This window comes from Psittacula echo (assembly GCF_963264785.1).
Source record: "Psittacula echo genome assembly, chromosome: 6".
Taxonomy (NCBI): domain Eukaryota; kingdom Metazoa; phylum Chordata; class Aves; order Psittaciformes; family Psittacidae; genus Psittacula; species Psittacula echo.
The window spans coordinates 4,472,543-4,616,721 of record NC_137743.1 but is presented as its reverse complement, the minus strand read 5'-3'; the positions used below and the strand labels follow the sequence as shown (position 1 = coordinate 4,616,721).

At 40.4% G+C, this 144,179-nt stretch overlaps 1 protein-coding gene across 1 annotated transcript; it reads right to left on the bottom strand.

Annotated features, from left to right (window-relative positions):
- Positions 1-24,460: 24,460 nt before the first annotated feature.
- Positions 24,461-103,651, bottom strand: CPXM2 (carboxypeptidase X, M14 family member 2; the record flags this gene model as incomplete). The annotated part of the gene is made up of 13 exons (XM_080621759.1): positions 103,318-103,651; positions 76,186-76,295; positions 69,433-69,572; positions 54,650-54,734; positions 53,978-54,128; positions 46,262-46,350; positions 40,743-40,866; positions 38,838-39,034; positions 37,851-38,030; positions 36,562-36,859; positions 30,614-30,753; positions 29,945-30,044; positions 24,461-24,714 (listed from the first exon to the last, which is right to left on the bottom strand). The coding sequence occupies exons 1-13, from the start codon at positions 103,643-103,645 to the stop codon at positions 24,461-24,463; spliced, it is 2,196 nt and encodes a 731-aa protein (XP_080477885.1). The 5' UTR covers positions 103,646-103,651.
- Positions 103,652-144,179: the final 40,528 nt, after the last annotated feature.

Sequence of the window (144,179 nt, the reverse complement as noted above, 5' to 3'; positions counted from 1 at the left end):
AGAAAGCTCAGTTAGATTTTGATGTTATAGTCATTATGTGTCTGTTTCAGCTGGTAGCCCTGGATAGTTAGGGCTAAGCATAGATTTATATGTTTGCAGAATCAGGGATTGAATCTTTGTAACCTACCCAGCCCGAATAAATGAGAACAATAACATTTTAGCCTTAAGTCTAATTTTGATTTTAATTTGCTTTTTATACTTTCAGCATTCAGTATATGAGAAATCTTTGATGGGTGAAGTTTCTTTATGAAAACCATCCTGCTCAAAAGGCAGCTGTCCCTGTTGGGGGGGGGGATATAAAAGTTTACATGGAGAAAAGAGCCGCTGTAGTCTTTGTAAATTGTCTACTTACCTGTACTCCTGGTGTGTATCATGTAAATATGTATTTAAGATTGTTGGTTTTTAAGCAAATAATGCTGATCTAATGAAATAGAGATGTTGCTATAGTTTATCATATATGTCTATATTTATAAGAAAGATGCTTAACCCTATAGACTGTAAGTGCACTTCAGAAAGGTGTGTATTGAGAAGCAAACGCATCAGGTGTATGACAGCATGCATGTGCAGTAACTGTGTAGTAAAATATGATTCTTTTTGTTGAAGAAATACTATTGCACATGGTTTCAATGTACCCAAAGGCGTGAGTCTACAAAGATACATTAGGATAAAGACCTCCATTTGGAGATATTGCTGAATACTAGGATTTTAGTCACCAAAGCTGTACAGAGCTTTAAGGCAAAACCTTTTTAAGAATCATACAATTGAAAGACTCAATCCTCCTGGGATTTGGATCCAGCAAAAGTACCTAGTGAAAAAGAAAAGTAGTGCTTTATCGAGGAAATGCCAGTGCATCCTAGTGAGACATTAGTGGGAATGCAACATGGCCCAGGGTGTAAAGTCAGCTGTGGCTTTCCTCTTGCTGTCCATCACAGGCAGTGCTATTTAGTCATATTGCACTTGCAGTACCTTGAGTTCTTGAACAGAAATTAAAAAAGCCCTGTTGGATATCAGGGTTTTACATTACCTTCTGACCACAAAATCCTTATGCAAAGATAGGTAATTTCTACCCCTCTTGCTTTGCTAATGCGATCAATGGCCTACAGAGGAAAAAACCCCAAAATCTCATTAATTGAAGGATTTTTGTTAGGAAAAAAAGTCAGTGACAAGGCTGGGGCAAGTTCTCCGTGCTCTGTCATCCAGCCCAGCCTCATTTAGTAAAACAAAGCTACCTGCATCAGCCAGAGTAAAGAATGGGTCTCTTTATAACAGAAACCATAGGGCTTCCCAGAAAAGATGTTTGAAAAGTCATTATCACAGATTGCCTTGGAAAATAGAAATAGGTAACTAAAAGGTGCCTTGATTTATCTTTATTTATACACAGGGCATTTTTCTAAACCTTAGATTTTTTTTCACAGTGTTTTTATTTTCTTAAGATCATTGTAGGTTAAAAGATCCCGTATATTGGGTAATCACCTTAATTTGTAGAATCGTAGAATCCAAGACTGGTTTGGGTTGGAAAAGACCTTAAGATCATCCAGTTCCAACCTCCTGCCACAGGCAGGGACACCTTCCACTAGAGCAGGTTGATCCAAGCCCTATCCAACCTGGCCTTCAACATTGCCAGGGATGGAGCATTTAATTATTCCCTTTTAAATTCTTGCAGGAATGTAACGTATTGTCCGTCTCCAGATGAAGTTAGACTTAAACATTTTTCCCTAGATTAGGTTATTAGATGATTATTTGCTTGTAAAAAATATTAGGGGATGGTTTTATAAATCCTTACTGTAAGGACAGTGAGGTTGCTTTGATAAGTAAGGACCATTCACATAATGAGAGGAATAAAAGGTCTGGCCTATGTATGTAAAATTCTGGTTTGCTTTGCAAATAATGAAAATAGATGGTTTCTATTTCAAAAAGCACTTATCCAGTCTGAAGATAGTTCTGAAATACATTAATAACAGCTGCTGTACATAGGGCATGTTTTGATTATATTATTATAAATATACCTTTATAATTTATTGCATTTTACTCTTTTTTTTTTTGTATAAAAATGAGATCTAATTGCAGGGGTTATTTATTTAGGGGAAAAAAAAGGCAATATAAAGAAAACCTTTCCAAATTGCATGGATAGAGAGATGCACAGACCAATTCATAATGGCAACATGCTCAAGAGTGCTGTGGATTAACATGGATTTTAGGGTCCCATGTAAGCTAAATTGCATTACTCTCCCAAAAGAGTCACTCGTAAAAGCAGAAGCATAAAGTTCTGCTGTGCTATTACCTACAATGTAAAGAAATAGTATAAAAGAAATCTTAATCCTGACTTCAAATAAAAGGGGCCTGTGCTGTCTATGCTGTTTACAATGGCTTGTGCTTTGTGAATACATATCAGATGTTGTAATATATTTTTATTACATAGAGTTAATGGTTAATACAAAGTGACATATACAAATAAATACAGACTATATATGTATGTTGTGACTTTGTTAAAGTTACTGTTAATGAAACGTGGTTATGATCAATCACTTGGTGTGAACTATTTTTTCATATAAAAGTTAATGTTTCCAAAAGTCCGTTTCACTTCATTGTTGCACAAGTCAAGTAATGTCATTGCAATGATGTGACCTGGTCAGTCCTGCTCATTTTTGGAAAACAAGTACTAACTCAATTGCAATAGGGTATTACTTCACTGTAATGTGAGCAACACAAGTGAAATAATTGGAGAACCTTAATACATGAAATATACATCTGGTCTTAATACACACAATGCGACTTAAATTTACCTGTTCCTTGACATCTTGAGCACGTTTCACACTTGGTGTGAAACCAAGGTTGGGGGGAGAGAGCTATTGTAGCGTGCAGCTCTCTGTTCCTGCTCCCTGAGCATCGCTGCCTAACCAGAGCTCTCACAGAAAGGTCTCTGGGTGTTTCAGACTCATTCTGAACAGCACTCAAGAGCCATACCCTGCAGAGGGAATAGACAGTAGTCCTCATAGAGCAGAGGTCTTTTATTGACAATGTGAAGTCAAAACACTTGGTCCCAAATGTTCTTTTGCTCACCTGTTTTTTTTGACCAGGTTGCTCCAAGCCCCTGTGTCCAACCTGGCCTTGAACACTGCCAGGGATGGGGCAGCCACAGCTTCTCTGGGCACCCTGGGCCAGCGCCTCAGCACCCTCACAGGGAAGAGCTTCTGCCTAAGAGCTCATCTCAGTCTCCCCTCTGGCAGGTTCAAGCCATTCCCCTTGGCCTGGTCCTACAGGCCCTTGTCCCAAGCCCCTCTCCAGGTTTCCTGCAGCCCCTTTAGGCACTGGAGCTGCTCTAAGGTCTCCCCTTCAGGAGCCTTCTCTTCTCCAGGCTGCCCCAGCCCAGCTCTCTCAGCCTGGCTCCAGAGCAGAGCTGCTCCAGCCCTCGCAGCATCTCCATGGCCTCCTCTGCACTCGCTCCAACAGCTCCACGTCCCTCTTGTGCTGCTGCCCCAGAGCTGGATCAGGACTGCAGGGGGGTCTCCCCAGAGCACAGCAGAGGGGCAGGATCCCCTCCCTGAGCTGCTGCTCACGCTCTGGGGGTGCAGCCCAGCACATGGGGGGGCTCTGGGCTTAAGCGCTCACTAAAGCCGGATCATGGGCAGCTTCTTGTCAACCAGCACTCCCAAGTCCTTCCCCTCGTGGCTGCTCCATCCCTTTTACACCAGCCTGTAATTGTGCTTGGGATTGCCTTGATCTGGAGGCAGGACCTTGCACTCAGCGCTGTTGAACTGCATGAGGTTCACACAGTCCCACCTCTCCAGCCTGTCAAGGTCCCTCTGGATGGCATCCCTTCTATCCAGCGTGTCAAACTCTCCACACAGCTTGGTGTCATTGGCAAACATTATAGCTTCAATAGAGGTGGGTATTTGATTGGTGAAAACAGCAAGAACATCTCCAGTCTTTTTCCTGTGATCTCTAGTCAGAGATTTGAAGTTTAAATTCCACTCCACTGCACAGATTAGGCTTCTTAAGGGCTCTTTTGCTTCCCTTACAGGTGTTAAATCTTTATTGTAGAAGAGCAGAAGAGACCCCAAAAGAGCTCACAATTCTCAGACATAGAATAATTCCTGATTTAACCAACATGATTACTTTGTGATACATCTTCATCTTTCCATCCTTTACTTCCACCCTTTAGTCTCACCTTTCATTTTAAACAGCTCAGCAAATAAATGTCTGTTTGCCATCCTTCTCTGTGCATGCCCTCCCTTCTTGTCACACACAGACACATAGATGGTTTCTGCAGATTAACACCATGCTCTCAGAAAGGCTGGCAGGGCTGCACAAAGTAAATGATTTATTCATGTTCAGCTCATAGCCACTTTCACTTTGTACTGAGGGCAATGAACAGATCAGGCTCCAAATGCACAGCTTTTGCTGTTGTTTTTGGAAGGAGAAACTGGAGACATTGCGGCACCGAAAACCCTCAATGCCACAATAATGTCCTCTCACAAGAGGAAGACATTTGCCAGCATCATGGATCTGTCCTGGGCTCCAGGTTCAGATGAATACTCAAAGGAAACCTGCTAACACAACGTGAGAGATTCTGGGAGTCTGTTCCCTCTGAATCTGTAGGAGGTTTTATTTTGCTCTGGTCTCCATTACAACTGCTTCTTTTCATCCCTTTGGAAGGACCTAAATATTGCCTTTCACATTACAAAGGCTGATGCAAAGGAATAGTAATTCCTGGAAAGTTTTGCCTGGAGATTTAGCAGAGAGAATAATTACCCTGGAAAATGCAAGGAAACATAATTTCAAAGGACTTGCCATCCACATGGTTATAAAACTTGGTTCTTCTGCCAGCATCCTTCTAGAACCCAGTTAGAAGCTTCATGTCAACTTTTCCTATCCAGAATTTGAAGGAAACAAGCTGTAAAGCCAGCAACACAGTGGACATGTGTCCAGCATGGCTGGAATAAAACTATTTATTTCTTTATTTGTATTTGGTTGCATGCACAATGTAGAAAAGGAGCCCAGCCAAGCCATCGGAGTCCATCCCTTTGGTCAGTCTGGCCCCACACACAGGAGCAGTACATGAGAAGGTAAATGTCAACACATCACCAGAAGGCCAAGAGGCCTCTGAAGGGGAAAGATTGTGAGACATTTAGTGATCTATGGGCCATTAGATAACAACAGGCTGACCCAAATTGATATTATATCTCCATGTGTGGCTGTACAGACCATTTCCAATGGGTTTGAGCAGATATGCATGCAAACAATGCAGAAATACCCATATCTGTGCCATTTACTTAAACGATGTGTTAGTGTCTCTCCCAATGTATTCCCAATGTATTCATTGACAGAAAAACTCTAATGAAAGACAAAATTGAAGAAAGCAAGCCAACACAATTATCTGGCAGCAAATAAGTGGCTATTCATGTTTAGCGTTGTGTCAACAGAAGCAAAAAGTGTTCCAAAGGAAAAGAAGATTAAATAACTACTCTTCAATGCAGGAAAAGTACTTTTGGAAGGAAACAGAGCTCTGGAGATGCTTTTGCAGTTCAGCAAAGTTAAAAAGCTCCAACAATTCCTGCCTTCCCTGTATTTTGCCTAGCATGTGTGTAGCACTGGAGGCCTTCACTTTGATTAAACTCTGAAATTCAGATCATTGCAGCACAGTATTTTCCAATTAATTATTAACCTTCAAGCCCCATATTTGAGTATGCATGCACTGAACCATTATATATGATCATCAGGATCAATTAAGTCTGATGGCACTTTTGAACATGCACAGAGGCTTCAGCTGAAAGAAGCACTAAGAGAAAACACCGCATATCATTCTGCATTTAAGCAATCTAAATGACTCAGCTTTCCATTTGGGGCCGGACATAGCTAATGCTATTTGACTTTGGGTTTTGGTATCAATACTTTAAAATTGCAAACGTTTCTTTTCAGGTTTCTTTTTCTTTTCAGCATTTCCTGAAAGTGCTTTAAAAAGCCTATTTCCAAGATGAAAAGTGATGTTCTGACATCTTTCCTAATGGTTTCATCATTACATCTGATGTAATGATTTAAAAATTAATACTTCACCTTTGCTGTCCAGGTATTACATTTTAACAACTGAAGCTACATATAATTTTCTATATCTCCCTACATGTGATGCTATTTTTGCTTTCATCAGTAAGCTACTTAAACTGTAAAATGAATTATCATGTACCTTTTCTACAGTCCATAATTCCTTTTGATGTATATTAAATATCTTGATTTTCATGCTATATGGGAAGAAATAAGGTTGGCTTGATTTATTTTGAACCTAATACTCCCCAAATATTAATTTTACCATTTGTTCAAATTTACCATCACAGATCTCACTAACTTCTTGCTCTAAACCGCTCACTGTGCTAGTGTTTGATGAATAGACCCACCAGGGAAGGATCCAGCTAAAAATAGTTTTATTATCTTATAGTTCCTACTTCTTTGTATTGTAAAGCTTCCGCTCTCAACAGGCAAACTGTCAAAATCCAATTGTTTCATTGAAAAGCAGGTTTCTCTGGAATCCATATAACTTCATATGAAAAATAAATGTGATATGAGCAGCCATGCTTGCAAAGCAATAGCATCCGAACTCACTCTACTCTCATCAGTTATCACCTTTTAGACAAACTATACTTAAGGTCTTGCATCTCAGAAAGTGAACCTGCATTTTCTCCCTCAAGGGCTGTCAGTCATCCCCTATGCTCCCACACTTGCTCCAGGACTGCTCACATTGTGTCCCAGGGTCTGTGCAGGGCACAGCATCTAAGCAAGGACCCAACATTCTTGATGTCCATGTGTGTCAGGGCTCTAGGTTAGGCTTCCCTTGGCATGTCTGTTTTGCAAAGAATCTATTTCCACCTTATCATCTAGATCATCAAGTCCTGAAGCCATCACTCCAAAGTCATCATTGTTCAAACGGACATGAGAGAGGACTAGGTATATTAATATTAAATGCATTTTCATCTTCTTATTCAGTGTAAAAGCTGCCAATTAGCATAAGCATATCAGACATCTTTAGGAAGTCCAATGACTTGATAACATAGGAAGTCAAATTTCATTATACCTTTAGGAAATTTAATATTTCTCAATAAATTAATGTAATCTGTTCTATTAAGCATGCCTGTGCATGGGAGCCTTCACTGCTATTTAGAAGAGTCTATGCTCTAGACTAGTTTTTTGGCAGCAAGCTTTGTTTTTGTGGCCTTGCCTCTGTGCCAGGGAGAGTTTCATGCCAGCTGATACAGTGATGTCTTGCCTTGTGAATAGGAGCACTCTTCCAATCAACTGAGACAGGCATTTTAAGAGAGTAATTCAGAAACTCCTTGCTGGACACAGGAAGACACCTCAGTAAGGTGAGATGGCCAGAAGTTGAAATGTGTAGTCTTTCTTCCAATAAATTTGCTGAAAACTTCTAATCTGAAATTTGTTTATAATCACTAAATTCCTACTACATGAGCCCCGCACACTTTTAACAAAACATTTCTATTCTAACTATTACTAATGCCAAACTGCTAAAATTCTTATAGGACCTTAAAGAAATATTTATAATATAAGGAATATAAGCAAATATTAAAATGTTACCAGAAATTATAGCAGAAATTTCTTAAAAGATAGCCTGAAGTGACCTGATAGGATATTGTAAAGACTAGAAGGCCTTGGAGTAAAGTCCTAAATCTGAAAGAGTTTGACTATCAAATTCTCTATTTGCAAACAAGAAAGCATAAACACTAGATTTACAATCACTGCTCATCTCTCATGTGTACACTAACAGAATCACTTCCAGCTGCAACACTTTGGACTGGAGCATAATAAAATAACTGTTAAAGAAACGATAGTGAATCAGACATCAGACTAATTCAGCTCCAGCAAAAGATAGCATTATCTCTTTTTTAAAACACCCAGTGATGGTTATCCCGTAACTCCCCTATCCTCTCCAGATTATTTTAGAGTTTTACTGTTCCTGTGGTTAGCTTATTCTCTCATTTTAACCTACTGTTGCAAACCTTGATGAAAAATGTATAGGTCTTAATTGATTTTATTCAGCTGCAGTTACAGGAGGAATCTTTTTAGGAAGTGAGAATCTGAGGAGTTCAATATCTATTTACAAGAGACCAAAAGTATAAAGGAAAATATCAGAAAAAAGCCCCATAATATTCCCCAGCCTTTTTCTCCCACAAAATCCCTTTGAAGTGGATAAACACTTGCACAATAAGACTCTCCAGGCAGATGGATGGGATGCTGGCACAGCTCGGTTGCATTATTTCCAGGCTGCTAATGAGTCAACAGTAACACTGTCACATGATATTTTTGAAAAGACTTCAGGACATGAAGAAATTGGAAAAAAAACCCCAACAATCCAAACCCCATATTTTCAGAATTTTGATTACTAAAACTAGTCAAAATCTTAGCATTTTGCCAGTCAATGCCCTGAAGATGAAAGGTTTTGAGGGTATTTTATATATGAAATGCACATTACCTACCACATACATGGTAGGGGGTTGGAACTAGATGATCCTAAGGTCCTTTTCAACCCAAGCCATTCTGTGATTCTATGTTATATGTAAACGCTGATGAGATGCAAACAGGGGCAGCACTGGCAGGTTCCTCCTTGCCTCCCTCCGTTCTGGAATGCCTCCAGCACATTCCATCACACACACAAATACCTACCACCAAAGAGAGGCAGGCAGGGAACAGAGGACCTAAATATCTCATCTGACATGAGGTGGGTGCTCCTCTGCAGTTCCCAGCATTAGGACCAAGCTTCAGATTCCTTAAACAGTGCCAGCTACCAGGGCCAGCACGCTGGTCCTGAAACACTGCATGTCACTCAATATATCATCAATGTCCTTTTCAATTTTATAATCAATATCCTTTTCCTTTCTCTGAATGCCATTACGAGCGCTCCCATGACGCTCTTGGGTGAATACTCCTGTCTAAATGGAATGAACATAGCCTAAAGGGATCTCTTCCCCTTTTCTCCATGTGTTTTTAAAACATCCCTATCCCCTTTGTTTTAAAAGATGTGTGAGTAACACAAGCCTTCAAATAGAAACCGTTTCCTATGCACCCAACCCAAAGTCCTACAAGAGACATGTGCCTGCTGGGCTGTACCCCCACAACCCTTTAGGGGGAACAGGAACAAGGCCCGTGCTCCCGTGGGCCAGCCCTGCATGCCACAGTCCCCAGGATGGAGCCATTGCAGGATCACACTCTAAGTAGCTATTTCTTTATGTTCAATCCAAATTCAGTCAATCCCTGCTCTTAGCAAAGCACAGTCCTCATGCTGGCATTGCATGTCAGATCGGCCTCTCGGCAGTTTGAGATGCTAAAAATTCCAGGCTATTCTGGAGATCAAAAATAGTTATTATGAAAAGCAGGCGCTTTTTAAAAACTCTGAAATCTGATGGCTTTTGAAATCGTTATCACAAGGTGGTTTTGGTGGGAAAAGACTCACCTCCACACTGTGGATTCAGAGAGAGAGGAGGCCGCAAAAGTCAACAGTCAACCTGATACAAATGCCAACAGCAGAATAAATCAGAATAAAACAGCAAACCTCCAGTACTCTGAGGTCTGATCCAAGCTGTGTCTTTTCTGAACTTGGACACAGAAGCACGAGTCAGGATGGCACTTTGCTGCACTGATTATTTATAAAGATCTACATTTCCTCAGGATTGTCAATTCTCGTTTTACCACTATGAGAATAAAAGAAAATCATTTGAAGTTTTTAATACATACAAAGTCGTCATATGTTAATTTTTACAAGGCTGCTGTTTTCCTCAATTTTCTGATATGAAGATTGCTTCCAGTGCTTTATTATCTGGCCTCATTTAATCCATTTCAAAAATATCAGTGCAGCATGAAACACTGCTGTTGATCTCATTAAGTGTGTTCTAATAATTGCATATTTGAAGAAAGCTGAAGACAAAACCTGACTGAAATTAAGCTTGTAATGCAAAAGAACAAGAAAAAAAAAATGAGTAGGAGTATGGTAATTACATGCTTACGACTGTGACAGTAGGCAAAAGAAAACAGAGCAGCAGATGGTATCTAAATCTAAAGGAAAATGTAAATGATGCTGAACTCAGACCATTCTCTTCTTTAGAGGTGTATTAGCTAGGTCTCTTATTTAGATGGTGTATTTAGCTGCAGGTAGATGTTCCGCCTAACTGCCTGATGATTCAAGAGCATACCTCCAATATAGAAGGGATGTAGAAGCCACCTTTATTTGGATGAGAAATCACTTTACCAATTTCCATGTATTGCAGGGCCCTTACCTCACTTTCCTGGCCATGGCTACAGCTCTGTTTATCAATAAATTTACATTAGATTTATATTTATCACTTGCAATCACACAAAACATCACTTTCTTTTGTGACCTTGGCAACCTTAACAAGGTTATTTGCAATGTAGTCTGAGTCAGTGGTAACTGGCCTCTAATTCGGTGGGAAAAAATCAACATAACACTAAAAGTCAACAAAAAAAGATCACCAGCATTTTAGGACGTGCTCCCAGGGAGGCTGCTCAGCTGCCTAATACCATCGTCATGTGAATGAGTGCAATGGAAAAATCAAGCCTCCCCAGTTTTCTATGTTTTCAATAGAACATAAAAGGCCAGTTCAGTTCATGGAGAAGGTCTGGCCAGCCAAGTGCTGACTTACAAAAGAGGTTTTTGAAAGGGTGTTAGAAAGCAGGGCATGTGTGCAGTCCAAATGTCTCATCAGTGAAAAGTTATGTGTCAGCTTTAGTGAATAATTGGGTGAGTATAAACACAGTTAATAAGTTCCTCTGGCCTTGTTTTGCTCTTGTTGTTATAATTCTGGAACGAGCAATGTATGACCACGCTGTAGAGCCAGGCAGCATTTGTCTAAAGATATTTGTACTCATACTTGGTTCCTCCTTTGCAATGCAAAAGAGAGAAGAGGAAGGGAATATATATCTATGCTTCTTTCATATTTACATATTTCTATATTTATATTGCATATAAATATGTATGTTTTACAATGTATTCATCCACAGGAATAGTGCAAAAGCAATAAAATCTATTATCTGATAAAAATTATCAAATTTTAAATTAAAAACATCACTATTATGAAATTATGATTATTTTCAATTCTCCTGTGTCAAGAGGACACAAAGAATATTGCTGCCTGCCAGCAAAAAATAAACACACACAGGCAGTGAGCTCGTCATCTCAGAAGAACTTATGGTTATGTTAGATTGCTTCCTCTATTTTTTGGAGGACTTGCTCAGGCTTCTTCTAGGGATGGAGGCCTATACTTGCTTGTAGTAAACCCAAGCAGATTACATTGGGTTTATTAGGTGGTGAAGGTACTAGCTATGCTTTTCTAGAATTTACTTTTTCTTCCTCCATAACCCAAATTCCATGTGTGTTCCAAAATACCCGTCAATTTTAAAGAGTGTCCCAAGGAGAGGCAAGTACCCAGTGTGTCCCCACAACTTCCCAATCTTGTGCACCTTGCTTGCCTCGTCTGCACCACGCGTGAGCTTCCATACCATGGCCTGAAACAGCAACACCCTTTTATGTTTTGCATTATGCTCCCGACCATCATTACACGGTCCTCGTCCCAGGCTGCCTTACAATATATTTTCTCTTTCTATCTCAGTTCCTACCATCTCATGGCATGACCTGCAGATGGGCTGACAAGTTATTGCTTGTTATTCTATTTTGCTTCTTTTAATAGATGCAGGTGCACACACTGCTGAAATGCTTTCCCCAGGAGCCCGCAGCTCTTAATCATCCTATTGAAGTGACTTTGCATTTGCCATAATTTTCACATTAAAATAATCTGCACACATAAAGTTGGGCAAATTATGTGTTGTGAGCAGCTGATTGAGTTGAGCTCTGTTTACCCATTGTCCACTGCCTGTTCACAGTTATAGGGAGCTGCTGAGTCACTCCCTATGAGAATAGAAGACAGTCATTTAAAGTTTTTAATACATACAAAGTCATGATATGTTAATTTTTACGAAGCTGCTGTTTCCTTCCATTTCAATTTGAAGCTGTTCAAGAGGTTTCAGACACTTTGGGCTGGGAGGGCACTATTGTTTATACTGAGATGATCTGAGCTTACTGCTTCTAAAATGCCATGGGGCACCCTGCGGGCTAAAACACAACCTGGTGACATGCCTGGTCTTCAGTAAGCTATCACAGTTTTTCTCATCATTTAATGCATGTGGTACAGTCTTCCTACAGCAGCAACATAACAGAAATAGCCTCATTGCTAAGTTGGCAGCAGCAGCTTCTATGGATAGAACAGCAAAGCATTAAGCCTTCAAAATAGATATATGTCCTGTTTATGTAGAGCCTGTACATTTTTGTCTTTCCATACTGCATTCTTCCGTCTTCTGATCTGACTGGCTGACATACATAAAACAAGGGATCTTCCAGGCAGCCGTTTAGTGTCACTTGATGTGGTGTAACTGCGTGCTTTAAATGTCTTTCTAGCTTGGACGGAATAGATATACGTGTGCATTGCTCCTGCATTGGAGCAAAGGGATAAAGATGACAACCTCAGATATCTTCTGGTGCTCCTTAAGAATCAGCTATAAGAAAAAAATATTAGTTACCATGCTGGCAGTGAATAGTAATTGTAAATTGTAAATTAATGTGGTTTTATATCAGGGTTCCAATAAATTTGGGGGGTTTTGCCTTGCAGAAAAATGTGCTGAACCAGCAGCATGCCCAAGTGGCCAAGAATATGTTACCTGGTTTGTATGATGCAATAGTGTGGCCAGCAGGGCCCTGCAGTGATTGTCCCCCTTTACCTGTCACTGGTGAGGCTGCACCTTGAATCCTGTGTTCAATTTTGGGTCTCTCACTACAAGAAAGACATTGAGGTGCTGGAGTGGTTCCAGAGAAGGGCAGCAGAGCTGGTGAAGGGTCTGAGGCACAAGTCTTATGAGGAACGGCTGAGGGACCTGGGGATGTTTAGTCTGGACAGAGGAGGCTGAGGGAAGTGTTTACTGCTCTCTGCAACTACCTGAAAGGAGGTTGTAGTGAGGTGGGGAATGGACTCTGTGACAGGACAAGAAGAAATGGCTTCAAATTGCATCAGGACAGGTTTAGATTGGATATTAGGAAACATTTCTTCACTGAAAGTGTTGTCAAGCATTGGAACAGGCTGCCCAGGGCAGTGGGAGGGTCACCATCCCTGGGAGTATTTAGAAGACCTGTAAATGTGGCACTTATGGACATGGTTTAGTGGTGGACTTGGCAGTGCTGGATGAACAGTTGGACTCAAAAATCTTAAAGGCCTTTTCCAACCTAAACAATTATGATTCTGTGCTTTGAAAGGCTCTATATGCTTAAGAAGGTGTCTCCTATTTAGGAATGCTTCCTATAAACTCCTACTCAAGAAATACAGTCCTGTTCTTGAATTAGTCTCTCTGCTTCTCCAACGTGCATTTGCTTATAACATGTGGATATGTGCATTGTTAAAGCTAACTGAACTTGCAGAAGTTTGAAAAGCGTGCCTTTGCTTTTAGAACAACATATCAGTGGATTGAGAAGTACCAAACACTGCTGTGACTACAGCTGCCACCATCCCCTCCCCTCCCTCTTTGTGTTATTATAGAGACAAGCACTGGTGATGCTACTCGGTTTATTTGTACATGAAGTACTGTTTGCCTGAACACAGGAGGAATGGAAAGCAAGGAAAACACTTCCTTGCTCCCAAGTCTCTTCTCTCTCACCTCCTTCTCCCTCTGGGATGTTCTGCATGAACATACTGTCAGCGTGTTTCAGGCTTTCTCGTTATTTTCTTGCCCCTTACACAGTTTCTCTTGCAGTCATCTACACAATCACAAACAGCTTCTGAGAAATAACTAGCTGAGGAAGAGAGGCAGCTACAGCTGAGTTTCAGGGAATTTTCTGTATAAATCCTAATGAACAATGCTGGGTGTGCCAGTTATCTACATCAGTCCCCATGTCTCCTTGCTGTAACGCCTGTCTCTATTGGGATGGTTGCTGTTCTCTATTTCTTCCTTTTGCCAGCAGAACAGCATTACAAAGCTTATTTTCACCAAAACAGGGTGATTTTCACTGTGGTGAAAACAGCAGCAGTGACTTGGGCTATGGGCCTGTCTCTGGGAGACTAGTGCTTTTTGATTAAAATACTATGCATACGACTTAGAGATGGAAGAAGGGGCCAAAGCAATAGGGTACCATGCATACCATGATTAAAGTGATCTTGTAAGTACAGAAAATGCTGTTATAAGTTCAGTGTTCATGTGTATCACAAAATTTCTGAGAACTGCAGTCTACAGAAGCAACAAATGAAAACCAAAATATCCTCATCAGAGCACCCATTCAATGTCTCAAACATTTCTAGTGTGGCTCATGCAAAGTAATGAATTTAGCTTAAAAATAATGAAATAAACAGAAAATACAATTGAGGACATTGATATTTTGGGTGCCATGGTTTAGTAGGAGGTGTCCCTGCCCATGGCAGGGGAGTTGGAACTGGATGATCTTAAGGTCCATTCCAACCCTAACTATTCTATGCTTCTATTTAACCATGTTTTCTCCAGATGCTTACAAACTTCTGATCTTTGGCTTTCTTTTAAAACTCTGAAGGCTTTAAAGTAAAAGCAACCAAAACTGAATTTCTTCCAGGGACATCTATACAAATCCCAGTGTTGGCAGCATTTTGCCAGAGCTCAAATGACATCTTTTTATTCGTACCGTGTTTGCAGCAGCACTCACAATGTGCTGGACCTTTCATAAACATTCAAGTGTGGATGAGTCACAAAGTTTGATGTAGAAAATCATCATACTTTCACAGTAGGAATCAAATAAAAATTAACTCTTGGCAAGCCATAACCTGTCTTTGAATTACGGATGAGGAATTCCATCAAATGCAGCGTCAAAGTGGTTGGGCAATTTTATCTTCATGGCAATAGGTTTTGTATGGCTTCAACAGATGAGAGTTTGTTCTTGTTTCCTTTCTAAAGCCTCTTTACAACCTGCCATATGAAAATATAGCCAAGTTCCTAAATATTTCAAAGTAGCATTTCCAGATTTCAGTTCTAAGGCTGCAGCTTCATCACTGAAACTAATTGAGATATAATCACGAAAGCTGATATATGCTACAGACTCCTACATTCTGCTCTTTTACTGTAATAAGGCCACATTCGGACTGTTTGGTTTTCTAATGTCAAACAATTGGCAGCTCTGCAGTGCTGATGCCCCGAGGGCTGCCTGTCCTCTTAATTGCTTCTGTCTGCTGAAAGCAAACATATGAAGTGTATACAACATGCCCCCACACAAGGCACATAGACACACACACTGGTGTTGTAGCGGGTCACAGAGATTCATTTCTACTTTATCATTTTTAATATCCTTATTTGCCCCTTCCTTCCTGTCCAGAGTTCATTTTCTTCCTTCTAATAACTGACATTTATTTTATATTAAATTGGGAATGAACAATTTCAACATCCCCAGCAGTTCATGACACTTCTATAATATCATTTTAGAAATGCAACACCTCTTTCCAGATTCTGTGTTTTGGGACAGTGATGATTTAGAGCTGTGCTTGTGCCTGCTATGGGACAAATGCTCTGGACAAGAGGTGGCAAACAGAGCCCTGGCTTGGCTTATTTCACACATGCTCCACCCTCCTACCGTGAAAAGGGTATAACACCATTTTCTCCTTCACAACAAGCATGAAGTTTGTGTTGCATCACAAATTCATTGTAGGAATGCTTCTTTGACCATTCCATTTCCTACCCTGAGCTTTTACCAGCTTTCTTCCGCTTCCATTGGTGTGAAAATTACCCAGTCTTCTTCCTGCCAGATCCCAAATTTCGGAGTAATTTTCTGTTATTTGAAAAACTACAGTTATCAACATTTGAGGAGAAAAATTATGCCAGCATCTACTTCTGGAGACTCTGGGTTCGACTGGAAATCTTGAAATGCCAACGCTTAGGCTGCTCTTTGTTAGTCAACTTCACTGACTGCTGCTTTTTGTTAGTCATCTCACTGACTGCTGCTTTTTGTTAGTCATCTCACTGACTGCTTCAAAACTAAGGACTATTTGAAAATTCAGGAAAAGGCAAGCTCAGGGAAGATTATTCAGGACAAAAAGAGGAGCAGAAGATTTCAACTTGAATCCTCTTTTCCATCCCTCATTTTTTCTCTGAAAAAGTGGTTCTACCTCTCCCACCCTAATTTCATGTTTTTTCTGATCTAATTTCGCAAACACTAGACCTAAGAAGTTAACGGTTTCCCTGTAGATTACAAGCATGAGTTATAGGGAAGCTCTATATTTTGTGCAGATCTGGTCCATAATGTTTCTTCTTAATCTGTATTAATGGTGCATTTTCAAGAGCATGGAAAGTTCTTGTCCCCAGAGTTAGTACCAGCAAGCCACCAAGCAAGTGGCAGGGTGAAACCCCATCATTCTCAAGTACTTGCTACATTTGATTCTCAGCCTGCTAACAACAAATCATGCAGGAGTCAAGGAATTAATAATAAATCTAAGAAATGCAATATCTGAAAAGTACTCTCAGGAGACTCATACTGCTTTGAGAAAGATAGATTGCTTCCAAAGCCAAGATGGAAATGAATCAATTCATTTGTATGAACATCTTCATTAGTGAGAAACTGATTCCATAATGTTGCATTTTCCCCAAATCATGTATGTTCTGCACACCACTTAATGCTTAATGCATGGTCATTGACAGTATAGTACCATAGTACTCAAATTTACAGTGACGCAGTCGTTAAACTGATCCTTGGCCTTCTTAGGGCGAAAGTATGCAAGGAAACACTGCTGTGAAATGTCAGTAAAACCAGATATCACATATCTCCGAAGAGTAACTCTCAAAGTCCTAACAGTCAAGGAACTTTAGTGTTTAGAAATTACAATATAGGAATAAACAATAACAAAAACATTTAGAACTAAACTGAACAGGTAGACTTAACAGCTTACCCTTTGTTTCTGGTGAAGCTGTGGAGCTGATGGTCTTAGCTCTTCAGGGCAACCATAGGGGGCTGAAATGTTGCCAGAAACCATTATGTTCAATTGCAGTGACTCTACAGGTCATTCATTATGCAAATACAGAAAAATAACTCTTAGGCAGATACAAGGTAGATCATAGAAGCAGAGTCTGGGTTCCCATTCACATAGAATAGTCAGGGTTGGAAAGGACCTTAAGATCATTCAGTTCCAACCCACTGCCATGGGCAGGGACACCTCACACTAAACCATGTCACCCAAGGCTCTGTCCAACCTGGCCTTGAACACTGCCAGGGATGGAGGATTTACCACTTCTTTGGGCAACCTGTGCCAGTGCCTCACCACCCTCACAGTAAAGAACTTCTTCTTTCTATCTAACCTGAACTTCCCCTGTTTTAGTTTGAACCCATTACCCCTTGCCCTAGTGTTACAGTCTTCCACTCCTTTCCAGATTATATTGTAAAGCTTCTGGTTCTGCATGTGCAAACTTGATTTCACTTCAGTCACCAGAAGCTGATTTGTCAGCTGGGTCAGAGCTGGGTCATGCCACTAAAGGACAACCAAATTAATGATTCCACTCACCTGTGAGTTAGATGGCTCACAATACTATAGTAAATAAGAATGTGATTTTAACACCTTTTACATTGAAGCTATATAATCAGATCCAGATCCTTGCGGTGAGAAATAGATCTCAAATTTAAATCCCCCTGGTCTATTCAGGTGAGATTATGCTGCCAATGATCCTTATTAACCCAGGTATTGAATTTCTGTCACATCAAACCACAAAGAGTAATTCCATTTTTCATATTTTTACTTGATGACAATAGGGCTGGCTGAATTTTCTTAAATCTTTAAATAATGGTTTATTCTGAATGCTCTTTTTGTTGCTCTTGGGATTGTAAGGAGTTAATAAGAATCATTTGTGCTGTTGACATAAGTGGTATATTGAATTCTAGAAAGCAGCTGCTGCAAATTAAGCGAGAGCTAATGGCTAGAGTGATTAAAATATGAGGTGGTTGATATAACTTCATATAATAATAGTGGGAATCATTAGTAACTGCTTTCTCTAAACATCTGTATTTCAGAATATGCAGTACCGATTTGGAATGGAAAAGGATTCAAAAGAGAAAGCTTTCAGTTCCTAATTGTGATTTGATATTATTATTCATAAGTATTGTTTCAAACATGCAAAAGAGGGTTTTTTGCTAGCTTAATTTGCAAAAAGCAAAATGCTGTTTGGGGTTGGGGTTCTTTGTGCTTGTTTGTTTGTTTATATTTTTGAGGGTGTAAGGGGGAATGTGTAGGGGTTTTCATCTCATTCTGTATATATATTTTCAACTACAAGCCTGGTTGGGCTCTTTCCATATGGGCACTTACCAAGCTGCCATTCTTGAAGCTACATACTGGGTCCCTATATTTATATATCTCTTTGATCTGTGTATTTCCTATTCCATATACTCTTTTCTGGCCTTGAAAGCCACTGTACAAATTGATGATTTACCCTCTGAGACGGTATTTTACAGGTGCTTTAAGCCCCACTCTACGCTGAATATTGGAATTCCTCAGTGTGGAGTGAAGGGCAGAATAATTTATTTAAGTCACTGGGGAAAAGTATTCATTTTAATACGGAGTTCATTGGTGTTGCAAGACAACTTTAAATACATCTATAATGTCATAAAGTCTTGCAGAAATGATAACATTTGAATGCAAAGGATTCCTTATGGAGCTATAATTTAATCTTACTTTTTTAAACATCCTCTATTCAACAGTCCATCAACTTTTTCTTTACTTATATCCTGATCAGGACAACAAAGCTTTCTAAATTGCCCACACCTCTTAGAATAGCATTAAGCTAAAAGAGTAGGCATTTGCAGAGCACTGCAATGCTCCTTTGTAGTATTTTGCTGAAAAAAACCTACTTTCAGCAGTGCTGATGTACCTTCAAGAGCCCCGGTACTGCCTCCAGATGCAATGCTGGCTCTCCAGCCACGCTTTGATGACCTTCCCAGATGAAGATTTGCTCTTCCCCTGGGAGCCCCTGTTTGAAAGGTCTCCGAAGATCAGTTTAGGAAAGAGAGACAAGCAAAGCAGCCCAAGCAGAAAACCGTGGGAAATCGTTTAATCCAGCCTGTGCAAACCACCAGACACAGGGGAGGGGAAGATGGATTTAACCTCTGAGCCTGGCACTCCAGCAGACGAATAAAGGCACTCATACAACTGAAAAGGCAGATTAAGTATGTAAACATGCAGCTATAAAGTACCTTTATGTTCACTGCTTAAAAGTTTTTTACAGGCTTTCCAAAATCCTATTCTTGGCATTTTTTCCTAATAAAGGTATTCATTTCATGTAGTTATGAGCAGAAAATACCAAAAAATGTCCAGTCAATACAGCCCCTCTGATATTTATGAAAGGCTTCAAAATGTCATTTTCCTGCCTAATGAGCAAGGAGCAGATAATGAGCATGACAGCACTGTGAAAAGTTTTCATGTGAAGCAGTAATTCAAATCTCCATGAAAATAAACATGAGTAAGCTGTCAGGTTAAGAGCACAGAGAAGCCACCACAACAACTGAGCAACACATTGTCCTGCAAATCTCAGCGTGGACTTGGTGGGTTTGTAAGTCTTAGCTAGGTATAAACTGGCTATGCAGGCCATAAAATGGTGGCTATACCAGTAGAAGATGGCAGAGAATGATTATTTGGTGACTTACTGTTCCAGGCACAATACTGCATTCACTGTGATGGCTTCATTGAACATAGATTTTGCTGCTAAAGAATCATATTAGAGCGTTACAGTGAAACACAAAAGTAATCTCAAGCTAAATGACCTTCAAAAAGAAATTAAAACAAGCACGTTAGACTAAGGGTATAAGTGTGAGTTAAATTTGGAAAATTAAGAAAATAGCAGAATAAAGACCTAAAACTTCTATATTAAACACCTGAAGTCAAAAAGCATTAATAGCTGCTTATTAAGGACTGGAAAGGACTGAGAAAATTGCCTGCCACTATGATAGCACAGAGAAGCACAGACAAAAGTGATACTAAAATTACACATAAAATCAACTGTAAAAATCACTGCCCCTCTCTCCATGGATGCAACTGCTGCAGTAAGAAAGGAAAAAGACATTTGAAAAGTTGTATACTCTTAATGAATATGACATAGAGATTCCTTGCCTTCTTGCTGGATAGTGGGTAGGTGGGCACAGGGCTGTTTCTCCTGCAGTGTTTCTGTAATGCTACAGCAGTGTATTGCAGCAGGAGGTGATGCTACCACAATTTGTATAGCTTGTATGTGCTTTTACACTTCATCCCTCAGGCTCACAGCTACAACCTGACTAAATTGACTGATTGAAAAAATAAATGGTAAAGAGTCACTTTGCCTCCAAACTCATGCATTTTCAGACCAATAGAAAATACATCATATGCCAATTTTCAAAGGTTAATCATAGAATCATAGAATGGTTTGGGTTGGAAGGGACCTTAAAGCTCATCCAGTTCCAATCTTCTGCCATGGACAGGGACACCTTCTACTAGACCGAGTTGCCAAAGCCCCATCAAATCTGGCCTTGACCACTTCCAGGGATGCCTCTTTTACTCTATTTCAAGCTAACACATCTCTGTTCTGGTGCTTTTCACAAAGGTCAGCCACCTACCACACCATGATAAAAGAGTGAATCTGACTATAACTTTGTCGCTGACTGCCGAAGTCCACACTTTGGGAAGGTGTCCCAGATTCACTGAAAATAATGAGCTGAAGTCAGAGGAAAACACCACAACTATACATGGGTAAAAGAAAGTAGTTGGTGACAGAAAATGAAAATATGTGAGAGGGTTAAAATATCTATTTAATTTCTTCACCAGCATAGTCAACAACTTCATTTACGTTCAATTTTATCAGTGTGTTTTACCCACAGATTTCAACCTCCTGGTAAAAGCAGTACGCAGATACTCCTAACAGTCTTCTGGTGCCAGTAGATTAAATTTGGGTTAGAGATTACCAAGATTCTCTACATTTACACTGACGTAAGTGGAAATAGTTTTAGTAGATACAGTTTTATTGGCTTCAAGATTCCCAAGCTGATTTGCAGATACCGAGGTCTGTCTTCGAGAGGTTATCTTCTTGTAATACTAAAATGGACGAGAAAATCTGGCATACAGAGTGATGAAAATGATGATAATTAAACAGATAAAAAATTAATAACTGGGTAGCACGGCATGGGTAGACAAGGAGAAGCCAGCAACTCCCACTGTATTTTATGATTGTCAGGGCTCTGCGTGGAAGCAGATGACTGATGGTTGGTATTATCAAGAAGAGTAGTATATGTCCTGTGTTAACCTTTTATTTGTTTAACCTTTAAGGTGTAGGTGAGATTGTGCAGCTGAATTTCTTATTACTTAAGAGATTGTATTTTTTATTCTTTCCTATCAGGGATGATGAAAGTTCAGCAAGTTCTTTATAGAAGTAGGTGTTAAAATGGGTCTGTAACTAAAAGGATCATATTCATCCTCAAGTTTTATCTCCTGTTGTTTCTGCAGGGTTGTCCATTTTCCTACAACACTAAAAGGAGAAGAGATTAAAAGCACAAAATTAATAAAAAAAATAATATTCAAAAATGTGGAAAAGGTAAATAAATAGAAAACACTGGTACCAGATTTAATATTTTGTGGTTGGGATCTATAAATAGCGCTACTAGGTATTTCAAAGACATTAAACATTTTAACCCCCAAGTGCATAACTAGAGCACTAAATAAGGCACACATTAGTTCAGTATTGTTATACTCAGGGCAGGCATAAGCATCTTATCTCAGTAAAAGATATTGACACACCTGAAGTTCCCAGTAAAATTCCTTTGAACTTGAGTGTCTTCCAGTGTAAAGGTGCCGGACTGTCAAAAAATAATTGCACAGACAAGTACACTTGACAACTATTAGGCCATTTATTTAGCAATGCCTGGGCTAAAAAGGAGTAAGGTCACCTGCATTAGTCATAGTTCTGCTGTGCCAAAGTATGTGTAAGCACTAGCCGTGGCCAGTAAAAAGCACCGAGCCTTCAGCATCTGATGTTACTGAGGTCTTCAACCAGGGTTCATCTAATTTAGCCAATAGACATCAAAGAATTTCCCATCAAATCCACTTGTTGCTATCAAATAAAACAAAATAACTTCTCATGGAGACAGCCTCATACCTGAGAACAAAGCATAGGGACCTCTAGGTTTGTAAATTAAATCTCAAACCAGTCTGGAACAAGGTAGAAAGAGCTAACCTGTCAGGAATAAGACAGTGGTTTGTACCTTCAATCTCATTGGCAGAGTGATTTAAATTTGTCTAGTTAGTTCCTTGTTTGCCTGTGCATGTCAACCATCCCATTGACTGAGTAGCCATGGGAGGGAAGAAGAAACCACCTCAGAAACTCAGCCCATAACACAAAAAATCATGTATGACCCTGATCTATTGTGGTGATAATAAATTCCACATATGCCAATGAACAAGCCAAATGCTAACAAATTGTCTACTGTCGGCACTCCTTATTCCAAAATCGTTTCCCGTCACTATCTGCACAAAGACATCATTAATCCTTCTCAGCTGCCAAAAAACCCCTTCTCAACAAACTGCTGTTATATTTCCTATACAAAGATATACGGTCTATAGAATGCTGTAAGGGTGGTAAATAGAATGAAACAAGTAAAATATAATTCCAGATGTTAATGTAATGATTGGATTATTTGTTTACCTCTATTACTCAATTTAAATGATCCTGACTGGGAGCTGGAGTCCCACAATTTCAGTTATGGAAAATTGCATCTGCACTCTTTATTTTCTTTGAGCCCTTGCTGCCAAATACATTGCTCTTATTTAACAGTATCTGCAGAACAAACATGGGCTGGAATTGTCTAAGAAATTTAAGAATGCAACTATCTATTATGCAAAGGTTCATGATTATATTATTCATTCTGCAATCTTTTTCCTTTTATGTGTTTACAAGATCCATTGACGAGAAAAAAAGATTTAATAGAGGTGACACATGGTATTTTTACAGTAAGCTTTTTACTTGCATCATATTTTTCCTCCATTTTTAATGACACTTTGAATGCCTTTTCCAAGAATCAGATCAAACAGGCAGCTATAATAGCAATTAAAATGTTTTAAAAATTTTATTTGGAAATGTATGCCACAGTCTTTATGCCAAGCACATGAAGGGATGTTTATTTAGCCCCAGACTGGCTAAAATCATGCAACTGGCCTTCCATGTGGTATAATAAAGGTCATAACTTTGAAGTTAATGGAACAAAATTGATTTCCATCAGCTGATACTTTGTGTTTATTTAGTTCATTCTTTCCCAGATCTGAACTGCATATTTCCTGAACCTCAATTCTATCCTGCTGTATAATTTTGTTACTCAAAAGACAATAATACAGCCCAAATCCTGCTCTCATAGAGTTGTAAGGCCAGAAAAGCAGCAGCAGCTGGAGTGGCAAGATAAGCACAGCATGCAGAGGAATAGAAAATCCTCTCCATGTCAGAGAAGTCAGTGGCACAAAGTGGCACAAAGTGTGCATGAGCCCAGAAGCACTGAGGCAGGCCAAAAATCAAGATAAAATAAATCAGTGGATTTTTGAACTATGCACTTATCCATGACCAAGCCTGTCCTCTCACACACAATATGACCAGCTGTATCAACAAGAAAGGCTTTGTTTCAAGTCCTTTTCCCAGGTTAGAGAAGGGGTGCCATGCCACACTGCTGAAGTGGTCCTCATCCCATGCTCTTTTTCTTACTTTTAATTAATAGAGTAAAAACTCAGCCTTAAAATCCACAGAAGAAAAAACATTTGTGGCATTAAACTCTGGAATCACAAGACATCCTTAAATATAAACAATCCAAGCAGGAAAGCTAAGCTGGGTTATTTGCATCAGCTTTTTTCTCCCAACTATTATGGTGCTTGCCAAAAGGTGGAACTTCAGGGAAAAGGGAACTGAAATTTTGACACAGATTTTAATGATATTCAACAGAAGTTGTCTCCTTTTCTCCCCTATGAGAACAAAATGTAAAGAGTGTAAAATCCTTTCTGAAAGGCAAAAATATACCAATTTTATACTTTAGAAAAAACATTTTACAGTTTTTCATTCAAAACAACACTTCTTTATAAGTCTCTCTCTCTCTTTTCTATTTTTAAAGAAAACAGATTTACAAAGGATTAAATAACCCAATAGGCAAAAAAATTCATGCCAGGTTAACTCAAAACATCTTTCTACATTCTTCCTGCCTCTCTCCCCAACCCGGGGCTTATTTTGGTTCAACTTGAATTTTGTTTCTTACTTTTTTCCATCTGAAACCCCCCATTATTCATCCAGCTCCACTAACAGAAAGGCCTCGTGCACAGAAATATGTATGAAAGAGGAGCTATGTAACTCTCACTACAACTAGAGCCGGGCTGATAGAAGCAGAGCTCATGGATTGCTGTGGTTCTGCCTGGGCTGAGGTCTATCGCTGCTGCCGCCACTGCCGAGCCCTCTGCCTGAGCCGCCGGACGGACAGGCTGATCGGCTGCTTCCCAAACTTCTTCATGATCTCCTTGATTCTTGCCAGGTTGGTTTTGGAGATGGTGAAGTCGCACTGGGTAGCTCCCATGTCATAGCCGACTTCACAGGTCTTGGTGGCGGTGGTGTAGCCCTCTGCCTTCACAGCCACCACGTATTCCCCTGGGTTGAGAAGGCGCCAGTAGTCTCCATCGGCTCCTGGTAGGAAAAGAGATGGCTTTCAGGACAGCGTTGAGGAAGGTGCTGTTTATGAGAATACAGAAATGCCTGTGTATCGATGACACCACAGACAACAACCCTGCATCCTCACACCAAGAGAGTGTCAGTGCTGCTGTCCCCCATCACACATAGCACTCTTCATCCTGCCAACTCCATAGGAAAACACACCTCAAACGTTTTCCAAATGTTGAAAAATTAAAATGGGCTTTGATTTTGCTTAAGGCTTTCGTCAGATGAAGTCAAAAAGATCTTGAGGCAAAGGGTCACCTTGCCTAAGGTGGTATAAAAGATCTTCCCCACACTAATTCTGCTGAAGGAATCAAAAGAATCAGTGAAGTATTCGTATCACTCTCATGATCCTGGCCAGACTGCCTTGAAACACGTTTTGATACTATTTAGTGTGCAAAGCAAATGAATGCACAATATCAACTCAGAGATCTGAGTATCCCCCTCTATAGAATCTTACACTGAGTTTTACTACACTGATTTTCCTAGAGAGTATAATTCATCAGGGTACTTAATCACATGCTTACCTGTAAACACATGAACAGCGATAACCCTAATCAACTAAATTAGTCATGGACAAAGCAAGACATATCTTAACACGTCATTGAATCAGGACTTTGTTTTCTTCTTTCTTCTCCATAAACGATCTCAGATCACCCATACATACATAACAATGGCTTTAGACCTCTTTTTAAATATTATTTTAACTAGCAAATATGCTTAGCTGTGGACTGAAAAAGGTGAAACACTAATATCTAAAGTTAGTTTTGCACTCTCTCTCCTGGGAAAACCGACTGTGAAAGAAAGTGCATATTCAAATGTGCAATTCTATATAGAAAAATGCACCATCTCTTGTATCGGGAGATTTTTTAGCACTGATAAGAGCTGACAACTTTGGGTTTCTTGCAATGCAGTGTGTTGCAAAAACCTAAATATGGTTTGCATAAAGATACTATACTTAGGAAAAGAGCAGACTAACCTCTGTGTAAAGAAAATGGATTTTAATTGAGGGGTTGGTAAAATAAGAACCATGTTTGCGAACTGCAAGTGTTAATAAAAGAGCATTATCAACTATACTGTGATATTGCAGTCTCTGAACACAAGCATAACAGCCTGCTTAGGTTTTTCTTTCAGCCCGTTTGACTCCACTTGGGGTGATGATGAAGATCCAGACTTTCTATTTTGCAGGGCTCAGGCATTTTTAAGAAGAGCTCTCTGAAAAGCTTTCTATTCAGCTCTCTCTTAACTACTGGGTCCACTGGCACCTTAACCGAAGGACAAAACATAAAGCTGTCCAGGTTTATTGAATTTATCCCGAAGGACTCATCTGTAGCTGTAAATGCTCTGGCAATACTACAGGGCTGGCAAAAGGCTACGGATCACTCAGTGTGTGGCCATGAATGCATCCCTGCTCAGAGGCTGGCTTCAGCCCCTGGTGTTCAAAAATGACCCACATTTTCTGACACATTTAACACGCAGTTCATCTCAGCCCCACACAAGGCCAGAAAAAAAGCAACACATTCAGATACCGCTGATAAATTACTACAAAGCTAAATATTACGCTGTTAGCAGGATGCCTTTCCATTTACAAGTAAGCAGCCATTAGCATTTCTGACAGCTGTCATTGCCCAGACTTTAATACCAGGCTTAAAGGTCTTTTTTTTTAATCAGATTAAATGCAGTAAATAAAAAATTTCAGAGCAGATGGCAAGAGAAACACAATTAAAAATATGGATAAATGTAGTAAATAATAGGTTTGCTAAAAGAATAGGCTCCAGTGGGAGCAGGTTGGAGGCAGACTACATCTGTCTCCACCTATTGGGTCAGGAAAAGAATTGCCATGTCTGCTTAGATAAAATAAAAATGCATAAAAATTTGATTATAATATTATTATAACTCAAATGTGTCAGATGACTCCACAAACCCATCAATTAAGAGGAATACTCTGAGTCTGGAAGGACAGACCTTTGCTACAGTTGTCATATTTACGCTTAGAGGTACCCAATTTGACTAATGTAAATACCTTATAAGAATCTACCCTAATGCTCTGCTACCTATAAAAGACTCTTCAAGAAAGCTAGCCATAGTACTGCACACCCAATGCATGTAACAACTAAACCTTAACTTTTCTCTACTGAACAGGCAGCCATGAATGAGGATGGAGTTATAATATGAGAATTATGCTTCTCTTAGGCTGATGTTATTAAATATTATTAAATGCTTCTTCAAAATCTTTGGGTTTTGTTAGACAATATATATTGAAATAATATGAAGCATCAAAATATTGATAAAAATTTATCTGCACACCATGTGAAATTATATTAACTATGCTTTATTATTATAAATTGTGCAAAAAATACATTTTAAGAATATATATAATAAAATTATATATATTATGTAATTATGCAAAAAGAAAATCACACAGAAATGTGCATCTGTGTTTGAACTCTGTTCACTAGAAAGAAACTATATATTTCTTCATCAAGATTTGCTGTGAGATTCCCAAAATGCAATTACAAGAAGCAGCACACAAAACTGCCTTTGTACCATGAGGAAAGAGGTGTTCAGGTGCATTTGTTCATCTGACTGATGAATCCTTTTCCAAAGGTTATCTTATAGAGCACGGTTCGCATCTAATCGTAACAACATGTAAACACCCAAACTTAATCAATAGTTACATCTGCATCAACAGAAAATGGAATAGTTTTCCACAAAGCTCTTACTTTCAGAATCAGTGACTTCACTTAGGCTATTAATACTGTTAGCTCAGTGTCAGCAACCCTCTCTTCCTATAAAATATATCATACATCCAAGAGAAAGCGAAAATAAAGAGTGCTTTCCATGCAGTTTTTGTTCATGGGAAGAAGCAGCGAAATTTTCTCAAACAAGTAAATGTTATTAGAGGACCTTTACAGATAACTCTTGTCTGGCTCTACAGGGTAGTCGACCACGTTAATGTATCAAAGAAACAGTAGATAGCAGCTTAGCTCGCTTTAAAAAAACCTTATATGAATAGAAATAGTGGCCATAATTCTTCTCCTGCTTGGCCTATTTTTACATCAAGGCAACTCAGAGGTTTAAATGGATACATTTTTCAATTTAAAAGGTATAAATGAAAGTAGACCGCTGACAATTCGCTTTCTTTCACTGGAGTTATACATGTCATTTTAGCTTTCTGGCTCCAACATAAATTCTCTAGTTTCAAAGACTAATGAGACATAGAAGTTTCAAAGACTAATGAGACATACATTGTTATCTGTGTAATATAAAACAAAATAGACCTTTTATGTTCCCATCTACAGAGTGATTTGCAAACATAGTGTCAGCTTAAACGTCTCATTAAAAAGAAGAATTAAAAAGAATAAGTACTTCTATTTTTACTAACAAGCACAGATGGCTTTGAGCCATAGGAGCTCAGCTCTAAGTCTAGATGTAAATAGCTGCAAGATTTCACCAGTGTTACAAGGTGGGTTTGGGGATCTTGCACATTTACTACACATGTCATTGGGTCTCCTTTCCGTATGCATGTTTGCTGTTCTTGAAACTGTTGATTTTACTTCCATGTGGCAATCCAACCTACTGAAAGCTGGAGGTTAATCACCTCTTGCATTTACTCAGCCTCAACCCGAGGCATATATTAATTTTGTTAACAGGGTAATACAAACTACAATTTATGGCAGTCTTTCAAGACTGCCAAGACTTCCACAATGAAGGAAAGGAACTAATTACTTTAATTCCTGCTATTATTTCCCAGGGGTCCCATTTTGAAATATTTAAGGCAGAATCATAATTGCCTAATTAACTATCTGTCATTCAGTGTTTTCTTTTACAACAGAGTAGCACTGAAATAAAGTTAATCATAAACTAAGTTAGATATTCCAAGATTTATTATTGGATCAGATAATCTACTGTAGCAAACATTAAAGATTTGGAAGTCTCTTATCTAATGCTCTATGATATTCCATAGCCTGAAATCAGTTTACCTGTCAAAGCATGCTGTACTGTACCTCAGTGGCAAAGCACATGGAAGTGGCAGCAAATGTAAGGCCCAGAATGCCAGTCAGATATATAAATGATATAAAATTAGTGTTCCTCTTTCTAATATTGAACCAAATCTGGACTATCCAACAAGATTTCTCTGATTAGTTACCATGATGTTATTCTTCCATAAAAGTCCACAGAAAGCTTGTTAACCTCTTGCAACCAGCACTTTGAGTGCAATCACTAAAGACTCCTGCTGACATCTTTCACTATTTTTCTTCATTCTTCCTTCTTTGCTGTATCCCCTCTGTTGTTTCTCTCTTTAAGATGACTGGGTGTATTAAATCACAGTACGCAAGCAAAATGAGTAATGAGCTCTGTCCCAACTGCTGCCTCCCAACAGCAATTTTCAGGTATTACTATTAATCTTGTAATTGGCTAGTGTCTATTTATAGCAGTTCTTTATTTAGTGCCATATCTACTTTCCAACCTATTAAATAGGCTTAGAGTTTACTCTGAGTATACATACCTGTGTCTGGGTGTAGATCAAAACTGTGCTAACATGACAAATAGCATTTTTTTAAACTATACATACTTTGGGCTGAAATTCACCTGTGCAAAGCAATGTTTCTGCTGAGCCTCATTAAACGATCTTTTGTACAGCTGTGATGTTTTACAGGGTACTTCAGGTTGTGAAACTCCTCTCTCCCTGCAATAGCTCTTTCTCCTCTGGACACAGCACTAAATCACATCTCCAACACATTCAGAGTCTTAGAACTGCTAACAGCTAGAGGAATGCTTTTCACCCAACAAGGTCTTATCTACACTCTTGGTTTTCAAGGCTACAATTACTCTGATTTGCACTATCTTTACATGAGAAAAGGAGCAATAAGGGTGTTACGGACTCAGCCTTTCTCAGGCTATTGATTTTTGGCAGATAAAAGGCTATTTTCTCAATACTTTAAGAGGTGGAAGAGGAAGAGGGCTAAAGAAGAAAGCCATAGTTTGGTTCTTGTCTATGCAGCTGCTTCATGGGAAGAAGTGACTCTGCCTTTATGCAAACTCTGTCCTACTGCCACTCCTTCTGCAACGTTCTCCTTGGACCGAATATTATCTGCTGGCTTTTCTCAGAAAAGAGTTCAAAGTTCAATGAGGTTCTGCATTTTGTTTTAAAACCATAAATCTGTTCATTTGTACTCATGTTTTGAGGGATTTTTTTTACCTGTGCGAATGTCATGGTTAACACCTTCTACTGAAATAACAGCATTTGGGATTCCCTTTCCATGCGCATCTTTTACTATGCCTTTGATGCCCCGATGAACCTATTGAAAGAACAGAAAAGCAAATATTTCACAACAATCACTAATATTGTTAAAAAGAGTTGGGACATATAATTCCATATGTCAATTACATATATTATGGTTTACACAATTTTGAAGTATCATTACTATATCAGTAATGATATAGTAATGATGCTTCTATCTATAGAAGTAGGCTGTATATATATAGAAGTATTATATACAATATCAGCCTTTCGGGCATTAACTACTTGTGAATCAGCTTACAAATTCTGGTAGGATTCCTGAGATATCAAATTCAAGAGGTAGATAAAACAAGCAGATAAAGCAGCAGACATAAGGGTTTTTCTGGCAGTCCTTTGTAGCAAGCTTTTCACTCACATCAAGTTTCAACAAGCTTCACTGTCTTATTCTCCCAGGTCAAAACAGCCTAGCTGAAGTGATACTCTAATACTGCTTGTAGGTAAGGTTTCCATCAGAAATACCAATAATCATGCAATAAGTTATGCAAGAAAAATATCAGACACCTCAAACTCCCTTTCATTGTGAAAGGAGTCATCAAATTACTCAGAAGCTACTCTTCTGTCAGATACCTGTTCCATAAAAACAATCAGGGACTCGCGGTTGTTTTCCCATTCTTCAGGCAGCTCACTCTCATGGGGATACTTGTCACAGCCAACGTAGATGGACAGCTCAAAGCAGTTTGTGTGCAGATAACTGAAGTCATTTATGCCTGTCAATGGGGGGTAAAACACAAATAATTTTATATCTTCTTTTTATCTATTGATCAGACCTGATTTCTTTATGCAAAGTAATCTAACTTTTTTAAACATGAACTGGCTATTTACATAGCTGGCTTAGTCTGCATACATGATGGCAGGGCAAAAGATTTGTAGAAATGCTACATCTCCTGTATCAAAGCATCAGAATGACATCAGAGCTATACATGTGAAAAAAGAAGACATTCTAAAGACAGCATCCCATCAACACATTCAAAACAGAGAATATATTACATCAGGACAGCATGGGGCACTGTGTTACCCCAGCACCACATCCCCAATTCCTTTGCCACGAAGAATGGAGCCCTTCTGCTATCACAAAACTTAGAGGAAATAAAGATTTAGCAGAAAACAAATGAACAAACAAATTAAAGTCATTCCAGATAAAGTTTCTATGATATTCTTCACTATGAAGGTGATGAGACATTGGAATAGATTGCCCAGAGAAGCTGTGGCTGCCCCATCCCTGGCAGTGTTCAAGGCCAGGCTGGACACAGGGGCTTGGAGCAACCTGGTCTAGTTGAAGGTGTCCTTGCCTGTGGCAGGGGTTGGAACTGGATGAGCTTTAATGTCCCTTCCAACAGAAACCATTCTATGATTTTATTAATGAACTTGTGAAGACAAATGCCATCACTCTGAACATCCCTCTCCCTTCCTCTTCCTTCCCCCAGCTTTATATGCTAAGCTATGCATATCCTATATGGTGTGAGATATCTCTTAGGTCAGTTGGGGTCAGCAGTCCTGACTGTGTCCCCCAACTCCTTGAGCATACCCAGGTTCCTCACTGGTGGAGTGAAGAGCAGAAGAGTCCTTGACTCTTTGCAAGCACTGCTGTCGTGGTTTAAGCCCAGGCCGTAAATCAGAACCACGCAGTCCACTTCCCCCCCCACCTTTCTTCCCTCCGCTCCTGGAGGGACAGGGAAGTGAATCGAAAGAATGCAACTCCCACAGGTTGAGATAAGAACAGTTTAATAACTAAGGCATAACACAAATCACTACTGCTACCACCAATAATAATAATGATAAAGGAAATAACATGGAAGAGAATACAACCGCTCACCAACCGGTACCTCACCCCCACCCCGCAGTGATCCAGCCCTTCCGGGAACTCTCAGTTCTATATCCTGGCCATGACGTGCTGTGGTATGGAATACCTCTTTGGCTAGTTTGGGTCAGGTGTCCTGTCCCTGCTGCCTCCCGGCTTCTCCTCCTCCCTGGCAGAGCATGAGACTCACAAAGTCCTTGGTCAGAGTAAACATTCTGACCAGCAACTGAAAACATCGGCTTTATCAGTATTATTCCCAGGCCAAAAGTCAAAACACAGCACTGCCCCAGTAGAAAAAAAGCCTGCTACTGCTAAACCAGGACAGCTGTTCAGCAATAACTCCTTGTGTGATCAACACTATTTACAGCACAATTCCAAACCATAGCCCCATACCAGCTACTGTGAAGATCCTTAACACTACCCAAGCCAAAACCAGCACACAATATTATGGCTTTGTAGAGGACTGGAATTACACTATTGTGCTACAACATTGATTTCCATTAGATGCCAACCTCATGAAGTTTAACCATGCCAAGTGCAAGGTTCTACACCTGGGTGGGAGCAATCCCAGGCACAGCTACAGGTTGGGCAGAGAAGAGATTCAGAGCAGCCCTGCAGAGAAGGACTTGGGGGTGTTGGTCGATGAGAAAATGAACTTGAGCCGGCTGCAGTGTGCGCTCGCAGCCCAGAAAGCAACCGTATCCTGGGCTGCATCAAGAGGAGCGTGACCAGCAGGTCGAAGGAGGTGATCCTGCCTCTCTACTCTGCTCTCGGGAGACCTCACTTGGAGCATTGTGTGCAGTTCTGGTGTCCTCAACATCAAAAGGACATGGAACTGTTGGAACAAGTCCAGAGGAGGCCACGAGGATGATCAGGGGACTGGAGCACCTCCTGTATGAAGAGAGGCTGAGAAAGTTGGGGCTGTTCAGCCTGGAGAAGAGAAGGCTGCGTGGAGACCTCAGAGCAGCTTCCAGTATCTGAAGGGGGCCTACAAGGATGCTGGGAATGGACCCTTCATTAGGGACTGTGGTGACAGGACAAGGGGTAACGGGTTAAAACCTAAACAGGGGAAGTTTAGATTGGATCTAAGGAAGAAATTCTTTACTGAGAGGGTGGTGAGGCACTGGAATGGGTTGCCCAGGGAGGTTGTGAATGCTCCATCCCTGGCGGTGTTCAAGGCCAGGTTGGACAGGGCCTTGGGTGGCATGGTTTAGTGTGAGGTGTCCCTGCCCATGGCAGGGGGTTGGAACTAGATGATCTTAAAGTCCTTTCCAACCCTAACTACTCTATGATTCTATGATTCTAAATATGTCCTAATCAAAACCCAGTAATCTCAATGCCTCTGACTTCCGAGGAGCTGCAGTTTAAGTCTACGTTACAGAAAGAACTGTGACCTTTGCAAAGGTCCTTAGCACTAGAGGTAGTCTGTCTTTAGACACAGATCTAAACATTTCCATTCTCCAGGTTTCTCTCCCATTTCTCACAATTATTTTTCCCTTGGGAAATTCAATTTATTAGTTCTCCACAATCACACAGATAATGTAAGTACATGAACACCAGAGGAAGAAATGATGCCAGATTCATTTCTTATTCCACCTGCATTTCTAATAAAAATATATTTTAAAACATGTTTACTTATGATCATGAATTGTATTTTAAATGGCAAACATTAGCAGAAAATGCATTCGCCAAGTGTTTCTGATTGAAAAGAGTTAAAAACCCGCTAGTCCTATCCAGTTACCATAGTGCAGTATTCAAGTATTTAATGAGCCCTCAGTGCCTTCTGGATAAAGAGCAGGAGGATTGTACAATGCAGATGTTAAGTTGTTCAGTTTTGTGGATGAGGAAAGCCGAAATATCAGGCAGTGGCATATGCTACTCTGCATAAACATGCTTCCCCTCTGTTTGAGAAACAGATATAATTATTTTCCCTCACATAATGTATCACATCCTGATTAATCTGTTGTGAAATGTTTTGCAGTACACAGTAATTGCTCAGTTTAAATACATGTATTTAAGAAAATGTCTTTACATTGCCAAGAGTAACTCCGTGAAGTGTCTGAGCATGCAAATACAGGCTTGAAAACACTGGAAATAAAACAAATTTCATCTGTTCTTTGCCTTTGTGCAGTTCACCCAGTGCAGAAACGTTAATGTAAAATTGCTATAGAACTTGCATTGATTGCAGTCCAAAATACGGGCAGGAAATAGCATGGCTGGGTTTCAAAACAAGACAGAGGTGTTCGTGCAAGATATCTGTGGTACAAATACTTCTCTAGAGACTCTCTGGTGCTGAAAAGGAATTAGAAAAATCCCTTATAAGTTTTCCCATGTCATCAGCAGTGAAAAGTTTATGTGCATGGTCACTGCAAGGCCAGGTAGCAGGTGGATGAGGAGAGGATGGGTGGCTTCAAGTTGTGGCACAGCAAGGAGGTGCCACCCACACCAAAGGGCATTCAACAAACTATATATTGGTGTGTCACCTTTGGGTCAGACATTAAGCAAGCAGAGGCTTAGGAGAAGAAAGTGCTACACGCTGATCTGAAAGGTAAAGAAATAGTAAAAGTGAAGCAATAAAACTACATCTGTATAGTCATGGAATTACAGAGTGAGAAAATACAGGTTAAATTTGTCTTCAAATCTAGAATCCTATTTGGACAATCCTTTACAGTACAAATGCCATTGGTCAAGTATCAGTCAACATAGAATCATAGAAAGCAAGGGTTGGAAAGGACCTTAAGATGACCAAGTTCCAACCCCCCTGCCATGGGCAGGGACACCTCACACCAAACCATGGCACCCAAGGCTCTGTCCAACCTGGCCTTGAACGCTGCCAGGGATGGAGCATTCACAACCTCCCTGGGCAACCCATTCCAGTGCCTCACCACCCTCACACTAAAGAATTTCTTCCTTATATCCAATCTGAACTTCCCCTGTTTTAGTTTGAACCCGTTACCCCTTGTCTTGTCACTACACTACATATATATCGACATACGTATATATGTATGCATATATATATATATCTGCAATACAAATCACTCTCCTACATTTGTCTAAGTAGACAAGAAGTCTAAAACTGTCCTGCAGGTTGGAGGCTGAGCTCAAATGGAAACCACATCTTTTGAGGTTTAAGTCTGGAATCCGAGGCGTAAAGAACTGAAAGTAAAAGCAACATTCCAGCATTTTCTCACAATCTTGGAAGTCTTACAGTAATGTAAGAGAGCAGGATGTAAAGTATGTTGAGAAATATCATAAATCAATATAACAAATCAGATGAACATAATCCAATATACAATTGTTAGTAAGAAATCAAGATACTACTGAGCATCTATATTGTACATCATTACTTATTGGAACAGTCTGGCAGCTCTTAGTGACATGGCCAATGTCATCTTTTCTGGATCAATTCATAATCATGTTTCTTATAACAATTAGGGAAATTAAACTTATAAATGAGATAATTGAGCAGTCAAGCCAGCATTCAGACAGGGTATTTTGGGAATTAGCAGAAAGCTGTAGAAATGCATTGTCAGGCATTGGTGTTGTGGTCTAAGAGTTCAATCTTTCCCTGCAAATTCACCCAGCACGCTTTAACCTCCTGCAGAAATATTTGGGAAGTTAATTCCTGGCTCTAGTGTTTAAAGACTGGCCAGGATTAACTTTACAGGGCCCAACATAAGAGCCATAAAAGCCATATCCAAAATTTAGAGATGTTTATGCAGTGAAATTACCTGCAAGTTACAAAAACGAGCCAGTTCCAATAAAACCTGGTCTGCACAGACACTCATTTGCATCTGTTTGCCATTACTGCTGCAGTCATTCCTATTGTTGTTCAAGTGATGGGAGATGCACATCATTTCTTAATTTCACGGAATATGTTGGCTAACTGATGGGCTTATAGGAAACAAAGATTTTGAGCAGGATTGTGATGAATCAGCAAAGTGCCTGATTTTGAGTCTGCTTGAAGTGTTCACCCATAGAGATAACTATGCCTGTTGCTGCTAAAAATGTGCTTCTAAATGGGCTTTCCTGAAAACTGATGCTTTGCCTGCAGTGCAGGAGACAGCTTCCCTTTCATGCTCCTTAACAGGGTGACAGGCTTGGGTATATGGTGAATGATGCAGCCTGTAATTTATTCTGGCAGAAGAAATGCCAGAAGCAATGGAGCCCATGCAAAGTTTAAGTGTAAGGACATCCAGATCGTTTAAAAATTGGAGAGCAGCTTTTTGTGGCATGTTTTTACAATTCAGATTGAATCTGTGGCCAAGTTCAGAAAGCAGGAGGCTGAAATCACCATTTTCTCATCTGAGGACCACTGCAATATCTCAGTGGAATCAATGTTATTGCTCTGACACTGGTCACACCTTTGGAGTTCAGCAGCAGTTTTCTGTTGGCATCTTGTGAGATGGCAAAGGCTGACAGGTTTCCCCCACTGGTGGGTTTGGGCTGGGTTGGTTTTCTCCTAGCAAACCATCTTGAATGTACAGAAGCTGTAAAATTAATGTATTGCATGTGATCTTTTGGGAACCTCAGCTGTAAATAAATGGTTGCCAGGTATCAGTAACACGGTCTCTTCAATACTGGTACTTGATGAAATAAAGTCAACAGACTTTCAGATAGGGAAATATTCCTCTTAGGACACATTTTATCACCATTTACCAGGCAGTGATGGCATTATCCTATTTAACAGCTAATTGCTGTTTCTATAGACACTTACTTCCAGCCACGGTATGCCAGGATGCTCCATTAACAGTGCCATCCTCCTTTTGGAAATCCTCTGTGTGACACGCTCTTCTCCTTGCATCTGTCATCAGCCGATGTGTGGAGGCATAGGAATATGCAAGCCAACGAAAGACGTGGTCATCTGGGGTAGGTGTGTAATCCTGGGTTTTCCACATGGATCTCACCATGTCATAGGGGTATGCCACCACAAGCTCCCCTCCCTGCAAATTGCCACCCAGCACAAAAGGAATTTTTTCCATCCACGCTATTATTGCCCTCGTCTCCACTGCCACCTGAGAGGAAAAGAAACAGCAGCTTTGATTCAAGCTGTGATATTGGATAATCTTCTATCAAAGGTAGACCAGAAGCAGGAGACCTGCTGTGAGTTCCTTAGCTTAGAGTGAGCAGTCAGTACAAGAGATGTGGCCAAGGAGAAAGGCTTCCTCAAATTATGGTGCATGCCAGCCATGCCTTGGAAATCTCTGATATAAAAGCTATCAAAGCCTTAATATTGGTCATTTATGCAGCAGGAACATCTATGTAGAGTGAGGTCAAGAGCAGCAACCAACAGTGACCAGATCCTGGCACTTCTCCCCGCTGCTATCAGCTGAAATGAGTTTTCAAAGTAGTGGATTTTAAACCAGAAATATTTCTAAAGCCCACAGAACCACAACAGTTCCCCTCAAGCTTGGGGAATTTCAGCCACTATAAATAGTTGCCTTTATATTTAAAAGGCCATGCAAAAATAAGTTACATTTTTGGCATTACAATCCAATAAATGACTTTAGCATAAGCCACTGCATTGGTTTTGTGTATGCCTCAGCAGTTACTGTGTTATTGCAGACAAAAATACATTTCAAATAAGAACAAATAAGAAAACCCCATGAGACTTCTTTATGGCTACTGAGTTTGCAAAGAACTCATCTATGCTGCAAAACTAGGGAGAAGCCTGATCCACAGGACTGAGCCTGGCAGTAGTTTATCTATATGTTGATGCCTAAAAGTAGGGTATTGAGTCACCCAGGTTCTTGCAACACCAGGGGGAAAAGAAAATCCTCCAGGAAGCAGGAGGATTCCTTCCCATTTTAACTGCCTCTAAAATATGGGGGTGAATAGCATTTTCATGGTGCACTTTTATTTCCATTGACTAATGAGGAAGCCTAGGCAAGTAGTTTAGATCATGTATGTAACTTCACCTGCAAGTTATTGATTTACTGAGAAACATAAAGCTCAGTCTTTCAACATGCCCCAGCCTTTGTGTTCTCTCTCTCTGGCCTTACTCACGGTGGCATTTTCAGACAGGTACCAGTCAGGGATTGGGATGTGATGGTTTGGAACTTTTCTTTTACTCTTCTTCTGATCCTCTGACTCCCAGAGCAAAGAGTTCAAATCAGGGAAATTATTGTTGATGTCAATGCCGTCCTGAGTCCATCTTCCTAAAGACCAGCCCCCTAATTCTGAACCCTTAGATAAAAGACAGAAAAAAGGGAAAAACAATGCAAAAATTCATTCAAGAACACAAAAACGTGTGAGCCCTCAGCAAAGTGTTTGGGGATGTTTCGGAGAAAATCCTATACAGAGAAAAGGATTAATTAGTTAACTGAAATGAGTAATTGACTTATTTTGATTTTGTATGAAACCTTGTATAAAGTGAAACGAAACCCATGAAAAATTACTTGGGGTTAGCCTAAATGTTGTGGGTTTTATTTCAAACTGGTTTTCCACTGGGTGTCAATGCAGATAGCATATATTCCCATCCATGGTTGTGAGTGTGACTTCTGTATTCCAGTCATCTACAGACTGCCTTGGAAGATTTTCCAGTGCGTTTGACCAGCCCTTGCAACTTTTCCTCCTGGTGTCTGTCTTCTTCCAGACTGAATTACTATGATGCCCAACACATTGTGTTCTCTTTAAAGACACACTATTAAGTTTCAGCTGTGGAGGAATGCAAATTTTCATGTGCTTAGCTTGGTTTCTCATGAGAAACAGACTGCATGAATGTTCCATTTTCCATAACGGTGTTCCCATTGATCTATACACCTCAGTATGGTTTGTTCTGGCATTCATCGTGACCATCCTTTCTATACAAACCTTCTTGTTACCCAATGTCACATAGACTCATGTTTCTTTCAGTCTTTTTTTTCGTGTTTTAGTGGTTTATGTTTGATGTGTTTAATCACTTTTTAATTTTGATGGCTTCTAAAGTATGATCCTTGAAAAAGAAAACTATGACAACAGGAGTATGTTTCATTCATCAAATAATCATATTACCGCTTTATACGCCTTGTCATATCCATCTGGATTGACTGAGGGCAGGAGGTGGATTCTGGTATCCTCAATTAGATGTACAATGCGTGGGTTCCCAGCCAGGTATTCCTGGCACATAAACTGCATTAACAAAAGGATTAGCTCACGTCCAAGCACTTCGTTCCCATGAGCACCTGCAATGTACCGGAATTCTGGTTCACCTGTTGAAAACACATGGAGAAGAAAGTGTAGACAGAGCAGGAAATCAAGCACCTAACCAGATTTCATTGATGTCAACCAGCGACATTTCACTTGGAGAGAACTGGAGAAATGTATTAACTGAAGAAATGATAGATGACCATATAACTTTACAGAAATAAGTAATTATTTGTTATCATTTTAGACGAAGACTTATGTATCAGTGATACCTAAAGCCAATATGTAAAACCTTCAAAGCCCACTTTCCATTCTTAATTATATTCACAATTTCTCCATTTTACAGGTAGATTTTAAAAGTTTTGATAGTCTAAAAATAGCACGAAAATTACATTGCCAGTAATTCTTTGGGACAGAGGTCAAGATTCTTAAAAGATAACAGCTAGTAGCTGTACATAATTGATCTCTGACTTCACACATCCCTTTTCCATCACTAATAATGCCACAATACTTGCACTCAACTACACAATTATTCAGATGTGATTAGGAATAATACTAGCTATTAAGAAAAAACCCTATATTTAGCCATCCTTTGTATGGATACCACACTCAAACATCAAAAGGAGAGACCCAAACTGCCCAAGCTATGGCTTGTGGCTGGATTCACCCTCCCAGTTTGTCTGGATCCATGCTACACTCCTTGCATGTTTTCTGCAAGGCTTTCAAAAATAAGCTAAGTGGACAAGGCAAAGTAGATGACTTATAGACCTCATAGCAGCCTTCCAGTATCTGAAGGGGGCCTACAAGGATGCTGGGGAGGGACTCTTCATCAGGGACTGCAGTGACAGGACAAGGGGTAACGGGTTCAAACTGAAACAGGGGAAGTTTAGATTGGATCTAAGGAAGAAATTCTTTACTGAGAGGGTGGTGAGGCACTGGAATGGGTTGCCCAGGGAGGCTGTGAATGCTCCATCCCTGGCGGTGTTCAAGGCCAGGTTGGATGAGGCCTTGGGTGGCATGGTTTAGTGTGAGGTGTCCCTGCCCATGGCAGGGGGGTTGGAACTGGATGATCTGAAGGTCCTTTCCAACCCTAACTATCTATGATTCTACGATTCTATTCTATTCTGGTGTTAACATCTGAGATTCAGAGGCTGCAGTCTAACACCAGCCTAAAGTCTACTGACTTCCTTGCGTAGGACAAACACATATCTGGGTATTTATGAACATGGCAAAGCACAAGACATCTTTATTCCAACATCTGCCTCAGGCTCAATTGTAATGAGATCTTTATTTTTCTCAACAGCAGGACGAAAGACCAAATGAGTTTCTATTCTGAAGAATTATATCACTGTAGGAAATTGTACCTCAACACTGACCAGTGAAAGATGATTTGGGAGATTTGACTTGTCCTTACTTGCAATGCATTCACCCCATATAAAAAAGGTAAATTTCTATCCAAAGATACATAAACCCCCACAACTAAAATCCATTCTCCAGTACTAAAGCTCACTTTTATTTTGTTACTGTAAAGAATAAAAGTTATTATCATTAAAGAATTTGATCCCACCTTCAAAGTGCCTTCTATTTGTGCTCACCCTCCTCTTCCTAATTTAGAAATACAGAGCTGAAGTTCCTCCCACACACATTTGAAATCTTTGCTGCCATGAATATAATCCCATCAGTGATAATTACTGTAGATACAGAGAATGAGCAGAGGAAAAAAAAGCCAAATCCTAACACCCTTCAACAGATTTAGTTAGACTAAATCCTAACCAACTTCGTGTTCTCCTGGGTTGTCAGAGATCTCGACAGCGTACAGCTTCAGTCCTTGGTTGCTTTTTCCAATGTTGTAAATCCTTGTGATATTTGGGCACATTTTATTCACAGTTTTCATCAGCTGCCAACAAAAAAAAGACATACAGTTAAACAACGCCGCATCAAAATAGATCCACTATTGATTGTTTCACTCCATATTGGTTGTAGCAAAAACCTCTTCATTTTCTTTTCTAATTTTTTTCTTAGTTGTAAAAGCCTTATATTTATTTAATGAATTTATAACTCTGCTATGACACATCATAATGCTTTTTCAGCCAGAGGAAGCTGAATCCTGTCTGCTGAAACACCACAGCGCAGGTGAGGTTCAAGGTATTTCTTATCAGCTGTATTTGTAATACTCTCACAAAGCTAAGGATGTGAGAGGGAAATGCAGTAGGAGTAAAACCAGTGAAAACATACTACTTTACCATCAAGAAGTAGTAAATCACATTTCAAAACCATTATGCAATGGAGAATAATTAGCTGTTTTAACATTCCTTTCTTTGCTTTCTGTGGGCATACTATAGCTAAGGGATTTGAGATGCCCTATGGCATTTAGCGGCACAGTGTTGCATGAGCATTGAAGGTTGCCACAGACACTGCCCAGTGAAGGAGGTTTCTCTCTCCTTTTCCCCTACCAGCAGCGATTTAACTCAAAACAAACAAAGAGAGAAGGATATCATCCATTTAAACCTGTTTTTCCCAGTAAAATCTTATTACACCCACCTCCACTGAGGTAGAAACCAAGCTCACCCTTCTTCTATTACAACGTGAAATCTCATATGGGAAAATTGTTAACTAAGGCAGCGTTGATGTGGGTAAGAGAGTGAAATAGATAAAATCTGGATGACTCCATAAGCAGAAGGATGTACTCCTTCAGTAAATAACAGATTCCTCAGAATTTGATTATGATGCTTCAGCAAAAAAAATAGAATTAATAATGGAAATGCCAACAGCCTGTCTGAAGTCATTCATCCCATCAAAATCTATTCTATTCACTTTTTCTGTGGATACTGCATGACATAGTCAAAATATAATCAAATTGCCTTAGTGCTTACTGAATCCAGGACATTACTGAAATGCACTTGGGAGGTCATGGTTAAGGGTACAGGTTCTTTCTAAACCAATGGGGTAATATGGATGTCATCCAGGTAAGGATACCTGGAGTCTAAATTGTCACACAACTTTACTGTGGCTTTTCAGGTAAATGTTAAAATTTACAAACAAGACTAGAAATGCCTGTGTTAATAATAAGTTATTGTGAATAGCTTTAAATGATGAGAATTTTTCTGTCTCCATTTTTATTCATTGGAAGACATTAATGAAATAAGGATTTTACTGTAAATTGGAACCCTAGGGACTATTAATTAGACAATCTTTTCATAAACAAGGGAGCATACATTAATGAAGAAATACTGTAGCACAACAAAACTCTTTGCTCACATAGTGCTCATTTAGAAACAATATTGGATGATCACAAGGCTGATAATTTTAAAGAAATGCAAATATTGGATGCGTCTGATTCCCATGCCAACATTTAGCAAATCTAAGCGGAAGCACAATTCACATTGGGAAGATCATTAAAATTCCTCTCATAAAAGGCTTCACTTCTATTTATAATCATGTTGCAAAGAGACCAAAAAGATGCTATTCCTGTATGTTTGTTCATCTCACATGTTGGTTTTGAATGAAAAACCATTCCTTTTGCAAAACTAAACTCAGCACTTGTTTGAAAAATACAGTCAGTTCTGCTCCTGCAGTGTATAGTCTAGTTTCATATCTGGTTTTTTTTCACCACTGTCGTCACCATCAGTGTGCTGGTATTACGGAATACCCAGCTGTTTCTATGGAACTCTTCTAAATGTTCTGGGCATGCAGAAGTGGGTATTTCATCATTTATTCCAGATGAAACACAAAGCTGAAGACAGAGGCCACTCACATTTCCTAGTGTTTGATATAAATGAGTTATTCACTAACTTTGAGACACACTGCCTTAAATCTTTGTGGTCAACCTACTCTTAATGAACCAAAAATACTATCAATGGATATGCAGCTATGGACCACTTTCTCAAGCCTCACAGACCAAAACTTAGCCAAGGTCTGCTGCATGGGGATTATTAGCTTATGTCCTTCTGGCAACTAGAAGAAAAGGATTATTATTGGATCAAATACTATGTTTTTCTCCAATAGAGATAAATATTATTTTTTCACTCTGCCAACGAGTACAGATATCGCATTAAAAGAAAGTCTATTGTAGGAAGGTAAAAATGGCTTTCTGTAATGTATAAATAATGTTATTGTCTCAGCCATGTGCTTATTAATTCCTCTCCATACAACCTCTTCAAACTGCAGGAAACTCATCCTTGCTGATGTATTGCTGCATCCATGCAGCTCCCCAGGATATGAAATAAGGAAGATGAGCTTGCGCCTATCATCTCAGAGATTTCTCCAAAATAAAGCTGCAGAGCAAAAGCTTTCCTAACATGCCTGTCACTTCAGCGTGCAGAGGACACAAAGAGCATCAATTCAGGAAAGCAGCTAAAAGTATGTTAAAAGTTCATTATAAGCAAGAAAAATGCCTAGAACCAAGTTAAAATTATATTGGTTAGTGGAAATATTTCTATTGGCCTCAGTAAACTCCCCATCACCTCTTTAATTGCAACCATGTGATTATTTCTGAGTCAAATAAAGAATGTTTCCTGAATCAGGCCCTCTGTAGTAGATTTGACTGTGGCTCTTTTGATAACAGTATGGATATAGTAATGTAGTTGAATGTTTATATGTAAATATAGTAGCGAAAATGAACGTATTTCATCTCTGGTTTTCCTACAACCAGCACAATAGGTCACCTGAAATGTCAGTGTTCTCTTTGCGCTTTGTACAAACTGTCAAAAACAATTGATGATAGCAGTCAGTCAGGGCTTTATTAACAACCAGCAGGACTGTAAAACACTTTCACAGTTATGATCACTAACAGTTCTTATTTGTTTGTCACTACCAATTATTTACCTTATTAGCACCCTAGAAAAAGGCTCCATGCAGCCTTTGAAGAAGCCTGGAACACTGGTTTCTGAAGGTCCAATTCCTTTATTTTGCAGAAGAGGTGTATTAAATGTAGGTCTAAGTGCCATCTACACTTTGAGGAGGTAAAAGGACTCTCAGTCAATGCCTTGCAGGTTAGGGCTATTCTTTATGCCCTCTGGAGACCATAGCGTCATTTAGGTTGGAAAAGATCCTTCAGATCATGTCCAACTGTTAACCTGCCACTACCAAGATCTCTGTATTTCTCATTCTGCTGTCAGCCAAAACAAAAAGTACCTCCTTCTTGAGCCTGGAGACTATCAGATAGACACAACTGTCAACCTTGCATTGCATGCAGCCTAGGATGTCTGCTGGGTATAGTCTTCTACATTTGTTTCTTTCACACTTAAACCTGTTCAATTGGTAACACACACAGCGGTCTTTGATGTTCTGTATTATGATTACATTGAGTCCATAATCACAGGTGACCATGAAAAGCAACACAAGACTTCAGGAGTGCTTGGAGTGGCTTGTCCAAAGGTAAGAGTCACATCCAGTTGTATGGATTTAAAAGTTAACACTCCCATTTCCTAAGAATCATATGATCTGGGTTTGTTGTTCAAAGATAAGGTTGTACTCAAATATCCATCTCAAACTATTTCTGGGGTTATTTATCAACCAGTTTAACAGCTTCCTATACAGCTCCCCCAGTTCCAACCCCTGCCACAGGCAGGGACACCTTCCATTAGAGCAGCTTGCTCCAAGCCCCTGTGTCCAACCTGGCCTTGAACAGTGCCAGGGATGGGGCAGCCACAGCTTCTCTGGGCACTCTGCGCCAGTGCTTCAGCACCCTCACAGGGAAGAGCTTCTGCCTAAGAGCTTATCTCAATCTCCCCTTGAGGGAGATAAGGTTAAACCATTCCCCCTTGTCCTATCGCTCTTGCTCTTACATGTACGAGACGTACTCTTATTAGTACTATAAATTCCATCTTCCTAAACAGTGAGTTCTATTAAAATAATTTGGCACTGATGAAACGTCTCCCTCTCATAAATACATGACATATTACAGTGTAATGCACGCTTCCAAAACATGGCCCAGGGAACATCCTCTCTTTTTCCTTTACTGTTCATGACAAATAGCTTCAAAGAACAGCGGTTTCCTATGTTGGTTGGTAGTGAAGTAGCTAATAAAAGTGACAATAATGCACACACATGTATATATGTAATTAAGTTGACTCTAGACATCAACAGTTACTTTTCCAGTTTCCTCTCAGGGCAGAAACTATGAAGTTCCAAGAATAGTTTTTGGAATATAAGACTTGTTGCAACCCAACCCACAGTCTCCTGCCTACCAGCAGCAGAACTGAAGTAGAATCGAATAAGCTCTAAATAAATCCATTATTTTGACAAAGAGAGGACCAGCAATTGGGAAAGCACAGTCAAAGCCAGTTCACAACTGACAAGCTCTCAGCCACAGTGGCAAATTTTCTACTTATATGAAAAGTGGAAAACCATTCTATTTTAAAGCTGTAGTTTTTTCCTGAAGGTATTTCTAACCTGACCAACCTGTCTTTCTGCAACGGGAATGTAAAATTCATTTTATTGTTTATTCACTTCACTTTATTGTTCTTGACAGTACTTATGCCAATTGAGTTTCTATTTGTCTAATCTTTGGGCTAAGAAATATAAGCCACGAAATCTCTACCGAAATAAATGTGTGACTCAGTACACAATTGCTCAATAAAAATGAAGGTGATTCATGCAGTATAAATACACTGAAAACACAGCACACAGCAAATGATTCACACACTTCAAGTCCAAACATATTAACTTTACATTTGAAGACAAAGTGGGCAGAAATATTTCTTTAGGACAACCCACATTTATGCCTGTGGTGATATGAAGCAAGATTAAAAACAATAACAGAAACAACAAGACGATTGCCTATTTGGAGCTAAAGGAACAAGAATGAGAAGGCTGGTACATTTAAAATAATACAAGATTTTTTTCCTAGTGTTTTTTTTTGTGTGTGTGTTTGCATCAATTTTCACAACTGTGAAACAGAATTGGACTCTGTATAATTTATTCGGATTTTCTAAAACCACTGAAATGCAGGAGAATTCTGATGACTAAGACAGGGTCAAATCTGAAAGGAGTAACCGCTAACATTCACCACTCCAATACAGATGGAAGAAAAATGATGGCACATTATGTGTAAATACCTCCCCTGCCATGTAGTCACGTTTTAGGTTAAAAGACGTACAAATTAAGACTTTGGGATTTTAATAGATTACCTCTTTTAACAAATTGAATTAAGAGAAAAGATTTTTTAATCTGATTTCAGACACTGTTTAGTAATATTTTTAACAGTGTAAAATTCAGATTCCATAACAGCTCAAAAACCTGCACCCATCCACACTCTATCTAAGAGGTCACACTCCAGCCTCTTTGCATACCTGCCTCATTTCCTTGTAGTTGTGATGCTTAAAGTCCAGGTTATCTGTGGTTGTCATTTCATTTCTTCTGTGGTAATAATTATTTGGGTCTGAGAAAAGAAATAAATAGATTTTCATGTGCTTATGAATTCAGATTTAAAGATGCTCAGCCATAATAGTGCATTCAAAGAATGTGGAAATCTGAATTCCAACTGCCTATATGTATTCGAAACATCTTTCAAAGGCAAAACTCAAAAACCCAACAAATTTGAAATATTTCTAATTAATGCACAAGTCATCTCTTATAGATTCAAACAGAAGGAAGGAGACAGCAGAAATCAGCTTGCTAGGGAGTTAGCCTGCACAAAAACCTAAATGTCAACAGAAAAGAAGAAGGGCATCCTTCAGCTATAGAGGAGAGCAAAAGACACTGGAAAATGAGTCAGACACAAGATAAGAGGGAGGTGTGGGGTGGAAATCACAACGCAAGAAAAAGCCCCAGTAAATGTTTTTTGTCTACTTGATTAATTTGCTATTACAAGGTATTAATTTTTAGCTTTCTGGATGATATTTTCAGAGTCTATGCTCTGCTTGCAAAATACACGAAGGCTCTACTGTGAATATTAAACATTCCCGATTATTTTCCTAAACATTTCTTTGCAGATGGTGGATCTCTTTGTTACTTTAAAATCAGCATATTCATTAATTTGTGGATACAAGTTATAATTTGTGTGTTTGAAGTATAAAAGGAGAACACGTGGATAGAATAAAAACTTTTGTTTCCTTGCCTTTCCAAGCCTTTCACCTGGAAAACAAAACAAACCAGGCCAAGATTGCTCAGGGCTCATTTTTGTATATGCGCTCCTAGTCTAATCTATTAGGATTTGGTTTTAGAAAAAAACAGGTCTATTTGGAAAACATCAGATACATTCCTAAATTTGCTGTATCTGGGATGTCTGGAATTTTGAGTTTGTCAAACCAGTGGTTGTTGGGCTGTTAGGAAAAAATTTTTCTCTTTGCAGAAAATTGTCTTTATTTAAGATCATTGGAAAAAAAGCCAAATATGGAAAAAAAGCCTACATGTCATCCTGTCTTACTGCGACACAACCAAAAGACATTGTCTCTAGAGAATAAAAATGTTTTGGTTGGTTATTTTTTAAACAGTATCACCCATTGGTTGTGATGGTTTTGGGGGAAAATAAGCATAATGATTAGTAAGAACAATACATAGATATTATCCTGTAACAACACAATGAAATTATGGAAAACTTATAATAAAAATACCTCATAACAACATTTTAAAGCTTCATATTTTTGACATTAAACCTCTAAATTCTCAAATTTCTTCTTTCCATGAAATTATAAAAGTGTTTGGGTTTTGCTGGGTTATTTTTGGATTTTTTTTCTTATGTGAAAGGAAAGCAAAATTTGAACTATTTAAGTTATTTATGAAATGAAACATGCAAGTTCCATTAAGCTTCACTGTAACATGTTCTCTACCACTTATTTACTCTTCAGTCATGTGTTTGTCCCCAATTCATCCGCTAAACTATAGCAAAAACAATGGAAGGTTGAACTTTGCTCTAAAATATGACTGAAAAATGTCAAAACTCCATCTTGCCTCAACAAAATCTGGTTGTTCAATGGAGACTCTCCTTCCTGGTGAGAACTTATTCTGTAACAAGACCACCAGGAAATGGATTTAAATTAGAACCTAATCAGGTGAGGAAATAAGATTTCTTTTGCTTGTTAAAAGAAAAACAAGGTTTTGAAGAATCAAGAGGGTTAAGTTTCACGTAATTCAACTGCATTTTCAGGTGTTCTTTCCAACCTAATTGCGGGTTAAATTGATGCAAGCCCACTGACAGCCACAATGCTGCAGCAATGCTGCAGATGACTCTGGAATGCCGAATGCTTAAAGGTCAACCCATATTAATTCATAGAGATTATTCATTAATATATTGATGATCGAGAAATGTAAATCACAATACCCCTCCACTTCCAGAGGCACTGTGTTTAATGCCACACAGAATATCTTCACCACTGTAAAAATCTCTCTTGTAACAATATAAAAATAAACATCATAAAACTGCCAGGATGTTGAAGGCTTTTCCTTATCACCATGAGCCAAAAAATACAGTGGCCGATATTTTTTCTTAATATTTTAATCCCATTCCTTTCAAAGTCTGGCACTTTTTCCATACATCAAACGTTAATATCATGGGAATGACTGTGAATGCTGTAGAGTTGGTGGAAAATAAGTAGAAAAATTATACAGTGAGAATGATTGTAACTTTGGTCCTTTCTCAAAAACAGGGTGCAATTTACAGCTCCCTAGAGAATTAACACTCCTATTTTGCCAGGCTCTCCTGTCAGTCTGCTTGGATCACTGTATTCCTGCTGCAGCAGAAAAATTAAAAGCTAAAATGTGGAGTCTTTTACACAGATGGTTAGGTCCACTTTGGCAAAAATTATTTTCTTTAATAAGACAGAGAATAAGAGATTAAGAAACTCAGACCATGGAAGAATTAGAAGTGAAATGCATTCATGTATTCACAGGACTAACTCAGTCTCTCTTACTTCTCAGGAGAAGGGATCCTGCAAAACTGTGGCACTCCCATTTATACAGGGGAATATTAGTTTTTTCAATCACTAATTTGTCTTTACTAGACACTAGAGATAATTAAGTTTGCAGGTAAAGGTACCTTCATATTTCTATTCTTTGTAAGTATGGAGATGTGCCTAGGAAGCTCTAAAGTGCTCAACCACTCTCTAGCATGAGAGCTCTAGGGACTGCCCATGAAAGTACCAGAGGACCGACTGCTCATGAGTTTGACATATAGAACTGATTTTCTGTTATATTACAGCTCTACACAGCACCTCAAGAGGTGGAGCCCTGATGCTTCCAGTGGGTTTCCAGTTATTACTCAAAAAACAACACTGGTTATTGGCCATTTTGTACCTCCTTTAGTCTTCAGTATGCTTTAAACTGGCACAAGAAAGTTATGACATGAGCTTTGCAATTACTTGAAGGTGAAATCAACACTCACAAAGTATTGTCAATATTATCTTATTTACTAAGTAAAACCTCCATCCCCACATTATTTGTTCATGTGCTTCTTTCTTACAGAAGTCCTACAGTAAGTTGTATGGTGTCATACCAACGGAGCTTGCAAGCTCACAAGTGGCATTCATATGGTGCTCCAAGTGGACAAGATACTAAAGTCAATCCAAGTGGTTTAGATAAGTTAATATTCTAGTCTAAATCCTTCAGACTGCCCTAAAAATCTCACCGTGCCATTTTGCGTATACTGACGTTTTCATTTCCATCTAATACAAGTAAATTTGACTTGTCTTCACAAAACTGAACATGCCACAGGCAGCACACTTGGAAAAATCCTGAAAAAAATGTGCTGTCAGACAACTCGGATGATTCAGTTTTTTGCACATGATCTATTTCATGGCAGTCATGAGCATTAACATCACACACTAAATCAGCAGTGAAATGATATTCTTCAACCATACATGGAATCTTTTCTATATATGTTCATGTATAGTCAAATACCAAACAAATAATTCCAGTTAAGCATGAGGAATGATGATAATGGCTAAGAGGAAACGCAAACTCTTAGCCTGCAGTATGCTTCTTATTTTCTGCCAACATCTGATTTTTCTAATGATTTCCCACAGTCTGTTTCTTATAATAACTATAACTTATTTTGGAATTAGGTGATATGTAAAAGTCCCTTCCAGCCCAAACCATTTTGATTCCTCAAAATAGTACACACTTCATTTTACAAATAAAATATGAAAGAAAACCTTTTAGTGAGAACCACTGCATTGGTGGGGGATGCTACACATCTGTCTTGATAAGTATGGAGAACCAGAATACATTTGACTTTCCCAGGAGAATTGTTGAATATGGTTTCATTTTTACCCAGCAAACTCCCCTCAAAATATTACATTGCCCAAGATTAAGTTTTAGCTTTGCAATGACAAAGCAGAACATAAGTGCAGACTGTCACTCTAAGCACAATTTACTCTCACAAGCAGTTAGCTGAATTTATGCAATATCACTTACAATGAAAGATACTTGCAGAAAGTCACTGTTTTATACAAGGTGAGCACTAGACCACCAGGTAGCCTGGCAATAACAGACAAGCAAGGAAAATATAACCAAATGGTGCATCCGCCGCAAAACACCACACTCTATTTCATGGGTTGGAAGTGATGGCGTAATCATGACACCAATGATAGCTTTCTGTATAAGAATTATTAAAAATTAAATCTAATAAAAATTTTATTCCATTAAAATAATTGCCCATTGCCTTGAATACTCTACAGTATAAATAAATGCATGAAGAGCTCAGCTAATTTTCTCTCTCTTATCTCTGGGTACTTTTGATCATAAGCAGTTTCTTCTTGAATTTCCTTAGGTTCAAGAAAGAAGAGGCACAAAAAGTACATCCATCCCTCTGGGGCAACTGCAAAAGATTGTGCGTATCAGTCTACGTCTATGTAAATACCAACATTTTGGGAAACTGGAGAGGGAATTAAATGCTGGTGCTTTTGTCTTCTTTTTCCCCAGTGAGGAATGGCACCTCTGATCCTCTGCTATAGGAAGGATTTTATAGCATCTTTCCTTTTTCTCTTTTCTGGCATCAGCTAAATGTTTTTCCCTTGGTGAAACAGCAAATCACTTCTTTCACCTGAAAGGCGGTGCTGACACAGTTGGATAACACAGCTTTTTTTGTAGAGCTCCTGTAATAGGCTAGAAAAAGGTTATTTGTCAAGACTAGCCTACAATGGACTGAAAATGTATTAGTAATGTATAAGTATTTCACTGATTAAAATTACAACCATCTTATATAATATAGATAATCTAATCAGTAACTTCTCTGCTCCAGTTATCTAAATAGTATTTTCTCATGATTTTTCCAACTCTTTGTACACCTTGTATAGGCAGCAGGTATGTTCACAAACCACAGGAATGGGTTCTAACAATTTCCATCACATTCTGTCAAAGTGAACAAGCTTTCCTAGAATATTAATATCTTATTGAGGTTTATCCTTTATCTGGTATTCCTTTCTTACCCTCCCTTGTGAGCCTACGTGATGGAAAGCTGATCTAGAGCACAGCCTGAATGCAAATTGCTGCATTTACTCAGGGATTAATAAAGATATAAACCCTAACATTATAAGTTTAAAACACAAGAAAGTCACAGTTGTGAAAAATTACTTCCTTTCCTTCCACCCTCTCTTTTCTTAGGGTATTTCCCTATGCCCCATATCTGCCTGTCACGGTCGTTGCCTCAGGACACTGTGTGTGGGAGCTCTAAACCACATCTAAACTGCTGCTCTTGACAACTTGATTTCTTGTATGTTCACACTCAGAGTGCAAATATAATCAAACCCACAGCAGGTATTCAAGGAAACGGAGCATCATGTAACTTCTTTCGTAGGTCTTTGGGCTTTGGAAAGGACAGAGGTGTTTGAATTGACAGAGCTCCACCTCCTGATTTTGATGAACTTAGGAGGCTTGCTCAGTTTTATAGTGGAAACCTCTGCCAGAAAAGAAGCCTTCTTTTCTAGTCACACTGCAATACAGCGTATCAGAGCAGCACTATCACACCAGTCAGTTATCTAACTTGGAACAAGTAAGACACTAATAAAGGGTTAGGAATCCAGTTACAGGGAATTCCAAAACATATGTCCTACAGGAAGAAAATATGCATGGAAGATAACAGGCTTCTGCAACCTGAGGAACAAGTTTGCTTTAGGAGCCTTGTGTGCAATGGATAAAATAAGCTAGAAGAAAGAAACGTCAGTCCTTTCTGAGCTAAAAGGATGGGTTAAGCAGCTTAACAAAACCTATTAGTTCTTTCAGTCCAATTACATTTTGAATAAACACACCCCATTCCCAATACATTTCTCACTGAATGATTCTGGTATTTTCTTTCAGGGATAAATGGAGTCAGCGACTGCAGGGAATTAACTCAATAAATGAATACCAGGAAGAAGTACTGATTATGTTTCTATGTTAATCCAAGACCTGAAACAAGCTGGAATAGCACTCATTGCAGTGGTGCTGGAAGTGCAGCTATGTTCTTACCTTGGTAGCAGTTTCACCCACTGATACAGCCCTGTGAAGCTGAAGAGTGACAAATGCTAACACTGCAAAGCAGATTTTGGCCTTGTATGGGTGTATGCCCAAATAAGAATCAAGTGTAAATAACTGCTGCACTTAATAAAAATCAACTTTTCAAACATCAACATTTTTTTCTCTTTCCTTTTTAAGTACCTAAGCTCTTCCTTGAGCCTCATGCCCTGTGTCATAGGGTGGATCCTCTGCAAACCAGCACAGGAATTTGAGATAGATCACTACTCTCTGACAGCCCGCTGGTCCTTTCAGGAGAGGAGGGGAAATACTGGCTCTGGAATTGCCCCTTCAGGGTAAAAGCTACTATAGAGGACAAGAAACACACAGAGTTGAAGTTTTCTAAATCCATGGTTGGAAGAAATCAGAATCCTATTGAAAACATGAATATTCACACACATAGGACGCCCTGGTCACTGCCATTCAACTCCAGGATGCATTTGTTACCTACAGAAAAGCAGTTGTCTGAGTGCTGCTAAATTTTACTGCTTCATAGTAATACACCTACAGACTAAGAATACTTGTCCCATACTTCTCTTTGATAAAGAATTATCCCTTCTGTGCCCCAGACTGGTTTTGTTTCTTGCTTATCTAAACATCTAAAGGACAAAAATCAGGCTACCTCTTCTTGGCATGTGAAGACCCTACATGGACAGTGGAATTGGAGGCAGCAAATCTCTAACCAGCAGCAGGAACAGATAAAACAGTAATGATAGGCTTTGGAAAGGCAGTTCTTTCTAGCTCTAGTATTTCTGAAAATACTACTCATAGTCCTCGGCAAAAAAGAACCCAAACAAAGAACTATCCCCAAGGTGCAGGAATTTAAGACCAAAGAGCAAAATAAAACAAAGAAAACGAGAGATGTGGAGTGAATAGCGGACAATTGAGAAAAGATTTGAAAGCTTTTTCCAGTCTTCACCAGGGATCAGACCATTTACCTTCACCTGAGAGTTACCAGGGATCATGCTGGATTTGATAGCACTTGAAATTTGCTAGAGATTCTTTACATCCCCAATCCCCCTCCTTCCCCTCTAACAAGATAAGCACTAGTTCAGTTCCATTATTTGCCTTCAAATTAATTTAGGTAAGTCCTATGGCTTGTATGAAATAATAATAATAAATAATCATCACACCACATAATATAATGTTTTCTTCTTGCCTGAGAAACTCAACACATCTGCAAGTGCCTGTCCTGATACATAATCCTATTGCCTCCACAGTACACACACACTCAGCGAGATTAATTGTCCTGCACTTCGGCCCAAACAACACAGAAAATCTTGTTAGATCATAGAATCATAGAATAGTTACGGTTGGTAAGGACCTTAAGATCATCCAGTTCCAACCCCCCTGCCATCCACGCGATATTGTTTTATTAATAAAACCACTTGTAGATACTATATGATTGCATTTGAAGATTTATCTTGATACTGTTCATGTATCTAGACAGATATTTTTGTTTCTTTCTGCATAATTGTACTTACAGGTATTGTACCAAAAGCAAAGATATCCAAAGGAAGTAAAATTTCTGGGTCTTGCTATAAACAACCACATCAACATCAGTTGAGAAAGACTCTTACCTGGCAAAGGACACCCTAAGATTTCCAGTCTCATACAGATGCTACCTTCTTGGAACCAGGACCGTGGGTTTATACGGATATAACGTGCAACAAGTGGCTCCGGCAACATATTGAGAACTGGGATCTCTTTTTCACTGTTTCCTTCAAATATCTATGCAGGCCAAACATACAAAAGTGGAAGATCAGCTCTTCAAAAAGTCTTTTAGCACTTGGGATAATAGAAACAAATAAAGTCACCTGATACAGCCCCACGTTGATAGAGGATCAGGCCAGAACTGCTCTCCAAAGAGCACAATCCCCCCCATGCCCCTCAGAGAGGGGATTCTACACTCTCTCTGGCAATAGGCACCTCATGGGCATGTGATGTCCTCAGGGATCATCAGGCTGATGCTAATCCCTGCATGGGCCACACAACAAGAAACATATCATATTATAGGCCAGACCACTGCCAGGGTGGCATTCGCATCCATAGGCAGACACATGCAGGTTTGATATATAGGGTGTTCAGGATCACTCTCCCTATTATGTGATTTGCTCTTAAAATTAGGGGGACTACTGAGAGAAATTGCTCTGTAGTCTTTAACTGACCAATCCAGCAAATCAAAGCCCCATGTGGACAGCCCCACTTTCCCACCTCTGCTCTTCATAAAACTTCTGTTTTGTGATACTCACCACATCTCCAGATTCATTTCTGACAGCAGTCCATGCATGACTGTCATTGCTCACCAATACTCTGTAAGAGGTCACCCAGTTACTCCTTGAAAAAGACAAAGAGTAACTAAGTTATTTTTTTCATAACTTAGAATGACTGCAAGTTGTGTTTAGAGTAATAAACCTTGTAAGACTGCTGGCAATGGAAATCCCGTGTGGCAAAGTCGTGTCAACACTTGGCTGAAAAAGTGACATGCAAATCTAGATTCAACAGCTCATTAAAGCAGCCTAGCACATAGAAGCAAATAAACAGCAAGATAATATTCTGGGGTTCCAGGAGGTGAGGGATTACTGCTCTCCTTTCTTTTTATATGCAGAATTTGGGATAAATGGCTCATCAAGAACAGATGCACCCAGTGTTCAGAAATCTTACCTTTTCAGCTACAGAACATTTATTACCTCTGCTGCTGTTATCAGAGAGGATGGAAAAACGTAATAAATCCTCTAGGAAGAAAAGCTTGTGAATTTCAACCAGAAAATTTTCCATTTCTTCCAATACAAGAATGACTGGAGCCTGCAGTCATTCCTGTATTTATTAGCAATAGGTAGGAACAGAGAGACAATTCTGTGTTTGCACAGCAGAGGCCAATTGATCACAACACTAATGCACTGCTGCAATACTTACATCCATCTTCAGCAGGCTGATCTTTCTAGTGGCCTGTTAACCAATTTACAGCAAAATAACCTTTAACTTAAAAAAGAAAAATCTTCATTTGTACCTAAATTGTGCCTTGCCTTTTTTTCACCTAAAGAAGAGTAGAAGAATGCTGCTTCTTATATTCTGAATAGATTTAAAGCTGTGTAGCTTTTATACTGTCTGGACGTTCCCTGCGGTAAGGTGTATACAGCTATGGAGAAGGTAATGCCCTGATTCTCCTCTCATATTTGTTGGCCTGAAAAGGCAACAGTAATACATTCTTTTTTTCCCTAACACCTTCCTGGTTTCAACAGGCAGTGACTTGGAGGAGAACTGTGGCTTGGAGGTGTGTTTGTACCATAAAGTCAGTCCAGGATGATTAAATTCTATATTCTTATATATAAATTGATTGTGTGTAACCAGCAGTCCTATACAGCAGTCGCTCTTGAACTCAGGCTCCCAGCTATGCTACAAAGTCAGACTGGTGGCAGTGAAACCAGGATAAGGAAAGCTCTTAGGACTAGAAAGAAGAATAGGGGCAATTTAGGCAGTTATGGGAGAAGCATCAGAGCACACGAATCAGAGATTAAGGAGTACCTGGAAGGACAGACACACTTAACAACAACTTCCCCTTGTAGCGCACCCATACAAACACAACTTTCTTTGCTTTTTGATCTTATAAAAGCAACAAATACTTGTAAACTACCTATGAACATACAACATAGACACCACTGTGCTTATATTTAAAGGGACAAATTAGCCTTTATGAGTTCACTAAGAGATTCAAGCTTCTGGTGAAGACCAAGAAAAGGACAGGGGCAGAACAAGAGCAAAATCATTAGCCACAAGACCAGCACAAGTTCACTCAGCTTCATCTTGTACAAAATAGTGACCTTAAGATGATGCCAAAGTAAATGCATAGCAGCACAATATCTATAATTTTACTCAGAAAATGAAATAGCAGAATGAAATCTAAAGGGGTGCCACTTACATAAAAGATTCAAACTGATGTCCAGACTTACAATGGCACCTAAATCCAAAGATTAGGTAAGTGTTTAGTAGGATTTAGAAAAGCATTTCTGTATGTAGGTATACAAATACTCCCCAAAGTCAAAGAGGATATATCATGGGATCTTCAAAAAATGACTGAACAAACCCAGCTCTGTTTCACACACTAAACCAGCCCTTTGCAAATCTTCCACCAGCCTTCTTTAAGGAATAGATTTTGCCATTCATGTTAGTTTGAATGGAAAAATCTTGCCTATTGCCAAGCAGACTGAACTTATTATCATATGAACAGATGAATATACCTATGACTTGTGATGGACACACTACTTCAATGTTCATTAAACAACTGTAACAAGTTAGCAGCACTCTGAAAATATTAATTGTCTGCCTGTCAGTGAAGGATCTCCTGGGGTAAGGGATTTACAAGGGATCTGTTATATGCTGGCATCTTAAGTCTGTAAAATGATGTACAACAAAATAGACAGTGACATCAGTGTGTTACATAGGTTTCTACTAATTCTTGTGAAGAATTCAACTTTTATCCTTCAACTTCTTTGTGTAAGTTAAAGGAAGGCAGATGTACTTCTAGCAGCCATGAAAATTAGGAATTTTGGAGGCCAACATCAAAACTCCAGGAAGAGGAAAAATAGCTTTTTCTGATTGGAAACAAACCAACCAACAAAAAAAAAACACCCAAAAATTGAAATAAACCCAAATTCAAGAGCAAAACTCATGGGTTTGGATGGTGGTGGTAGTGTACCTATACAATGCATATTAAATGATTAAGGGTTTTTTTGTTTACTTCTTTTGGTGGTTGGTTTTTTTGGGGTTTTTTTATTATTATTTTTATTACTATTAATATTCTTGGCCATTTTTCAAAATCAGGCTAAATGGCAATGTCACTAATCAAACAGCATCGTTGCTTCTGAAGTATTCCAGAACCTTTATCACTTCAGTTGCACAAATAAGATCAGAAGAGCAAGTAACACATTTGTTACACTTAGAAAATGAACCCAAAGAGAATACCACAGTCACAAAACCAAGACAACAGTGGACATTCTTCATAATTGAGAATTTTGTAAGAAAATCATGGCTTTTGATTAAAGAAAAATGGGAATCAAAGTTTTTAACAGAACCAGCTCATTTCGGTGGCATGAGAAATTGTTGCTGTTGCACTGCTATTTTCAAGATAGGGCTTTTATTTCCAGCATTTTAATTTTCTCATTCCCCACAGTTACAAAGGTGCAAACTTCTCCCAAAAGAGAACGCATGCTTGCCAGTTGTACACGTTTAACATCTTGAGTGGCAACGTGCTTTTCAGAGGATGTCTGCCAATTAAGATACAAATTGGATTACATCCATTCTTTTACATTTGCAGTATAGGAGGACTACAGAGGGCCATGGAACAAGATAAATCAGTGTAATGTATTAGATCACACACCACATCCTGTTAACTGTGCTTGCCTATAAGGATTAAACATCCACTTTGTGTTTATTGAGATGCAGAATAAAACCCTCATTGGTGACCAGATCCTTCTCCCACGGGCACCAAATGCAAAACTGTCTCTAGGGACCTAAATTCTTCCCCCTTTTTTCCAACATCATAAGAAAAACGGGTTTTGCCAATATTAAGAAAGCTACTGTAAATTCAGATTTACCTCAGAAAGGGCATCTTCTGCTTTAAAGTCATGTTCCCCATGGTGGGGAAGGGGAATTCCGCATGCATTCATGTGTTCAAAGTATCTGGAAAACTGGAAGAAGCTTCTGACCAGGCAGCAGAGTATTTTTAAGTCCCAGATATTTCTACAGGTACAGACCAGCAGAATAGCATTCAATGTACTAAACCTTCTCAAAAGCTGCAGCTTTTCTACACATGTGCAGCACAGGAGGTCTGAAGCTTCTAGGAAGCAGATGGATGTGTTGCACATGCTCAAATCAACAACCAGTTTGTTTACATTAAGTACAGCTCTTCCTGGAATTGAAGAGCTTAATATCTACACAGTGCTCTGTTTATTCATGTAGACACAGAAATCTAAAGGTTTTCAGGGAAATCCATCACAGAAATATGATAGCTAAGGCAAAGTCGTTTGCTAGCAGTAGTATTGGAGAATGCCATCCGTATTGTCATCTGACAACAGGGAGATCCATCTCATTGGGTTTGCGATTTGCAGACATTAATTTCTGCAGCACATCACATGGAATCTTTTTGGGACCCATCAGCACTGAATAATGAAGATATCTAAGGAAAGCTGAAAGAAAGCTATAATGCTTTCCAGTACTTTGGATGTCCCTGCAATTGCTATTGAGAAGCTCTTCTAACTTCACCCTATGAAATCTTCTTGGACCTACTATTGTACGCCTCAGACAAAATACATAGATTTATTGGTTTCATAGAGCCAAGGAGACATCATTCGGGGAAGTCCTATGCCAGCATTCAGAGAAGAGTGTGTTAGTTATTAAGCTCTTTCTTGGCAGGAAGCTAGGCAATACAGAAGTTATTGCATCACTACCTTCTGAAGTGTTTCAGGTTACCTTTAGTTCATCATGCTCTAGCAAAATGCTACTTACATGACTGCCTCATTTATTTCACCAATGTCAGAAAAGGATCATGAGATACAGATTTGGCAGGAACCATCTGGGTTCAGGTGCTTCCCATTAATAATCCTTTTTAAAATTTATGCCAGCCTTATCTCCTCAGCAGAAACGCATCAGGAAAATCTCAGTATCTATTGCTAACACCAATCAGGCCATTCCACAGAAAGCAGATGCAAAAATCAAAATAGAATTCAAAATCACTGTGGTGGATTTTTTAACTATTATTAATTAGTTGGGGTTTATCTGTAATGCATTAGCTTTAGACAAGGCTTATTTGAACAGCTTTGATTTTAAATTCAGTTTCCTGAGATGCATGGAAATATCCAGCCTGTCCACTCCCATCTAAAAAACCCGACAAACTGAGGGATTAAGTGACTTGTCCAGGGACACAGAGGAAACCTGAATCAAAGCAGAGAATTAAAAACAGATCTCCCACAGCCTTAGCAGCTTCCTGCCTAGAGAATCAGCTTTTCCTTATCCAACCACAGTAGCATCAGGCTACAGTGTGTAGGGAAAGACATCATGATGGCACCAGAACAACAGAACATCCTTCTGCCTTGCCTTTCCCAGTATAACTTGCTTATTTTTCTTTATGTGTATTAAACACCTAGAAGAATCTCAACCCAGCACTGCAGTCAGCGAGTGCTAAATGAGAAGCAGTGGAGGGACTCCAGGCTTTTGGCTGCCCAGCTTCCAGCAGGTAAATACATCAGCTGAGACTTATGACTATTTGCTTTTGGTTTTACATTGTTTGAACTGTGCTTGCTGCATGTAATGCCTTAAGGCCAAGCTCCTCAATTATGGAAAGCTGAATAAGCAACAAGTGAAGTAAATCTGATACTCTTATCCTAGTCTCTAAGGATGCTTTTCCGCATCACTAAAACCCCACACGATTTGAGATAAATAAGGAGACTGTCAGGTGCTGGTCAGCAGAAGCCAAAGGCAACAGTGGGAGAGATGTTGAGGATGCGACTAGCAAACATTGGCAGAGTTCACATTAGCATCATCTGCAATGGACTTGGCTCCAACTGACCATCTTATTCTGCTGTTATGACAGTCTCACCTCTCTGCGTTACAAAACCCTAAAATTAATAGAAAACAGAACCAGACAAAGACATAGATGTGCATTCACCAATAATATATAAATCAACAAGCCAGAACACTTGAAATAGCGCAATACCTATACAAAAAACAACATGCTAGGCAAACCTTAGATTAAACTGTACTCATGCAACAGAATCAGCATGCTGGCAATTAAATGGCTTCCTGCTTGAGAAGTAATTTGTAGTCTCATGCAACTAAACGCAAAGCCATTAACATTAATATTCTATAATGATATTTATGCTGATAAAATTTTAAATCACCCACTGCCAAACAGTTTCAAAAAGAAGCCAAATCAAAAAATGCTCAGGCTCACCACAGGCAGCCCAGCAAGCTTCATAAACTAATCCAATCAGTACGATTTAAGAGCTGGAGCTTGACTAGCAAGCAAGGGAAATTCTTTCAAATAGTTGAAATTTTGAAAGTTTAAGTTTTAAAATTGCTTCTATCTGGCTTAAATGAAGACACGGAAAGAAAAGCTCAGGGCCAGAATTTTACTTGCACAGAATGAATTCAGCAATGATTTTTATAGCACTCTTCTCAGCGAGCAGGACTTGGGGTTGCAAGTGTGTTTCCCACCTGATGGTTGTCACTTACAGCCAGGTTTTGACAAGATTTTGGTCCCTGACTTTCTGATCTTTCTAGAAAATCCAGTGCTAGCTGTGGGTATTTCCTTTTGCTCTTGTACAGTCAGATAGTAACATCTGAAGGTGTCTTTGGGGGGTCAAAGACATCCTCTGCCCCAAAGATTTTATGGGCTTAGCACCTACCATTTAAAGCCACTCTTTGCAAAGAGACCTGCATGTGTTTGAAATTATTCCTACGCCAGATGTTCCCCTTTCGCATCTCCTGTATCTGCTAAACACAATGAAGCTGCGATTCCTTTTCTGATAAATTCCCTTTTGTGAAGTTCTTAATTTGCCATTCTTTTTTATGCCTATTACACCTTTGTAAATCAGTCATGTGTTTGAGGAGAAAAATCTCAGCTATACAGGCACTGCCTCACCATGTCCTTTTGTCTCCTTCCTGTGAATATTAAAGTAATGGAAAACGAAAAGCTCTGACAGTAAACAGCAAATACTGCCATTTGTGTGCACAGCTGTGAGCACATTTAAAGTAATGCTGAAGGAGCTCACATCTACCAAGAGCACACAAAGGTGTGGCCAAGTATTGCTTGGTGCATGCAGAAGTGATGAAAGGCACAGATGGAGGGGAAAGGAGCAGCTGCCTGATGTCCCCCAGGTAACTCCATACACAATCATTCTCATTGCAAGAAGTCATAATACACATGCAAAATATACAGATCAAGATTAATAAGTGCAAGTAGATGCTTGAATTCATTTGATGTACCTTTTCCTAAAGGCTTTGTCTCATTTGATTTCAAACTTCCTATTGTAGGCCCTTCCAAGGAGGTTAAAAAGCTTTCCTTCCTCTTCTGAGCATCCCGTGAGCCTCATTTCACAAAGCAGGTTTTCTCCACATACCACCCTTCGAAAGGTTGGACCAGATGATTCTTGAGGTCCCTTCCAACCTCATACTCCAAGATTCTATGATTGCGGTGATAGGACAAGAGGTAATGGGTTCAAACTGAAACAGGGGAAGTTCAGGTTAGATATAAGGAAGAAGTTCTTTACTGTGAGGGTGGTGAGGAACTGGAAGAGGGTGCCCAAGAACGTTGTGAATGCTCACATCCCTGGCAGCGTTCAAGGCCAGGTTGGATAGAGCCTTGGGAGACATGGTCTAGTGTGAAGTTTCCCTGCACATGGCAGCAGGGTTGAAACTGGATGATCTTAAGGTCCTTTCCAACCCTAACTATTCTGTCATTCAATGATTCAAACCTGCTCCCTCCCAGTGCTTCACCATGAGTCACCAAGTCTCTGGTGTAAGAGTTATAACTGGAGCAAGAGCACCATGAAAAATCATACCTGCAAGAGAACATGAGTTTTGACATTTTTGCGAGTCTTGTGAAAATATAAACACATTTCAGAGTGTGCTGTAGGAATCCCACCTATGTGGGATGAAGATAGGCTGAGAAAGTTGGGGCTGTTCAGCCTGGAGAAGAGAAGGCTGCATGGAGACCTCAGAGCAGCTTCCAGTATCTGAAGGGGGCCTACAAGGATGCTGGGGAGGGACTCTTCATTAGGGACTGTGGTGACAGGACAAGGGGTAACGGGTTCAAACTGAAACAGGGGAAGTTTAGATTGGATCTAAGGAAGAAATTCTTTACTGAGAGGGTGGTGAGGCACTGGAATGGGTTGCCCAGGGAGGTTGTGAATGCTCCATCCTTGGCGGTGTTCAAGGCTAGGCTGGACAGAGCCTTGGGTGGCATGGTTTAGTGTGGGGTGTCCCTGCCCATGGCAGGGGGATTGGAACTGGATGATCTTAAGGTCCTTTCCAACCCTATTCTATGGGATCATCTGAGCTGGCCACCAGCCCAGCTCCTTATTGACTGTTCATCAGCAGTGAGAAATGCTGTATCAAAGTCCTGCATAGAGTACAAGAACTAAGGTGGAAGATGAACATGGCGCCAGGATTGAAATTAAGCAAATAAATGGAGAGCACTGAAGGCTGAAGCTGCCAAAGACTAGCTCTCAGAGCTTCAGCAACTGAAAGCCCATGAGATGGCTCCACTATTTTAATGGAAAAATATAACTTAAAAAAAGCCAATTATAAACACTAGTATAATATGTAACTAGTGACATTAATATACCAGGGGAGCTTTTCCTATACCAAACTCAAGTTGTTTTATAACTGACATCAATATACTTGATATGATTTCAGTGGATTTGGAACAATTCACTCTACGAGAGCCTGACTTCAGGGAAGCTGTAATAACCTCTGCAGTCCTGTCATCCAGTCAGGGCAAATAACAGTTTGCATTGATTTAATGCACCATAACAATTCAAGTCTGTACACAGCAGCTGCTTATTTTATTATGTGATTTGGATAAAACATAGAGACATTTTCACTGGAATTTGCTGAAGTTTCATCAGGGTGGGTTTTCACAGCCTCTGCATGGGGATGGGAGGTACTGCTTTAAAGTCAACACCAAAGTATCACTGCTGTCCTTGTGAGCTGGACAGGATTTATTCTGCACTCAATTCTATTATGCTTCCAAAGCAGTATTGCACTGCTGTTGTATTTTGCCCCTTCATATCTGCAATGAAAAATTCTTTTTCTTAGGTATATGTAGAAACAACACAAATACCTATGAGTAATCACTACACTGTCCCAAATGCTAATGCAGGTACACTGAAAGGATTATCACTGCTCTTTATACTCCTGTTATTGGAATACTGAAGATGCTGATGTGATTATCACTTCATGAGGCCAATCTTACTGCTGAGATCATGATCTTAATACCATGAACGAGTGATAAACTGGGAAGGAAGCAAGGATTTTCGTCCTTTTGCAAGCAAGGAAGTTTACCACCTTGCAATCCTCACACATAAAAACAAATCTCAGCTCCTGAGGAACTGCCAATGAGTACAGCAATAAATTAAAATCTGGGGCAACACATTCATTTTGTGACTAAAAAACTGCACTTCTTTCTGTACTGCACCACCAAAATTAGAAGTAAACTGCACTGATCTAAATCTATCCTCAACTATATCTCTGGAAGGTACCCAACTTGCTCCAGAGCTACAATTCCCTAAGGACAGTTTGTCGAAGGGATTCTGGGAGATCATGAAGGGCTACACTGCACACAGAGAAGGATGAGGGTGTTCCGTAAGAAAAAAGCTTGCAAACTCATTCCGCTATTCATTTACAAATAAACTGCCTTTGACAAAGGCAGAATCAGACAAAAAAAACCCAAATGTGCTGGATATTCATTATGTGCTATCCCTACAGTGTAGCACAAGGATATCAAACAAGTGACACAGTAGGGAACGTGTAATGGTGACTACACAGCTTCTAGATAAAACTTGGCTTCAACAGCAATGAACAAAACCACAAGTTTTAAAATGTGCCAGTTTAGAAGCAATATGCACAAGTCATGGTAATTATTCCTTCCAGCCAGCAGCATGATTGATTTGTTGTCTCCTCCAAACAACTAACCTTTAAAGTACTGTTGCATGCGGACCAATCTCTGCATAAATCAGACTTGAAAATGACCACATCCCCCCTTTTTTTTGGCTCCTTCTTAAAGGTAATACCCTATCCCTGGCAGCGTTCAAGGCCAGGTTGGACGAGGTTTGGAGCAACCTGCTCTAGTGGAAGATGGCCCTGCACATGGCAGGGGGTTGGAACTGGATGAGCTTAAGTTCCTTTCCAACCCTACCCATTCTAGGAGTCTGATTCTATGATCTTACACAAAAGTAAGAAAATCTTCAGTATTTCCAGGAGGCTGAAAAGTCTTAAAGAAAAGATATACATGGAAGTAAGTTTACTTTTGACTTCTCTAAAGATTTCAGATTTTCCCCTTGGAACTTGAGCATTCTGCACAATTTTATCCATGCTTCTGCTTGTTGTTGTCATTTTGTTATTTCACGACATGCAGCAATAGAGCATAATTTAACATGGTTGAAAGGTTAATTTTAAGAAAATGCATCAAGTCAAACACATTTTACTCACTGACATATTGCATCCTCTTCTAAAAATCAAAACATCTTCTGCATTGAAACTGTCTACAGCTTTATATTACAGCCAATACTGCAATATATTTAGACGTGGGTTTTCTCCTGATACAAAAGGTGGTGTTAAATTATCAAAAGATAGTTTGGGTTGTGGGAAACATGTTTCCTATGTGTCTTAGATTCTTGCCAAACTGCTAAGAGTGATTAATATCTTTTCCCTCTGTCAAGGGAGTGCATATTTTAAACTATCACATCATTGCTTTAAATATATGGCACGATTCCATGGTGACGCTTCCAGTGTCCCACTCAACACCCTTGGAACAGTTGTTTAAAGATATTTGGTTCATAAAACTGAAAGATGTACTGCCAGCAATACAAAGAATTGCATACTGCATCTCTCCCCAAAATATTCAGCCATAAACCCTCCTGTAGCCCAGCTACGGCACCATTCACCTCTCAGAGGTGGATGTCACATCCCTTTCTAAATGGTCACATCATTCACACAACTGTCTCTAGCTCAAGAAGGTGAACAAAGCAGCTCTGCAAAAAGATGCCACTGACGTCCAGCTATCAACCACAGAGTGAAACAGTGTAGTGACTGTCCAGAAACAACAACCCCCAGATGTTCTCAGTTCATACAAAGGAACTGATGTTCTGCCCACTCTCAAGGTGTTAGCTTTTATTCATACCAACCAACACCTGTGGCACTCCCAAGATCTGGATATCTTCAGTGTAAAAACCAAAAAAGAGTCCTGGTTTTAGCAGCTGGACCCCACTTTATATGTGAAGTTTAAAGCCTGCAGATCTTCTCAATAATATAAGCACAGTTTGCAATTTACAATGGTAAAAGAGTGCTTTGCCATGATTTCAGGTGTCCCACAAATGACTGAGGTAGCTGAACAGCAACAGCCCTTGAGCTTATGTGCTTGCTTTGACTGGTAAAAAGAACTGCTCAGTTTCAGCAGGTTTTATTCAAAGCCTGGTTTTGCTTGTTACAGGAGGGAAAAAAGAAAAGCAGAAAGATTTGATTCCACATGGTTATTATGGAATTCACAGCCAGGCAGCCTGAGCACACAGTTTGACTCAGAAGTGTTTTTCCTTTAAAAGGAAATGATTAAATAATTCGAGTATTCATTACTAACCAAGGATGGCTTCTTTCTTTCTCTAGTCAGGTCATCTGCGTTTCCAAATAGCTGTTTCTGTACCTAAGCCTCTTCCTCCTCAAGGCTCTCATGCCTCAAGCCCAAGAGCCCTGGACTGTCAAGCAGAGCCACAACACACAGTAGAAGACAGATAAGAAACAGCAACTTTCCCTGCGAGATTAGGAGAGAAATATCTGAGGTGAAGCAATTCCTGCCAGCACAAAGTGACAACCCCACGCATTTGTGTGCTGTTTGCATTGTGTTAAGTGTAATCTTCAACACCTCATTGCCTATAAAGCTCAAAAAAGCCCCAACAAGCAAGGCTGGATGTGAATAGATTGTCTCTCAGTAGAGTAGGGCATCAGCAAAACCAGACTACAGTTGCCAGTGCTGCTGTAAAGGAGCAAAGGGTTGCTTCCACCACCAGTATACTAGCTCCTGCTATAGCTTCAGACATACAAGCAGAATCAAAGGCCAGACTGTTAATAACTCGAATGGTGCAACCCTGCAGTGAGGGGCACAGCTATTTGATGCAGGATTCAGCAGGGTCTCCTTGTCTGCCCTCCCTATGCTCATTTTACACGTCCTCATTAAGTCAAAAGGAGGAAGCTAAAGAGACCGAGAGGCTCAAAACTGATCAAGGCAGAAGCTCAGAGAGGACTTGTGGTTAAGTACATTTTCCCACTTTGTTGAAGATTCTTGTTCAATAAAAGGAGGAGGGAAAAAAGGTTGCTTTTCTGGTTCTTTCTCCCTCTCACACAATAGCTTTGGTGAACTTTGCATACATCCTACTGTCTTGATTTTTATTTTTAATATAATAGTGGGAAAGTCTCCAAGGCTTAAATAAAAATCTTACCTTGGCAGGCTTTTGCTTCTAATACAACACAGATCAGAGGGGTGGTTTTTCTGGCACTCTTACCTGAAACAGCTTATTCTCCAACATATGATTATATTAGTTATGAAAGCACTATATTATTGTCACAATTTCATCAAGTTGGGAAAGTGCCTCAGGTAACAGAATGGCATCTTCTTGTGCAAACTTTCATATCCTGTACAGGTCTTTTTGATACTATCACTGTCAGTAGCTAAGTGTAAGAGAAGGATAATGTACCTGCTTTGCTTCTAATGCCTATTACAGCAAAACAGTCTCAAAAGAACCTGCCACACCAATAAAAGTCCTACCAATGTGTTTATACTGGGCTGGCTTCTAAAGCCAATTCACTGCATGCGAACCCTGCGACTACAGTCAGGTCATTGCCTCCTAAGTTTCCCACAAGCACCAAAACATCTACCAGTGCTTCTGAACCCCAGCCTAAGACAGATTCTGCTCCAAGCTCAGGGTTTTTGCTGTTGTTTGGATTCAGTTTTGTTTTGCATAGCTCTCCTCCACACCAGGATTTCATGGTTCTTTCCTTTCTTGACTGAAGAATTGGGTTAGAAAGTTATACTGAGATCATCTTTCAGATGCAACAACATGAATTCAGAAAGCAGCATCTACCATCTTCGTGGGTATGATGTTCCCAGGTGCTCAGACTCTGAAAAGACTAGAACACCCATTTTGGCCCAGATAAGGATTGCATACATCAGCGTAAACTCTTTCCAAAGCACTTTGAGGAGTACCAACTTGTTTTTAGAAATATCCAAGTAGCTACATATGCAGAAGCAGAGCACACAAACATCAAACACATTGGTTTTATCTGTTCAATTTGATGACAGGAGGGAGAAAATGAGGTGGACTCCAGGAAAGCCAGTTCCACAGACAAGGCTGTATCAAGAGACGGCAAGTAGGATGGAGGCCATCACATGCTGACAAGAAAAGCCACCTCCTCGACAGTTCATTGTATGCAAGCTGGAGGTAGGGAAAGAGGACACCCCCTCCTGGGACTACGTTTCCCCACACCTCTGGCCCTTCTATGGGGCAAATATTAGTCTTAAAAGATGTATTTACCAGGAGACATTAGCCTGGTCCATAGCAAAGCTGATACGGTTGAAACTATCTTTGCTCCTCTGAGGCAGCAACGTGCCTGGTTCTCCACACATCTGAGTAACAACCCAGGAGGAGCCTGGACCTTCTCTTTCAGCACCAGCCCTGCTCTTTCTGCCGACCTTTAGGGCTCTGCCCACCAACTCTTTGTGGGGGAAGAGGGCAAAAGCAAGACTTAGTAATTTAAAAACCAAACAGACTGAAGATGACTGTGAATGCCAACTATAAATAGAGCATCAAGTCCTGCTGTAAACTCGCAGTAGAGCTGAACTGAAAATAGCAATATGACAAGACGAAGCCATGCGGCACTGGTGTTGAGGAACAGCAGTGTCAAGAGTATGAATATGGAAAAGAATAAGACTTTTCTACAGTAATTATCTACCTAACACAGAACAATGTGGAATAAATATAGAAATTTTATTGCCAAAAAGGCTCCTACTCCCACAGCGGTGCTAAAAGAAATGAAAAGCTCCAGAAAATTAAATGATAGAAGAAAAATAAAGACTACTTTTTTTTTTTTTCCTTAAAAATACTGGTATTTTTCTCGTTTTTCTTTTGTTCTATGGCACATTCCTTTTCTTACGGGAGATTTCTGACCAGAATGGATCTAAGGCTGTGCATCTCCTGAATACTTGGTCAAAAGGTCTAGTAGCACAAGTGGGAGTATTTACATAACGCAGTGAGACTCTACAAGAAATTAAGAGATTGAACAAATACTGTAAAGATCAGGAACAAAACAAACCATTGCCTTCAGTTCCTGTTTATACTAGCTGATTGCTCTGTTCCTCATAGACAATTCTCACCTCATTCACACTGGCTGTGTTACAGAGTGATCTGTTCACCTACACTCAGAAGCTGGTCCCAAAAGAGTGAATGCAACCAAGCTTGTGCACAACACTTATTTCCCAGTGCCATGTACTCATTCTGTAACAAACAGTAACCAGAAAAGTCACAAATACTTTCAGTGTTGGAAGTGGGCAACACTATCACAACAAAGCTGAGTTCCTGAGCTAAGTGTGCCTGCAGTTCCTCCTCAGACCAATGCAGCAAGGCAGCTTTCATAGCAAGGGTTCCTTCCTAAAAGCTTTCTGGGAAGCTGGCTTGAATTGCATGGAGTCTTGCTTGCATTCATAAATACAGCACAAGATGCTTGCTACCAAACGCTGCAGTCCTGATCCACACATACTGCAGGGTTTTGGTTATATTAGAAGTCCTTCTTTAGAACAAAAGCAATTCAGCTATAAAATTTGGTAACAGCTTATTTAGAAACCACATTGTCTTGATGTTGTACCAGTTATTTGGTGGTTGCCTAGCATTAGGCAATCAAACATGAGTGGCTATTCTAAACCAATATCTAACAAACCTAGTATCTCAACTAACCAATTTAAATACTGGGAAAGAATTAGGACCTTTAATTCAAGCAAATTTGACAAGGTGAATACAAAGGCACAATCTGAGGGAAACATGTTTATTCCTTTGCCAAGTGTAGATAATGCCTATAGAAGTTTTCTTCCTTTAAACATGTATTTTACGCCATATATAATCACTTTGTCTTTTACTGTTTTTCTGTGTAATTGTTTGATGCCACACAGCATTTCCATTCTTTCTTTTTTTTCCTTGAAGAAACACCACACCACACAGCATGAATTCCTTGGTCTGAAAGCTCAGAATCTCATGGAGAAAAGTAAGCATGTACTTACGACCAGAGAGAGTTTCTCCCTTGTGTGATGACTCCAGTGAATTTCGTTAGCCTTCGAGCATCTACTTCAATCCACTGATATGGGTCATTTCTTCCTGCACACCAAGCACCATCATAAAAATCATTTTCGTTAACACCTGCCTGAAAAGAAGGGGAAAACTATCTTTATAAATCAGAACCAAGAAACCAAAGGTCTTTCATGGGAAAAAAGAAAAGAACACGTGAAGTCATCACTCATTCCACTTACTCCTCTGGCACCACTTTAAGACCCCTGGGACAGTCATTCCCACCAAAATATTCCCTTACTCAAAGCAGGGAGGGAAATTCTGCAAAGTCCTTTTGAAAACTAAGAACCACTACATATAAACTCAAGTTAGGGTTAGAAAGCATAAATAGAGCTTCAGTTCACTCTACCTGTCTGTGGCCTGAGGGAGCCTGTATCCAGAAAAAATGATCCACATGGTCTTCACAGTTATAAAAGTTCTAAAAGACAGCTCCAACCCATGTAAATAATGGTCAGTGCTGGAGCAATGTCATTTCCCTTGGCAAAGGAGAGAGTAGGGCATATGGAAATAGTATTACTATTTCCCACTGATTTTTAGTCCCAGAATTACTAATTTTCATCATAAGGGTGTCAAAGGTTAAAAAATTCAGGAATACTCGGCTGTACTTCAACTTCTACACCAGTCTTTATCCCAATTCATTCTGGCAAAACCAGCACAAAAAGCCCTCTCAATATTTTCAGAGAAATAGCTGCAAGGTATTCTGAGTAAACTGTATTCCAAATACAGCTGAAATATTTAAGGAAACACAGCATCTGAAGTCTTTAGATATTTACCTTATTACTAAAGCCCAGGAAATTTTTGGCACCAAGCAGCTACTGCCATAGAGAGCACAGAAGCTTTTCCATATGGTTCTCTGAGGCTACATGTAGTTTTATGATAATCCATTTGTGTTGAATGTGGATTTATTGTTGCCATCCATGCAATTCTAAGAAAACATATCCTTAAATATGTCCCAGGTATAAATGAAGGGTCTTGAAAACTTTGTTATATTAGAGATGTATCTTAAAGCTCCAGTATAAAGCTACTGTCTATTCAGTGGTAAACTTTCAGCTGGTGTGTGTGTATACGTAAAACGTAAAAGAAGCACCCAAGAGCACAACTGTCAATTAAACTTACTGTATTATCCCTCAGCTTCCTTCTGAGCAGCATTAGTAGATGTTACAGTCATAGCTGGGTTACAATGGCAGAGATCTGACATTTTTAATGAGCATTTCCATCAAAATGGGCATTGTATGGGTGTAACTCAAAGTGAAGATGCAGCGGGAAGAGAGATTAACAACTACAAGCCTGGTGGCACCTGAAGGAAGTGCTGCAAACCAGACAGAGATTCAATTCCCAAAACTTCTCATTTTCTCAGGTACTCAAATCTGAGTGAGAGCAGCTTAAAACCAACTTGTTTTCCTAAATTCCAAAATTACATTAAGCCACCTACTTCTATGTATTAACTCGATATTTTAAAATGAAGTTTGCATAAGGGTTGAAGATAAAAGGAAAACCCTCTATTAACAGTGGAAGTTAAATTTTTCAAGGAGAACTGAACAATGGGAAAACGGGAGAACACAAATGTGATCGCTGACCTGAGTAACAACCTTCCTCAAGAAAAAGTTTCAATGCATTTTAAAATAAGATGAAATTTGAAGTAGCCTTCGGGTTTAAAACCAGTGCTTGCCAGGAAGCATTAAGATCTGCAGAGCACCTTGAACCAGTGTTATGTTAAACCCGTTCCCAGTGATGAAATTCCACCAATTTCTCTGCACCAAGTACCTGTAACTCTCATTGCTTCAGCTGGGTTCCTTGGCCCTCATTCAGATTGAGGATATTTCCCATTGGTGTGATGCTCGTCAGGGTGCAAACCTCTCCTCTACATTACTGTGAGAGGTGGGAAACAGAGGAGGGAAAGAAAAGCTTATATGCAAAAAACCTCCAATCCTAATTTGCTTACTAAAATCTCCATGGTTTCAATTGGACTTAAGCATATGTTCAAATTGCATATCAAATATGGGGAGTTTAAAGAACATGCTTATAGTCATGCACATCTTAAAATAATATGGCCTGAAAAAGTGGCAAAAAGAGCATTAAAGAAACGATGCTGCTCCTTGTTCCTGCTTTCTTATTTCTTACTATTAGCTTCTCTGAAACAAAAAGAATACTTTTACTAAGTAAAAGGAAGCAGATGTTTGTGTATAACTAACACAGAGCATTACATGAAAAAGAGGAGTTTAATCAACGAGATGCTCTTGTTAGAAATATTTCTGAGGGAAAAGAATAGAAATAAATATATGTTAAAACTTCTCTTTTCAAGCTTCAAGTCCGTATTTTTTCTTAAGGTGCTTGAAGTTTTGGATTTGCCCTTCAGCCACTTCAAAATACTCTTTCTAAAAAAAACCCCTTATAAATGCAATCAAATATTTAGTAGATAACCAAATTTCTTTGGGAAAAATGTTAATTCCCAAAAGATGAGAACGACCATCATCAAATATTCAATCAAAGGATATAGATCCAGATACCTTGGCTCAGTAAGATGGTGACTTGAATTTAAAAGTTGTATATTGAATTAAAGGAGATATGAATTAAATTATAATTTGTATAATTCATATATAATGAATTAAAGGAGATAATTACATTTATGACACAAAATAATAATTTTATGAATTTAAAGTTGTGACACACCCAAGCTATACATTTGAAACATCTAAATTGTCTTTATAAGTAGGAGTGAAGTAGCTAATCAAAAATGAAAGTAAGGACTAAGTCTTAAGCAAGCCCTTATTTCCATCACTCAATTTTCAATAATAACTCAAAATTAACCCAGATTATATTTCATAAATGCTTAAACATTCCTGAACATGCAGTATCTTATGAAAAAATACCTTTTTGGTATAGAATAAGGGACTTCTTTTATGTTACTCCTAAATAAGTTTTCTATAAACGTGACTTGAAAATCGCAATTCAGATAAAACAAACCAACTGCTTATTATGTATCTAGAAGCTAAGATGAAGGGAAATCAAAAGGTTATTATTCCCTCACTTGTGATTTTAATTCATGTTCCTCTTCAGAGTTAGATATGTGCAAAACAGAACAAACACTTGCTCACATTATCACTGTTCTAAAAGCCTTATTCTATAACAAGATGTTACTGCCTAAATGTATTCAAATGAAGAAAGAAATTTCAGTCTGCTGCCACAAGTCAGCTAGAGCATCATCAGAAACACACATAATATCAAACCACTTCTGCTTAAATTCTTCTCCTTTTTCCCAGCAGGATGATCACAAAAGTTATTTTACCATAGGAAGTTTGGGAGGAAAATAAGAAATAGAAAGGCATTACTCATCACAGGTATTTATAGCAAGCACTGCCGGTAGAGGAGAGGTAAAGTACGGAGGCTGGATGTATAACTTCAATAATTGTGCCTTTTGCTTATGTTTTGAGAATGGAGCTTTTCAAAAGGAACAAATGAAACAAAAGACAAAAAGCAATACCTTCTGCTTATCTGCATACACACGATTGTATTACTTGCACTATCTTCAGTGCTGTTGGATTTCTCCAATCAGGAAAATGAGGAAGGGGAAGAAATATCATTTAACTAATTATTTCAGATTTAACCACTGCTAATTATTGGACAAGTGACAAATACTAATGACTTTTATCCCTGAAGGCAGAGGGCCTCAATGAATATTATTCTATGCTACGATTTTTCCTCCTGATATTAAATTACTGCTCATGGCACTACTGCACTTGCAGGCTGGATCTCATTGCTCCTGCCCACCAGAGGCCCCAGCTTAATCACCACACTCATACAGGACCAGAAGCAAAATCAGGTCCCACACAGTGTGAGGTCACAAGAGATGCAGATCCCAGAAGGTCTTACCCAGCCCTGATAAGCTTGTTCTTCTTTGGAATAAAGCGTAAACTGACTGATTAATGTTTTACACTTCAAATAACCTAATCAGAAAAAACAAACCCTCAAAAGCCTTTGAAAAACTTCATTATCCTACAAATTCCCTGTGAATTGAGGTAGTGCCAGTTACCTGGGGTGAGCCCTAAGCTCCTCAGCTGACTTTGCATCAGATGATAAGGTTGGGCAGAGAACAGATTTTGTCTTATTTCAGGAAGAAACATAACGATTTCTTCCAGAAATATGACTATAGTGATGGCACTGTGGTTATATCCAGACCAGGCCACCAGGGCAGCAGCCCATAAAGTTGCTGATCACCACACATATAGGATAGTGCTCTGATGAAACCTCAGAGGCACATCAGCCTCTCCAAGTCTGACTTGAGCAGAGTGTTTACTTCATGTAACATGTAATGAAGTATTACATGTAATACTTCATGTGTAGCATTAAACAGCATGAAAACACGGCTGCCTAAATGCCTTTTGCCTTTGCCCAGCATGCCGCAACCCACCCTTCTAAACAACAAACAGAAACCACCAGGGACCTGGTTGCACACCTGACACATCAGTCCTCCATAGCACCTATTCTCAGGTATAAGCATATATCTTTTTAAATACTAGAATTCTAAATATTTAAATTTTAAATGTAAAAATATTGAGACTGGAATTCAGAACTCTTCACACAAAGTAAAATTAAGCCCTAAACTCCAAGTCACAGGGAAGAAATTTGCAAATTCAAAGTGATTTTGAACAATTTTAAAGTGCTACTAATTTTAACCTGATCCCAAAGGATATAGTATCTACAGAGGAATAAATGCAAGCCCATACTTTTAACACTGCCAGTCATTATAACATTAAATGGTCAAGCGGCTTGGGGGAATTACTGTATGGATAACATTCAGGTAAGCTTTCATTAAGGGTAAAAGGTTTGGATTCAAGTATTACTACATATCTGTATTAGAGGTAAAGACATAGCAAATAAAAAGGACTACATTTAAACAAAAAAAAGTAAGCCAGAGAAGTCACTTTACTATAAGTCAGGTAGTTGGGTTAGTTGTAGATGAGTCTCCCACAGTCCTGGGATCAGGACTATACCAGAAAAGTCCCTATACAAGGAAAGAGTAAAAGCAGCTTTTGGATAATAAGGAGAATCAATCCATGCAGGACTCATACAGCTCAGGAAAATGGCAACACAAAAACCCATATGAAGCAGAACTGTGACATTGTGAAGCCTTTGTTCACAGGAAAAAAAAACCCATGAATTTTGAATGGAGAAGAGTGAAAACCCAGTTTGCAAAAGGCTGCACGCCTGGCTTCACTGGAGGCTCTGGACTATCTTTAGGAGAAACACCATCCATGGTTAAAACTCTTACCCATCTTTATCTTAATGCAGCATTACTGGTGATGACATGACACACAACTGGATGGACTCCTGATCTAAACCAGTAGAGTCATTCTCGTCTTTAAGTAAATTGAACTTTAACACCAGTGTGAAAAATAAGGAACCACAACCAGAGACTTTAGAGACTCACATCACTGCCCGTGGTCTCATGCCACTATATAACAAAAACGATAATAAAATAATTAAACATTCCTATAGAACCAACCTGAATGTCATTTGCATACCATGATTTGTGTTCCTGAGGGTTTAATTCCTAGCAAACACTATGAAGTAAAGACACAAACTACCTTGCACAGATCTGAAAAGAAGTTCCATATGAAGCCCTCCAGCTGGATCTGTTACTCATGCAACTGCATAGCAAAACAGCTTTCTGACTAACATTAACTGATTAGAACAAGCAATGAAGAAAATAAGAGGCTCCCCATTCCCCACAGACAAACTCACATAGTAGATGCACTAGAAGACACTGAAGCAAAGGGAAGCACGTGCATAATGGGATTTTAACCAACAGTGATCCCACCTTCCAGCAGCTGCCCCCTATTACATGGCCATAGGCACCATGTGAAATTGTTCTGCTGATTACAGCTCATCCTTCCTAGTCCCAGCCTAACTCCCCTAGTTCATTAACTAGCAAACCCTTTCAGCTGGAGAATAAAAATTCTAATGCAGAGTCTAATAATAACAGGTGACTAATAGATTAAGTAAGTTTTAGAGATTTTTCACTGTTGATTTGGTGTTAATATCCTGTTTATGACTTTGAGTCTTAAATGTTGTGCTTTATTATGCAAAGTAGCATTTTCATGTTGGAAAAGATTGTAATTCAGAAAACAGCACTAAGAGAGGGGAAAACAGAAACAAGAAATGGGGGAAATAGAATTTGGTCCTGCAAAGCAGCTAAGCACATCTTTCATATTAAATAAAAGGAGCTAAACTAGATTGCTTGCTAGTGACTTCTGAACTGAAGCAATTTTTGGTAGTATAATCACTGCCTCTGAAAAACTGCCTTGGGGCAAGTGCTTCACTTGAAACCACACTTCTAATTAACCACTGTCATTAACAAACAACGAAAAAAGCAATTTGCTGTGTAAGCTTCCTTCTAGGCTGATTGCTAAGGGAGCAGCTCTGGGCTGCCTTCACCTTTGCTTGCTCATAGAGGTCTGTTTAGATTTGCACCCTCAGCACACTAAGGTTGGAGTTTTTCTAACTAAGCCCCACGAATCTGCAGGTTATCCATCAACCTTATGCACTTCTATAATTCCAGCGTTTCCCCTTCATTTGAATTACATGAGCTGACAAAGTAGTCAGAACCAATAAGCATCCATTGGTTCTCTTTATACAACAGTACAACCTTAAGCCATTCTCCCACTTAGGAGAAAAAAAATGGATGTTACCTGAATATTAAGCCTTCCTCTGTGGGCTCCAAGGCCGTATCGCTTTGCTGTAGAGGCATGGAGCTGGAAGTCAGTAATTTTTAATGTCTCTAGTCCAAGTGGAGGGCAATCTAGAAAACGAAAGATTGATTAAAACTTAGTTAAAAAAGAAACACAACAAGTATGCAAAGTTTCTGGGTTTCAATTGTGCCAAACTGGCTGGGGTCCTCAGCTGGTACAAATGAGCACAGCATCACTGAAGTCAATGAGAAATGGCAGCTCTTATAAAATCAATGAAGGAATACCCATATCTTCGGTGACATGGTTTAGTGTGAGGTGTCCCTGCCCATGGCAGGGGGGTTGGAACTTGATGATCTTAAGGTCCTTTCCAACCCTAACTATTCTGTGATTCTATAATTCTATGATTCTACTGATCTACACCAGTTGAGGATCTGGCTTTTTGAGGGTCTCAGTTATTACTGCTTGCTACATGCTTCAAGTTTTCATGGATATGCACAGTATTTCCTGCTTAGTGCTTTTCAGTATAAAATGCCAGTAAAATGGCCTTTTATTTTTCTTCCCTTTTGGCATTTACTTTTTCATCTCTTGTTTTGATTCTTCTCCCCCGTATGCATTCCAAGCTACTGTATGAAGTTATGTTTCCAATTAAAATCTGTTCTGAAAACTTCAAGTACATGTTGCACAACACCATCTGGTCCAGAGGTCTGGGACTGGGGATAGCCAGGCTCTTGCTTGACTCAGGACAAAGAGGGCAATTATGAAACAGGGGCCACCTCAGCTCCAGATTGTGCAAAGCTTTGAAGAAAGTAAAGCAGATGTTACTCCAGCAGCTGGAGCCAGCCTGGAGCTCTGGTTTTGGAAGACAAGAAGTTGGAAAAAGTCTGCTTCATGATTATCAGAAAAATATCCTGCTCTAAAATGACCCCAGTACCACAGTATTTAAGTAAGTCCCTCATAGTGCTTGGGATATTTATCCTCAAAACTGCATGATGAGGTGGGCAAGACCCATTTCAGGGTTTTGCAATAGGTGAACAAAACCACAAAGAGACACTGTGGGAGCACCTCAATAGGACAACAGAGCACGATTTAGAGACCGTGAAATCAGCATGAGCTGGAATAGGAAAGTCTGTGTGGGGCAGAGGTGGAAAGTGGTGTCATGCTTACTATTTAGATCAGGTAGTTGTTAGGTGTCGTGGTTTAAGCTCAGGCTGTAAATTAGAACCACGCAGTCTACTTCCACCCCCCGCCCCTTTCTTCCCCCCGCTCCTGGAGGGATGGGGAGGAGAATCGAAAGAATGCAACTCCCATGGGTTGAGATAAGAACAGTTTAATAACTAAGGTATAACACAAATCACTACTGCTACCACCAATAATAATAATGATAAAGGAAATAACAAGGGAAGAGAATACAATGCCTTACCACCCACCGACCGATAACTTGCCCCCACCCAGCACTGATCCAGCCCTTCTAGGTAACTCTCAGTTACATCCCGGGCATGACGTGCTGTGGTATGGAACACCTCTTTGGCTAGTTTGGGTCAGGTGTCCTGTCTCTGTTTCCTCCCAACTTCCCCTCCTCCCTGGCAGAGCATGAGACTTAGAAAGTCTTGTCAGACTAAATACTTGAGCAGTAACTAAAACCATCGGTGTTATCAGCGCTGTTCCCAGCCAAAAGTCAAAACCACAGCACTGCACCAGCTACTAAGAAGGAGAAAAAATGACTGCCACTGCTGAACCCAGGACATTAGGTTAGACTAGGATTTGTACCGCTCTGGCTACACCACTATGGACATCCTTTGCCAGCACCTCAGCACTCTCACAGGGAAGAACTTCTGGCTAAGATCCCATCAAAATCTACCTTCTGTCAGTTTGAAGCCATTCCCCTTCTGCTACCTCTACTTGTTCTTATAATAAATCCCTCTCTAGTTTTCTTGTAGGCCTCTTTAGGTACTGGAATACTGCTTGTAAAGAGCTCAATCCTGTGCTTTGTGCCTGTGTGCCACTTACATATATATCTTTAATCACTCACCAAAATGTCATGAGGGTATGTACCCGAGAATCTCATCCTGGCTGTGTCCGTCAGATGTAGTTTTGCATTGCTATGTACAAACTGGCAAAAATGTATGGTATTTCATATGTTCCTCCTTAGCACATAACAACCTAAAGTCCCTCAGGAAAAATGTTACGTGTTGTCAATTCACCCTGGTATTTCTTTGTTCATCCTTAGGAGAATTCTCACATAAATCCAGGGCCAACTGTCTCCATCAGAGCCAGTAAAGACAAATGCTAAATATGAAAGTATCTTCTAAAGTACCAACAATGATCTTAGCCTTACACAGGAGACAAAATGTAGACAGTTCCTCATTTTGAAGAGCTTTCAATCTAATTATCCAAAAGGGAGAAGAGACAGGATGTATAAGGGAAGCCAGAGGAAGGACAAATTTGCTGGATTTTTGTTTCATTGGCTGATTGTTTTAATTGCATTTCCTTATAGAGTGTTTCATCTTTCATCATACTCCAAATGGAAGAAGTTTCAGGCTCTGACAGATCTCTACTGGGAATATATTACATAGCTGGGAACCGCCTGCCTTTCTTTAACAATAACCTCAAGACAGGTTTGGAAATCAATCTCATGGTGCAATCCCCCAAACACTTTAGCACTTTGGTGTATTTTGCTCTGTGAACAGTGCCATCATTCCCAGGCACTCAAAAGCTATTCAGCAGTACTTGCACCAAGCCAGAGCCGAAAAGAAAAATGAGTTGCTTTTATATATTCAGCTCATAAAATATCATTTAATGCGATGTTTATATGGCACCTAACAAGGCTGAGGAGCAATCTGTAGGTACCGCTAGGAGTTAATAAAAGTAGAAACAAAGAGAACAGGCAGATCCATCTGCAATGGATCCACTGAAGATCGGTCTCTTCCACGTTGTTTTTCACACCCCATTCTCTGCTATTGGAACAGAAGCAATGGATGCAGAGCTGCCCTGGGGACAACCAGCACATCACTGCTCCATTGCTCTCTCCGGCACAGAGGCCTGTTTTCATGAAACCTGTAGGAAATGCACCATTTGTGAACCTGCCAGCTTCCTGTCCGAAGTGACCTGCGGTGACATACACCTGGCAGTCTATGTACGAGAAGCTGGTTTGGTTTTATTCAGGCTGAAATGTTACTAATTTACTGTAAAACTGGAATATTCTTGGGCTGCCTGTGGATTTCAGGGAGGGTTTCTTAGACTGCAAGATGAGGATTTACAGGCTGGAAAATCTGCCTGCATGTATTTGTGTGTATTATCTCTGTTTCTAGAGAAACTGAAGCCTAATCATAGACTCAAAAATGTTCTATGGATCTCCGATAAACACGCTTGACTGCTCTTTATTTTTCAAGGATGAATTATTTCAAGGATGAATCTGAACGCATCAGATTAACAGGCCAATATTATGAAATGCTCAATTGAACCAGTGGTTTCAATGAACGCAAGATTGAGCTTTAAGATTAAGCAAGAGCCATCTATGATATGCAGTATAGAAACCTTTGATGAAAATTGTGCAATATGTTGTTAACAATATGCTGTCTTTTCTCAGTGTGGTCACGCCTTGCAATACATTAGCTGAAATCATTAGGATCTTTACCATCAGTTCAATAGTACCCAGGATTTTATTTTTTACTGTTATTTATATAGACTAGTAGCAGAACACCTAAGTTGTTTTCCCTTGAAGTGAACCAGTCTGGAAGCTGGGATTTAACTAACATACCAAATCACATAAAGGCCTTATTTTCTTTTAACTTGGTAAGAAAAAACCAAGTATTTTGCTCCAGTACTTGACTGAAAATTAATGGAAAGCATTCCTTAGCCCCTCTTTTTCCAGTGACCATCCCAAACCAGGAACAGAGCAGCAGGATTCTCCATAAAAGACCATTGGCCTTTAGATGTTTCCGTCTGCGCAGCTTTGCACAGGAATGATATTCTTGGAATCATCAAGCCTATTGTTTTCAGTAGCTTTGATGTATGGAATTTGTGCTGTTTTCCACAAGAGAAGACCTTTGATTTTGCTTTTAAATGAAATTATGTCTTCTATTCATAGCCATAATATTTGACTATTAACACATTAAGCATATTAATTTTTTCCACATGCGTATGAATTCCAGCATCCATAAAGGGATGAAAAGAGGAGCATATTAGACCAAAACATCAAACTGGAATGCACAAAGATAATTGGGGTAAGTTTTTCAGTACAGCCTCATCTGATTGACTCCAAGTTACTCAGCACAACCCAGTTAAAGTTGTCATTTCACTACAGAAAAGAAAACATCCTGAGTTATATTGCAAATTTAACTTCAGCTAAATTATTTTGTTGGGGTGTGTGTCTCCTGTTTCTTAAAGCTACTGGGGGGTTAAAACTTAAGCAGGGGAAGTTTAGATTGGATATAAGGAGGAAGTTCTTTACTGTGAGGATGGCGAGGCACTGGAATGGGTTTCCCAAGGAAGTTGTGAATGCTCCATCCCTGGCAGTGTTCAAGGCCAGGTCGGACAGAGCCTTGGGTGCCATGGTTTAGTGTGAGGTGTCCCTGCCCATGGCAGGGGGTTGGAACTGGATGATCTTAAGGTCCTTTCCAACCCTAACTATTCTGTGATTCTATGATAACCAGGACAACCTGCTTTTGAAAAGCATGCAGGAAAAGAAACTGATTCCTGGCATTCATCGAGACTATCGTGTATAAAGTATTGCTTTAATGTATTTTATTTAACTTTAAGAAATCTTTGTTATAATAATGAAAATTGCCACTCAATCAATGAGACTTTCTGAATGATTTTGTATTATCCCTGCTAGTTTGAAAAACCCTTGCAGAAGCTAGAGAAATTTGGTAGCATAAATAATCAGGGCAGTTCATACCTCCTAGATACAACTGGAAATGACCAAGTTATTCGGGCATTTGTTTAACTGGTTGAAAACACAATCATTATAAAATATAGGAAATTCAAGTATGGCTTTCAAAGACATTTCAAACCACATTCTATGCACATAAAAACTTACTAACATAATGCAGCTAATGCATTTATGTTTTAGAGCAACCGAAAAGCAAGCATTAAGCTTGCAGATGCAGGGAAGAGCCTGAGGTATGGACATTTCTCTCATCCTGGCCCATATCCAACCATGATTTCATATGTGATTTGCAACCACGAATAGGTATTCACTTTAGAAACATGCCATTAATAAGATGTCTGGTTCAAATTAGTTAATTCATTCCAAGACCTAAAAAGACACAGAGCTTGGATTTAGACTTAATGACATTTGTATCTTGAAGAGTGTTATTGTGAGGTTTCCATTTCGAAATTGCTTTCCTATTAGCTATGTTAAATAGCTGTATCTCAGTGCCCATTATTTTCAATTATGCATCTATTAGCCAGACTGGTGATTGCATCCAAGCTAAGGACAGCAAAGCATTTCTGATACACCAACATTGTTAGCAATCACCTCTCCCTTGAAGTCAGGAAGAGGAAACACTTGAGATTACTCCAGTCACAATCTCACCTCTGAAATCTGAATTTACCAGTTATAATTTAGGCTTTGCCTGTACTAAGAGCACTATCTAAAGCTCTCCCTTCTCAAGCCAGCATTAACTCAAATTGCAGTCTCAGCATGGCTCTGTACAAGGATATTAGCTCCAGTCTGGGAGCAGCTTCAGCCTAAGGATGGCTGTGTCCTACTGATGCAGCATCTTTCACTGAAGCTCTGGTCAAAAAGCCCACCTTCTGCAGAGCCAGCTTGGCTGTCCTTACGCCTGCGGTGTAATTACAGCTGCTCCGTAGCTGTTCTTTATGATAAAACGGTATCAGCAGGCGTTCTTAGAAACATACTAATTCCGTAGATAGAAGATATATGTATGAGCAGGGCAAGGAAACCACTTCTATTCCTCATTATTGCCTAAATTATTAATTTATTTTACTTTCATCTGGTCTAAGAAAAGATTGTAAGATAAGTACAGATTGTCTTTATAGTTCTTGTATCTAATAAGTATGCATCTAGGAAATCAGTCTGGAATGTTCTTTCAGAGGCACAGCAGACAAGAGATTTTAAATAATAAGGAATATTTCCCATCAATTTAGGAATATGGTTAGTTTCTCAAATGGAAAGAAGAAAAGGAGCATCATGTTTCCTCTTCAGTTATATTTTTAAGAGCCATACTCATAATCCTTCTCAATTCCTGCAAGTCTGTGCTTGTCTCAAGCACAGTGATACTCAACTCTAGAAATGGAGAAATATCAGCCTTGTGTAGCCTGACAGTCTCCTTGATATTTGTAGGCAGAATGTGCTCTGACTATTTATTTTTGATGATCCTAAATGTGTTTTAGCTCCAAGAGCTTTGTCATTTTTAAATACAGAAGAATTCCCTTGCACTTCAAAATATTTCTTTGGGGAGGAAGGATGTTACAGTGCAGAGATACAGAAGTTCAGAGAAGACAAGAGGAGGTCAAGGCAGAGCTGACACTGAGGTAACACAGAATTTTCTCTATGCAAAAATGGTTTTAGTTCCAGGATTTTTTGTTGTTGCTGTTGGTATCTGTAGCCTTGCATTTGGGGCTTGAGCTTGCACCACCAAAGTCAACAGAGCATCACTGTGATAAATTTGAAGACCTCATCACTCTTCCAGTGTAACTAATTTAACTCATACATTTTCTATCAAAATATATACTACCAGTATGATTTTCAGTAACACAGCACATCCCAAGTTATCACTGTGCTCAGCAGCAACAGACACTGTATCGTTAAATATTATCATAGAATCATAGAATGGTTTGGGTTGGAAAGAACCTTAAGATCATCTAGTTCTAACTCCCCTGCCATGGGCAGGGATGTCTCATTGGTCAGTTTAGAGGGTCAAAATCATGTTGCACATCTTGGCCTTAGTGTGACTGGAGTTTGGTCAAGTCAGTGGATGACAGTAGCTAACAGGCATCTACAGAAAGAGAGATGATCTGCCACTTGGGAAGGGAAGCAGGTGCCAGAATGATGTTCTCTAGGATGCTGCTTCTATTTCTAGTAACAACCTATCACTGCAATTAATACCAGTTTCTTCTTTCTTTAAACCCATTTGCTCCTCAGGCTTGGCTGTAAATTAGTCCCTTCATTGGAGACCTTGTTCTCTGTGGACTCAACACGTATCTTGCCAGCACAAAATATGATCAGCTATCTCTCATGGCAAAATCCCATGTGATAAGACAGATTTACTTTTAGGTTTTGATTCCCTGTTTCTTTTTCTGGGCTATCCCAGGGTAGATGCAGAATTTAGCTCTTGTTTAAGCAACACAAATATATAGTTAATGATGAAGGTGCAAATCTGTGAAGCTACTGATATAGGCAAGTTAAGCACACGATTAAGCATATACTCTGGAGGATGAAGATTTTAATGTTTTTTATACTATTCATATTATTCTTTAATATTTATAGTATTGGACAAAAATTCTTAATGAGGTCAATATAATAAATCCTCCCTTAAATCTGTTTTTAGAGATTTTCTTATGTAAAGTGTGGCTGATAATTTATCTTTCAACAGCAAAACTTTTAAAGGAAACTCCATCAGTCCAATTGCTTTGTCTTAAGTAATACTTAGGCCACAGGTATGCAAAGTATTTTAACACTGCAATGCACCTGAAAGGTGAAATAACAGTAAAAACACATTTCTGCTGACCTGCTACTTGCTGAAAACACCTTTGGATTGCTGTTCTGTGACAAAGTCTTTGTGGGGGCTGAATTAAACAGGACAAAGTTCTCCATTTTCTAAATAATTTGTTATATTTACAGTATTAGGACATTTGTGGGGGGAACACGGTCTAGGTAAGACTTGCTGTTTTGACAATGCAATTGTGGAAGTGTGAAATTTCCACAGATGTTCATGAGTCACACTCTATACGTGGTACGGCCCAGCTTTTCCCTGGAAACAGCTCCGTGGATTTCAGTCTGAGCAGTATTATTCTTTGTTCATGTCCGATGTGTTGCTAGCAATACGTACCAGTTTCATTTCTGGCCTGAATTCAGGCCACCAGTCCCCATGCACCCCAGATTAATGGAAGCAGTACAGGCAGATGAAGGTTCTTCAAGCACACACAGTTTGCTTTTATTTGCTTTTTCTTATAAACTCATTCCCAGGGCACTAAAAGAACAGAGCAAGCAATGTGCACTTACAACAAATCCCCTACATAGAAGTCAAAATACTGAATTATATTCTCAGATCAAAGATGAAATAAAAGATTAAACAGATGCCAAAATTTTGTGTCCTAAGTCAACATTAATTGTTCTCTAATGCTGCATCAAAGCTGTATATTTTTCTAGGACAAGTAGCAAATACTGCAAGGGGTTTAAGACATCAGACTTCACTCAGAAGGAAGGGCAGTATTTATCACAGCACTGCAACATACACTTTTTCTATTATTAGTAATATTCTATTCTATTAATATTATTAATATTCTAGTATATTAGTGTTATTAATATCCTATTATGTTAATAGTCTATTGCAATATACGCTTACCCTATGGTTGCTGTTGAAGATTTGAAGAAAAAACCCCAACAAAACCCACAAACACTTTTGGTTAGAAGCCACAAACCCCATCTCTGTCAGTGGTCTGACCCAAAGCCCCTTTAAGTCAGCAGGAACCTTTTAATCGGCTCTAGGTGAGGAAAAAGCCTAAGTGAGAGTCCCACAAATGCTACCCATTTGATATCTCAGAGCTGCTTTTGATGATCAGATGTGCCTCTTATTTGCAACCATCTTCTCCAGGGCCTGCTTCTGCACCAGGGGGCTGTGTTTTGACATCCTGTTAGTGAGGATACACTTTTTAATCCTATCTTGCTCACCAGGCACTGCTTTGTCTTCCACGTACGTACACACTCCTTCCCCTGCTAAGACTCTCACCAGGAGATTTCCTGCCATGGTCTTTCATGTGCTCGGTACTACCCATGCTTCAAAAACTGAACCAGCTCTTTAGGAATGGAAGGAGTTACAGAGAGGTTGCAAACAGCTCCTGCCTGATGGCAAAAAGGCCAGTCCTGGACAGGGAAGGCACTCTCCCATGGTGCCGACACCAAACACATCCATGCTCTCTATATGCCACCTAAACAGTGCGCACCAGATAGAAGGACTGGGCACAACCATCACTTGAAAAGTTGCAGGGTACAGACTCCATGCAAGGGTAAAAGTGTCTTTTCTCCTTCCAAGGTTGAGGGAAAATGCAATGACTAAAGGCAAATAAAGAATAAATTAAGAATTATCTTGATCCTTTAGGTCAGGTCTGACATGAAACCAAGCATTTCAGAGATTCAGAAAGTACAGTTTTTATTTCATTATTATTCACATTTTTGCTCCCTTGCAAATCCAGATTGTGGCTGGTTCTAGATGCAGCAAAACAGCACACTTAGCAGGAAGAGCTTCTATTATTCCTGGCACAGCTGGAAGCAGGAAGTTCCAGAAAGCCTGTTCTCTGGGTTTGCTGGCCAAGCTTTCAGGCTCATGAGGCTCATCCAGACTCCAGATACCATACACATTCCCTGAGCTGCCCACTGCTGCCATTGTACTGCCTGTTTAGGAGACAATCTGATTTACGATGTGGACAATGCAGGAGCCTGATCCCATATGCACAAAGTCAGCATGCTTGGGCACAAGAAGCATCTCCCATTTTAACTCCTGACTCTGTTTCTTGCTGCCTGTGGTTCTTCAGCTCAGGAGGAAGCAGCAACCACAACCATACATGCCTCAGGCATCAGCCTCCTCCAGGTAGAGAGCTGTTACAGCTGAACCCAGGTCAGTAGGTATGGAAACACTGCCCATAGCTCTTGCATGCCTTAAACTGCCTTCATCTCTCTTTCCCCATGCCTTTTTATGAGAAGAGAAAGGCAGAAGAAAAAGAGGTGCATGAAGGCAACCAACATCACCTTTCTGACCTGATATGGGAAAGGACGAGGATGGGAATCATATTGCAAACCTGGCCATGGTTCCCAGGCCATTAACAGAAGAAAGAATGTGAGGACAAGCTGCATTCAGTGCAGTCTGAATTCACTGTAGGCATAGCTCCAGGAAAGGTTTCCAAATGCTCGTGGTACAAGGTACCCTCTGATCTGTATCCAAACCTGACAAGTCCTCCCCTTTCTCTACAAAGGAATATGTGTAGTCCTTCTGAAAGGGACATATTATTACCTTTAATGGCCAAAAAAACCCTCAGCCTGAAAAATATCATATCGATGCTTAACTTTTTATTATGAGTTTTGACTAAGGCTGAATTCTGTGCTATTAATTTTAACATGTCTCCTCTGATGCTTTTCTGAAGCACAGGATGAAGGCTTTCTGTAATTCCAGCTAAAGCCACAAAACTGAGTACAGCCATCAAAAATGAGAACCATCCTTTTTATTCCCACAGCCAAACAAATGGATTCAGCCAAACAATGGAGAAAAACTCTGAGACAGACCACTTGCACAATGGCTGGGTATAGGACTAAAATTACCATTAGAAACGCGTGTATGTCCAAAGTCTTCATGCCAGAAACAGCTTAAAATATCAAATCACTGCAATATTCTGCAGATTCTAAAATGAGAAAATTAAATGTGGCCATTAAAAATGAACATTGAAACTTAGAATACCATTAACAAATACAAAATCAAGACAGAAAACAGCTACTGTCTTAAGGTATATCCCTGTCTCAATAAAGCAGATATCTTAAAAGTGCTAAAGTTTAACCATGTTAACAATTCCATTTGAGTGTATTTTACTAAAAATAGTAAAACTGCATAAAAACCATTGTATGAGTATAAAATTGGCTCATGGTGCAATTATTTTCCTCCCCCTCTATAAAAGCTATAGTAGTAACTTTATACAGAAGTAAATGTATCCATAGTGAGGTACAGCACGCTCACTATGCAGTTGTACAGAGTGACAGCATAGTCATGAAATTCCTTATACATAAATAACTTGGAAAAAGTCCATAACTCTGGGCCTTGGAAATACACATCTACCAAGAACTTTGCCAGCTTTACGGATTTTGGAATAGAGCCATACTTTAGGCGCAAAACAGGGATCCCAGGTGGCACAAGGAAGTATCCAAGTGGGAAGACATAGGAAAGGGGCCGTATATGCTCCATCATGAGGATCAGAATTGCACACCTGAGGTTATAGCAGACTCAGAGGTGAAATACACATGAACAGCCTCAGCAGCTCTCTAAAAACACCTGATTTCACTGAGATAGATGGTACTATTATGAAATGACCCAGTTTTCACTCTCCTAAGCACACACACGAAGCCCACACACATAGAGCAAGAAAAACTGGAGAGATTGTAAAGGAGTTCTCATTAGTAGTGACAAGCCATTAAATTTTATTGCCATTACTATAGTTACCTCTACTCCCAAGTACTAAATTTACACTTGAGAAATTTAGTCACTTGCCGGTCAGTACTACTTAACATTACTTAACTTTTAATCAAGTGAGCATAGTCCAAACCATGTTTCTTTTACTTTTTTATAAGGCAGAAAATGTGCTGAAAATGATACTGAAACAGATGCATTAGCTTCCTTTGATGAAGCAGTCCAAAGTCTAACACAAATAAATCAGGGATGAAGATAGAACCACTTTTCTATTCAGTTCTGCATTTCACAGTAGGCTGTTTTCTACCCGTTTAGCTCTCTGACTGAGCTCTTGATGTGCGCCAGCAAACTTGAGAGCCAGCGTGATGAAGTAGTATGAGCAGCAGACAGTCATTAGTCACCTTAGCTGTGAGTTGGAATGTCATCTTTCATTTTTTCATGATTAAAACTAAACCTACCCATTTACCAACAGAATGTAGAAGTATTCTATTCTGTATATTCTATTCACTGCATATTCTGCAGTGAGACTTGGGTTAATAGGATCATCTTTCTGAGAGTCATTCCTCCCCTGCTGCTCTGTGGAAAAATAATCTTAGTCAATTTTCAATCTTCCCAAAGAATATGCTGCTGATCAGAAGTGACATTAAACTTTGCCTCCTCTGCATGTAGAAACACACATAGCTGCAAACACACCTCCATGCACAAGCAAGAAGACCCTCAAAGATGGCCTGACCACTTCAGCAGAGGTTTCCATCATACCCTAGCACCTAATTGTGTTTCTGCCCCTTGCAGTTAATATCTTTCCTCCTCTAGAAGCAGTAATTCTTCTGCAAGGAAGCATCGCTGGGGGTGGAAATGATTGTTCAAGCCTCAGAGTTTATCTGTGAGCTGTCACACCGCACAGGCTGGTCTTAGTTGCTGCTTAGTCCTTGTCCAGGTTACACATCTGGGCTAAATACTCGACCTATATAGAAAGCCTGTGACAGGAAATACCTAAAATCAATCCAACTTGGTTTTAAAACCTTTTATAAAGTGCAAGTCTCTGTTTTATGCAGACCTGGGGTGTCTGCTCCAGCAGCAAGTTCAGACATGTATACCTGCTTTCTAGCATCATAGAATCACAGAATAGTTAGGGTTGGAAAGGACCTTAAGATCATCCAGTTCCAACCCCCCTGCCATGGGCAGGGACACCTCACACTAAACCATGGCACCCAAGGCTCCATCCAACCTGGCCTTGAACACTACCAAGGATGGAGCATTCACAACCTCCCTGGGCAACCCATTCCAGTGCCTCACCACCCTCTCAGTAAAGAATTTCTTCCTTAGATCCAATCTAAACTTCCCCTGTTTCAGTTTGAACCCGTTACCCCTTGTCCTGTCACTACAGTCCCTGTTCTTATTTCACATGAAATAATAAGAGGAATGAATAAAAACAAACACTTCTCATAAAGCACAGAAGCGAACGTAGTGCCTGGAGCTGTTGCTCAATGATTTCAGACGGAAGTTGCGCGGTTACAGTTAACCTGAAGTCAAACTTCCCACCCCTGAAAAGGAATCAGTTTGTATTTCCTAGAGCACATTAAAAAGAAGTTTAGTTGGCTTGTTTGCTTTGCACTAAATTATTCTTTTTGCTGGACTTTTTATTCTTAATGCATGGTTGATGCAAGTCCAGCTCTAAGACAGTACTAAAAAGTCAGAAGCTGCTAGTACATTTAAAGCCCAAAAGAGTGGAAAACTGTTTCAGTGCAGGGATCAAAAACTGGTCAAATGCACACAGAAAATAACCAGAGGTTCTTCAGATATATCCAGGAGTGCTGAAAAGCAAAAGATGCGGGAATTCACATAACAGAGCTTTCTTCTTTCCTTTGAAGCACCCTATGTCCAAGCAGTTGTAGCCTTGAGAATCACCCTAAAAGCAGAGTATTTAGGAGTTTGAATCATCAGGAAGTAAAACTTCAAGGAACAATTAAATCTCTAAGATTTGAGAAAATCAAATCCAGGCCTGGATTGAAAACCAACAAACGTAAAGACAGCATAAAGAGCAGAGTGGAATTGCCGGGATGGAAGGAGGGATGCAGAAGGTATGCTTTGCCTGGGAACAGGGCTGTGACTGCCATTTGGGCTCACAGCGGAGACACAAACTCCAGGGCAGCACAGGAATCCCGCTGGAAAATGCACCATTGAAGAAGAAATCTAAGGACAGAGCCCAGTTTGCAAAAGCAGTTAATTATCCACGGTTTTGAAGGAGCTCATAAAACACACGCACTCTGCTGTCAGGCTCTCCCGTTCCCACATTTGCCCAGCTGTGCTTCCCATGAGCTTTTGCTCATCTTCCTCAAGGATTTCAGCTGCTAAATGACTTTTTAGCTTTTGCTTGTCAATTGTGAAAACGGCACTTTGCACACACCATAGTCATAGAATCATAGAATCATAGAATAGTTAGGGTTGGAAAGGACCTTAAGATCATCCAGTTCCAACCCCCCTGCCATGGGCAGGGACACCTCACACTAAACCATGGCACCCAAGGCCTCATCCAACCTGGCCTTGAACACTACCAAGAATGGAGCATTCACAACCTCCCTGGGCAACCCATTCCAGTGCCTCACCACCCTCTCAGTAAAGAATTTCTTCCTTAGATCCAACCTAAACTTCCCCTGTTTCAGTTTGAACCCGTTACCCCTTGTCCTGTCACTACAGTCCCTGATGAATAGCCCCTCCCCAGCATCCTTGTAGGCCCCTTTCAGATACTGGAAGCTGCTCTGAGGTCTCCACGCAGCCTTCTCTTCTCCAGGCTGAACAGCCCCAACTTTCTCAGCCTGTCTCCATACAGGAGGTGCTCCAGTCCCTGATCATCCTCGTGGCCTCCTCTGGACTTGTTCCAACAGCTCCATGTCCTTTTTATGTTGAGGACACCAGAACTGCACATAATGCTCCAAGGGAGGTCTCACAAGAGCAGAGCAGAGGGGCAGGATCACCTCCTTCGACCTGCTGGTCACGCTCCTCTTGATGCAGCCCAGGATATGGTTGCTTTCTGGGCTGCGAGCGCACACTGCAGCCGGCTCATGTTCATTTTCTCATGGACCAACATCCCCAAGTCCTTCTCTGCAGGGCTGCTCTGAATCTCTTCTCTGCCCCTCCATTTCACTTCCCCCTCTCTACTTGCCCTAAACTACTCAGGGAAGAGCCCATTAGGGAACTAAAGAATAAGATTAAATGAAAAATGCCTCAAGCCCAAGCGAGCAACAGGATTCTGTGGTTTTAGAAGCTTTATTCTTAATATCTTTTTAATTTTGCGCATTCACCATTGTCACAAGCCTCAAGCTTCCTGCCTGCAGGAAAAGTGCTAAAAATACCATGAGAAAGACATGGCTCTTGCTATCTCTGAGCTGATCAGAAGGAAGAACTGGAGGTTCAGCGGGGAAGCTGTTATGAAGCTCCAGCTCCATGCTACAGAGCTGAAACAGTTCAAGCAAGGTTCAGACAAATATCTCGCAGGGTGGGCACCTCTCCAACTCAAATGAGTGAGTGTTCAGAGGTCCTTCTGCTCTATTCCAGCTTCCTATGATCTTGCAGCTTCATGCAGCCCGCAAAAGATTCCCAAAATCCATTCTGTCTAAACATCCTTTCTGCTTTGTTTAACAATGCAGCCCTGGTCCAGTAAAGGCTCATAATCAGAGGCTGAACATTTAACACATAGGAAGCTTCACTGATTCAGTGCTAAGTGTGTCAGAAGCTTCAAATGATATGAAATGTGAGTTATCAGTGGGTTTGAAACTGCATGTCTGCTTGCTCAAGGCTGAAAGCCCAGAGATACAAAGTGAATGCAATGCATTTACCAGCCTGTGGATCCAATGGGGACTGCTCAGGAGAACACTCGAATAATCCCTAGTTTGCCCTATTTGCCCAGTGAGGTTTGCCATTCTTTCCCTGGAGAAAGGTGTCATGCTAGCAACAATACATGCTGTCACCACGCCTCCACTGCAAAATATGAATATGCTAATGTGAAAAGTGCAGGTCATAATTGGGGATTTATCATTAACTCAACTGCTGCCTTGGGGAGTCCATTCTCCTTCCCATCCGCAGGAGCTGGAAGTATTTACAAAGCAGAGGTATACTGCACTTGAAAAGCTGTGGAATAGAGAAAGCTTGGAGGTAAGCTTCCCTGAGCATTGAAAAAGTATATCTTTAACTTGCTAATTGGGAGGAAAAAGTCTGATTCAGGATTAATGACCAGAATTATGGAGTGGTTTTGCAGAACAATAGTGCTATTTTCTCTCCACTTTCAGAGCTCTGTGGTATTTTAGCTGCATAATTCCATACCAGCACTTTTTGATCATAATCTGAAAACTTTCCCATTCTATTCCTTTTCTGTAGAAGGGCTCCACATGTACAATTGCCATTTGACTGGCATTCAAGCATCAAAAACCCCCAAAGTACATATTTGCTGTTGGCGTATTAGCAGTATCAAACAATTCAGATGTGTCTGCAGTATTTTGCATTCCACATGCTACTAGTCCTCATCATGATTCGGATTATTTAGAAAGCAGGCTTTACCTGCTACCAAAACTTTACCTCCCCACCCCTTTTTGCTTAATAGTTTGAAATAACACTGAATACTTTCAGCTGCAAGTTGAGAGCTTTGCTTCTTGTTCATTGTGGACTTGACTTATTGCTTGCAAACAGACATCACTCTCTGTTGTAGAAGTGATTTCAGGTCCTAAGCAACAGGCAGTAGTCTTGCAGAAGAAATGGGTCAAGAATATATTATCTTTCGTATTTTCTTCTCTTTTCAGCTAAAGAATTCAGTTGTTCAGGCAGACAACAGATGCTATACCTCGTGATTTCAGTGGCCAGATACCTCAACTCTCATTCCTCCCGGGCTGCAAGTTTGGCAACTAAGGAATTTATCCATTTTCTTCTCTGAGCTCATGTATCCCACCCATCTCTTGGCCTCTGCAGTACCTGGGCTCATTTTGTCAGTATTTCCAAAGGTCTTTGGAAGAACGCTCATAGCTTCTTGCCTCTATTTATGACCCACCAATCATCTGTTCCACTACAAGATGGAAACAAGATTTTTTGGGGGGCCCTTTTTGTCACTTACATGTATTTAATGAAATACCTGATGCAAAGGAACTGGGCCAGATGTGAGACACTCATCTGAGGAGCCTGCAAGAGTTCTGGACTGAAGTCCTCTGCTGGGATCCTAAAGCATCCAGAGGAGCCTGAGGAAGAATATATCTGCCAAAAGAGCTGTAAGACATTTTTCTCTTTGTTTTAGCCTGGGTGTGTGCTGGACTTTGGCTACAACTGGCCTTGGCTACTGCTCAGTCCTCTATGCATTAGTAACATAAGAGTTATCACCTCACCTTAGTGGACATGCACTGAAGATTGGGGCATGTCCCCATGCTCTTGGGTCACCTGTATCTCGGAGCAAATCTGAGTCCAGATTTACCATGGGAAATTCCAGCCTTCCCTCCAGCCATGTATACAAGCCATCTATAACCCTGACATACTTTTGGCAGAGTTCTCAATGGAATTTTTGCTCAGAATCTGAAGTGAGTAAATAAAAGTGCAGTTTAAATACTCAGTGGGATAAAACTGGGTCTGTCCTTTGGGGCAGGGTACTTGCCATCCAGCTTGTGATGGCAAATGTTATTCTAACTGTTTCTGGAATATTTTCTGTATCTTCTCAGTATATAAGCAATTCAGGGGGAAAAGAGAAAAAACATGTTGTTATAAGCTGAAGCTTTAAGTTCTGCTTTAGGCAATCACATACGAAAGGCTGCTTGGCTGAAATGGAAGTTTCTGTCCTAGGCGAAAGATCTCTGGGAAGGTTGAGATCTGGCGCCATGTTTTGACATCCTCTGTCATGTGTATGTGGCAAACTCATTCCACTGTAGAAACTTATCTTGTGGGAAAAAAGAGTGTATTGAAGGCAAATCTGGCATAAGGGTGGTTATAATGGTGAGTGCTTACATCCAGATTTGAGGTCAGCTCCTCTGAGATACTTTGAAGTTTCTCCTGCAGTTGACAGATGTTTTAGGAGGACCCTGAAAGTAGAGAGGAGCCATAAACCTGCCACCATAAACCAATGTATTTCTGAAGAAAAGAACATAAAAATACTCTAAATTCTGGGAAAGAATGAGAAAGATGGTTTTCAGTTGCTCCCATTGCAAACAACACTGTCTCCCAGCACACCACGATGATTAATGCACTCAGGCAGTTTACAGTAAATCTTGGATGTGTTAGAGGAAGGAGATACTTGGCCTTGCTCCGTGCTCTCATGTCAAACATAACTCCCCTTGAAATGGGAGACTGTTTTGCTTTCTAAAGTTCATATGAGGAAACAGGTAAAAGGCAAATCTAGGGACAATGGAGACTGAAGAATTCCTAACCCCCTCCAATGGAAAACAGAAGTCAAGCAGGAACGTTTGGGGTTCTCCCTCAGGTTTCCTTTTAGGTCCCAGCCAGGAGGATCAATCTTGTAGAGCCAAAAAGAAGGGAAATGACAAGAAAACTACCAAAATTGTGATGCATGAGAACATGAGGAAGATACCATCTACAGGAAGCACTGAAGCTCCATGACCTAAGCAAGCAAATTAGATTTAGGAAGCTCTGTTAGCCATTGTCTGGATGAGCTACTGAGGTCCAAAAGAAAGCACAACTTAAATACAGGTCTCTGGTGCTTAAGCCAACTGAGTCCCATTACAGAACAGGTAAATGCTGTACCTAGTGGTGTCTCATTCTGGGTGGTGAAGATCTGTCTGCCACGTACTAGGATTCAAAACTGAGCATTTGTCTGTCCTGGATGGATCAGTACACTGCAAACATAACCAACGTAACAAGCTCTGGGAGAAACATGGCCACCAGACAAGGCAATGGAACAGGATGTTTCCCTTCATCCGACTTCAAACAATTCCCCAGATGGCTAAAGCACCCACATGGCTGTCATGAACACACATCTCACATGGAAAGTTGCTGAACATCACCCTACTGACATACACGGGTGCTGTCAGCCCGTGCTGCAGGAGATACTTCTTTTCTCATAAGCGTCAGAAGGAGCTGAATGGAGGCTGGAGGACAAAGATGAGTATGAGTCTCCAACCTAAGGGCTAGGGGATGAGAAGTCCTGCCCTGATGCTTATTTTGGTATTTGTATTAGCTCTCAATGAATGAAATAGAGAAATATTAATTAGCTTCCATCACCACCACCAAAACAATCACTACTTGTGGCTGTATGTGTAAGGGTAGGAGCTTAGATCGCAATCTGCTGTTAAGCATAAAAAACATACCTCTTTCAAAACTCTCATCTTTTTAGAAGTTTATAACTCTAAAAATACACTTAATCCTTTAATATTGGCTTCTTGAATATCTGCTTTGTGTTGTTAGTTGAACTCGGTCCTTGAGAGTCATTTTGATTACAGAACAACACTATTGCCAGCTGCATACATCACATAATTCACAAGCAGCCCAAGACTGATGTACAGTCGTACAAGAAGCCTGTCAGGCAATTCATTAAAAACAACAAAGGAAAAGATAAACCACAAAATAAATCTGTGATTAACCAAAAACCAAAACCCACAAAGGCGCTCAATTAACCAGGTTCACTATTCACTTTGAGAGTAATATGTTTTATGTAGCTAGAAACTACAGAGTAAATGCACTACGTAGCAGACAGAAGTAAGAAGACATGTAAGCTCCCAGTACATGAGTTAGAATCATAGAATCACAGAATAGTTAGGGTTGGAAAGGACCTCAAGATCATCCAGTTCCAACCCCCCTGCCATGGGCAGGGACACCCCACACTAAACCATGGCACCCAAGGCTGTCCAAATGTGCTTGCATCAGAAATAACGAAGTAACACTGCAATGTATTTTGCTAACGGTTTAATGTGGTGTTTTTCATTACTTGATCACATATGTAAAAACCCCACCAAACACCTTTTGAAGTCAACAGAAATACCCAGAGGAAGGCTTCTGAAGGAGCAAGGCTAGCCCCTGAAGGAGGCAGATGTGCTCAGTGACCAGCATCACCTGTGGCTCAGGAAAAGAAGTCCCCAACAAGAAAATAATCAGACAGCAGCAGTGTTAGAGACCCATTTGGGGCTGGCCTCAGTGTTCTCTAAATGCCCTTATTCCACTGTCCATGCACTTTATTCTTGTCTGCACATGAACAGTCTGTTCAGGCGGGTTACTGAGAAGTAACTTCTACACTGGAGATGTAATTGCACAGATACGATGGCCCTGGCCATCCTCGAATGAAATCTCATGCAAAAATGAAAGAAACTCAAATGATGTCTTTGATTAATGGCCTACTGAATTAAATAGGACCAAACTGTCCAGTAAGGTATCTCCTTGGGACAGAAAGATTAAAAGTGATGGTATGTTTCTAATATGAGTGTTCCTGCAACCTCTATTTTCTCTGGTGAATGTTTGCACTGAGTTAAGGCTACTGAGTGTTTTTCATGTGTAATCACTGGCTTGTAAAAGGCAAATAATTTGGACTACATCAGAGCTTTGCTTGTTCCCGTTTTAGAATCATAGAATCATAGAATAGTTAGGGTTGGAAAGGACCTTAAGATCATCCAGTTCCAACCCCCCTGCCATGGGCAGGGACACCTCACACTAAACCATGGCACCCAAGGCTGTCCAGCCTGGCCTTGAACACCGCCAGGGATGGAGCATTCACAACGTCCCTGGGCAACCCATTCCAGTGCCTCACCACCCTCTCAGTAAAGAATTTCTTCCTTAGATCCAATCTAAACTTCCCCTGTTTTAGTTTGAACCCATTACCCCTTGTCCTGTCACTACAGTCCCTGATGAAGAGTCCCTCCCCAGCATCCTTGTAAGCCCCCTTCAGATACTGGAAGACTTTCCTTGAGTACCCAAAACCCTAGTGATAAAAGCACATATTTACAAGTTCATTTCAAAAAGCCTTGCTTTATAAAACAAGCAGCAGTAGAAGATATATACTCACCATAGGCCTGACAAAAAGACCAAGCCTAATGTAGCCTTTGTATCATAACAATACAAACACAAGCAACAATTATGTGTGAATGTGAGAACCAAATCTCAGCTCTGCACCCAGATAACAAATCTGTTGGTAGTCTGCTTTTAACACAACAAATTGGGCAAGGCTCAAAAATCCCAGGAAAAAAAGGCTCAGACATTGAAAAAGCAATAAATTTCTTCTTCTCCACCATACTTTCCACTTCCACTACTTCATCTTTTTGACAGATTCTATGATCACACAGCTGACAGAAGTGTTCATTCCAAAACCAAAGGAAATAAGTGAAATTTGATTGCGAACTGCCTGATTGACCTGTCTAACCAGCTCACTGAACAGAGAATAACATTAAAACCTGAGAATGAATTCAAATAATGAGTGACTCGTAATATGCTGGCATTTCAGGAACAAGACTAGACTCAGGTTCATGCTATAAAAATCTATTCAGTGAAACCATCCCTTTTTTAAAGAGGTATTTTTCTCACCTTAAGTTTGAATTCAGAGAAGGCTAATGGGAGAATTACTGTAGGAAAGTTTTCTCTAGCATAATCAAACGTGTTTATTCTGATTTATTTTTCTCATGTTACATTAGTCATTGAAATCATGAGTAAGGAAAGATGCTAATCAAAAAGGTTGGGCCAATTTTGAGGGCATTGCTCATTGTTCATTCTTGCTCATCCTCTGTCTTCTTTCGTTGTGGCCTTCTTTAAAGTAAGGGCTCTTAAATGGAATGACTATGTTACATTTTATTATTCTACGTATTTGTAGAAGTGCTGAGGGAAAAATAGGAGCTGGTAGATGAAAGCACACTCATTAAAAGCTACATTTTCATCATCGCTTGTCACATCTGGCAATTAGGATGTGATACAGGTCACATTAAAATTCATGGGATATGCACCTAGGGCCAATGAGTTCATTCTGAGAAGTTGCTGGCATAAGAATTATAAGCAAAAGCTTTATAATTGAAATCTACATTCTAGGTCACAGGAGCGTTCCACTTTCTATCAGCTTCTCAGGAATGGAGCCAGCTACAGGGTTTAAGAGAAGGTGATACAAATGGGCTAGAAAACAGCAGTGCTGGTAATTACCCAGCATATGGGTAATTCTGCGCTTATTTCTTCTTAGTCCCTATACAACTCATCTATCACTAAGTAGCTTTCATTAAATAAGAGCCTATGTAAGCAGTCATCCCCCAACCTTCATTTTACTCTCTGTTTCCTGTTCCCCCTGAATCTCATTTGTACTTCCAGCTCCTGCCCCATTTCCCTTCATATCTTTCCTCTAAGCTCCCTGTCACGTTGCTGACAGCCTCTGCTGGCTCTGCTCCCTGACAGACCCATACCAGTCACCCCACCTGGCTTGTGGCCCTCGCGTTTCACTTGAAGGCACCCTGCCAGTGCATCTAATAGCTTCTTCCTAGCCAGAGCTCTGAGGCATTACCCTATCTTCAATGTGCCAGCAAAGTTCAACACGCTGCACTTCAAACATCTTTGCAAAATTGACTTTGATGACTCTCTTTGCTCCTAGACTTCCTCCTGACTCTCTAGGTAAGCCTTCAGCCTGCCTGTCTGTTTTCAGTCTCTCCCATTTCCTTCTTTGCTCCCTTTTCCATCTTTGCTCTAGTTAAACCCATCCAAACCCACAATTCTAGCAAGCAGTGCTGCTGATTCACAGGCTACCTTTGCCTTCTGTGTTTCCTTCTGTTCTAGCTGGAAACCTGGTGTATCTTGGTGACCTTTTCTTAAGTACTTTCAGCTATCTGTTCAATGTCTTATATATCGCTCATATCTTCACCCTAGTGAACCAAATTCATCATTCAAATGCCAGCAACACCAAAAACATCCGTGTTTTTAACTTCATACGCTCTTCATGTCTTCATCACCATTTTACAGCAAAATCTTTCCAGTTTTTCCTAAATAACATCTCTATGATTCAGCTTTTCCTCCTCAGTCACTCATTGATGTCTCTCTCCAAGCCTTCATTATCTCATCTCTTGACAAATGCCTATATTAATGCACCAGCAGTTCTATTTTTATACATGCAAATCCTTTCTGCAAGATAATTTTCATGGTTGCTTGCATTGGCCGTTTTATCCTCTTTTTGCCTTCCTTTACTGACTCCTCCTCAGACACCTATCCAGTGAGATCCTGACCCACATAAGAGATTCCTATACACTACATAAATTTAACAAACCAACTAACCAAACCCCTTCAGAATTACAGTGTTGAGCAGGTGGCAACAATACACAAAAAACCCCATATATTTGGCAAGCAAACAGTGATGCATCTAAAGAGTTTTATCAAGCCTGGGGAAAGCAACAGATGAGACAAGGCAAAGCCCTTTGTCCAAATGAACCTGCTTGAGCAAGCCCAGAGAGGCCACAGAGATGCTGCGAGGGCTGGAGCAGCTCTGCTCTGGAGCCAGGCTGAGAGAGCTGGGCTGGGTCAGCCTGGAGAAGAGAAGGCTCCTGAAGGGGAGACCTTAGAGCAGCTCCAGTGCCTAAAGGGGCTGCAGGAAACCTGGAGAGGGGCTTGGGACAAGGGCCTGTAGGGACAGGCCAAGGGGAATGGCTTGAACCTGCCAGAGGGGAGACTGAGATGAGCTCTTAGGCAGAAGCTCTTCCCTGTGAGGGTGCTGAGGCGCTGGCACAGGGTGCCCAGAGAAGCTGTGGCTGCCCCATCCCTGGCAGTGTTCAAGGCCAGGTTGGACACAGGGGCTTGGAGCAAGCTGCTCCAGTGGAAGGGGTCCCTGCCCGTGGCAGGGGTTGGAACTGGATGAGCTTTAAGGTTCCTGCCAACTCAAACCAGTCTGGGATTCTGTGATTCTATGAAATCATGATAACTACATACAAACAACATTATGCAGAGATTACATAGAAATAAAATACTGTGAGATTTGTGAAATACAAAATAAATGTGCAGTAAAACCCATCCTGCCGTACAAACAAACATTACTCCTTTATTTTTTAAGGGCATTAAGAATGGAAGTATGGACAGAACAAGAACTAGTCTAAAAAGTATTAGTTGTGTAAATCAAATAAAAACAGTTATAGATATAACTGTGGCAGATTTGGGAGCAATAGAATTAAAAGGGGGGAACCTTTCAGTCCAAACCCACAGCAATGTGCAGCACTGAGCAGTGTTCACAGGGATCTCAACCCCATAAACCTCCTAGTGATGGATTTTTGCCTGTATGCAGGCAGACCTCCCAGGCCATTTATACAGATCTGCCCCACAGCTCATAGCTGAGAGGGCATATATTAAATCTATTAAAGGCCTCATAAAAGAAAAATATTGATGTTAACAAGACTCTTTCCAGTGATTTGAATGGGCTTTGGATAGAAGCCTAGATAAACAAAGATGGAATTAGAAAATGGAAATATGTATATACAGAAACCTGCCAATCCAACTGCTTACCTCCCAAGGATGACCTGACCACTTCATTTATGGGCTGTTTAAAGGGCAAAGAGACTGATTGATGTTTCGAACTGTTACCTGCATCAAGTATTTGCAAATATTGACTCCAATAATTATTTGAACCCCCCCAACATTGCAACCCCAATATCATCTATAGGATTTCTCTCTACATTAATCTTTCACAGATAAAATACATATATTCTCTCTACCTTCAGTAATAAGCTTAAATAAATGGAGTCGGTGTCATCTGTTCCGTTCTGTGTCCTTCAGACTTCTATGCTCAATTTCAACTTTGATTCAAAGCTAGGGCTGATCAGTACCAGCTGCTCAGCCAAAGGGCAGATCACACATTTCTTGTTTCCCCTCTTTCTTCATCCCAGCTCCCAGCGAGACTATTGTTTGTTGTAACTAATTAATCCCTCATGCCCTGGCTGCCAGGGAACCTCACAAACCCCAGATTTTTGTGTTCATTGCATATCTAATACATTAATTCCAGTTCTGGATCTATTTATTAACACATTAAAGTATACACATACACACAACACCAGTATTTACACAGCCAGATTTAGAGTTACTACTCATTGATATCTGTTCGATTGCTGCTATTATTACTTCTAGCTGTGCTCTTAACAGGTCAGATGTGAGAAGTTATAGTCATGTATCATTATTTAGACACCTGGGATTATCAGATCTTCATTTCAAACCAATTCCTGGTGACACAGTGACATGGCATTAAGCATTGGGATCACTGCACTGGCAGGACTTGGCCCTCACCTGAGTTTGGGAGAGTTAAAAGGAGACATTTCAAGTACTATAGCTAGAACTTTAAACACTGCAATAAAAAATGCCAGACACTTCCTGCTAAAAACCTCCTGTTTTCACTTACATCTTTAACAAATGGTAACCATCCTCTTGCTGGGTGTTTGCCCGAGGGCTTATTATGGCTATTTCAGTTAAAATAGTTCAGCTGCTCCCAAGGAAATACAGCATTTTCCCATATTAAAGTAAGTCTAACAGGCAGATTGCTGAGTTGGTGTCAAGCCTTCATGTGCTGGAGCAAGGAGTGAGTTTGGTTGAGGGAGTCAGATGTTTGTTACACCTCTGGCTATTGTTTTTCATCGAATCCCAGACTGGTTTGGGTTGGAAAGGACCTTCAGATCATCCAGTTCCAACCCCCTGCCATGGGCAGGGACACCTCACACTAGGCCATGTAACCCAAGACTCTGTCCAACCTGGCCTTGAACACTGCCAGGGATGGAGCATTTATCACTTATTTGGGCAACCTGTTTCAGTGCCTCCTAAGTTCATAGGCTTTAAAACCTCTTATTACACATGGCTGGTGAAAGCTTGGAAGTTCAGTTGGGTCAAAAGAGCATCAGCAGGAGTGACTGAGCTTTTTCCAGGTGCTTTTAGTTGTGCATCACAAGTCTTTGCTAGGCTCCCCTTGACCTTCTGCTTGGCCATGCTGAGGAAGAGGAGGAGGCTGAGGAAGGACCTTACCTGATGGAATACAGAAATAAAATGATTCCCTGGACTCAGAGAGCCAGGTAGGGTGAAAGGTAAAAACCAGTTAATTTACTGGTGAAGAATTCTGCACAGGTCAATTGGTTGGCACAAAATGAAGTGTTTTCTGGAGAAGGCTTGAGGAGGTCTATGTTTCCTTTTCTAATCCCATATTTTCCTATATACAAAAATGAATGTGATTCCATGACCAAATTCAGACTACATGTAAGACCTCAGTATGCTCCCCTAGTAGGTCAGCAGTGTTATATAGTTTGAATTTTGCACTGTGATACCTGCAGTGCATAAACTACATCAGGTTTGGAAGGCAGGAGTGCTCCACAGTGATAGAGGTGGTTGTTGGTACTGCTCCTGCCTTCTCAGCACTGGTATGGTGCTCACTGCCACTGGTGGAGAACAAGGAAGATGCCTATCTGTAAAGAGAAATGAACATTGCCCTTGCAGATTGGATGCTGTCCTTATTGCTGTCATATTTGGTGGAGTATGTGTGAAGCCATGGGGTTGAGGAAATCAGGGAAATGCCAACAGGGAAGGTGAAATCAGAGCCGAACTGCAGAACATCCCATTGCAGGCTGGAAATCTTTATTGTCTGCACCACACTGAAGAAGAAAAAGCCTAGTATCTAACTAGGTAGCTTTAAAATCCATGTGTTGCCCATAGTCAGGTAATAAATCCAATAAACTAGTCCTCATCATGGGCCAGGCAGTATTTTCAGTGGCAATTCAAACTGCCTTCCTCACTGTTTTCCATACTTCAGAAAGGGTATTTTCTTATCAGTATTTATTATTACAAGAGCTCATCTATTTGCTAATCAAAAGGTAACTAATTTGTTAGTGTTAATACTAAACAGAAAGTATTTTGTTTACTATCTCCCAGATGTAACTGGGAAAAGCTAAAGCCACTCTACAACCTTGGATCCGCTGTTTTCCTGTACTCCACGTATTAATGGCTCTGAATTGCAAACTTTGCTCCTCATGCTCCAGCTGTTAACATTAAAAGTTTCCTTCTGAAGTAAAGGGGGGTGTAGCTATAGGGATTTACAAATCTAAAGGTCATGGGCCAAACTCACTCTCAAACCTACTGGTATCCCAAACCATTAAAGCACCAACCATATATGTGGCAAGCACAGAAAGAACTTACTCTTCTTCCAGGAACAACTGAATGGTAAAAGCTGATCAAGTTTCTGCAGACTTTAATAGTTGCATATTTTCATCCCATCAAACACAGAAAATAGAGAATAGGATTAAGGGTGGCTTTTTTTTAGTGTAAGCCATTTTTGTTGCTGTTTAATTTCTTCATTTTGCAGGTCAGTAATTAAATTGAACTTGTTATGACTTAGTCTTTTACAGGAAGATCTTTGTTTACAGATCTTCCTCTGGAGGCCTTTAAACTGAAATCTGAAAGCAATTCACAGGTTTACAAGTAAAGTAATTCAGGAACCTCTCATAGATTAAAAAAAGCCAAAGAACAAAGTAAGGTGGCACCACATGCAATCAGCTTTAACAGAATCCATCTCTCCTCTTTCGCTTATAGAACAACAGCTTTAACAGCAAGCCAGTTGTCAAGTGTAAGAAGGCAAAATCCATATACTAGCTACAGCGCAGCAGAAGTAATAATCACCACTCTAAAATGTCTTTACTTGACGAAGAAAGGGTTAAAAAGCCTATAAAAGTTCTGTTCTGTGGGATAATGTGTTGTCATCATCATCGCCACGACCACAGTTATTGTGATTATTACCAAGACTGCTATTAACTGGATATTCATTAACGCTAAAAGTCACAAGCAGCATGAGATTAGCAGACTCCAAGCTCTGGAGGAGGAGGTGGAAAGTTACCTGGTGGAGTTTCAAGAATGGATTTTCCTTTTTTGTTGCTTTTCTTCGCTTTTAACTCTTTCCTGCTGGGTTTGAACCGGGGGTGCTCCTCTGTCACTGCAGCACGGATAGGTCCTTCCTCTCCAGGCTGCTCCGTGAAAGCAAAAAACTCTTCACCGGGATATGGAAAGGAATAATAGTGATCCCTGTTGCTAATCTCCTGCAGGTAATAATCCTGATCGTCCATGGGTACCGCCTGGGACACGTCCCTCAGCAATGCCACCCCAAAGGCGCAGAGAGCGAGGCAGAGTTGAGAAGAACATGAGCCTTTCTTGCTAAGGGCAATCATTATCCTTTGCTTGTGCAGCGATCTCTGCAAGCCCCACAACTTTATATGGAAAGGGAGAAAACAGCCTTGGCAGCGAATCCCCCCGAAGGAGACGCAGAGGGCTACAGGATCCTGCCTGTGAAAAGCGCCTCCGCTTTGGGATAGTTTAGCTGGAGTTGCGAGGAGCGCAGCGGGAAGGGGCAGGACGGGGATGCATGTGATCGTCGGGCTCCCCAGCCAGACAGACGGACCAGCGCTGCGCTGCGCCGCGCCGGCGTTTGGCAGGTGGGATCAGCAGCACGGTTAGCTTCCTGCTTACCCTCTGCTGCCGTTCATGTCTTTTGTGTTGCTGTGGCTGTTTCCTTCCAAAGTAAGAGTTACGGGAGAGTTTCAGCTGAATCCCCCAACAGTTTCTGCAGCCTTCCCGCACGGAGCTGATCCGAGAGAGCGCTTGTTCAGAGAACAGTAAACTTGGCACCCAGCCTTTGCCTCCCAGCCTGCCTTCAAAGTGGTTTCCCCCCGCCCCAGGAGGTGCTGTGCAGATGGGGTGGGCACACAAAGCCTGGGATGAGCCCTGCCTGTGGCTGGCAGGGTTCATCTGCCTGTGCTTTGACCCTGGGTGCACATGAAGATGAGTGTGATGTGGGTCAGTGGCAGATGAGCTTCCTTCTGTATATGTTGTGCTGTATTCCTTTGCATGGTATTATATTTTTTAGGTTTTAGCTTTTGCAAATGTAGGATCCCTCTCTAGCACTCATCTCAGCCTCACTTGTCTATATATAATATATATATATTATGTATATATGACTCTACATACTTTCTGTAAAAAAAGTTATATATGTCTATATAGATATTTTATATCTATATATAAAACCATAAGTTATATATGACTATATATTTAGATATTTATTTTACATCAATATACATAAAAATATAAGTAATATACAAGTCTATCTATAGAGATATTAGTAAGAAATTCTTCCCTGTGAAGGTGCTGAGGCGCTGGCACAGGGTGCCCAGAGAAGCTGTGGCTGCCCCATCCCTGGCAGTGTTCAAGGCCAGGTTGGACACAGGGGCTTGGAGCAAGCTGCTCTAGTGGAAGGTGTCCCTGCTTGTGGCAGGGGTTGGAGCTGGATGAGCTTTAAGGTCCCTTCTTACACAAACCAGTCTGGGATTCTGTGATTCTATAATAAAACTCAATATGTGCTTATTTAGGAGGCTTCTCCTAGGGTATATGGGAGCTCTCTGGACTCAGCCCACCTGAAAAACAAGGACATGCTTCATCAGTGGCCCTTTTTCTCACTCTTTTTGAATGATCTTGACGTTTATTCACTCTGGAACATCTTCTAAACAGGTTAGGATGTATTGTGCTAGCAGCTGCACACATGCAACCCAGTGTCTTTAATAGAATCAATTTGTTTGAAGATAAACATCTTATCTTTCATCTTTTTCATACTTCTAAAAACAACCTTCTTTTGCTGAAAGAAACGTGCAGCACTTGGCTCACATGAAATATGGATCCTTACTCCTGTGTTGAAAACACCAGCTTATATTTTCATCATGTATATTGTATATCTTGCCATTGTCCAGTCAGCTGAGAGACAGCATTGCATCAGTTACCCCACTCTTTATTCTGCCTTTGCAATCACCTTTCATGTGTGTTTCTCATAACTTTAATACCGTAATAATCACAAGTTCATATCTTGCTTCCTATATTTTTTGGTGTATTTGGGTTCAGACTGTGGTGATCTAGTCCCATACATTTAATGATTGTCCTTCCTTTCTAGTCACTCATTCCAAAAACAATTTTGTGATTATATGATGTCTGTTTTCTAAAAAGACAAATGAAAATATGTTTTCAACAGCCATTCTATTGTCATCCTTCAGTTTTACATGTTTTAACATCTGGAAACTATGACTTTTTCTATTTTAAATATAGAAATTTTCATTTTCTAAAACTACAATAAAACACACTCTGCTTTTTCACTGCTTTACTGAATTGTGTATTTTATTTTGATTTCATTTGATGAAAAACTGCTTCCCATCAAACTTTTCAGACAGCTTCATCTGGAATAGACGGCATTGTCTCCTTTGGCACAGAGCATGCAGTGACTGGGTGCAATGTGGGAGCTAAGACCCACTGGATATGGTGTGTGAAACAGATTTCTTGTTCCCTGTATCCGGTGGCATGCTGAATATCCTGTATATCCCATCTTAGCGATTTCACAGATGTCCTTACTCTGTTTCCCCTTTCCAAATTAGCTGGTCCTCTCCTCCCTTGGTCCTAACTTCTAAGGGCAGAGCACAAGCTACACAAAATAGGCATAATTCTGTTAGCATTTGCAGCACAGTCACTCTTTTGCAAATATTATGGACATTCACATACCTAGAGAAGTAATAGGAGAATAGACTTTTCCATGGCATCATTAATGATCTATTTTCCCAGTAACTAAAGGAGCTTTAGCTACAAATTATTGTTTAACTCATTGCAGTATTCGAAGGATGCATAGAAGCAGGAGTGGATTTACATTTCCAAACATAACAAAAAGTGTTTTCATAAAATATTGAGTCAAAAGTACATTAAGGAAAAAAGAATGAGGACTGTGATTAGGGGGAATTTTACGTTATTTGCTTTTGGCATCTTTAAAAGCATAGATTTCAATGATTTGTGTATGTAAACATTATGTCTTTTCTCTCCCATATGACAACTTTTCTATCTATAAAGAGACAATTGCATGGGCTTTATTTTTTTAATTTATTCTATCTATTTTAATTTATTATATATATGTATATACAATGTGTTATATTGGATTTGGGCCTCTTTAGAAGGTGAGTATGCATAGTTAGCTGTATGTATGTAAATATGGCTGCATAAAGTATAGCAGCAAAGCATTCTGGCAATAACAGATATATACTTATTTCATGTATGTAAAAATATATATTTAAGTGACACAAATACCCACCTAAATGTTACCCAGCTCACCCATCACAATGCCTTATCATTCCTGTATCTACTAACTCATTGCTCTATGTTCATGTCATTTAAGTGAGGTGTTGGAAGTTAAATTAGCGGCCAAGCCATGTACAGGCAGCATTTTGCCTCATTCTGTCATCTCACCCCTAATGATTTCTGAATTTTCTGACATATTACAAAACACTGAAGATCCCAGTGAAGTTTCCATGCATTCCAGTAAACGGGGAGTACTTGCAAACGCCTCCTCACCAAGAGAAAGGCCAGCACATCAGCATGCTGGGAACAGGAGAAACCGTTCCTCGGTGTGACTCCTGGGACCCCTGAGCCAGAAGAGAAGCTTGGTGAGCTGTTTGTGGTCAGCCATGAGAATGTACCCAGCAGGACACAGCAAGGGGCTCAAGAAGTGGCAGGTTTGTTGGTGCACCTCCACTTCTGCAGGTAAGAACTTTGCAGAACCTCAGGAGGTGCCGTACCCACTCCTTCACCTCTTTCAGTTGCCACCAATAGCTCTCTTTTCACTCCAAGTATTCTTTCCTTAAGATTTATGGAATCATTTAAGACCGTGCCAAGTGCAAGGTCCTACACCTGGGTCGGAGCAATCCCAGGCACAGCTACAGGTTGGGCAGAGAAGAGATTCAGAGCAGCCCTGCAGAGAAGGACTTGGGGATGTTGGTCGATGAGAAAATGAACATGAGCCGGCTGCAGTGGGCGCTCGCAGCCCAGAAAGCAACCGTATCCTGGGCTGCATCAAGAGGAGCGTGACCAGCAGGTCGAAGGAGGTGATCCTGCCCCTCTGCTCTGCTCTCGTGAGACCTCACTTGGAGCATTGTGTGCAGTTCTGGTGTCCTCAACATCAAAAGGACATGGAACTGTTGGAACAAGTCCAGAGGAGGCCACGAGGATGATCAGGGACTGGAGCACCTCCTGTATGGAGACAGGCTGAGAAAGTTGGGGCTGTTCAGCCTGGAGAAGAGAAGCTGCGTGGAGACCTCAGAGCAGCCTTCCAGTATCTGAAGGGGGCTTACAAGGATGCTGGGGAGGGACTCTTCATCAGGGAGTGGAGTCATAAGACAAAGAGTGATGGGTTCAAACTGAAACAGGGGAAGTTTAGATTGGACCTAAGGAAGAAATTCTTTAGTGTGAGGGTGGTGAGGCACTGGAATGGGTTGCCCAGGGAGGTTGTGAGCGCTCCATCCCTGGCGGTGTTCAAGGCCAGGTTGGATGAGGCCTTGGGTGCCATGGTTTAGTGTGAGGTGTCCCTGCCCATGGCAGGGGGGTTGGAACTGGATGATCTTAAGGTCCTTTCCAACCCTAACTATTCTGTGATTCTGTTATTCACTCAAACTTACCTATCAATATCTGTTCCTGGGTCTTGACCCATGTCAATAGTCACCACTTCCCCCCGCCGTATTTCTTTCTCCTGAATTTTAATACTTTATGTGGAAATGGATGCACTGCTGCTCCTTCCAGACCCACCTCTCGTTATGGGATGTGCATGCATCCAGCCAGCTGGAAAACCACACAAAAGTCTGTCTCTAGGCAGAATTTTGGTGTTCTTCACTGCTAGATGGTTTTTTTCTGTCTGTCAGCATCCGAGTAAGTTACAACTTACAGGAACGAAGTTGTTTTTTCTTCTTAGGCTATTAAGTTCACTGAAGGCTCAGATGTTTTGGGCCTAAGGGCTGTTCCTTATTTTTGCCTGTGAAGTATCACAACAGCTTTCAAAAAGCTTGAAGTTGATGTGGAAGGAGATAGAGCAAACTAATATTTTATAGAACAACTGTAACCAGCATTATCCTCCCCTGCTGGACTAAGGCCAGTGATAATGTGTAAGTCATTCTACACTTTGCTTTAAATCTCTATCCTGCTGAAGTGAAACACAACATGCTGTTATCTGCGATTGAGCAGGGCTCATTTCTGTTCCCAAGAAGTACTAATTTGAAAGATGATGGTTTAACCTCTAAGCTGAGTTAACACTTCTCAAGCCGTGTATTTTGAGCCAGTTTCAACAACGCCCCTGGAAAAAGAGGCACTTGCAGCTCCCCTTTACCCCTAAACACAGGCAAGAAGTTATGTTTAGCCTGGCAGGTTCCTATGTCATCCTGGAGCTGGAGATGCTCAGTGCCAGAGGCTGGAGGGCACACATGCGCCACTCTTCCCTGCCCTTCTTTTGCCTCACAATGGTGTTTCCCAGCTCTTACTTCACATGTACCATTTTGACACTATATGGCTTCAGTGAAGCTAGTGGTTTGTGTATGGAAGAATTAGGCTTTTCCCCTACCAACTCTGCAGTTGTGTTTCTATCTGGTTGTCAACAGCCATAACTTCATGAAGTTGTCAAAGCAAATGGTTCCAGTGCTGGCACGATCAGCAGAGAAGTGCTCCACTGTGGTGCACAACAACTCCATGCAATGCTATGGGCTCACGGAAGAGTGGCTGGAAAGCTCCTTGGCAGAAAAGGACCTGGGAGTGCTGACTGATGGAGCTGAACACGAGCAGCTTGTGCCCAGGCAGCCAAGAGGCCACCAGCATCCTGGACTGTATCAGCAATAGTGTAGCCAGCAGGGCCAGGGCAGTGATGGTGCCTCTGCGCTGGGCACTGGTGAGGCTGCACCTTGAATTTTGTGTTCAGTTCTGGGCTCCTCACTACAACAGAGACATTGAGGTCCTGGAGTGGCGCCATAGAAGGGCAATGGAGCTGGTGCAGAGCCTGGAGCACAAATGTGATGGGGAACGGCTGAGGGACCTGAGAGGGTTTAGTCTAGAGAAGAGAAGGGTCAAGGGGACCTTATTGCTCCCTACAACTGCCTGACAGGAGGATGGAGCCAGTAGAGGGCTGGGCTCTGCTTCCAGGTAACAAGCAGTAAGACAAGAGAAGATGGCCTCAAGTTGCACCAGAGGAGGTTTAGACGGGATATTAGCAGATATTTCCCCACTGAAAGGGTTGTCAAGCACTGGAACAGGCTGCCCTGGGCGTTTATAAAAGACATGTAGATGTGGCACTTTGGGACCTGGTTTAGTGGTGGTCTTGGCAGTCCTGGCATAAAAGTTGCACTTGATCTTGAAGGTCTTTTCCAACCTAAATGATTCTGTGATTCTGTGAAGTGCAGATTTGGGAGCACACTTTTAGTGAAGAGAGGTAGAGTTGTATGTGTAGGCACAGTCCTTGCCGAAGATTTTCATTTGTATTTATACTATGTAATCAATAATTGCACATTTATGCTTAATGCAACTTCAAAGTACCTCTTCCAACTTGGTTGGAAAGAAAAGATTAAGAAATAGGTATCCCTCTTTCTTTGCAATTCCACGGTAACTTTCCGAGATAGCACATAAGGTTTCTATATGCCTTGGCAACAAAACAACACTAAAAATAACTTTCCTTCTGAACACCAGTAAAGTTTCTATTCCTTTTGTACTTCAGATCTGTAGTAAATCACGGAGACAGAGTGGAGCAAGAAAATAGAATTACACTTTCTAAACACTCGTTTTCTTTTCCTCATAATGCGTTTACTCTTGCTGTCAACAAGGTCAAACCACTGCAGAGGAAATAGAAACCTAAAACTGACATTGGGAAATACAAAGAAAGCTGTATTTAACATTTCTGTGTCTCTTGGATGTCTGTTTCTTACATATGTAACAGAGACAAGTACTAGCTGGCTGTCCTTCTGCTTACTTGTGTACACTGTGTGCATCCCTGAGGTATCCAGGCCTGTAAAAGCCTATTTGCACTTGTTGATAAGGCCTTAAAACAGTGGCTCTTATGTCAAAAATGACTAGGAACAAAGCCAAGCTTTCAAATGGAGACATTTTACTCATGTTTAAGAGGCATTTGACTTTAAAGGGAATGCCATTATTTTACCAGATGAGGGATGCCAAAAATACACAGGATCTTCACATTTATCGCTGAGCGTATCAAACAATGATGCAAAATAAAGTGAGTCTAACGAAGAGGCAGTTATGCTCCCCTCCCTCATGAGCACTCTGCTCTTTCCTTTAGGTAAACAGGTTTTAAAATGAACCAAAATAAATAGATTACATTAGTGGAGGCAATTATTTCCTTTAGCAATTGCTTATTATAACTGGCTGGGAATGCAGCGTGCATCCTGACTGGTGAAATTAGCTCAGTGTATTCTCTCTAACTTTTTCTCCTAAGAGCAACATCACCTTTGGATAATCATTCAGAATATTGCCTTTGTGCTCATGCCTGGTGAAGGAGCTCAGACTGCCATGGAAACAAAAGTTCCTTGTTCTCTTATACTTCCTTGTGCTGTGATATCATTTTCATTATAGGAATCCTTTTCTTAATAAGAAATGGAATTGTGGGATTTTTATGTTTTGAGCATCCCGAAGGCATCATCTTAGGTGAGGGCTTAGTTCATAGCAGAAATGCTTTGAATGTGGAGCAGAGATTGCACCCGTCATCATTATTATTATTTAGGGATATTTATATCAGGTGCATCTGCATCAGTCCATTTCTGCTGGAGAAATGAAAAATACCTGCTCTTTTCCCGAGTTTGCTTTATTTTCCCTTCCATGCTGAACAGATGAGAAGAAAGCATTTTAAGAAATCAACATTAACCAATGACATAAACAAACCAAAAAGAATTTCTGGCATTTTTGCAATAGTTCTTTTCTCTTTTTTTATGCTGGGAACTATATTTCATCATGCCCTAGAGTGCCTGTAGTTTTTATATTGACAACACATTGCCCTGGCATTTGGCAGCCACTGCTGGATCGAAGCCAGCAGGATTATCACTAGGAAAGAGACTGAAAAGGCTGTCATGTGATTAAGCAATCTGTAATCCTAACAGTACAAAAAGGAGAACTAATAATATATATTTTTACTTTTGGTTGATCTGCATTAGCTGATTTTTTAGAGTATTTTGCATTGTTGAAAAATGAGCAAATTTGGTCACTGTTTTATTTTAACTGTAAGACTGAGGCAGTGTTAAGGCAACAGAGGTGACCGGATGACGGTGGCTTTATGGAACAGTTGGAGAAAATGGGATGAGATGTCCCCTCTGTGCACACAACCAGGCTGCTGGAACGTCCTTTTCAGTTCACTGGTATGAAAACAGCCACTTCCAGCAAATTCCCATGGACATCCCCTACCTGCCAACAGTTGAATTTCAAAACGTAATGACTCTCACATTTCAGTCTGGTATTTCCTGGACCAGAATTGGCTGTACATGTGCCATGTAAAGTGTGAGCAATATGTTTAATACATCCCAGGCAGCAGCAGGGAAATGCAATGCGGATTTTGTCTGAAGCCTACTCAAAAGCCTTTTTTCCTTGGATTTCTTCAATTTCCACAGCTTAAGTGTAGCTTAAGAAGTCATGGACAAAAGTCCATTGGGAACTGAATGTGACATGTAAATATAATAGTCTTTGTTATGCTAAATACAATAGAGCTGGCTAATGCAACACCAGCAGAGAGAAGTCCTTAAAATTTCTGTATTTAAGGATTGCATTTTAAAGACAGAACAGCAAGGAATTATTCCTTTCAAATACAAGTCGTATTCATGGCTGTGATTCATTTTGATGAATAAATACATAATGTGATACTTCCTGTGATAACTCTGTCATTGCATAGCTTATGTTCAAATCCAAACAGATTCAATGTAATTTAGTGATGTTTCATTATTTATAGCTAGTGTATTTGCTTAAAGGTGGGAAGAGCTGATTTTGTTTATCTTCATAATCACAGATTTTTGAGACTATGCTGGAAGTTTCTTCCATAATGCATTCACTTATGAAAACAACGAAAATTCAGGATTTAGGGGAAAGAAAAGCTCTCAAATGAGTTTTTGCTTGTCATACAGAAGGCATAAAAAGATTCGTGTCACACTTACATTACCGGATGTGCCAATATGATTTCACAGCTGTGTAATAAACTTGTTTGAACCTGGCTTGTAGCCATTAAAAAAGAGCTTGTGCCAGCATGTTTGAAAGGTGAAGCGACAGGCTCTAAAGATGGAGTGAAACCTTTAAGGCTATGCAGATATTTACTAATATGTGGTATAACATAAAGTTCCAGAGAATATTTTGCCATCCCATATCACAAATGCCTGATTATTTGAAATGCACTGATTTTTCCACACTAATTCTGCCAAGGAAGTAGGATGATGAAAATTGCCTTGCAGTTTTAAATCTATCTTAACGTATTTAGTTTCCAAAAATCATAGAAGAGTTTAGATTAAAATGGACTTTTGGAATACCAGCATCTCCCTTTTTAATCCCATTTGTATGTTAAGATATAAGATCTCTCAGACACAGTTTATTTCTTGCAATGTGGTTGTAAATCCCACTCATTAGTGGGATCAACACTGTTAGAGATATTATTGACTTCAACAGAGTTCTATCATAAAGAGTATCACTAACATTTGGGTTACTGAACTTGCGTTTTAGACATACTGAAACTTTGCCAAGTACACCCCATAGTGCAGTTCAGATTGGTTTTGCTTGCTTCATACTGGTTATGGGAAACACAGTCCAAGTAAAATACCTTGGCTTTACTTGAGGCCAGATAAACTTGTCAGCTGAGTTAGGAGTAATTTCCAGAAGCATCCATCAGGACTTACGTGGCTTATCTCAGAAATAATAATAATAACAATAATAATATATATAATAACAATAATAATACTGGTTTTTAAAAGAAATCACTTGTGACTAAGAGAACTGCTGTCTCCTTTGCAACAGTATCCAGACAAATGAGTTTCTTATTTCTTGTTTACTGCTATAACTGGATTGATACCAAAATCTGTACAAAGTGATTTCAGAACTCTCATGGTGTTTTTAAGGATGCTGTTATGTGCTGTTATTGCTTATGAGCTTCTTTTCCTCTCCTGCTCGTGGTCCCTACATGTTAGCCTTGGGATGGGCCTCTTCTTGGGCTATGATGTTATATGGCTTTGACCACAGCATATCAGGGGAGAGGCTGAACCCAGAGGGCTGGTAAGACAAGGACCAAGTTCTTCTCGAGAGGGTGAGGCATAACAGAGTCAAGCAGGTTCCCTGATGCTTCAGTGTCACTTTCACAGATTTTGATGCAAATCTTGCTGCAGAGACCAACCTTCATGCTGGTGATTTTGTTCTGCTTCATAAAAAGGACATGGAACTGTTGGAACAAGTCCAGAGGAGGCCAGGAGGATGATCAGGGGACTGGAGCACCTCCTGTATGAAGACAGGCTGAGAAAGTTGGGGCTGTTCAGCCTGGAGAAGAGAAGGCTGCGTGGAGACCTCAGAGCAGCTTCCAGTATCTGAAGGGGGCCTACAAGGATGCTGGGGAGGGACTCTTCATCAGGGACTGTAGTGACAGGACAAGGGGTAATGGGTTCAAACTGAAACAGGGGAAGTTTAGATTGGATCTAAGGAAGAAATTCTTTACTGAGAGGGTGGTGAGGCACTGGAATGGGTTGCCCAGGGAGGTTGTGAATGCTCCATCCCTGGTGGTGTTCAAGGCCAGGTTGGATGAGGCCTTGGGTGCCATGGTTTAGTGTGAGGTGTCCCTGCCCATGGCAGGGGGGTTGGAACTGGATGAGCTTAAGGTCCTTTCCAACCCCAATTATTCTATGATTCTATGATTGCTTCTCTCTGCTTCTCAGTGGCCACAGTCTCAGGCCTCCATTCCATGGGAAATCTCAGAAGAGGTATAGTTTTGGAATGAGATCAGCAGACCTCCAGCAAGGCTGAACACCCAGGGAATGGGCACGTCTGCAGACCTGAGCTTTGTGGTTGACCTGATGGTTATTTAGGACTAAAACTGCACCATAATTACCTTTCCCACCTAGTTTCACAGGTGATTTGAAGCTGTATTAAATATGGTGCTTTTTCTGACTATAAACATGTATTTTCAAACACATTCATCATCTGTCTTTTATTCACTTTGGACAAAATCCTGACAGAAACTCACAAGAGGCTCCAAATCACTTGCAGGGAACATGACCAAAGGCCTCTTTGCCAAAAAATGAAAACTTAGCTCCCCTCTCTCCAGAGAACTCCATCATGCGCTCGCATATTTTGGTTATTTAATGCTGAGTGACAGCTTCAGGTTTTAAGGGTACTTTACATGTATTTTAAATGAGATTACACTGCTATGAGTTCTTGATGTTTTATAAATTGTAGTAGTCACTTGCAAACACTCATGTGAAAACTGTGATTGTATCGAAGATGTCACAGCCTTCCTGTACATCTGGATTATCTCCAATAAACTCAAACTGCCAGAGGGGTTTCAGAGGCATCATGTTTCCATCATTGCTCCTTCAAGGCCTGTGGAAGATAATGTATTTATTAGGGTCTTTGGAAATGCCTGTCCCATTGCATTGCACTGTCACCAAGCTGTCTGTTGTCTTGTGTTCCCCAATGAGTGTCCATCTGCAGTGCCCTCATCCTAATGATGCTGGAACAGCTGATGGATTTCATTTGAACTGAAAGGAAAAATCAAGTTGGCAAATAAATCGCTCTCACATAGTATGAAAATTGGCTGAATGCTGAAAGCACGGCCAAATTAGTAACTCTAGAGATGGAAATCTGCACTGTGGATTTAACAGTTTTCAGTTCTGTTTAGCTAGCTGGTATCTCAACATACCGATAGCTTTAGACCAACTCAAGCACATGAATCCTCTTGCCAAGACAGCAATTTGGGAATGTGGAAGAGAGCCAAGGGTACTCAGTAAGATCAGGGGAGCAGAAGATATGCAGAAAAAACTGAACTCACTGTGATGAGCAGCCACAGGCATCAAGTCAGAACCCCAGCCTGGTTTGGGTTGGAAGGGACCTTAAAGCTCACCCAGTTCCAACCCCTGCCACGGGCAGGGACACCTTCCACTAGAGCAGCTTGCTCCAAGCCCCTGTGTCCAACCTGGCCTTGAACACTGCCAGGGATGGGGCAGCCACAGCTTCTCTGGGCACCCTGTCCAGTCGTTAGAGAAGAGCCCTGCAGGGGACACAGAATGGAGATCTAGAAGATATGATGCTCAACATCTTTTCTGTCTGCACAGGCTACCTGTGCCTCAAGTGCCCCAAAGACACTTGCTGCAAGCTTGGGGTTTCTTTTCTTATATCTGCCTCCCTTTTCCCAAAGGCTGCAATGTTCTTTCAGACTCTCTGCCCCTGGTCAAAATATTGTGTCATAGGTGTCCCCTGGGGTGTAGAGGGGAAGTACTGCTGCTGTATTCATGCACAAGACAACGAATGCCCAAAGCTGCCATTTCTGCACCAACATTTTGGTGTTTGATTTCCACACCCTTTGCAATACTAACAGGGAAAGGAGGAAGGCAGACTGCCTAAGGCTCTTCCCGAGTGAGCTTCCAGACATGTAGGCAGCACATCACCAAACGGAAGGATTTTTATAGGCACATTTTATTTAAATCACACATATTCATCTGAAGTGCAGAGGAAAAAGGAAACTTCATTCACAATGCCTTTGCTACCAATGAAGTTGCCATATGTGGAATTCAGGTTGCAGTTAAGAACTGCTGGGCTTTTTAACAGCTATGTTGTGATTGGTTTCATAAATTAATATGAATACAGTCTCTGGCAGCAGATCGTCTTCTCTGAACTTTTATGACAAGACGAGCTGTCAGCCACTGCTTGCTTTAACCCCAGGGCTGCAATTACTTCAGTTCTTGCTTCAGCAGCCGCTTTGCTTCAAGACCTTGATGGATACTATTTGAGCAGGGTGGAAAAGTCCTTCACTCTCCTGAGCAATTGGTTGTCTGTGAACATGGGCGAAGGGCTTTGAGCCATAAGGAGGCAAATCAGGTAGATACAAGGCTCATCAGTGGTCATCTTCTTTATATGCCCGTGCACTTCCTTGTGTGGATCTGCAATTCACTGCAGTGCAGTGTTAGTTATTCAAGGCACTCAAGAATTCATTCAGACAAATGAAGGGTTTTCCAATGTCATATTTTCCTGTGTGAACTGCTCCATGTCATGAGCCTTCCCATATCAGCAAACATCTACTGCCTCCAGGGCTGCATGGTGAACTGTGTCTAAGCAGCCTGAGGGCCAGCACAGCAGGGACGAAGGGTGTGATGTGCCTAGAAAGTTTTCTTCTGCTGTAGCAGATCTATCTTCACCTTGGTAGTGGAAAAATAACTTTAAAAGTTCAGGTCAGCTGCAGGATCACTTACAGCTACTTTCTACGTGGTTCGCTTCTAACTGTGATGCATCACACATACCACACTAATGGATTACAGTGCAACTTTAGCTTCATCTGCCTTTATCTTGGAAAATCTGGGTAATGGCATTAAGTGTATTTTTCCATAAATAATTTGTATGAGGCCAACCTTGCAATTGCAATGGAAAATCTTTGTTGTAATTTCGTCCAATCATGTGTAAATTCCTCCTGCCTGCTTGTCACGAAAGAAAAAATACTTAAAAGGCAATGTTGAAAATGCCCTGGAAAACACCGGAAGCTTAAAACAAAACAGTAGGGTAGAGAAAAGCAAAGCAAGACCCAGTAAGTTCCAGGCAGACAGCCAAATTCCCCAGATAATCATTAATCTGGGAAAATAAAATGCATGCAATTTCTAAGATTATTGGAAGTGGGTGTTGGTTGCTACTGATTTAAACTTTCTAGTATTTAAATACTTACTCCTGCATATATAGCATTGCTTTTGCTCATCAGCGACAGCAGTAGACGTGAACCACATGCGAGGGATCAGATGCAAACCGCAAGCTCATCCTGCCTGTGACCTGCCGGGAATGTGAATTCCACTGGCTGCAAACCTTGTGCAAACATCACTCCCAGCTCTAATTTACAACAGTTTTCTTTTCAAATAGCTTTAATGAGATGGTGTTTACAGAGCCCTGCTTGTGGTGCCGGGGAGCCCGGCAGCCAGTGGTGCAGCCCTGCCTGGTGGGCAACCCTGCGGTGCTGAGGCATGCAGCCAGCTTCAGGCTCCATCAGGCCAAAAGAGACTTACTTCAAGACACAGCAATTAAAAATCCCCTGATTTTCTCTCATGATTTCTTTTCAGGCAACCCCTTCATTTTGTAGCGTGGTCCTTAATGCCCATGCCATCATTTCATGTGGCTCTTTACTCCATTAATTAGAAGGTTGGTCTTCTTAGCATCTCAAATATCTCCAAATACCTTTCTTGCTAAGAAAATAAGGTAAAACCAGAAGGTTTTATTATCAGCCCAGCAGAATCATAGAATCATAGAATAGTTAGGGTTGGAAAAGACCTTAAGACCATCTAGTTCCAACCCCCCTGCCACGGGCACGGACACCTCCCACTAAACCCATCTATCGAGGCAACACTGCCTTCACAGACAGACATTTCTGCTTGGTCTGTCAGTCTCTTTCATTTGCTTGTCAGAAAGTAAATGTCTGCATTATAAGGAAACGTTTAAAGTGGCACAGCTGTGGTTCTGGTCCCTTTGTAGTGGACTGTAACTGTTAACCCCGGTGTGCGTTGTTGGCGGAGTGGTGACTCCCCGGCGCACCCAGCGCTGCTTGCTTATTGCCTTTCGATACAAATTGTGATATTAAAAAGAATATTGTCAAATTATTGGATGGTGTCAAATCTTTATAACATAACCATGCTTCTATAAATAAATTATCAGAACTTGTTAAGTCTGGAGAATCAGAAATGCGTGTTCTTGTTTAAACAGATAAGCAGCAATACCACACTCTTTCAAAATCAGATTTAGGACTCAAGAGAGAGGAAAACTCTTTGTTTCTCTAAGTTTCTCCTTTTCCCCCAGGCACAGAAATATTCTTTGCGTATTTTCCCTTTGTCCAGCTTCTTTTTACTAGCAACAACACGTGGTCCAGCCACGAGCAGAGAAAGCTGAGGAATAGCAGAGCTGAGCATTGACTCTCGCACTGGCTCGCTATGTGAACCCAAACACATTGCTTTTAGTTTCTGTAACTCGCTTTCTGTTTATTCTCCTAATAAAAACTGCATCTTTAAACAGCTGATAAGAGCTATTAGCATTATTCACTTGTACTTTCATGTCCATTTGTCTATTGAACACAGGTTCAGTATTTCCAGATAATTTCAGTATTGAAAACTTACATTAGGAACATCAATTAATAAGTTGGCTACAAATGGTCAACTCCACAGTCCTGACAAGGACAAGGCAGGGAAAATCATGGCATCTGCTCAAATAGTGTCACCTGGTTGCAGTCTGTTCTCCAAACTGTTTCTTGAAGAGCCTATGACTTGTAAACAACCAACCAGTTTCACAGACATCCTGTTTATAAAAGGGATTGGAAGTCTCCCTCCAGCTAACAGCACTTTTGGGGTCTTGCATCAGGGCACATTTCCTGGCTAAAATGGTGATAAAGCATAATCATGGTTTTCCTTTGCCACAAAAGAGAAAGAAAACCACTAGGTAAGGTGCCAGCTGTATTAATAGTTATTCATGTAAAAGGTACTTTCCAAAGCAAATGAGGCTGAATGTTTATACTTCGCACTGAAATTAGGGTATTTCATTTATCATGCAAATATTTCAGTTATACTCAAAATATAACTTTCTGCATATAGCAAGTGTGTTGCGTGCATATGCTTTTATAGAAAGATATAGGATCAGCCTTGTTCAGCCTGGAGGAGAGAAGGCTCTGGAGAGGCTTTTTAACAGTCTTCCAATACCTAAAGGGCCTGACAAGAAACCTAGAGAGGTGCTTTTTACAAGGACAAGTAGAGATAGGACAAGGGGGAATGGGGCTTTAAACTGGCAGAGAAGATATTTAGATTAGACCTTAGGCAGAAGCTCTTCCCTGTGAGGGTGCTGAGGCGCTGGCACAGGGTGCCCAGAGAAGCTGTGGCTGCCCCATCCCTGGCAGTGTTCAAGGCCAGGTTGGACACAGGGGCTTGGAGCAAGCTGCTCCAGTGGAAGTTGTCCCTGCCCGTGGCAGGGGTTGGAGCTGGATGAGCTTTAATGTCCCTTCCAACCCAAAGCTTTCTATGGTTCTCTATGATTCTGTGATTGCTGAGCCTTTGCCTGGCATTGGCAGAGGTGTGGCAGCAGGAGCCACTGGCTACCTGAGCCCAATGGATGCTCTATCCTGCCGAGCACAGCCCTGGTCTGCTGTGACGAGCTCTGCCGACGGGATGAAGAGTGGGTTGACCTCCTTTATGAGTGCTGCTAATGAGGGTTGAAGAAAGAGGTCAGGGATTTGGTTTTACCCAAAAGAGCATGCAGCTGGTAACGATGTGTAACTTCTCCTCTCTCCACACTTATCATTAATTCAAGCTAATTCTGAAGAGTAGGCTCATGATCTGGATGGTAAAAATTGTTATAATTGAATGTTTAACTCCCTTTACAGAAGCTCAGAGGAGCTGAATCCTCTTGCACAAAAGCAGCAGAAACCCTTAAAAATGTCTGTTGACATTCTGGAAGGCTGATGTCATCATACAGCTCTTTTCTTAATAAAAGGATGATATCTGTGGCTGCCTGCAGCATTAACTCTTCTTTCTGTGTGGCTCTGGAGAGTTAATGATTAACACTTCCATCACATGATAGCGGTCAGAATATATTAGCTTAAATTACTACTATTACATCTCTAAATAAATGCAGATCCTAATACCAAATAAACAGCAGCAGCAGCCAAGCCAGCTTTTAAATATAACATGCAAATGAGCTCAATGCAAATAGTGATCCTAGGTCATTAATAAGAATGTGTGAGTTTCCTTCTTTCTATGGCTAGATGCTGTTTCAGGGGGCGTCTTGCTTCTTGATTGTATTGATACTTGTTCTAAGAGAATCCCTCCTGTTTGCATCCCCAGATTCCCCCAGCATCTATCCTGTGACAAGCCCAGGGCTGATGGATTAATTTAAACTGTAAATGGAATTTTTAGAGGATGCTCAGAAAACACCGCCGTATCCCCCAAACAGGCACTGAACCAGCCCAGTGAACAGCCTAGAAGCTGTCTTCATGCAGGAATAGCTGCAAGGGTGTGAAACCTTGTCTGCTTTTGATGGCCTCCCCAAGAATGCTGTCTGTCCATCATGATGCCAAGCTTTCACTAGGACCTCAATGAAAGCTTTGGGTAAATGTGCTGTGGAGAGTCACTGCCAGTTATTTCAGACCACTTCACTGCTCCTGAGTGTTTCAAGAGCAGCTAACGATGGCAGCTCAGGGTTTGTGTTGCTGAACACCAGGTTTCCATCATTTCCCTCATGTTGTTGGAATACTGAGTTGTGATATACTTTTCCTTCTTTTTTTCCTTCCCTCTTCTATTAGTGTGTTCTTGTGTACAGCCCTCTGCTCTCTGGGGACATCACATCATCAGTGGTTTGGAGCTCTCAAGGTGCATTAGCCTGAAGTCCATGGGCAACGCTGAGCAGAGCTGTGTGTAGGCAGACACCACTAAGATCAGGCCAAATATCTGTCACAAAACCAGAACAGAAGCTCAGGCCAGGTTGGATGAGCAACCTGATCTAGTGGAAGCTGTCCCTGTCTGTGCTGGGGGGTTGGAACTGGATGAGCTTTAAGGTCCTTTCCAACACAAACCAGGCTGGGATTCTGTGATTCTATGACAGTCCGCGTTACATAATAACCCATTGCAATAAAAATTATTGTTAATAATGTTTTATGGTGACTGAGATACGTATAATGCATCTCTCCACATAAATTGTCTGTCGTATGTTAAGAAGTAAGTTCAAGCCATGGGCTGCTCCTTACCCTGAGCATCAGTGCTCTGTATTTCATAAAATTAAGAATGTGGGAAAGGAAATCAGTAGTAACTTTAAAACTCTGCAGCCTCCATATTCTCTGTCAAACCCCAATGAGCCAGGCCAAGTGGAGCAAAAGTTATTAGAGAAAACGTTCTCGCAGAATGGATGGAAAAGCCTAATTAATTAACAAAACAGGGTAATTAGAGAAGCCAACTGGGATTTGGTAGCCACATCCAGAGCCCTAATAAAATTAACCACATGTGCACAATTAACATGATGTGAAGAGCTGGACCAAGAGATTAGAACTTTGGAGTCTCCTCTGAACATCAGGAAAAGGTGAGGAAGATCCTGTGACTGGGTCATTGCTCACATTAACTGTTGGGCATCAGTGCAGGAGGCACTATCAAGTAAGATCCATGGTCATTTCTGCAATGCCATCGGTGGCAGTATTGAACCAGGGTCGGCCTGTATAGCTCAAGGCTGCCTGTTTACTTCCAGCTTCTTGAGCATTTCCTTGGAATTATCTCACATGTGATGGATCCATTTAAATGAGATTGTACATAAATGCCCCTTATAATTACTGATGAAAGCAGCTGCAGGGACATGTTCATTTACTCAGCCTCCAGCATGGCTCATGCTGAGACCCATCAGTGCTGCCAGAGCTGCCTACACCAGGCATGCTGGTTGTATACAAGACTGAAGCACATGTAGGTATAAACTGCTGTAAATCTGGTGCAAAGGAAACTGGTATTTCATCCTGGCTGCCTAGGTTTTCTGGAATAGATGACACAGTTCTGGCTTCCTCTAAGTTTATTCTCCAAGCTGTCAGAGCGAGAAAGTCCTTAATGATGTGTCTGCAGCCAGCTTGCCCTGCCCATTCCTCCTTTCTCTTCCTTGATGTGCTCCTTAATGCTTGTAGTGGGCAGAGGGATGTAACAGCCTGTGACACTCCTGTGCCTGTCAGAAAGGGTCCTTGTTTCTGCCTTGTGAGTTTCATCATGGATTGGTCTGCAAAATTCAGCCCCTGGAAGCCCCCAGAGCAGGATAGATCACAAGAGAAAGCCCAAGGGGATGCAGGTCCACCATCAGGGTGAGTGTAACAGCAGCCAGAATAGAAATAACTGTCATAGCTCACATTCAAAGAACATAAACCTGAAGTTTCAATCAGCAAAATGCTTTCACTTTGCAGAAGCAAAGCTTTTGTTAAAGTTTCATTTCCACACCTTTAATAAGAGCCATTTATTTATGAGAACCATGAAAATAAAAGAGAAAGCTTCAGCCTTTGGCCTGTTGCTACCCTCGGCAGCATTTGCAGATACTATCATCTTACATTTTTTAAACCTCATGTCATTCTTTTACTCTGGATCAAGTGGTTATGCTATGACAGGCAGTCCAAAACAACACCAGCCATAGCACAGAAAGATGCCTTCTCTATAGGAGCGAACAGTGTCACATACACATCTTGTGGCTGACTGGTTCACACTAAAGACAGCAACTTAACTCAAGACGTTCTTCTCAATGTCATTTTGAAGAGTAACTATTCAAAGGTGAAATCTGAGCCTTCAAAAGTTTGAGAAAGGGAGAGGAGGAGAAAGTACTTTTGAATTTCACAATTGAAATGCCAGTGTTTGCAATGCCAACCCACACAACTGTTGGCAATCTGAGAAACATTTCAGAGCAGAGCTACAAGAAGGATGCCAGCATAAGAAATACTGCCTTCCAAACACTAAAACCCCCTCTGTTTTCCTGCACTATGCAACTGAACACTTGGCTGTGAGTTAAAAGTCCCCTGGGTGGAAGTAGGTTTCCAACAGCAGAGGGCTCTTTTGGCTCAGCAAATGATGGAGTTACCAGCTCTAGTAGCTGAAACCAACTGATAAAATAAATAAAAAGCAGAACAGAAATGAGCTGCAAATTTTTAACAGCAAGGCTAAACTTTATTGGACCGATTCAACTGGTGACAGATGTGATAGAGAAATGAGAGTGCCTTTAAAAGTTATGAATTTTGAGGTAGAAATAACCTAATAAAACTCCCTTTCTAGCCTGTATTGTGTGATAGATCAAAAGGGATCACTATAAGACTCCATCCCAAATTTACAGCTCCTCATTCCTCTATGGCAAATGTCATGCATTGAGGATGGAGGGTTAACGTCATTCTAATTTTAATGTTTGATATGTTTCTATTGTAGAAATTTGTTTTGATACACAGAATTTTCACATTTATTTGGGATTTACTCAAGTTCACCAGCCTGATGCATTTAAAAAGCGGAAATACCAGCTCAGGCTTCAATGTAAGATTTGGAGACAAATCAGGGCAAAGTAGCTGAAATCAGCTAATTTAGGGTTCTTGGTCACTGGAAAATGATACTTTTTTCCCATAAAGGCACGACATGAACATTAGAGATCTCTAATTTAGTAACAGCAAAATTACTTTAGTAATTTAGTGTGGAGTGTCCCTGCCCATGGCAGGGGGTTTGGAACTGGATGATCTTAAGGTCCTTTCCAACCCTAACTATTCTATGATTCTATTCTATGATTCTATGAGTCTACTTAGTCATACATCTTTTATTCCTGAGACCACTTGATAGACTCAGGATCAGGATCTTGGAAGATAAAAGCAGGAATGGACAGATGTGCATGTAGATGCAGAGCATTACTACCCTTGTCTTAGCTGAGTTTATCATGACCTCAACCAAATCACTGACGTCGATACAACTTCAATATTTTTAGGCACATTTCATTTTCTCTCAGCAGGGCAAGCATTGGGAAAGTGCTTTGCTATGTGTTCCATCTAAGCAATATAAAGTAGTCCTTTGGTATGGAGGACACTCCATACCACTTCTAGATCAAAACTTGGTATTAATGTTTGATGTTCAATGTCAAGTCAAGAAGCTTCTTACAATGAGGTAAATAGCATGTATTATTTGGTGAATAATCCTTTTCTATGAATTGGGATAATTTTCTCTCAGTTCTGAATTTGTTACTAATATTTATTGTAGAAAACATTGCTGGATTTCTCTGTGAAAATTGTGATTAATCTGTGCTTGATCTGAGTCTCCCAATTAGAAGTTACCTTAGCTCAGCATCATGCATTAAAATACCAAAACAATCCGATAGTATACAGACTATATGTGGGATCTCCTCATGGGACACAGGGAATATTTGACTGTAAACTCCATACAGTCAGTTCTTTGAAATTCATAAATAAGTACCATATGTCAAACCTTTTCACATGCCCTTGTGTAAATTGTTTTGTTTGCACTATGCAACCAGATGTTGCTATATAAAATATCTCCCGTAATGAGAGCTGTTACTAGAGGCTGCAAAGAGCACATGCCATTAGCAAAATGAAAATTGTTCTTGCCTTTTTTCCTCTGTGTGCAGCAGTTTATAATATTTTATCTCTTATTTAGAATGGATTCAGTCTTAATTTACATACTTCTGAAAGAAGAAACAGGCTATATGTATGCAAAGCCCAATGCCAGCGTTTCCATTAGCCTTGAAGACTGCTCATTCTCCTCTTTGATGTGATCATAGAATCCTAGAATGGTTTGAGTTGGAAAGGACCTTAAAGCTCATCCAGTTCCAACCCCTGCCATGGGCAGGGACACCTTCCACTAGAGCAGCTTGCTCCAAGCCCCTGTGTCCAACCTGGCCTTGAACACTGCCAGGGATGGGGCAGCCACAGCTTCTCTGGGCACCCTGTGCCAGCGCCTCAGCACCCTCACAGTGAAGAACATTTTTCCTGATATCTAATCCAAATCTCCCCTCTGTCAGGTTAAAGCCATTCCCCCTTGTCCTGTTCTTACCTGCACTTATAAAAAGTCCCTCTCCAGATTTCTTGTAGGTTCCCTGTATGTATTGGAAGGCTGTAATATCACCTTTTTCCCAGTCATTGTGCTGAGGCTTACGCAGAAACCTGTTCACTTTCAAGAGCTTACAAGAGCAAGAGCAAGTGAAGGCCCTGGGACATAAGCTTTGCCATTATTGCTGATTCTTTTGATATATGTTCTTGGGCTTACACTTTCTGTACCTTCGCACAAAGAAATACAATCAGAAAACCTGAACATTTTCCATTCTGGGGTATTTCATGGCAGATGACTCGAAAGCACACGTTGCACCTCCTTGATGTACTGCAGATCTGCTGCCTCTGTGCCACATTCCTGTCCGGAACCGCTGAGCCGGGAGGCAGATGAAGATCTGCCCTGGTCTTTAACCTTTCCAGGATGAAGGGAACTGAGCTGGAGACTTTGCAATTAACTTGAAAGATTCTTCCCTTTCTGTTTGCAAGAGCCTCCTTCATAAGCAATAAAAGGCTGGGGAAAAAATTGACATTTGTGAGTATTTCTGAAAACAACTGTGCCCATTTCCATGCCAGCATCTTTTCAGACCTAACTGCTCCTTTTGGAGGCACTTAAAGGGATCTGAAGCAGGGCCTGCATGTATGATCTCCAAATTATTATTGTTGCAGAGCTTGAAACCCACCAAAGAGAACCTTAAAGGGGAAGATGGAAGGGAGCTCACAGACATTGGGTGCTCAGAGGGGTGAGAACCTGCCTAAGAAGGACTTGTTCTCTCTTTGAGACCAAAAGGCAGATCAAGCCACATTTATGAATCTTGTGACAAAAGAAAGACTGTCTTCAAATAATGAATACAGTATCTCACAACAGTCTTCTGCTTTGATCTAATCAGCTACCCTTATCACTGCTCTCTGCAAAGCCTTTGCGCTGTCATTCACATATGGAGATGTTTTAAGAAATTAGAAGAAAGCAAGATGAGCTGTTCTGCCGCTTCATTTTGGAGTTCATTGAAATGGCTGTTGTCATACAATGCAACAGACCACCAACTGCTAGGAAATTCAATCAGAATACAGCATTATAGTGAAAAAATAGCCCACTAAGGAGCCAGTTCAGTTCTGTTCGACTAAATGATGTGTTAAGAATATCTCTGAGCATATGGGTCCCCTATGATCCCCATTTAAAAACAATCTGAACTGATTGATGAAGGAAATTAAAGGGTACATCTAAGCATTTCCTACAGCTGTTGAAAAAGAAAATTATTTATTTAATCTTACCCATATGAATATAGGACTCATCTTTCTATAAAGCCCCCAGCTATACCAGCATGTTTTCAACATTATCAGCAATAGGGTCATAAGGCCTGCGTAATGCTTAGCCCATAAAGGCTGCTTTTAGCCACCTACTGGCTTTGCTCACATCTATCACCATCAGAGTCTGTCTCTGGAAATGAAATCAAGCTAGCAATGTGTTACTATTTTTATTACTATTACTGATATCTCAAAGCCTGAACAAGAACTTCTGGTCTTAGGTTTGGATGCAGAGGTGGATCAAATCAAAGTTGCCCATTCAGTAACGGGAAGGGCTCATCTTTTTGGATTTGACCAGGTTTGATTCTAAGGAATCATCACACAAAATTCTTCCTGCTGGTGTCTCCATATTTATGCAGATATCTGGGACTGGGTGATTCACAGAGACTTCCAACTCAGAGACTCCACAAGGGCCAAGATATTCCGGTTCCATGGCCATTACAGATCTCCATCATGGTGGCAGAGCTGGCAGAAGCCTTGTAATATGCTATGGAAATTTCTAATAGCAAAGGGGCAATGGGCAGAAGAAAATAGGCTTTTAGGTCACCTCCGTATGAATTTTCAGAGACCATCTGTAGGTGTTTGTATCTCTTAGTGTCCTGTCTCATCATGTTCTCAAGAGAAAAGCAGAAAATGTAAGAGATGTGCAGAGGTAGAGACTCTTTGGATCTGTGTCAATTTACAGGCTAATGAAATATATTTGCATGGAGTTGTAACTAAGGGAAATGTTTTTGTTCAGCTCCAGATATGGGATCAAAATTAAGTCTTGAAACAATCATAATAAAGTCTCAATGTTTTCTTGTTTTTTTTTCTTGAGGCTGAAATAACAGTAAAGAAGAGGGCTTCTTGCAAAATCAGCTGATAATATGATGAATATCAAAATATCTTTTAGTGAAATCTCAAGGATAAGCTATTCATTTGATTCATGACCTGCAGTCCAAGTGGAATTGTGTAACATGTCCCCTGTGGTCAGAGATTGATGTGGAAAGAAAAAGCATCACATTAGCCCAGATCTAAGGATCTGTCATGTCTGGAAAATAAGGTAACTGCCACTTCTGAGCTGAGCTCAGTTTCAGTTGATATCCAATTCAGTTTGATATACTCAGTTTGGTATCCAATCTACTCAGGTTGGAGATACAGACCTGCCTATCTTGTGTTTCTTAAAACCTATATTCATCATTAGTGCAATAGTAAAGCAAGAGTTTCTATGTCTGAAGCTCCCAATAATACCAAGGATTTAAGTTGTCCTTTTGTGGCCTTTTCTTACCTATGAGTCAGGACTGAGTCAGTATTTGCTTTTCTGATAATGAACAGTAAAATCATCTTTATAAATATGGGGAAGCCAAGTTAGTCTTTTAGGGAAATTTACTGAACTGTTCCAGCAGCTACTCCACATTTCTGATGATGTAAAAGGTTCTTTGCCTTCTAGAAAACACAATTTACAGTGTTTTAATAAAAAATTGAAGTATTAACAGTCAATGGAACAGAAACCCCATAATAACATATCGTTAAGCAGTAACCGTAACTGCATCTGTTACACCATCTAATAAGCTGAACAGTTATAATTCAATGAATCTCAGAGCACGTGGCTGAGGTAGCTGGATGTTGTCAAATGTGAGGTATCAGAAGAGAATGATTAATCAGGAGGAATGTAAAAGTCACTGGTGAAGCCTGTAAGCAATTAAACCAGGATTTTCAAAAGTATTTTGATGCCCTACTTTTAATGGTATTGGGAGTAGGCTGTTCCACAGCAAAATGTAACTTCTACAGAGAAAAGGAAAAGAAGCAGAACTTTTTTAAAAGTGATACATAATTCAAATCCTAGAAAAGATGCCTTATAAAGAGAAACTGCACATTTCTCCTGCTAAAGAAGGTGAAAATTGAGAGTCTCTTGCTTGCATTGAAAACATCTTTGCGAGATACAGAGATAATCAAGTTATCTCTAATCTATTCTATGATTGGAAAGGGGATAAGTGATCTTATCAGTCTCTTTAGCTGGCAAGCCTATGAAAAGATATACAGCTTTTTTCCTGAGTCTGGTGGCTATTAATGACTGAGAGACATGCACAGCTACATATAAAATCTCCATGGAGTAGAGGCAGCACAAGCATTTCATAACACTTCCACTGATCTTTCATTTTATTCCTTTTCTATTGCCATCTAAACTGCAGTTTCCCCATTCAGTGCCTCTGTCCTATGCATCTCATCTCCTTTACCTTTCTCATATATTGATCAGGATTGGTATCTCATTAATATCAGGAAAAGGAAAAATTTTAAGACATATTATAGCTTGCAGTGTAAACAACATTATTTCTATCAAGGTGCCTTTTTTGCTGGCTCAGTGCTAACAATAAAACTGCTTACAGATTGTAATTGATTGTAAGTAGAGCTGACTTGAACCATTCATGCTGTCCGAGAGATTAAAATTCTCTAGACAGATCCTCAAAATACAAAGGTCATATAATTAGTTTCCCTTTAAGCGAGAAATTCTTTCTTCAGGGTCTATCTGCAAAACAGAGTGTAGTATATAATATACATATCTCTGCTTAGTTCATTTTGGAGTGTCGTTATGCTGTTGATACTTCTCAGGTTAGAAGAATGGTCTCAATTTAAAAGACAGACACTTCATACTTACTGCACAGAGTTCTTATATTTTCCTGTCATGCTGATGAACACCACATGAGCAGCAAAGACCTTTAGTATGAAGTTGTTAAGTAACAAGCTCAACTTTTTATGCCATGTTTTCAATCTCGATTTCTCTGCCTCTGTAAGCCTGCCCTCTAGATTACCGTGAAGAACTTTGTGGGGTTTTTGATTTGTAATAACTACAGATGCTCTTGCAACAAGAAAATATGCCTTGAAAAAGGTGCCAGATTTTTCTTTTCCCTAATTGTAGGGAATGGAAATAAATACTTGTTAAATTATTAAAATAATCTAGAAAAACTTAGAAAAGTCATTGGCCCTTCTACTCAAAATGTTTTGGTTTACCAAAAGCTGTCATTTACATTGTATCTCCAGGTGTTGCACCTAAGTGTAAGACTAAACCATGAGTTTTCACCTGTATTTTCTGACATATATATCTAGAGACGGTTGAAATTTTTCTCATATATAAGACAAGTACAAGCCCTCAAAATAGAACTTAAGTGGATCTTTTTTAGTAAAGAAGTAATAGATTACCTCTCAGACCAGAAGACAAACTTTATTTGACACTTTCTGAGTTGCAGAAGGGTTGAGAAACATTCAGTCTACAGAGTTTCAGGCAGAACTTTGTGATGATATGTGCAGCAGTGTGAATACAGGTAAAGTGATTAGAAATAATAGCTTCAGCTTTTGAGGTCTCACAAAAGGCACAGAGTGAAGGATTCTTCATTTATTTATGGGTTTTTTGGTGGGTAAGGGGTGTTTGTTTTTTAATTTCTTTAAAAATTTTAAATCTACTGTTTTTTCATTCTAATTTTAATTCAGTCCTAGATATAGCTTGTCTCCTGTGGTTTGCGATGGATGTCTTTATTTGGATACTGAGGAACGTCAATGGCAGATGTACGGCAGTGCTGATGCTCTAGCTTTGGAATGCTGCCGGCAATTTTCCCTGTAGATGCCAGGGCCCTCACTGTGGCCAGAGTGGAAATTTACCCCCAGGAGCACTCCATTAGGAAATGAGTTCCTTTAAATTATAATTTCTTTTTTCAAATCTCAATTTTTATAACATGATTAATTCAATCTCACTTAAATGTAAGAGCAATCTCATTCTAAAAGACAAGATTCTGTTCCTGAAAACTGTCTTAGGGTTTTAAAGGACCATACAATTTTTAGCAAGACTATTCCATTAAGGACTATTTCTACAGCTCCTCTCTTTTCTTTCAGGGTTATATTAATTTTCTGCCATATTTTCATCTCTGATTTTTCTCTTTCCCTTTGTGTTATCCAGGTGAAGGAGGAAAACTTGTGAAGCTATAATTAAACTCTACCTAGAGCTCTTCAACCTGGATAGACTCATATATCAAGGTCACTCTTCTAAATTTTGTCCAGTGAGTAATATAAAAAACAGAGTTTAAGACATCTGTTAGTCACCATATTTAACAAAGTACACATCTTCGTACATGTTAAGGTGCATGTAATGCATATAATGCTTCTGATGTTTAAAAAATATGCTAATGATATAGATATACATTCATTAAAAGGGGGAGAAAATGGATCAGATTAATCCTTGAGAACTCCAGTATTTTATCATGGATAAACCTATGTGCCACCTAATGGAGAGAAATAAGGCACGTCTAGAAAGGTGAAGAGTTTGGGGAACACAATAGCTGAAGATCCTGAAAAGTAGAAAGGAAGGTTCGAATATTAAAGAATACCTAAAATCTCTCTCTTAGGCTTTAAAAATTCATGTAGGAATGTATAAGCTTCAATCAGCATTTAAGTTTAAAAATCCTTCCTAGATAATGCATAGCATTCATTTTAAAATAGAAATAAAACTTCTGGGACAGGCAATTAATAGCAAAATATTAACGGTAAGGGTGGCTTTTTTTCAAGCTGAATGTTTTGCCTTAGCCTAATTTCTTGTCACATTGACGTGTGAGACAGTTTGCATGCAGCTAAAGTAAACAGTGTGAGCCTGCAGAAGAGAACGGAATGAAAGAATCCATGATGGAAAATTATGGAAGAAAGAGTTCCATGCCACAGCTGGCCAATCCACAGATCAACAGGGACATTTGCAATAAATCTTTGAGCCTCACTAGTCTTTGTCATAAGCTGTCTGTTCTTCAAGACTGCAAGGAAAGGGATAGGATGCTCTTCAGCCTTCAATGATGAGCAAGAAGCTTATCGAGGTGCCATGAGGGATCAGCTATTTTCTCTCCTTCCAGATGCAAAACGAAGAGCTGCCCAGACTCCAGCTGTCACCACAGCTAATTCCATAGGACCACAGGTGAACTCAAAGCAAACCTGTGTCAGAGCAGCTCCTTTAAAGCTGAAGGGTGATCTGTCTCCACTGTCATTTGGATGGAAGGATTTCTGCTTTTCCCCTAGTACAGCGTGGGAACAGCTTTCCATGTTCACTTCTGAACATACACCTCTGTGCTCGACCCTGGGAAGCAAGCTAAATGTTGTTTTCAGCCAGTCATCTGCACTAAATAAACCCTCTGCTGCCTTTGAAATATGCCCATAAGTTTAAATCAATGCTGAGCCTGGAGTCTCCACTCCTTGATAAGAGCACATTTTTCTTGTTGCAAGCATACAGTTGAGACTCTAGAGGCTGAATCCTTGTCTGACAGCCAACATCTGGGGTATCATTTTTAAGGCAAGCATTCTAGGTCATTATAAACTGTTCTAATCTCCCTTGTTGAAATTTACATTTCTAAACCAAAGAGGGATCATGATGCGTTTGTCTTGTCACGTTCTATGTCATTTAACCAGGAGGTTAATTCACTGATTGACTTACCGCCTCTCTTCAGTCTGCTTTGCTACTTATCTTCCATACAAATGGGGTAAATGAGTATAATTTAGATTTACCAGCATAAACAAAGTGTACAGCCACCCTGCTAGGATGTAAAGCGTAGGGAATTTGGGGGATAAGAAGAAAATGACATAGCTGAAGAAGCAATAAAATTAACAGTAAAATCCACATGCTGAAAATGATGAAAATTACAACTTGTAGTTACAGATTTTCATCTGTACAATTTGTAATCTGCATTCATCAGCATCCCTGTCTGCAGATCACAAGCTCCCTCTCCTTGCAGAGTCTGAAATCAGTGTCCAAGGGGCACAGCTGACGATTCCCCTGTTCCCCTAGAAGTCCATGGTGGTTTGAAGGCTCCCAAAGGACACTACAGTGAGCCCCAAGGTAGCTGTCACTGCTGTGTCGTGCCAGCCTGCACTGCTATGGCTGTTACAGGCAGAAATCTGGTCCTATTGACTTTAAACCCCTAAAACACACAAACTAAGAGAAAGAAATTGAATAACCTCATTGCTGTGAATGTTTGCCAGCAAAAGCCCCTGGCTGAAACAGCTTGCTTCCTGGAAAACAAGGCAGAAAATAGAAACACTGGGTTTGTTTCTAACTCAGTTTCTCTGCCCACTTCTCCTTCTGTACCGGCACAGAGCAATCCCACCCCTGCAGACTCTGGGGAAGCTATGAAAACCCAGCACCTCTCCACATCAATCCCTCACTGCTGCTGTTACAGCTTCAAAACAATTTCCACCCTGAAGGTAGATCCTGTCAGTCTGTCTATCAGCCCAGGCACATAGGAACAACTTCTGACTATTAAAAGTATCATGAGCTCACCAGCTTGGAGACCCAGTGAGCTCTAGGGACTCTTTAGCATCCTCCAGCGTGAAAGAAAATAACAATTCTTCTCAAAGCGGCACAGGTTTTGCAACGTGCAGGAAATATTCCTTCATGCCACCGACAACCTTGTGCTGCTGTGGTTGTCACGCCTCGATGAACCTTGCCTCTCTCGTGCCGTTGGACCAGGGCACTGAACTAAGACCTGCCAATTTCACTACCCAAAGCAATTCTCAGACTTACGACGTGTTCACTTCTGGCCCGCTAAGTGTAACAAAGACGTGGGATAAAGCTGAGCAGGGTGTCCCACCACTCATCCAACCACGGGAGCTCTGTGGAGACGGCAGTGATGGAACAGGAAGCTGTCTGTGCTGATCTGTGCTTTGACATGGTTTGGGAAAAAGGTTATGGTCTTGTTGAAACGCATGGCATGAAGGTGTGAATATGTGAGACAATTAGCAGCTTCCATCTCAGTTAATGAATAGGCAATGTATTTTCCCCCTTTGCCTTCATTTTGTTCTCTTTCCCATCCTCTGGTTAAAATGCTTTCACTGTGGAAGTCAGCAGATTTTTCCAATGAGTAAATAAGGAGCAAATGGGTAAATTTCAGGTTCAGAAACACAGGAAGAAATCATTGGATGATTATCTGCAGCTGCCTTTTCAGAGGACTGTGTTTGAAAGGCAATCTCTACTTTCTCCAGCAATGAAGATCATCTTCTTAGCGTATGGTGGCAAAGGTTTAGCGAGATGCCGACTTCAGTCTGCTATCTGCAAAGCATGCAGTCTTGTTTTGCAAGAAAAGCAGTGAGCGTGCTCTGAATACAATCTGATGAAAGCAAAGCCTTGCTCACTTGTACCTTTTGCCAGGTGAGATGGTGAGAAACCTTCTCTGATTTTAATGTCTTCAGTCTGGCCATTGCCTGGGCAACCTCTTGTGTCAATTCTCTTTTTTCCAGAAACATCAAAATAGAGGGGTTTTGTCTGTCTGTACCTTATATTCTTATAAAAGTGCTTTACTGGAATTATAAACTGGCAGAACTCTGTCTCGGGCCTTAGCCCATGCAGCCCACAAGCACAGAGTTGCCTTTACAGGCATAGAGCCAAACTGAAAAAAAAAGAGAGAAAACTGAAAATATTTTACTGGAAACATCTATTTTTAATAAAAATCACATTTTAATTGAAAAAAATGGTTATTCAAGTGATTCTATTTTCAGCTAATCGGAGAGTATGTAGGACAGCTTTAGAAATTCCAGGATTGTGAAAGGCTGATGTTCCTAACAAAAGCTTTACCCCTTAGTTTAAAAAGAGAGTAAGCCATAGGGTTATCATGGATTGACGATCACAGCCACCTTCCCGAGAAATGTTTATTCAATATTTGATTGCTTTTCATTCTTTATCTTACTTCAGCCTCACAGAACCGAAACAGAGTTGAGGGATGTTGCTTGGGACTTGGACAAGAAAAATAAGTGCAAGTGTTTTCTGATCTGCTCCAATAGGAGATGAAATGGAGTGTTCTTTATTTGTTTTCTATTAGTGTCTGTGGATAATTTTGACTTTTTGGGAAAATACCAAGCCAGAAATATCCAAAACATTTCCAAGATACAACAGGGCAATTGAAATCGACTCGTGTTATTTACTGTTCTCTTCGAGGAGCTGGACTTTTCAGGCTGATTTGTCTTTACCATCCCTACAAAGTGATAAAGGATGTGTCTGAAACGTGTATAGCAGATCCCAAAGAACATGTGAATTTAAATACTGGGAGTAGGGAGGATTTAAAGGGAAAAATATCACAAGTCCCTAGGAAAATATTACCAATACATTAATGACAGATATCTAGAGTTCTAGAGTTTGTGTGCAAATATCACTGAATTCTAACACTGTTGGTGTGGATGTGGCAAGACAAAGAACAAATAACACCTGCAGGACAGACTCAAGAGAGAGAACATTAATGGAAGCCTTTCTTTCTCCACTTAAAGAACTCCCTATATTATAGAAGGCAAAATCATTGTGGCTTCATCACAAAATATGTCCAAGGAAGGCAGAGATTTTTTCAGTTAGAAAAAGTATTTTATTTACCCTTGTATTCTCAGGGTAAAGATTACCCTAGATCTCAGTTTGCTGCACTCTCTGCTACACAGGCAGGTCTCTTATAACTTAATAGGGAACATGGTTTCTGAAATGAAAAGCTTTTTCTTTACACAAACTGTGACATGACGTTCATCCAGCTGACTAAAGAAAACAGTGAACGTTTTCAGTACTATGTAGAAGTAAGCTTGGGAGCTTCTGTTTACATGCAAGTATTACTTGAGGCAATGAATCAAATTGCTGGCATCTAGTTTTGACAGGACCCTACAATCTCTTTTTCTTTGTATAATAATATTTACTTTCACAGCACCCTCAACTACAGCCTCAAATTGTCAGTGCAGAAGATAAACTTCCAGTACAAGTTTCAGCAGATACTTTCTTTTTTCCAGTACCATGAGGCTGTGGCTTCTGCTTCAGATTCCTTTCCTTAGTTTTCCTCCTACACTCATCTTTCTTCAGTGTAACTTCCATAAAGTTATTCTTCGTATCTATCAGCATGAATCAATGTCCAATTGGTGACAGAAATACTGTTAAACGGTTTTTGCAGATCTCAAGCCCAGATTGTTTATTACATTTAAATAAGAACAGATTTTTCCAAATTTGCAACCATGTCTTTGTAATAAGCCACAGTACATTAATAAAATATGGTTTTTATTGCTCACACTCTGTGCTTTCCAGAGGTTGTTCCAGTAACAAAAGCATATCCAGATACATTCTTTAAGTGAAGCAAAGAAAAACAAGATCAGTCCAGAACAGAGATTTCAGTGGCACTGTTCAATCTGTATGGCTTTGAATCCTGATGGTTACGATTCCCCTAGTCCAGCTGAGGAAATGCACTCTGTGCCTTGACGAAGGTTTCTTAAGATGTCAATGCAGTACCACAGAGTTCAGGTTTTCTGGAGCTAAGTTGGTGCTTACCCCAAAGCTGTCATCTGCTTGACCCCTGCACTCATCACCCTGCTGTACCCAGAAGAAGATGTCTGTGAAGGAACAAGTCCATCCTTCTCTCCTTGTGCTGCAGACAAGGCCATGGGACACAAAGGATAAGGGACATGGGGCAGTTTAGTAGCCCACCTCCCAAGCTACCATGTGCTTGGCCATAACTGTGCTGTGTGGTACATGACATGGGTAGCATACTGAATTTGGTGGTGTTAGTGCTGCAGTCAGTGGCACATGCCCCATTGACTTCATTTGGATAGAGCTTTCATGTGAAAAGAAGAAAAATTAATCCACTTTTCTGATTTCCATAAAAGAAAAAAGATGATTAACCTTAAATGGTAATAAAAACCTACAGAGACAAGTGCCATGCTGAGTCCAGGCAAGCAAGCTAAGCAAAGTCATTGTGTTGCAACCAAGAAAATGTATTCAATTTTATGAAAGGAATAGCCTGTGTTGTTATTGCTGTTATTGTTGTCACTGGAGGAAAAAATGAACAAAAAGAAGAAAAGATTCTATTCTATTTCCTAATGTTCTACTGAGTCCTGAGTCACAGGTTTTTTCTTCTCAGGTTAGAGCATTAATAAGAAAACAATTTTCTAGTTGGCTGTGCATCAGGAATATAATCTTTATCCTACTTTTTAGAACAATTAGCACTTATAAGACTGTGATTATGTTGTGTGCTAATCCACAGTAACTACCGCGGGAATTCCCAAAGACAATATCCTCAAAATCCCACTGTTTTATTTAACTAACATAGAATGATGTGGCCAAAAAATCATATACTCGAAGCTCAGCCAATTGTGGGTATAGTCTTTGTCCTGAACAGTAGAAAACCTCAAGTACTCTATTTGCAGATATTTGCAGTTTTGTGGTGATTTAAATAAACAATTCACCTGTAATAAGGATTTGGTCCCTAGCACTGTCAGGTATTAGGCAGTATGAGATCAGACGTTGAAAGTAATTTTCATTGGGAAAGAGAGATCAATTCAGATTTTAGATCTGAGTTTTTCTTTTAAATATATATATATATCAGTCACTTATTGCTCAAGTATTACCATGGAAATCAATGGAACTGGCGTTATTTTCAACAGGAACACAACTCCTCTTTCTGTGCTTGCTTTCAGATGTAAAATGCCAGCTCTGCTAAGAGAGTAGGTCTACAGAAAAGGGTCATGACAAAGAGCTCAGCCATGAATCAGGCTGAACCCAGAAACAGGAGATTTCAGAATGATGTGTTGAAATGTCATTTCTCCCAATCTTTCTTTGTTTTCGTATTTGTACCCTTCCTTTAGTTTTTTAACCAAATGTCTGACTTTATTCCTTTTGTCCTTCACATAAATCAAGGTTTAGAAATTTATACGATATGTTATATAGAAACATATATGGAAATGTATATGGTGAGATGGTATGTACCAGTACAAAACCAAACATAAGCATAATGTAACTGATTATGGAAAACAGTGACAGAAGGGGAGGGGAAGGTACAACAAAAGTTTGGGATAATAAGGAAGAGTAGAAGGAGAGGAGAAAGGCAAGAGCACCGTGAGCTGCATTATTTTCTTAACATATGAGAACTTCCCTAAGCTTTGATCTTTAGGCGACATAAATCTGTGGATGTACATTGATACTAGCTCAACAGTGTCAACATAGATAATTATTTGTCTCTCAGACTCTCAGTAAGTCGTTCACCAGCTCTGCCATCCATCAGAAAATTGCCTTAAGGGACTAGGAATAGGTCTATGACAACAGCAAGGGGTGATAAAACTTAAGGTTTGAGGTATAATGGATTTAATCTCCCTGGCCAATGCTGAGAAAACACTTTGCAAGCCTTCATTTTGATAATCTGGGGCATTGGAAAGTTAACTTTAACTGAGGAAAATCCAATCTACCATTCCAGGATGGCATCCTACAGTCACCTTTGCAGCCTAGAGAAAGTTACCCCGTTGAGAGCCGCAATCACAACACAGAGTTTTTTCCCTAAGGACATCAGCTGGTGTTGGCAAATATTCTGCTCATGCTGAGGTGAAGAGCTTGCATTATCTGGAGTGAGACAAAATACAAAGAAGACACTAGCTGCAGGCTCTGGATCTGTCCTGAGTTGTGGCAGACCCTGAGCAGCAGTAAAAATGTTTGATTTGTATATTTGTTCCACTTCCTCTATCAATGGTGTCCAGCGCAACTTGATGGCAACTGGAATTTCTCTTCACCTGTAGAACTAGTATTCAACTACTAGTTTACAAAACTTGTACCTGTTTCCTTCTAAGCTATCAAGATCAGCCTCATTCTGCTTCCTCAAACTTAGCAGAAGTGAAAAAGCTCTTGGAATTATGAGCCAAAACAATATCATACTTTACAAATACAGTTCCAGTCCTGCCATCCACAAAATGATAGCATTATGTAACTGGCAAGTGCTGACTTTTTATTGGGAACTGTAATAAATATATTAAATGGAAACATGTGATGCTAACTGGTTCAAGGCCTCCTCTATTTTCTTGTGTTGGCAGTTTCTCCTTTAGTTTAGAATAGATTGGGTATTTCCAAAGAGTCTCAGGTATTAGGATAAAGAATGTATTTTTATTTATGTAGTGTTTGTCATGGTAAAAGCATAGTAAAGCATTGTTTTAAGGCCAAAAGTATAAGCAGAATCTCTTGTGAAAATAGATTAATGCAAATACTTTAGGTAACACTATTTGTCAAGTGACCAACTCACCTGCAGCAGTAATGAGGCCTGTCCGTGGAGTTGTGTTCACTGCCGTAGGCTTTCAGCGTTTGCCACCCAACAGCAATGCACACCAAACCTGGAAGAAGCCAGCCCATGAAAAACAACACTGCACACACCATGGCACTGATTTTATTACAAGTGGCTTGGTAATGAATATTTTCTTTAGATGTCCATCAGCTGAACTTACTTAATGTGGAAGAGTCTCAATTTCCTTTTTTCCTTTTTAATTTTCTAGCCCACGTCTGGGAAGGCAAACATAAGAATGAAATAGGAAACCTGTGGATTACAGGGAAATGCAAGCTTTAGAAAAAGCCCAAATGTTTTACTTTAATCAATCTCACATTTCATGGGGGTGGACTCATGTTTTTCAGTACATGGGATTAGCAGCAGGTCACATGCAATATTATGTAGGGTTTTTTTCTTTTAATTAAACCTGGATTAAGTGAAAGTATAGGATTTCTTATGTGATCAACTGTTTTTTAGAGATTTGCTGTTTTCTTGTGGATATACCATGGTCCAAGAGTGGAGATCCCCAACCTTACCCAGGAGTACTCAGTAAAACTGACATCTGTCAGAGGTCTGAAGCGATACCTTTACAGAATGATGTCCTACGGATGCTTTGGCTGAAACATCTTTTGTACAAATTAAGACACCTTCCTGAATTTTCATATACAAACCCAGGTGTTGTGTATGATAGTAAAGACTGATAGGAGCTGGGGATTATAGACATTAGCCTTGTACTTGATAATGTCAATAAGATCCAGTATTTTGGATGGATTATTAGAATCAGTCTGGTATCAGCAGTCCCAAGTCAACTTTCAAAGTCATTTTTCATCTGGACCTGTGTGCAGTCCACTTGGAAACAGCAAAATAATTCACATTTGCTTCATCTACTTAAAATTTGAGTTGGGTTTTCTTCCACAAGCAATGGATTAAACTGAATTTCCTATCAATCACTTAGCATAGAGATATAGTATGATTGCCTTTGAAAAGAAAAGTGCAAGGATGAAGCATCCCTGCCCATGGCAGGGGATTGCAGGGGATTGCAACTGGATGATATTAAGGTCCTTTCCAACCCAAACCATTCTATGATTCTATTGGGTTGGAACTAGATGATCTTAAGGTCCTTTCCAACCCTAACTATTCTATGACTCTATCATTCTATAATGCTAATACTACCCCAAAAAAGAACAGATGCAGAACTTGACTCTTTCTTAGCTGAAAATCCACAGCATTCAGTAGATGAAAAAGAGGATTATTAGAGGAGAAAGTTGAACTGATAAATATCTCAAGATGTTGAACATGCACATTTGTGGTAGAAGTTCTCTCCTCATTCCCACTGGGAATCCAGAAGTTGGCACAGTGCTTTCAGCCAGGTTGCACATAGAGGTGACTTGCAGACCTATTGCTGTTGCAGCAAATATTTGTTTGGTACTACAATGAGGCATAACTCCCCAATGACTGGTATATTGAGGATGAGAGGCATAAGGAAATAGTATCAAACAGTACTCAAAAACAAATAAGCTAAAAATGTGGTGATGCCAACCTTATGAAGTTTAACCATGCCAAGTGCAAGGTCCTACATCTGAGTCAGAGCAATCCCAGGCACAGCTACAGGTTGGGCAGAGAAGAGACGGCTTCAGTGTACGCTTGCAGCCCAGAAAGCAACCGTATCCTGGGCTGCATCAAGAGGAGCGTGACCAGCAGGTCGAAGGAGGTGATCCTGCCCCTCTACTCTGCTCTCGTGAGACCTCACTTGGAGCATTGTGTGCAGTTCTGGGGTCCTCAACATAAAAAGGACATGGAACTGTTGGAACAAGTCCAGAGGAGGCCACGAGGATGATCAGGGACTGGAGCACCTCCTGTATGGAGACAGGCTGAGAAAGTTGGGGCTGTTCAGCCTGGAGAAGAGAAGGCTGAAACCTTCCAGTATCTGAAGGGTGCTTATAAGGATGCTGGGGAGGGACTCTTCATTAGGGACTGTAGTGACAGGACAAGGGGTAACGGGTTCAAACTGAAACAGGGGAAGTTTAGATTGGATATAAGGAGGAAATTCTTCACTGTAAGGGTGGCGAGGCACTGGAATGGGTTGCCCAGGGAGGTTGTGAATGCTTCATCACTGGCGATGTTCAAGGCCAAGTTGGATGAGGCCTTGGGTGACATGGTTTAGTGTGAGGTGTCCCTGACCATGGCAGGGTGGTTGGAACTGGATGATCTTAAGGTCCTTTCCAACCCTAACTATTCTATGACTCTATGGTGGGTCTCAGACAACCTGTGGAGACTTCAGAGTTGTATAAAAACAAGAGCAACTCTATAGATATACTGACCTGGAAAACATGCTTCCTCATAAAAAGCAAAAGAAAAGCTGGCTGTACTGCTTATAAAGACAGAGTCTGTTACAACTTTCTCTACTCAGTAAGATTTTAGGAGGAATGTATCCCTTGGCTTGAAAGCTTGCCCAGTTCTAAACAAATTGTCCATTTTTATCTTTAGCACAATACTTTGCATAGTAGTTACTTTTAGTAGCTAGTTAGTATAACAGTTTGAAGCCAAAAAAAGAACATCATACAAACAGACTGAGAAATGGAGTTTAAATTTAGTAGACAAAATGCCAGAAATAAGTGGTGAGGAACTGATGGAAAATGAACTTCCAGTGTGACTGAAACAAATATTGGCTTCAAACACTTTTAGCCAGCAAGCCAACAGATTCAGTGAAACAGTTGGAAAACATTTGGATGCTCATTCTCTCAGATATTTCTGATACTTTAAGAAGAGGAGGGAGGATTTTAGTGGCTGAAAACATAACTCGGAATTTAGAGTTGTGATATGAGTAAAGAAGAGGAATCATAATGACCTTGCCATGAAAATTATGCTGTTCATATTGCCACTAAGTGGAGGAGCTGCTAGATATGTTGGTGCACCGTGCTCTATTACCCAGAAGTTTACAAGAGAAAATCCCCAACACAAAAGTGATTCAAGTCAACCATTTTTTTATCTATTCTTTTAAAAAGGAGGCGGGCGAGGCTTTAGTTATCCTCATCTTTCAACCCTAAGGCGCTGACACCTCTAGCTGCAGTATATCCATGTCAGCTGAGCTATATTGCAGAATCAGGAAACAGGGGGATGATGACTTTGCCATGATTATCAGTGCCACCCAAATGACCAGGGTGCCAAGCTCATACTACCATGTGCATGCTGCCAAGGTGCTGAAGCTCCAGCAAGAAATGTAATAGAACTGTTCAGTAACATCAGGCCAAGAAAAGGGCAGGTATTTTTTATTCCCTCATCTCTATTGGCCAATTCAGAATATTTTGGATCTTGAGAAAGCCTTTGGCTACAGGTACTCATGGCTGATAGTTTCCTCTCTTAACACATTTTATATTTGGGTGGTGATGTTGCCATAAAACACTTTTTGACTATTGGAAGTGCTCTGATCTCCATGCTGCCTGTGTAGTTTATCTCACACACTAGGATGAAGTATTGATAGACTATGGGAAGAGGAAGGATGCTATGGGACATCTTGCCCTCCCCAGGGCATCACTTGTGCTCTGGCTGTGCCCTGCAGAGGGAAAGACCTAGGAAAGATCATAATACATCTGTCCTGTGGCTGGCTGTTTCTGTCTCCTTATCCTCCAGACAAAGTTCATCTAAGCTGCCTGGTGGGGGCTATGTTCAGTAGAGAGTTTGAAGTACTCCACACTTGCCATCAGAAAGCTCCTTTTAGTTCTTTCTGTATCTGTTCCAGTTTAGGTCCAGTCCATCCATGGGAAACACAGTTCTATATACTGCTTGAGACCTCTTGGAAGTCCTCCCCAGCACTTACATGTCTTTGAAAATCATAGTCAAAGACTCGTAGTAAAAATATATCTTTTTTAACAATGGGCCTTGGGCTTCTCAATCAGAAATATCTGTGGCTTCCTTCTGATGAGCCAGCCTGGGCCTGCACTTCCTTAATCTCTTCTCACTCCTTACGACATCCCTAGAAAACTGAAGGGCTTAGATTACCTAAGGATGCAGACAGTGGCTGGCACTGAACAAACCCAACCTGCACACAGGGCAATGGGTATCCAATGCACACAAATCTCATTCTCATAAGACATTATATTCCTGTTGACTTAAATGATGTTGGGTTAGTGGCATCCCTGCCCATAGCAGAGGGGTTGGAACTGGATAACCTTAAGGTCCTTTCCAACCCAAACCATTCTGTGATTTTATGAAGTCCTGTCAAGGTGCTAAGGAGGGAATAACACTCCCTCCACTCATGCTATGTAAAACAGCCCTCTGTAAAGAAACCAGAGACTGGGGCTGGCCACCAGGCATCCTCAGGGTAAAGTTAACACATCAGTCTTTCTACTCCAATGGGTATGGCAATACAGCCTGCTGTCAGCAAAGGTATCCCACTGTCTGCTTTTGATCTCCAGTCTCCTAACAGAGGTGACCAGAAGGGTGCCACAACTCAGGCTGAAGCGCTGAACCAAAATGGATCAACTCTCAGAGCCAGCGACCCCAGAAGGATCCACTCTGAATCTATAAATGCCGTTCATCACAGCTCCCTAAGCAGCAAGCATACATTTGGCAACCACCCTCTGGTTTTGGGAGGGCTTTTGTTAGAGAGGTGAGGTCAATTTTTAGCGGATGGTTTTATTTATTTACATCTCAGCAGCCCTTTCTCAGTTTTATTTGTATTTATTGCAGGGGTTCTGTTTCTGGCTCTGGGATTGCACTGGAGGTGTGGTGGTGCATTATAACCAGTGCTGACCATTCTGCAGCTTGAACAAATAACAACTGGCAGCCTTTGCAGTGTTTCCGTTTCGTAAGCACTTACTGCTCTGTCTCTCTGTAATAAAACATGTCAGCTTCCAGGGTGCAGGACGACCTGGAGCACATTAGAGATCAGAGATCTAACAACCTGATCAGAGTGTTTTCAAATGACAAGTGGCCTGTGCAGAAAGCAGGACATGGGAACCTCATCCAGCCTTTCCAAGCAAGCACACTTCCAAGCATTTCCCTGATCTTTAGCTCTCTATAACTTCCAGGTTCACTAAATAGCTCTGTGGGATGCCACATATGAGAGGCTCTGAAAACTGCCAGATCTTCAATATTGCTGCCAGAAGAGTGATTGTACCTGTTAAATACTAAGAAAGATGAGCAATAGGGAAGTAGCCTCTCACCAATGGGTGCTGGGAGAGGGTTATTCAAAGGAGTCAGGGATCTTGTTCTTCTACAAGGAAGACATTTTCTTCCAGAACTTGCAATATTTGTTTGATCAGGATCTTTATATGACTGCCTGCCAAAGATAATATGGCTATAGCATACCAAAACCATACAGAAATAGCACTGTGATTAAAAAGTCTCAGTTAGGAAATGCCAGCATCAGCCTGTGTGTCTGCATGTATGAGTGTGTGGAGGCCGTGGGACAACCTAAGCTGTGGCTGCCTCTGCCACTCTGTGTTAGCACAACGAGCACTGCAGGGCCTTACTCCTCCTTTAGCATTCCTCACAATGAATAATAGCCACACACAATAGAAAAAGCAATCTGAATCATTACAAGGGTATTGGGGAAGGATGGAAAAGATTACACTGGAATTAATGCAGTGTTCTAAAGACCCTAAAGTACTTTAGCAATACCAGCCCAAAGATCTCTTATTCTTTCCTTAAAGACTTGAAACACATTTTGTAGTTTTAGGAAATGACTTTTTGTAGAGTTGGGCTGGAAAAAGCTCAGCACAAATAGCAATTTTTGCTTTGTTTTTGATGTAAAGGAAAAAACACGTTATTTTCACTAGGAAGGCAGATGATAAGTACAAAGACATC